General features: G+C 44.6%; 2 protein-coding genes across 3 annotated transcripts; one reads left to right on the forward strand and one right to left on the reverse strand.

Annotated features, from left to right (window-relative positions):
- Nucleotides 1-9802: 9802 nt before the first annotated feature.
- On the reverse strand, nt 9803-72879 carry TMPRSS5 (transmembrane serine protease 5). Of its 2 annotated transcripts, none has more exons than XM_083162010.1 (13): nt 72724-72879; nt 68541-68637; nt 53436-53534; nt 35629-35745; nt 33606-33741; nt 31937-32050; nt 29276-29319; nt 27308-27470; nt 24884-25053; nt 23779-23877; nt 11899-12041; nt 10129-10281; nt 9803-10042 (listed from the first exon to the last, which is right to left on the reverse strand). In XM_083162010.1, the coding sequence occupies exons 1-13, from the start codon at nt 72760-72762 to the stop codon at nt 10034-10036; spliced, it is 1383 nt and encodes a 460-aa protein (XP_083018136.1). In that variant the 5' UTR covers nt 72763-72879; the 3' UTR covers nt 9803-10033. The 2 variants fall into 2 exon arrangements, with proteins under 2 accessions (XP_083018136.1, XP_083018135.1); XM_083162009.1 differs by having other exon boundaries at nt 24884-25059.
- LOC146042098 (general transcription factor II-I repeat domain-containing protein 2A-like) lies at nt 59165-62295 on the forward strand. Its single transcript, XM_083162008.1, has 2 exons — nt 59165-60041; nt 60124-62295. Exon 2 carries the CDS (start codon nt 60139-60141, stop codon nt 61996-61998), a length of 1860 nt encoding a protein of 619 aa, XP_083018134.1. The 5' UTR covers nt 59165-60041; nt 60124-60138; the 3' UTR covers nt 61999-62295.
- Nucleotides 72880-144179: the final 71300 nt, after the last annotated feature.

The following is a 144179-nucleotide window of genomic DNA, read 5'->3' on the forward strand; positions in this document are numbered from 1 at the left end:
TTCCACTGCCTTCTCTTAGTGTGTGAGTGTACTCGCTACAAGCCCTATGTTGTGTGCGACTGTACTCGCTACAAGACCTATGTTGTGTGCGACTGTACTCGCTACAAGACCTATGTTGTGTGCGACTGTACTCGCTACAAGACCTATGTTGTGTGCGACTGTACTCGCTACAAGACCTATGTTGTGTGCGACTGTACTCGCTACAAGACCTATGTTGTTTGCGACTGTACTCGCTACAAGACCTATGTTGTGTGCGACTGTACTCGCTACAAGACCTATGTTGTGTGCGACTGTATTACTCGCCACAAGACCTATGTTGTGTGCGACTTTACTCGCTACAAGACCTATGTTGTGTGCGACTGAACTCGCTACAAGACCTATGTTGTGTGCGACTGTACTCGCTACAAGACCTATGTCATGGGTCCTCAAACTGCGGCCCTCCAGATGTTATGAAACTACAATTCCCAGCATGCCTTGCCACAGTTTTAACCATCCCTTATAGGAAAACTGTGGCAAGGCATGCTGGGATTTGTAGTTTCACCACATCTGGAGGGCCGCAGTTTGAGGACCCATGACCTATGTTGTGTGCGACTGTACTCGCTACAAGACCTATGTTGTGTGCGACTGTACTCGCTACAAGACCTATGTTGTGTACGACTGTACTTGCTACAAGACCTATGTTGTGTGCGACTGTACTCGCTACAAGACCTATGTTGTGTGCGACTGTACTCGCTACAAGACCTATGTTGTGTGCGACTGTACTCGCTACAAGACCTATGTTGTGTGCGACTGTACTCGCTACAAGACCTATGTTGTGTGCGACTGTACTCACTACAAGACCTATGTTGTGTGCGACTGTATTACTCGCCACAAGACCTATGTTGTGTGCGACTGTATTACTCGCCACAAGACCTATGTTGTGTGCGACTGTACTCGCTACAAGACCTATGTTGTGTGCGACTGAACTCGCTACAAGACCTATGTTGTGTGCGACTGTACTCGCTACAAGACCTATGTTGTGTGCGACTGTACTCGCTACAAGACCTATGTTGTGTGCGACTGTACTCGCTACAAGACCTATGTTGTGTGCGACTGTACTCGCTACAAGACCTATGTTGTGTGCGACTGTATTACTCGCCACAAGACCTATGTTGTGTGCGACTGTATTACTCGCCACAAGACCTATGTTGTGTGCGACTGTACTCGCTACAAGACCTATGTTGTGTGCGACTGAACTCGCTACAAGACCTATGTTGTGTGCGACTGTACTCGCTACAAGACCTATGTTGTGTGCGACTGTACTCGCTACAAGACCTATGTTGTGTGCGACTGTACTCGCTACAAGACCTATGTTGTGTGCGACTGAACTCGCTACAAGACCTATGTTGTGTGCGACTGTACTCGCTACAAGACCTATGTTGTGTGCGACTGTAGTCGCTACAAGACTTATGTTGTGTGCGACTGTACTCGCTACAAGACCTATGTTGTGTGCGACTGTACTCGCTACAAGACCTATGTTGTGTGCGACTGTACTCGCTACAAGACCTATGTTGTGTGCGACTGTACTCGCTACAAAACCTAATGTTGTGTGAGACTGTACTCGCTACAAGACCTATTTTGTGTGCGACTGTACTCGCTACAAGACCTATGTTGTGTGCGACTGTACTCGCTACAAGACCTATGTTGTGTGCGACTGTACTCGCTACAAGACCTATGTTGTGTGCGACTGTACTCGCTACAAGACCTATGTTGTGTGAGACTGTACTCGCTACAAGACCTATGTTGTGTGCGACTGTACTCGCTACAAGACCTATGTTGTGTGCGACTGTACTCGCTACAAGACCTATTTTGTGTGCGACTGTACTCGCTACAAGACCTATGTTGTGTGCGACTGTACTCGCTACAAGACCTATGTTGTGTGCGACTGTACTCGCTACAAGACCTATTTTGTGTGCGACTGTACTCGCTACAAGACCTATGTTGTGTGCGACTGTACTCGCTACAAGACCTATGTTGTGTGCGACTGTACTCGCTACAAGACCTATGTTCTGTGCGACTGTACTCGCTACAAGACCTATGTTGTGTGCGACTGTACTTGCTACAAGACCTATGTTGTGTGCGACTGTACTCGCTACAAGACCTATGTTGTGTGCGACTGTACTCGCTACAAGACCTATGTTTTGTGAGACTGTACTCTCTTCTAGCCCTATGTTGTGTGCGACTGTACTCGCTACAAGACCTATGTTGTGTGTGACTATACTCGCTACAAGACCTATGTTGTGTGCGACTGTACTCGCTACAAGACCTATTCTACATCTCTTCCCCCCCCCTTCCTTTTGTTCCTTTGTGTGTCAGACGATAAATCCCAGTGGACTTATTGTTTGTGTGTTTAAATAAATTTAAAAAAAATTTTTTTTTTTTATATTATACACTTTAGCAAACATGTTTTGTTAACATATGTCCCTTTATTGTTAATGTACAACACTGCAATTTTTTTCTAAATCTAATAATACGAAAACCAATAAATGGTGACTAAGACTGCAAGGTTCAGGCCATTTACGATCTATGACCAAGGATATGCCTGTATCAACATCTACTTGTTTAAACTTCAGAGAATAAATACAGCCCTGATTTATTTGATATTGGTCTTAAAGAAAGGGTTTTTTTTTTTTTTTAAGTTACCTATCTCAGAACATCATAAAAGAAAACCAGGGACACACTGGCTCCATGTAGTTTCCTGTATTACAGTTCTGTATTTCCTAGAGAAATAAATAAATCTACTAGATAGATACGTATTATGCATAGAATGTTTTCACAACAGCCCCGTTGTTTACGAGTTTCTCATCACTCTAGCAATGGTTGCCCTCCAACCATTTCCACTGCCTTCTCTTAGTGTGTGAGTGTACTCGCTACAAGCCCTATGTTGTGTGCGACTGTACTCGCTACAAGACCTATGTTGTGTGCGACTGTACTCGCTACAAGACCTATGTTGTGTGCGACTGTACTCGCTACAAGACCTATGTTGTGTGCGACTGTACTCGCTACAAGACCTATGTTGTGTGCGACTGTACTCGCTACAAGACCTATGTTGTTTGCGACTGTACTCGCTACAAGACCTATGTTGTGTGCGACTGTACTCGCTACAAGACCTATGTTGTGTGCGACTGTATTACTCGCCACAAGACCTATGTTGTGTGCGACTTTACTCGCTACAAGACCTATGTTGTGTGCGACTGAACTCGCTACAAGACCTATGTTGTGTGCGACTGTACTCGCTACAAGACCTATGTCATGGGTCCTCAAACTGCGGCCCTCCAGATGTTATGAAACTACAATTCCCAGCATGCCTTGCCACAGTTTTAACCATCCCTTATAGGAAAACTGTGGCAAGGCATGCTGGGATTTGTAGTTTCACCACATCTGGAGGGCCGCAGTTTGAGGACCCATGACCTATGTTGTGTGCGACTGTACTCGCTACAAGACCTATGTTGTGTGCGACTGTACTCGCTACAAGACCTATGTTGTGTACGACTGTACTTGCTACAAGACCTATGTTGTGTGCGACTGTACTCGCTACAAGACCTATGTTGTGTGCGACTGTACTCGCTACAAGACCTATGTTGTGTGCGACTGTACTCGCTACAAGACCTATGTTGTGTGCGACTGTACTCGCTACAAGACCTATGTTGTGTGCGACTGTACTCACTACAAGACCTATGTTGTGTGCGACTGTATTACTCGCCACAAGACCTATGTTGTGTGCGACTGTATTACTCGCCACAAGACCTATGTTGTGTGCGACTGTACTCGCTACAAGACCTATGTTGTGTGCGACTGAACTCGCTACAAGACCTATGTTGTGTGCGACTGTACTCGCTACAAGACCTATGTTGTGTGCGACTGTACTCGCTACAAGACCTATGTTGTGTGCGACTGTACTCGCTACAAGACCTATGTTGTGTGCGACTGTACTCGCTACAAGACCTATGTTGTGTGCGACTGTATTACTCGCCACAAGACCTATGTTGTGTGCGACTGTATTACTCGCCACAAGACCTATGTTGTGTGCGACTGTACTCGCTACAAGACCTATGTTGTGTGCGACTGAACTCGCTACAAGACCTATGTTGTGTGCGACTGTACTCGCTACAAGACCTATGTTGTGTGCGACTGTACTCGCTACAAGACCTATGTTGTGTGCGACTGTACTCGCTACAAGACCTATGTTGTGTGCGACTGAACTCGCTACAAGACCTATGTTGTGTGCGACTGTACTCGCTACAAGACCTATGTTGTGTGCGACTGTAGTCGCTACAAGACTTATGTTGTGTGCGACTGTACTCGCTACAAGACCTATGTTGTGTGCGACTGTACTCGCTACAAGACCTATGTTGTGTGCGACTGTACTCGCTACAAGACCTATGTTGTGTGCGACTGTACTCGCTACAAAACCTAATGTTGTGTGAGACTGTACTCGCTACAAGACCTATTTTGTGTGCGACTGTACTCGCTACAAGACCTATGTTGTGTGCGACTGTACTCGCTACAAGACCTATGTTGTGTGCGACTGTACTCGCTACAAGACCTATGTTGTGTGCGACTGTACTCGCTACAAGACCTATGTTGTGTGAGACTGTACTCGCTACAAGACCTATGTTGTGTGCGACTGTACTCGCTACAAGACCTATGTTGTGTGCGACTGTACTCGCTACAAGACCTATTTTGTGTGCGACTGTACTCGCTACAAGACCTATGTTGTGTGCGACTGTACTCGCTACAAGACCTATGTTGTGTGCGACTGTACTCGCTACAAGACCTATTTTGTGTGCGACTGTACTCGCTACAAGACCTATGTTGTGTGCGACTGTACTCGCTACAAGACCTATGTTGTGTGCGACTGTACTCGCTACAAGACCTATGTTCTGTGCGACTGTACTCGCTACAAGACCTATGTTGTGTGCGACTGTACTTGCTACAAGACCTATGTTGTGTGCGACTGTACTCGCTACAAGACCTATGTTGTGTGCGACTGTACTCGCTACAAGACCTATGTTTTGTGAGACTGTACTCTCTTCTAGCCCTATGTTGTGTGCGACTGTACTCGCTACAAGACCTATGTTGTGTGTGACTATACTCGCTACAAGACCTATGTTGTGTGCGACTGTACTCGCTACAAGACCTATTCTACATCTCTTCCCCCCCCCCTTCCTTTTGTTCCTTTGTGTGTCAGACGATAAATCCCAGTGGACTTATTGTTTGTGTGTTTAAATAAATTTAAAAAAAAAATTTTTTTTTTATATTATACACTTTAGCAAACATGTTTTGTTAACATATGTCCCTTTATTGTTAATGTACAACACTGCAATTTTTTTCTAAATCTAATAATACGAAAACCAATAAATGGTGACTAAGACTGCAAGGTTCAGGCCATTTACGATCTATGACCAAGGATATGCCTGTATCAACATCTACTTGTTTAAACTTCAGAGAATAAATACAGCCCTGATTTATTTGATATTGGTCTTAAAGAAAGGGTTTTTTTTTTTTTTTTAAGTTACCTATCTCAGAACATCATAAAAGAAAACCAGGGACACACTGGCTCCATGTAGTTTCCTGTATTACAGTTCTGTATTTCCTAGAGAAATAAATAAATCTACTAGATAGATACGTATTATGCATAGAATGTTTTCACAACAGCCCCGTTGTTTACGAGTTTCTCATCACTCTAGCAATGGTTGCCCTCCAACCATTTCCACTGCCTTCTCTTAGTGTGTGAGTGTACTCGCTACAAGCCCTATGTTGTGTGCGACTGTACTCGCTACAAGACCTATGTTGTGTGCGACTGTACTCGCTACAAGACCTATGTTGTGTGCGACTGTACTCGCTACAAGACCTATGTTGTGTGCGACTGTACTCGCTACAAGACCTATGTTGTGTGCGACTGTACTCGCTACAAGACCTATGTTGTTTGCGACTGTACTCGCTACAAGACCTATGTTGTGTGCGACTGTACTCGCTACAAGACCTATGTTGTGTGCGACTGTATTCCTCGCCACAAGACCTATGTTGTGTGCGACTTTACTCGCTACAAGACCTATGTTGTGTGCGACTGAACTCGCTACAAGACCTATGTTGTGTGCGACTGTACTCGCTACAAGACCTATGTCATGGGTCCTCAAACTGCGGCCCTCCAGATGTTATGAAACTACAATTCCCAGCATGCCTTGCCACAGTTTTAACCATCCCTTATAGGAAAACTGTGGCAAGGCATGCTGGGATTTGTAGTTTCACCACATCTGGAGGGCCGCAGTTTGAGGACCCATGACCTATGTTGTGTGCGACTGTACTCGCTACAAGACCTATGTTGTGTGCGACTGTACTCGCTACAAGACCTATGTTGTGTACGACTGTACTTGCTACAAGACCTATGTTGTGTGCGACTGTACTCGCTACAAGACCTATGTTGTGTGCGACTGTACTCGCTACAAGACCTATGTTGTGTGCGACTGTACTCGCTACAAGACCTATGTTGTGTGCGACTGTACTCGCTACAAGACCTATGTTGTGTGCGACTGTACTCACTACAAGACCTATGTTGTGTGCGACTGTATTACTCGCCACAAGACCTATGTTGTGTGCGACTGTATTACTCGCCACAAGACCTATGTTGTGTGCGACTGTACTCGCTACAAGACCTATGTTGTGTGCGACTGAACTCGCTACAAGACCTATGTTGTGTGCGACTGTACTCGCTACAAGACCTATGTTGTGTGCGACTGTACTCGCTACAAGACCTATGTTGTGTGCGACTGTACTCGCTACAAGACCTATGTTGTGTGCGACTGTACTCGCTACAAGACCTATGTTGTGTGCGAATGTATTACTCGCCACAAGACCTATGTTGTGTGCGACTGTATTACTCGCCACAAGACCTATGTTGTGTGCGACTGTACTCGCTACAAGACCTATGTTGTGTGCGACTGAACTCGCTACAAGACCTATGTTGTGTGCGACTGTACTCGCTACAAGACCTATGTTGTGTGCGACTGTACTCGCTACAAGACCTATGTTGTGTGCGACTGTACTCGCTACAAGACCTATGTTGTGTGCGACTGAACTCGCTACAAGACCTATGTTGTGTGCGACTGAACTCGCTACAAGACCTATGTTGTGTGCGACTGTACTCGCTACAAGACCTATGTTGTGTGCGACTGTACTCGCTACAAGACCTATGTTGTGTGCGACTGTACTCGCTATAAGACCTATGTTGTGTGCGACTGTATTTGCTACAAGACCTATGTTGTGTGCGACTGTACTCGCTACAAGACCTATGTTGTGTGCGACTGTACTCGCTACAAGACCTATGTTGTGTGCGACTGTACTCGCTACAAGACCTATGTTGTGTGCGACTGTACTCGCTACAAGACCTATGTTGTGTGCGACTGTACTCGCTACAAGACCTATGTTGTGTGCGACTGTACTCGCTACAAAACCTAATGTTGTGTGAGACTGTACTCGCTACAAGACCTATTTTGTGTGCGACTGTACTCGCTACAAGACCTATGTTGTGTGCGACTGTACTCGCTACAAGACCTATGTTGTGTGCGACTGTACTCGCTACAAGACCTATGTTGTGTGAGACTGTACTCGCTACAAGACCTATGTTGTGTGCGACTGTACTCGCTACAAGACCTATGTTGTGTGCGACTGTACTCGCTACAAGACCTATTTTGTGTGCGACTGTACTCGCTACAAGACCTATGTTGTGTGCGACTGTACTAGCTACAAGACCTATGTTGTGTGCGACTGTACTCGCTACAAGACCTATTTTGTGTGCGACTGTACTCGCTACAAGACCTATGTTGTGTGCGACTGTACTCGCTACAAGACCTATGTTGTGTGCGACTGTACTCGCTACAAGACCTATGTTCTGTGCGACTGTACTCTCTTCTAGCCCTATGTTGTGTGTGACTATACTCGCTACAAGACCTATGTTGTGTGCGACTGTACTCGCTACAAGACCTATTCTACATCTCTTCCCCCCCCCCTTCCTTTTGTTCCTTTGTGTGTCAGACGATAAATCCCAGTGGACTTATTGTTTGTGTGTTTAAATAAATTTAAAAAAAAATATCTTTTTTTTATATTATACACTTTAGCAAACATGTTTTGTTAACATATGTCCCTTTATTGTTAATGTACAACACTGCAATTTTTTTCTAAATCTAATAATACGAAAACCAATAAATGGTGACTAAGACTGCAAGGTTCAGGCCATTTACGATCTATGACCAAGGATATGCCTGTATCAACGTCTACTTGTTTAAACTTCAGAGAATAAATACAGCCCTGATTTATTTGATATTGGTCTTAAAGAAAGGTTTTTTTTTTTTTTTTAAGTTACCTATCTCAGAACATCATAAAAGAAAACCAGGGACACACTGGCTCCATGTAGTTTCCTGTATTACAGTTCTGTATTTCCTAGAGAAATAAATAAATCTACTAGATAGATACGTATTATGCATAGAATGTTTTCACAACAGCCCCGTTGTTTACGAGTTTCTCATCACTCTAGCAATGGTTGTCCTCCAACCATTTCCACTGCCTTCTCTTAGTGTGTGAGTGTACTCGCTACAAGCCCTATGTTGTGTGCGACTGTACTCGCTACAAGACCTATGTTGTGTGCGACTGTACTCGCTACAAGACCTATGTTGTGTGCGACTGTACTCGCTACAAGACCTATGTTGTGTGCGACTGTACTCGCTACAAGACCTATGTTGTGTGCGACTGTACTTGCTACAAGACCTATGTTGTATGCGACTGTACTCTCTACAAGACCTATGTTGTGTGTGACTGTACTCGCTACCAGACCTATGTTGTGTGCGACTGTACTTGCTACAAGACCTATGTTGTGTGCGACTGTACTCTCTACAAGACCTATGTTGTGTGTGACTGTACTCGCTACCAGACCTATGTTGTGTGCGACTGTACTTGCTACAAGACCTATGTTGTGTGCGACTGTACTCTCTACAAGACCTATGTTGTGTACGACTGTACTCGCTACAAGACCTATGTTGTGTGCGACTGTACTTGCTACAAGACCTATGTTGTGTGCGACTGTACTCGCTACAAGACCTATGTTGTGTGCGACTGTACTCGCTACAAGACCTATGTTGTGTGCGACTGTACTCGCTACCAGACCTATGTTGTGTGCGACTGTACTTGCTACAAGACCTATGTTGTGTGCGACTGTACTCTCTACAAGACCTATGTTGTGTGTGACTGTACTCGCTACCAGACCTATGTTGTGTGCGACTGTACTTGCTACAAGACCTATGTTGTGTGCGACTGTACTCTCTACAAGACCTATTTTGTGTGCGACTGTACTCGCTACAAGACCTATGTTGTGTGCTACTGTACTTGCTACAAGACCTATGTTGTGTACGACTGTACTCGCTACAAGACCTATGTCCCTTTATTGTTAATGTACAACACTGCAATTTTTTTCTGAATCTAATAATACGAAAACCAATAAAAGGTGACTAAGACTGCAAGGTTCAGGCCATTTATGATATATAACCAAGGATATGCCTGTATCAACGTCTACTTGTTTTAATTTCAGAGAATAAATACAGTCCGGGTGTATTTGATATTGGTCTTAAAGAAAGGTTTTTTTTTAATCTATTAGTTACCCACCACAGAACATCATAAAAGAAAACCAGTGAACACTGGCTTAAATGCAGTACAATGTAGATATACTGTAGGCTATTTATGCCTCTTACATTGTACCTTACAGTATTTCAGCTCCATGTAGTTTCCTGTATTGCAGTTCTGTATTGCCTAGAGAAATAAATAAATCTGCTAGATAGATACGTATTATGCATAGAATGGTTTCACAGCCCCGTTGTTCACGACTTTCTCATTACTCTAGCAGGGAATACTCTGCAGAATGATTGGAGAGTTAGTCCACATGGTGTATGAGTTGCTAAGTTTGGTCGGACAAGAATCCATTAGTCCAGCTGATGCTTCTGCATATCTAGTCATCCTGCAATAGAGGAAAGTCTTATACCATGGAGGTCATGAAGAGAAGTAGAATTTCTAGAGGTACTTCTCGCAGGAATTAGCCATTACCTCAATGATGCCGTGGATCCAGTCTAAGAAAGATACAATCTTTGTGTATACGCCTGGGCGATTGGGCTCGGCACATCCCATTCCCCAACTCACCACTCCAACTAAGCGCCAGGTGTAGTCAGTCTGACATACCAAGGGCCCACCACTGTCACCCTGCAAGGACAAGGACAGAGAAGGTCATACTATAAGTCTAAGACAGACGGTCTCTTCAAAATGCAATACATGGCTATAGTTATTATATTGTAAATGGCTGGATGATTTGGCGTTGAGGCCAAATACTGAAAATCACCTATCGCTCTGTTTAAATAATGATTTCCACATTTGCTATATGTGGAAGTACTAGTTATATACCTCACCAATTTACTTTTATATTGTAGAAACTCCTGTATGTATTATCTGTAAAAGCAGTTTGATCTGATGATATAAATTATTAGTGAGTAATAGTGTCATCCCTTATGTGCCAAAAAAAGAAAAACTTATTATAAGGAGTATGCGGTGTGATCGTAGATCATGTTGGAGTTCTGCCTGCCCCCTGCTGGTAGAGATCAGCGTATGCCTTCAGATCAGTGCAGTTTTTAGCATTGGTAGACATGAATTTTGGACCATGTTGATCGATTTAAGGTTGCCCTTAATTGATGTTGGACTTCCAGGGCTAAAAAACACATTTACTGACAGTTTAATTTTTATATTCATTTTAAAATGGAAGTAAATGTGTGTTCTAGCCCTTATCGACACCCAAAATTGACCAACATCGACCAAAATCAACCTATAAATCTAAGTTGCTTAAAGTTTCAATCAGAGACTCCACGGCCTAGTTGTTGGCCAGCAAGTAGATCTATATGACCTTGACAAAGTACAAACATATGCAAAAGCCTAATCCTTGTCAACTACACCATCATGCCGAATTTGGTGGAGCTATAAACAAAACTATGGTTGTGCATAAAGGACAGGAAAAGATGTATACAAACACACACACACGCACACCACACCCACACACACTCTCTCTCTCTCGCTTATTACATAGATGAAGGATTATTAGCATAAAAACAATGTTAAGCATTTCAGTGGCGTAAGTTTGTCCCAGTTGCCCCCCAAATACCTCAATCAGTAAGGTGTCTGTCTCCAGTAAAACAAGTCATGGGTTCTAATGTTCTAATACAGGGTGTGATGTTAGGAGGAGGAGTAAACCACAAAAGCAATATAGACGGCTTTCAATTAACTGATTCAAACTCTCAGGGAAGGCGTAGTGCCCCTTGGGAGCTGTTAGCCCGGCAGCAGATGAATCCGTTGCCTCCCATAGTTACACTTCTGAAGCATTTTAATATGTGGGAAGATGTGGGTAAAAGCCAATCTTAAACAGTAATGGGCCACCATGAGTCAGTTCTTTCGCTCTGCCCAAAGTTACTCTCTGCAGCTGGCATGGGGGAGACGGTGAACAACGGGCTCCTCCAACAAGCTGGGCTCGTAAAAAGATGGTCCCCCTTCTCCTGCCGCCCTCTTTCTACACTACTTTGTACAGTCTCCTAAACAAATGTCTAACAATATGTGTGCTTTATTGAACATTTTACAAGAAAACAGTTCTTATAAATAAATAACCTGTCTGTCAGCCTGTGTTTGTGTGTCGACAAATATCCATTGAAATGCTGTTATGGAATTTTTTTATTGTGCAAATTGATTTTATTTCTCCCAATAGTTACATTTATTCTTGTGTTGGGCATAACATTTCCAATATCCTAATAAAAAGGTGTAATTGGAATATTCTTGCCATACCTGGCAAGCATCAACCTTTCCATCAAGGTATCCAGCGCAGAGCATTCTGGGAGTGATGTCACCAGCATATATACAGGAACTGTTGCATTTCTTAGTGCTTATTAGCGGAACCATGGCTTCCTTCAGACTGCGGGGCATGTTTGCTAAGCAATGGAAGAAATACATATATCAAAATAGTTATTACAATTTTATTTTCTACGGTATCTTATATGAGGCCGATTCACCGTTAGAAGAGAAAGAAAATTAATAACTGTGGTAAAACCATGTTGCATTATAGGTGGGGCAGATGTAACATGTGCAGGGAGATTTGGGGCCTGATCAGAAGTGGATGCCAGAACAAAGAGGCTGAAACTTATGTCACAACCACTACTGCAAATGTATGCTAATGCCACATGGGCTGTCTACTGAGATGCCCACCACGGTGCACAGAAACATTGGTCACGCAATCAAACTTCTGAGCAACCCTTTGGTTGATGTTCGATTGAATTTGGGCATTGGTGTCCCTGGAATTATGTCTTTATGCCAGGTTCCCAAAGTCACTGCCTAGGAATGTCTATCAGAATTGCATGGATCTACTGTACATGCAAATCCAATCTGCATCTACCAACGTTAATCTTCAGGGCGCTTCTGCCCAATATTCTACATATGTCCTGGTATGAGCCAGGCACTTATATTTGAGCATTCACACTGCCCGATCCGTTGGCACTGACATCACAAGTGGGCAGGCACATTTGCATGCGCCCGCCCACTGACCTGTCAATCACCGGCGGTTCCCGGCTCAGCTGTACAGTGGTGATGATGTGCTGATGCGAGATATATCGGGCAGTGGATGTGTTGCAGATCTGACGTGATCTATCTGGACGAAGGCATTTAAACATATATCGCTCGCACACACTGGCCAGTGTGTACGTACCTAGGGGTAAATTTACTAAGGAGTTCTATTGAAGATAGGATGTTTCCCATACCAACCAATCAGATTCTACTTCTGATTTATTTATTTAGCACCTTCTAGAATATAATAGGGCAATATCCCATCTTCAATAGAATCCCCATCTTAGTAAATGTACCCTTAATTGCAGTGTAAATATACATATGTCCAGCCTTTGCGGGCTACAATGCCAGAGCAGCCGGTATTTACCATATATATAATAAATAAATGAATGTCCCTCCCCCTCCCCCTTTGCATTGCTGCGTAGTTTGTCCAAATGCACAGTCACATGGTTTTGCAATTCTCCGAGCTCTGAGGCTGCCAATTATCTGCAAACGTGTAACACACACATATTCTAAGGGTTCAAAGAGCAGAGGAAAAAGAACATAAATTTTGCTTGATTTGACACCTATTTTACATAGTCGTAGTAACAGAAAAGCTACAGCGACCCCCCCTGCTGTGTCTAACAATTGACTTCGGCATATTATATTTGATTGACAGAGCACACGATATTCAAGAAAACTTTTGCAGATAATGTTTGTATTTGGAATCCTCTAAATAACTATCCCTTGCTGCAAAGGTGATATTTCAGCAGTAAATAAGTGTGTCTAAATAGTCAATCATTATGTAGTTGTAATGTGGGAACATTTCAAACTACATAATCTTTAATACAGTTCTGTTCTCCTTCCCCTGCATTTAGCAATGTACGGGACGCCCCATCTGAATGATCCTTGTCTCTGTTCCCTACACATACTTGCCTACTTTTGAAAACTAGTTTCAGGGAGATTATAGTTGGTAATATAATTTTGTGCAGCGCCCCATTGAGGGCCACGTGTCATGCTCCACCCAAAGGGCGTGTCTAGTTCCATATATGGAGCGATTGTGAAAAGAGATTGTGAACGTGGCACCTAGAAGCGTGGGTGTGTACTGCTACATCTGAAAGGAATCTTTTGAAATGACTTATATCCAAATGTAGATGAGCCCCAAAGCAGTTAGTAAGAGATACTATACTTGGAAAAGTGCTTAGAAATGGTGCTGATGATTTAATGTAAATGTATCTGTCTCTCGTTCCTTTTTCCCAAAAATGTAACAGTGTAATGTGGGCTAGGTGACATGAGGGAGATTGCTAGACTAATGAGGGAGAGAGGGAGATTGCTGCTATTTCAAGGAACTATGTCCCTACATGCATGGGGATGTCAGAGAACATTCTTGAAATCTTTCAGCTCCTGTCCCACAGTGAGCAATTCAATTATCGCTGATCTGTGAACAGGCAGACAGGGCACGTTGATCAAATTTATAGGAGTGTACTAATTAGTGGTTTTAACCTACGTTTTCTTGACATTTAATCCTGAACGCTGTTCTTTGAAGGTAAAATACATTTTTAAACATTCACAAACAGAGAGGCCCCAGGAGAAATTGCACGGAGCTGGTGCTGGGGTGTAGATGAGGAAGGAACACAGTCAGTGTATACCAGCTGAATGTTTATGCGGCTTTACAAATGTAATTGGCTTAAAACATGAAAGGAATGGCGTATTAAATAAGAGACACGATAGCTGTCACCTACCACAGCCTGATTATACTGCCTCACGTTTCTGCTTATACGTTATTTGTCTTAGAAAACTGACACTGTTCATCTATATCGGATGTCAGTATTTAAGCAGTATTACTGCGTAACACCTAAGGGACTGATTATCAACCCTATATATGCACCAGTAATCGTGCAGACACATCAGCGATTATCATTACACGCCCTAAAGAGGCTATTTATCAAGCCTCTAATGCAGGAAATGTTCTGGCTATCTCCGGTGTATTAGAGCATGCAGCAGTCCCCAGATGATGTATGGAGTCATTATGGAGTTAATGTTTAGCAAAGTATTCAGAGGTTGAATGGGACAACTGATAACATATTTTGGTACTCTTTAGCTAGAAGGGCGCCCATCGCGGGCATTGAATGCACTAAAAAATCGGGTGCGATGCGACCGATGCGATGCCCGCGATTTCCCATAGGGAACAATGTTAAATGTCTCAATTGACCCGATTTTCCTGTTCAATGCCTCAATTGACCCGATTTTTCCATAGGAAACAATGTTAAATGGGCCACAGAGGCCAAATAGGCACCCTGAAGTGTGAAATGGCCCCCACAATTGTTAACGCCACCCCACGATCAACGTCAACCTGAAGCGTGGCGAGCGGCGGCGGTACGCGTCCTACGACCTTTTCATACCCCCACTATCGCCATGCTTCGGGTTCACGTTGATCATGGGGTGGCGTTAACAATTGTGGGGGCCATTTCACACTTCAGGGTGCCTATTTGGCCTCTGTGGGCCATTTAACATTGTTTCCTATGGAAAAATCGGGTCAATTGAGGCATTGAACAGGAAAATCTGGTCAATTGAGACATTTAACATTGTTCCCTATGGGAAATCGCGGGCATCGCGTCGGTCGCGTCGCACCCGATTTTTTAGTGCATTCAATGCCCGCGATGCCAGCGATTTTTTACTAACGATGCCCACGATCAAAATCGTGGGCGCCGTTCTAAGTAAAGAGTACCCATATTTTAGATGACTTCTAGATAGCCTGCTCCTTACTGGATGGGGTACAGCAGGTAGACCCCAAAAGGTCAACATGCACAAGCGCAAGTAGAGGCGGATCTACCATTGGTGCAGCAGGTGCAGTGCACCGGGGCCCCTGAAGACTAAGGGGCCCACTGCTGCCCCTGTCACCTTCTTCCCATCACCCATTGTTTTTCCCTGCCGCACTCTGTCTCTCCTTGTCACCCTCTCTCACCCACCTGAGCCAACCACCCACAAGTTCCGTCACTGAAACCAAGGCTGGAAAAAGGTTGACACATGCAAAAAGGTAGAGTTTTTTACTGTTTTTGTGTCGACACCTGTGCTCGTGGTCCCCAATTAGTGTTCCACTTCACTATGAGGAATGAATTGCTAAATAGCATTTTTTAATATACAATTTATTAATAAAACTACGTTCACAAAATAAACATGCTAAAAATTGACATACAATAACATCTCTATACAAATAGATTTCTAAAAAAGGAGAAAGTTATGCAATAAATAAATTGTGATCAATGCACTTTGATAGGAAATAGCACCCCTCTTAACTTCCTTAGTATGGATCCTGTTCCTATTGGGCTCAATGGAAATGAGAAGCTTGGTATGGACAGTTATTATTTCACACTCACGTATGGTGGGGTAATTGTTGCTGTATGGCTTGCAGCAGATGGATGAGTCCCCTTTAGGAGTGACGATGGAATGCTGTCCTTTATGGTGGCTTCAATCCGACCCTAGCATGGGCAGTGTCCAATAGAGTCCTGGTTCAGGTTCCAATGGATGAATTTGTAATCCACAATGTAAAAATAGGAAGATGATGTAAGAGGGGGTGCAGTGCGGCTGACGCATTTCACTGAGGGACTCCCAGCCTTTTCACCTTTTTGACCTTTGAAAAAGCTGAGAGTCCCTCCGCCTAGATCATCTTCATATTTTTACATTGTGGATTACAAATTCATCCATTGGAACCTAAACCAGGACACACCTATCATCTTACCATCTGTTTATTGTTAAGCAAAATTACACCCTCTGCATGTAGACTATACGCTACTTTAGAATGTAAGCTCTCAGAAGCAGGGCCCTCTTCCCTCATGTGTTTTTCCTTCTCTTAATAAAACCATCATTGATGGCACCAGATCCTGTGGTTTCTGCCACACTGCTACCCATACTTGCCTACCTTGCCCTCTCCATGAGGGAGAAAATGCTCTGTTCCTGGACATCCCTGGTAATGTATGATTGCCATCATCTGTGGGAAGTTAGGTAATTGATAAGAAAGGTGTCACCACAGGTGATGGCAATCCTACATTACCAGGGAAGTCCAGGAACAGAGCATTTTCTCCCTGAAGGAGAGGGTCAGGTAGGCTAGTGTGCCGCTACCTATTCCAGTGCCCTCTGCTGATTCACGGTTTTGCTTATTCGTTTATGTACTCTGCAAGTGAGTGCTGCGGTTCCCTTGTGGCACCATATAACTAAGGGATAATAATAATAATAATAATAATAATAATAATAATAAACCCTTTAACCCCTTCCCGACATTTGACGTACATTTACGTCATGGTCGGGATGTACTTCCCGACACATGGCATAAATGTACGTCATGACTTTAAACTGTCACTGCGTCTAGAGACGCAGTGACAGAGGGACGATGTCTGCTGTCCCTGACAGCAGACATGTCCCTGCATGCCCAGGGGGGGCTGCGATGCCGCCCCCCCCGTCGGCGATCGCTGTGATTGGCTGTTCAGTGTGAACAGCCATTCACAGCGTTTTCCGGTGTTACCAGCGAATCAGACGCTCGGTAACACAGGTGTCAATCACCGCCGGGCGTCAGGGGACATGAGGGGGTCATCGGTGACGACGACACCTCACCCCACCTGCCCCCAAGGCTGTGATTGGTCCGTGGGACCCACGGACCAATCACAGCCAAGGCGCGACATTTAAACTAACGGTGACTGCGCTGCAGACGCCATTCCGGTCTGGAATTGCGTGCAGAGCGGTCACCGTGCCTATCTGCCGTGATACTGACCTGATCCTTGCAAATACTTACCTGATCCTTGCAAATACCTTACCTGATCACCTGATCACTGCTTGTAGCGTGCTGGATGCTTCCTGGATCTGACTTCTTGTGACTTCCTGCTGCTGCTGCAGTGTGATAGAGAGATAGAGAGAGATAGAGAGAGAGATAGAGAGAGATAGAGAGAGATAGAGAGATAGTGACAGAGAGTGCTATATTTTGTGTCTGCTACCCCCCCTTTTTGGGGGTGCAGGGTGTTTTTTTTTATATATATATAACTGTCAGTGCTGCTGCTGCAGTGTCATAGAGTGATAGATAGTGATAGATAGTGAGAGATAGAGAGATAGAGAGATAGTGATAGAGAGTGCTATATTTTGTGTCTGCTACCCCCCTTTTTGGGGCTGCAGGGTTTTTTTTTTATATATATAACTGTCAGTGCTGCTGCTGCAGTGTCATAGAGTGATAGATAGTGATAGATAGTGAGAGATAGAGAGATAGTGATAGAGAGTGCTATATTTTGTGTCTGCTACCCCCCCTTTTTGGGGCTACAGGGTTTTTTTTTTATATATATAACTGTCAGTGCTGCTGCTGCAGTGTCATAGAGTGATAGATAGTGATAGATAGTGAGAGATAGAGAGATAGAGAGATAGTGATAGAGAGTGCTATATTTTGTGTCTGCTACCCCCCCTTTTTGGGGCTGCAGGGTTTTTTTATATATATATAACTGTCAGTGCTGCTGCTGCAGTGTCATAGAGTGTTAGATAGTGAGAGATAGTGAGAGATAGAGAGATAGATAGATAGATAGAGAGAGATAGATAGAGAGAGATAGTGACAGAGAGTGATAGAGAGTGCTATATTTTGTGTCTGCTACCCCCCCCTTTTGTGCTGATCAGTATATCTGTGCTGATCAGCAACTTTTTGGGGGTGCAGGGTTTTTTTTTAATATATACCTGCCAGTTGCACTGTCAGTTGCACCAAAGGTTGTGCACCTGCTGCCCCTCACTGGTAATCAGTGTCGCATCACTGATCACCTTTTTTTTTTTTTGAGGGTGCTGTGGGGTCTTTTTTTAATTTTTTTTGATCAAATTTTTTTGATCAAATTCCTGTTGCCTTTGAGCGCTGTTCAGTGACGGACGTTACTGACCAACATCTGTGCTCAATTTTTGGCGCAGGACCTTTTTTTTTTTTTTGTTTTCTGCACTACATACACACTACACACTACATACTACATTGAAATAAAGTTTGTACCCCCCCTACACTATACACGTGTTGAAACATTTCACTACCAGAAACACAAAAATAAAAATGGCATCCCAAATGTCATCCCAAATGTCATCCCAAATGTCATCCCAGTCATCCAGAAGAATGTATTCAGCGGAGGAGGCATATGCCATGCTTGCCTCTGATTCTGACACAGCCAGTGAGGCAAGCGGGGAATTTGAAGGATTCATCTTAAGCTCCTCTTCCTCCTCTAGTGATGAGGGACCCCCTCAAAGACGCCCCCGTAGAGCAGCTGAGACCCCCCCCCAATAATTGATCTCGTATGGACCACACCACCAGACAATTTTGAGCCCCAGGTTCCTGAGTTTTTGGCCATCCCAGGAATCCAATTTGATTCAACAGGTCTCAGAGAAATTGACTTTTTCAAATTATTTTTCTCTGATGATTTTATAAATTTAATGGTGGACCAAACTAATTTATATGCCCAGCAGTTTATTGCTCAAAACCCCACGTCATCATTTGCTAGGTGGACCCCTGTAGATGCAGTAGAGATGATGATGTTTTGGGGTCTGGTGTTTCATATGGGCATAGTAAAAAAGCCAGAAATTAGGCAATATTGGAGTACAGATGTTCTGTACAGCACCCCACTTTACCGTATGGCCATGACCCGGAATCGTTTTGAGTTAATCCTTAAATTTTTGCATTACAACGATAATGCACAGTGCCCACCCAGAGATGATCCCACCTTTGACCGGCTATTCAAAGTCAGGCCGGTCATTGATCACTTCAGTGCCAAATTTGAAGAGATGTACATCCCAGATAAATTCATTTGCATAGACGAGTCCCTTATACATTTTAAAGGAAGGGTTAAATTCCGCCAGTACCTTCCCAGTAAGAGGGCAAGGTATGGCATAAAAATGTATAAGCTGTGTGAAAGCACCTCAGGGTACACCCACAGGTTTAGGGTATATGAAGGGAAGGATTCAAGAATTGAACCGCCAGAATGCCCCCCCTCCCTCGTAGGTGTTAGTGGAAAAATTGTCTGGGATTTAGTACACCCCTTCCTGGATAAAGGTTATCACCTCTATGTGGATAACTTTTACACCAGCATCCCCCTGTTTAAGGCCCTTGGTTCAAGAGGTACAGAAGCTTGCGGTACTGTGCGCAAGAACCAAAGAGGCCTCCCAAAAACGCACATTGCCCAAGTAATGAGAAGGGGTGAAAGCAGGGGAATATGCACCGAAAATATGTTGTTGGTCAAATATAAGGACAAGAGGGATGTCCTTATACTGACAACAATTCACGGAGACAGTACCACCTCCGTCCCTGTACGAGGTACCAGTACCCACACCTCAAAACCTAATTGTATCCTGGATTACAATAGGTACATGGGCGGAGTGGATCTTTCAGATCAGGTACTGAAGCTGTACAGTGCCCTGCGGAAAACAAAAATCTGGTACAAGAAGCTGGCCGTGTATATCATCCAGATGGCACTGTATAACGCTTACGTGCTATTCCGTTCTACCGGCCAGAGGGGGACATTTATGCACTTTCAAGAGGAAGTCATAAAGGGCCTAATATTTGGGAACCAGCAGGCAGAGGGCCCCAGTACTTCTAGTACTGGCCCCCGTATTGTACCAGGGCAGCATTTTCCTGATGAAATCCCCTCCACTGGAAAAAAGGGCAGGACACAAAAAAGGTGCAAAGTTTGCTATAAAAAGGGAATAAGAAAGCAAACTATTTTCCAGTGTGACACTTGCCCCGACAAACCCGGCCTATGTATAAAGGAGTGTTTTAAAATATACCACACATCTATGGATTATTAGGTTCATCATTTCACCGTGCTTCGGGGGTCCTGCTAATGCCACATAGCACCCACCATTCATTCCACCAGAATCTGAGCCGCAAAATCCAAAAATCACTCCTTCCCTTCTGAGTCCTGCCATGCACCCAACTGGTATTTTTTGGTCACATGTGAGGCATTGCCGTACTCGGGAGAAATTGGGGCACAGATTTTGGGGTGCTTTGTCTCCTTCATTCCTTGTGAAAATGAAAAATTTTGAGCCAGAACTGCATTTTTGTGTAAAAAAATGTAATTTTTCATTTTCACTGCCCAGTTGTATCAAAATTGGTGAAACCCCTGGGGGTTTGAAATGTACACTATACCCCTAGATGAATTCCCTGAGGGGTGTAGTTTGCAAAATGGGGTCACTTGTGGGGGGGTTCCACTGTATTGGTGCTTCGGGGGTCTTGCTAATGCGACATAGCACCCACCAAAATTCCACCAGAATCTGAGCTGCAAAATCCAAATATCACTCCTTCCCTTCTGAGTCCTGCCATTTTTTAGTCACACATGAAGCATTGCCGTACTCGGGAGAAATTGGGACACAGATTTTGGGGTGCTTTTTCTCCTTCATACCTTATGAAAATGAAAAATTTGGAGCCAGAACTGCATTTTTGTGTAAAAAAAATTTAATTTTTCATTTTCACTGCCCAGTTGTATCAAAATTGGTGAAACCCCTGGGGGTTTGAAATGTACACTATACCCCTAGATGAATTACCTGAGGGGTGTAGTTTGCAAAATGGGGTCACTTGTGGGGGGGTTCCACTGTATTGGTGCTTTGGGGGTCTTGCTAATGCGACATAGCACCCACCAACATTCCACCACCAAAAATCACTCCTTCCCTTCTGAGTCCTGCCATGCACCCAACTGGTATTTTTTGGTCACATGTGAGGCATTGCCATACTCGGGAGAAATTGGGGCACAGATTTTAGGGTGCTTTGTCTCCTTCATTCCTTGTGAAAATGAAAAATTTTGAGCCAGAACTGCATTTTTGTGTAAAAAATGTAATTTTTCAGTTGCACAGCCCAGTTGTATCAAAATTGGTGAAACCCCTGGGGGTGTGAAATGTACACTATACCCCGAGATGAATTCCCTGAGGGGTGTAGTTTGCAAAATGGGGTCACTTGTGGGGGGGTTCCACTGTATTGGTGCTTCGGGGGTCTTGCTAATGCGACATAGCACCCACCAACATTCCACCAGAATCTGAGCTGCAAAATCCAAAAATCACTCCTTCCCTTCTGAGTCCTGCCATGCACCCAACTGGTATTTTTTGGTCACATGTGAGGCATTGCCGTACTCGGGAGAAATTGGGGCACAGATTTTGGGGTGCTTTTTCTCCTTCATTCCTTGTTAAAATGACAAATTTTGAGCCAGAACTGCATTTTTGTGTAAAAAAATGTAATTTTTCATTTTCACTGCCCAGTTGTATCAAAATTGGTGATACCCCTGGGAGTTTGAAATGTACACTATACCCCTAGATGAGTTCCCTGAGGGGTGTAGTTTGCAAAATGGGGTCACTTGTGGGGGGGTTCCACTGTATTGGTGCTTTGGGGGTCTTGCTAATGCGACATAGCACCCACCAACATTCCACCACCAAAAATCACTCCTTCCCTTCTGAGTCCTGCCATGCACCCAACTGGTATTTTTTGGTTACATATGAGGCATTGCCGTACTCGGGAGAAATTGGGGCACGGATTTTGGGGTGCTTTTTCTCCTTCATACCTTATGAAAATGAAAAATTTGGAGCCAGAACTGCATTTTTGTGTAAAAAAATGTAATTTTTCATTTTCACTGCCCAGTTGTATAAAAATTGGTGAAACCCCTGGGGGTTTGAAATGTACACTATACCCCTAGATGAATTCCCTGAGGGGTGTAGTTTGCAAAATGGGGTCACTTGTGGGGGGGTTCCACTGTATTGGTGCTTTGGGGGTCTTGCTAATGCGACATAGCACCCACCAACATTCCACCAGAATCTGTGCTGCAAAATCCAAATATCACTCCTTCCCTTCTGAGTCCTGCCATGCACCCAACTGGTATTTTTTGGTCACATGTGAGGCATTGCCATACTCGGGAGAAATTGGGGCACAGATTTTGGGGTGTGTTGTCTCCTTCATTCCTTGTGAAAATGACAAATTTGGAGCCAGAACTGCATTTTTGTGTAAAAAAAAATAATTTTTCATTTTCACTGCCCAGTTGTACCACAATTGGTGAAACCCCTGGGGGTTTGAAATGTACACTATACCCCTAGATGAATTCCCTGAGGGGTGTAGTTTGCAAAATGGGGTCACTTGTGGGGGGTTCCTAACTTTTAGCATCTTATGGTGCCTAGAAACCTACATGGTGCCTAAAAAATAATCTCATAAAAAGGAGGCTCCAAAATCAAGTAGGTGCTCCTTCTATTATGAAGCCTGTGGTTTGGTCAACGTGCACACTAGGGCCACATATAGGATATTTATGAAAACAAAAGAATTGGGGGAATCAATTTTTAGTCACATTTCTCTAGTAAAATCTACTGTGTTCCTTAGAAAAATGTATTAAAATTGCAAATCTGCAAAAAAAATGAAATTTTGAAATTTCACCTACACTTTGTTTTAATTCCTGTGAAACACCTAAAGGGTTAACAAACTTCCAAAATGCTGTTTTGAATACTGTGAGGGGTGCAGTTTTTGAAATGGCATCATTTATGGGGGTGTCTCACATACAAGTCCCTCAAAGTCACATCAGAACTGAACTGGTCCCTAAAAAAAATCAGTGTTTGAAATTTTCTTGAAAATTTGAAAATTTGCTATTCATATTGTAAGCCTCCTAGTGTCCAAAAAAATTAAAAGGAAGTTGAAATAATGATGGAAACATAAAGTAGACATATGGTCTATGTTAGTTATTAACTATTTTGAGTGGTATGATTATTTGTCTCACAAGCAGAAAATTTAACATTTTGCAAATTGCTAAATTTTCCATTTTTTTCCGACATTTTGGTATTTTTCACAAAAAAACACAGACTGTATCGACGAAAATTTACCACTAACTTGAAGTACAATGTGTCACGAAAAAACAATCTCAAAATCACTGGGATAAGTAAAAGCAAAAAAAAGTTATCCCCACTTAAGTGATACATGTCAGATTTGAAAAAAAGGGCTCTGTCAGGAAGGCAAAAACATGCTGTGTCAGGAAGGGGTTAAAGACTGACTATACAGATCCAGGCACTGACCACACACTCTAATATAATATGCACTAATTCTATCTAGATTATTTAACAGATAATAAATATGATAATCTAAAATGTTCACTTTTGCTATGTATTGCTAATACTTACTGTTGTCTGGCTGAGTATGGCCCCAACCTGAGATCCAGCATTCAGAGCCTGCCGGGAGGTCCTGCTCATATTGTGGTAGACACACCGGTCGTATGCTATCTGTGTGAGATCATATTAGTTCCATTACTATCAGTAGCCATAAAAGCAGTCAATAGAATGAGAGATTATATACACTGTAACAAGGCAGCACAGGGCTACTGAGATACACAAATCCAGTCCAGTTCTACTGTAGATCCAGCTGAGGTCCTAGTGAGCTGCTGGATATTCCCGAATGCTGTAATAACATGCACCCGTTTTGGTGTTATGTGCAGTATGGTTCTCAAGGAGTCAATAAGAACACGTTATACATCTGCTGCACAATAGAAGTCAACCACCAGCATCCAGGCAACTAAACTTAGGGTAAGTTTGTGAAAGCTTAGGTGTCCCCCCCTTGCTCCCTAAATTGTGAAGCCACACCACAATTTTGCCACTATGGGGCATGCCCAGCTCTGTGTGAGCTGCTGGCCATGACCTCGGTACCTCTGCCTCTCTGTATAGATGCTGTATGAATGCATTCACTGGGAACTATAAACTGCCCCTCCACCCCACTAAAGGACACTGCTGACTGCAAGTGGGATGCGGGACAATCCTGAAAAACTTGACTATTCCATAAAAATTGGGATAGTTGGGAGATATGGTTTGGGTACAGTGAGACTTCTTGCAAGCCCCCATTAGCCACAGAACGTCAATAATTTTGTTGTGCTGACTGGGTCTGTTCTTCAAAGGGGCTAAGGGGTGTCACCACTGTTGTGTGGGGGCGTGTCGACCCCAGGGTCTGCATCATTGGATGCAGACCTCCTGGACAGGACTGACTGATGCTGGCAGCTTAAGTAGACTGGCTCAGAGCTGCAGCATTTACTGTATGATGATAGAGATGATGACCCAATGCTGAGTCTTGGGACACAGGCCTCAAATATCAGATACATGCTGGAGGCATCTAATTCCTGCAGATGCCCCTTTATATTTATATTATTTGTACGGTATTGCACAGATGCTTCCCTGCAACCGTGCATTACAATGCCATTCAGAATCACCCCATATACATTACATCCAATATGTAGCTGACCCGAATAATTTAAGGGCTTCTCCAGTTTCATCAGTGCAATGTCATAGTCGTGACTTCTGTCATCATAGTTCTGGTGATAAATGATTTTCTCCACTGCTGATGCTTTCATCCTCATTGGGGAGTGACTGACAATGCCAGAAAGGACGGACCAGCTGGACAGCTGAGGAGACCTGTAACTTAAAAGCAATTGTTCATCAAATATACAGCAATGATATAGTCAGATGCTTTTTATTATAGAGCCAATATAATGGGATACACATGGCTATTATAAACCTTTTATGAGCAAAGCGGCAACATATTCTGCTGCAAGAGAACGTTATTCACCCACATTTGTCCCTGCACTACAGGAGCTTACAATCTAATTGCTCTACAGTACAGGAACACACATAGGGGTGTAGAGAGCTGTGGTGGGCCCTGAATAATTTTTCGAAAATGGTGGCACTTGGGCCTTATTCTGGTTGACTTGCTCGGATGCGAATTCGCATCCTTGCAAGTCACTCTAACTCCCGCCTTGCGAATGGTTAGCCGGCGCCACCCATTCACATGTGGGAAGCGTTTCCAAGGCTTGCAAGCGGATGTTTTACATGAACATCCATTCGCATGCCAGTGGGAACCTCCCCCATCTTTCGATGGTCGCTGACCATCGAATGATGGTGAAGGCGCACGTATATGTAAGGGTGGTCCAGACCACTCGTATATATGTGTGTAGAATTCAATTTGGTGGGCAGCTGACATCTGGATGACCTCTGGTTATGTCAGCTGTCCGCCCCCCGCACGTGCATCATGAACGCATTAGCATGTGTATGCCCAGTGTTTTCATGGGAACGCGCATGAAATGCTGGGCGTTCACATACGCGAATGGGCCAGGCCAGCACCACACGCCCCTCTCCACCCAAATTTTCAGCTGAGCGAGTCAACCAGAATAAAATCCTTAGTGCGGTGGACCTAATGTGCAGGAAAAAAGGGTATGTGGCTTTGCTGACAAGGAAGCGTGGCCTTGTGCCTGTATCCCCGTTTCATCATGTTTTACTATGTAACTATTAACGATATTGGGATAGGGTTACTCAGCAATGTATCCATCTTTGCGGACGATACAAAACTTAGCAAAGTCATCAAATCACCAGAAGATGTCACCATGCTTCAAAATGATCTTGCAATTCTAGATGAGTGGGCAAAAAAATGGAAGATGAGGTTCAATGTAGATAAATGTAAGGTTATGCACCTTGGGAGACACAACCAGTGTGCAAGTTACAACCTTAGCGGAGAGGAACTGGGTAATTCCATACTTGAAAAGGATCTAGGAGTCCAAATAGACAGCAAACTAGGATGTAGTGCCCATTGTAATGTAGCTGCAAAAAAGGCCAACAAAATTCTGGCATGTATTAAGAGGGGAATGGAAACTAGGGACTTGAGGGTAATTATGCCACTATATAAAGCATTGGTGAGACCTCACCTAGAGTACAGAGTGCAGTTCTGGGCCCCACACTATAAAAAGGACATCATAGAATTAGAAAAAGTCCAAAGGCGAGCAACAAAGCTTATTAGGGGAATGGAGAATTTAAGCTACGGGGAGAGATTAAGCAATTTGGGACTATTTACATTAGAAAAGAGACGTTTAAGGGGGGACATGCTCAACATGTACAAGTATATCAAGGGCCAATATAAGGAACTGTCACGTACCCTCTTTTCTACTAGAAAGGAATCTAGGACGCGAGGGCATGAGTATAGATTAGAAGAAAAAAGATTTCATTCAGCTAGTAGAAAGAATTTCTTTACGGTCAGAACAGTCAAACTCTGGAACTCTCTTCCCAGAGAGGTGGTAACGGCTGGCTCATTAAATGCGTTCAAGGCAAAGTTGGACAAACATTTACTGGAGAAAAACATCCATGGGTACAAATAAGAAATATAAATTGTCTGTAAAATACCAGAACCTACCAAATCAGCAATGGAGATATCTATACCAGGTTGAACTAGATGGACGCAAGTCTTTTTTCAGCCTTACCTACTATGTAACTATCACTCCGGGGGTCCGGGAGACTTTCTGGTCTGCAGTGCAGGCTCCTTACACAGCTACAGGAGCTGCTTGTAATGTTACAGTGCAGCATATGGCTGCTGTCACGGAAGAGGAGTCTGCACCTTGGTGTCATCCCTTCTGCAGGTTGAGGCCCGCACCCCCGTTGTAATGCCGCTGTCTACATGCACACAAATAGACAAGCAAGTGGCACATGGACAGTATTGCTGCACTTGTTTCTTCTTTAAGTCAAAAAAGCAATGTGCTCTATAATGCTGCATATGGGCGTAAATTATTTGTCATGTATCAAGTCTTTTAGACATATTGCAAGATTCAGTAACACAGTGTTTTTAGATTTTCTATGAAGAAAGTTATTATTTACATTTAGCATTAAAGAGTTTCTGAAGACCTACTTGTGTACACAGTGTGCAGCGGTTATGATCCATTGATGTGCCACGATGGAGCCACCGCAGACATGCTTATTGTTAATGTATAGGCTGACTTGCCATGGCCAACGACCCAAGGTCACATCACTTCCCCCAATAATTCTGGAAGATTTGGAGCGAGATCCACATTCTGAAGACATGATATCAGGTATGTTATTAGGTTTATGAAGGTTCATGAAAAGGTTGCACTATTCCAGAGAGAAATGCTAACATATACGATAAACAGGATTGCCCAGCTCTTGGGAGAGGACACATACGTAGCATGCTCACTACATACGAGGCTGCACATACTGTCAACAGTCACAACATAATGTTACACATGTAACTAATAAATGCTTAGAATTTCTGTTTAGCAAGGTTTCTCTAAAGCTGAATACACATTCTAAGATTAACTGTCAAATATGGCTGTTTGGAACAAAAATCTTGTAATGCCTGGGAGCAAAGAAGTAACCACTTGCTCCACAAACTCAAAAACAGACAAAATTGGCTGCTCGGATAAATTGGTTAGTCAATCAGATTTAAATAGTTTGTCCGAAAGACCATTTTGTTTGTTTTCCAGTATTTGCGAGCAAATTGTCAATTGTCATTTGTTCCCATACATTTACCAATATCAGATTTTATTGGAATTCTTACCTGCCAGCCACCTGCTGTAAAGGCAGGTGTTTGATCCCTCTGGGACTGCCATTCCGGGCTGTGAAAAGCAGAGAGCTGGCTTCCTGTACAAACAAAGAACTTAATTTGGCTGACGCGTTTCCTTGTACTGGGACAACTTTATCAAAGGTATCATACCTTTGATAAAGTTGTCCCAGTACAAGGAAACGCGTCAGGCCAAACCAATTTCTTTGTTGGACTCTGGACACCACCATTCCATCCCCTTGAATCAGCTGCTCCTCTTGTCTCCCCACGGACCAACCCCACACCTTTCCGGCACACCATCATTGGATGTACAAATTGGGAAAACCACCACCTGCTGATTTCTGGAGCCTTTTTCTGAGAAGTGAGGTATTTCCATCTTTTGCCCACCAGTGGAACCAAAGATCAAGGTCTCCAGTAGGACAATTGGACACCCACAAGTACAAATTGTATCCGGATTCACCTTCAACTCACCCCCCCCCCCCAGCCTCCCCCCCATCCCACGTGGGGACTACAAATATTCAACAAGAGGAGAGCACTATCCAGGAACAAGCACGACTCACTTAAGTATCCCTTGTCCTTTAAACATTTTCATTTCCTTAACAAGTGGTTTACTGTATGCTATTCACTATATTCCATAAGTGCAATATATCCACTTTTTATGTGTATTTTCTGTGCATCTATATTAACTGTATTTTTTAATATTCTTTTTATTATATCCTCTATATATGCGACAATTAAATGAATTTATATTTTGTGATACCCAATTGATCATTTCTTTTTTTCTGTAAATCTATCTTCCCAAATCAATTATTATATTCTTTGAGCGCTCCACAAACCCCTCTTTTTTTCTAGCCATGCAGACAGCTGACAGAGGTGGTTCCAGCAAACACTTCCAGTATCTGCAAAGTGGGGGGCCATGGAATGGGTGGAAGCAGTGTAGACTAGATCAGTCTGCTGACTGCCGCTGACACATAAGCAGGCAGCCATGCAGAGACATACTGTATCACACTTGGAGCCCGCTGCAAGCAAATCAGATCTCTCAAACCAGCAGCCAGTGGCAATGCAACATGAGCCATGTAGGAAAGGGAGTCCATTGTACCCTGTAGTGCCATCTTGCTTTACAGGTAATGGAGAAAGGCGGCGATGTCTGGAAGATCTGAATTTTTTACAGTGGGATGTTTTGAGTGCACTTGTTACTGGTTTTTCAAATTTGATTTAATTTGAATATGAAAAAGTTGAGTAAAAGACAATATAGGATGTTTCAAGAGGAGATGAGCATAGACACATTTTAGGACTCACCTGAGCACTTCAGTGCAACAATACGCCCAGAAAGACAACCTCTCCTGTACAATGTTAAAATAAAGAAACAATATTACTTAGACAAATATAATATAATAAAGGAATTTCATGAGGAATTACAGGGGGCAGGGAATTGAAAACAAATCTATAGTAGAATCATAGACACATTTAGTTACTGTATATAAAGTAAAAGTTTTGTCTTATCAATGCGCTTCACCTATGGGTTGCAGCTATTTCGAAACACCAGTAACTTTCACCAAGTACCAATATACATTCACAAACAATTTACAAATGTGTTCTAAAATTAAGCGCCACCCAAAATGTCCATCAAACAATGTGAAAATTTTGTTTTAAATATCACTTTCCTCTCAGGAATTTCTAGCCTTTTTTAATTTCTTCGTCTTTGATCTGAAAAAAATGTGCCTTCAGTTCAATAAGCATATCATTCCACATACAAGGTAGGTGGAACTCAGATATCTTTTAATCCTTGGAATCCTTCACGATAACACTGTAAAGAACTCCAAATACAGACAAATAGTGCAGTACTATTTCATATACACACACAAAATGTATTCATAAAATACACTCACAGTTTAAAGAATAAAAAAATCGCATTTCACCATAGTAACATGGTATCCCAAAGGAGACAGAGTTCCGTGGTAGAGTTCCAGAAGATGTAAAGAGGGGGACACCTGTTCAGTCCCGGATACCGTCCATGTATTCCACCATCTGGTCTCACCAAAAAGTTCTCGGGACACCCAGTCCTGTATCAGTCTCTTGGCACAAGGGTGTGTATATGAAATAGTACTGCACTATTTGTCTGTATTTGGAGTTCTTTACAGTGTTATCGTGAAGGATTCCAAGGATTAAAAGATATCTGAGTTCCACCTACCTTGTATGTGGAATGATATGCTTATTGAACTGAAGGCACATTTTTTTCAGATCAAAGACGAAGAAATTAAAAAGGCTAGAAATTCCTGAGAGGAAAGTGATATTTAAAACAAATTTTTCACATTGTTTGATGGACATTTTGGGTGGAGCTTAATTTTAGAACACATTTGTAAAAAAACATATAGTTACTGGAAAAATGTTAACTTAATTAGAAAACTTAGATCTAATTTTAGTTATATATTTTTCTATGATGCACATACAAAACCTATATTGGTAATGTTTGAAACCAATAATACACGGTATCTTTAACCCTGCCCACGTCATTATATTGAGTGTAGATACCAGAAGTATTTTAGATTTTTCCATATTGATACCTTCCAACTGCCCCGATTTTTGCAGGACAATCTCATTTTTTGGCAGTCTTTCCCACTGCCCCACCCACAGGTGCAGAGTCCTGTGGTGGGGGTCAGTTGGGAGTCACTTACTGCTCTGCATAGCACACAGCATCTACTATCAGGAGACTAGTGACATGCCAGGAGCTCACAGAGCACTGAGTATGCTGCCACAGTGACAGCAAATGGGAGGCATGGCCCGTGGGAACATCATCCAGCAATACTGTATATATGACACACCCTGTGTCAACATTCATTATGTTAACATGGTCTGAATGCTGACATTCATTGAGTAGACTTGATCAGAATGGTGACATTTGACACGTTAACACTCATAGAATTGACCCTAACATGATATTGACCTACTCATTATGAGGGAGATATATCATATGTTGAAGAGAAATAAAGTGACAGACAATCAGCTCCTAACTGCCATGAACAATGACAGTTCGATGCTGATTGGTTGGTAGTTGTCTCAATCCACTCTCTCAGAAGGTTTAGACACCTCCCCCTATGCCAATATTTTGAATGTCAACAGAATTTTTTTTAAAAATATCCTATTTTGGCCGAAACCTAATTGCGGTCTAACTCTATTCGATGCCGATGTGATCGGATCACATCTGGATCGAATCAAGTGGCAAGCCAACACACATGCCTGCAATTTTGACTATATAGTACAGATCTGTAATATATAGACAATGCAGCCCTGTCTATCTGGCATTGATTTGTGCTATGCGGGAGTGCGCATGAGGTTGGCATTAGGATTGCAAGGTAAAAAAAACTGTGATCTGCATGCCATCCCGATGTGGTTTTGACTATATATTTAAAATCTCATGGCAAATCTCACCATGTGTACACACCATAAGCTTCATTTCATAATATTGTCATTCTGACATTCTCAACACGATGACATTTTGAATGATCATGTAGTCCAGGACAGGCCAACCTGTGGCTCTCCAGATCTTGTGAAACTTTCTGATTTTAGTTAAACTGATGCAGGAAGATTGTGGTGGCACATACATTTATACATAAAAACTTTCAAAAAAATTCATACATTGAACCTATATAATAGTTTTTGGAAAATGGTTTTAGCCAGTCTAGTAAATGTTCATGAATTTGCCTTTAGTAATTTATTTACTAAAAATGTAAGTCTGTTCCACTCCTATTATACTACAATTCTACTCCATTCTTCACATGTTGCTGTTACTATAGCTATTGCAGTGCAGTGTTACTAGCATTACTTCATGACCAACACAATTTATATATTTTATCTGCCAGTGTAAATCTGTATTATTATATATTTATTTATATTATTACAGTAAGTTACACTTACTTTACCTTTGCAAGTGGAGCTGGACACGCTTTACTCACTACATACCTAGTTTTCCAAATATGTTCATGTGCCGTTGTTTGTCCAAGCGGGATTTGAACAAACTCTTGACTGTGGTTTAATTTGATATTTGTCAAATTCACAGCCTTGTGGTGCATCAACCTTTAGGAAATAATCAAAATGAAATAGAAAGATGAGTCAGATTAGTTAGAATGCTAGAACATTTTGTACCATTATTTCATACAATGTTGTCATATATTTAAATTTATAAATAAAACATTTTTAGATGTGTATTTAAATACATTTAACACTATATTGCCCATTAAAGATTTAGGGTACTTGTGTAGTTTCACGGCGCCAACATGGCGCCGTGTGTCTGAGTCCCCTTGCGGGGCTCGCGGGGCTCGCTTCGCTCGCCCACGCTGCGGGCTCGGTGGCTCGCTACGCTCGCCACGCTATCTAAAATCAACTCCATGCCAACATGGATAGTGGGGGTATGAACTATCTATGTTGGCATGGAGTTAAGTTAGTTTGCAGAGCGTACAAACCGGAAGTAGCACGGCGCCATGCTGGCGCCGTGAAACTACACAAGTACCAGATTTAGCTCTACCTTATGTGTTACAGATTAAAATATTAGGATTTAGGAATAATAGGGTTGGAAATACAATAACTATTTTGCAATATTAACCCCTTCAGTGGCACTCCCGAGAATTTTTACGGGTTTTGCTCCAGTGCGCAGACTGGCGAACCCAGAAAATTCTCGGGAGTGCCACTCCCTTCCTCTGGGCAGCGCAGCTGAGCTGAGAACTGAGATTAGCGCCGCACTCAGCTTCAGTGGCTGCCCGGCACCTGCTGCCTGGCCCTGCTCTGTTCGGCTTGACCTTGTAACATCAGGCCGCACTCAGCCTGGGGCAAGGCTGGGCAGCGGCTGATAGACACTTCAGCGGCGCTGCCCGGACCCGGGGTCACAGTGGTGGTTTTTTTAGGGCTTGCTCCCCAGAAAAAACCCGCCCAGTGGGGAGCGCTCCCTAAAAAAAAAAAAAAAAACACCACTGAAGGGGTTAATATCCTTTCTTATTGCACAGTATTATTAATATTCTCATAATTACTACTACTAGGATGATGATGATTATTATATCAATAATAATAAATATAATAATCTTTAAACTTTTGTTTTAAAAGTTATTTCCTACATATTAGCAACTTTTGTACCCTTAACCAAGAAGCAGAATCGTATTCTCTTTTACTGTTCTCTTGGCACTATAATTGTTTTTTGATACACGTCAGGAGAGTACAGTATAAGTTGATCTCTGAGTCTTAGTCAGTCACCCGTCAAGCTCCTCTCTGCATACATACTGTACTAACTGTTTTAAACATTTCAAATAGAACAAGATTGACATTCCCCCTATTTGCACTTATGGAAATTACCATTATTATGTATTTTGTATCTTTCTTATATTTGTACTGGTTTAGCACTGGACTAAATATATTCAAATATATTCCATCATTTTCCCAATTGGAGAGTTTTTGTATTAAAGAGCTTTTTATATGTTCAAGATAATGATAAATAATGATGGATTTTAACTGGTGAAAATGAATAAGTGTCTGTATTTGGTTGGATATCAATACCGAAGCATCCTTTGCTGTGCTTTAGAATTACTGTAAATTTGTAAATGATAGATTACATAAGTAAGGTCTTTCACAGAATGTTTTTTACCTGATGTAACCCAAATGTTTGCATACAAGAGTCCCCCAATCGGAATTCCATCTCTCATGACAAGTTAAGAGCCATTCTTTTCTGTAATCCACCTGCACTTCCAACAAGAAGTTTTCTGTGTTTATTCTGAAAGATACTGAAACCATTTTATGAAAGAATGATTTCTTACGATAAGAGTTTTTCACCATAAAACTGGCCCTCAGTGCTGTCTATAATTAGACACAGTCAAACCCAGTTGCGGCTCTTACCATTATAAAGGAGGGGGGCTGCCGCAATGCGGGCCACCCCCTCCACTGCCATCACCAGCCCCAGCAACTGCCGCCGTCCCCGGAAGCACCCCTGTCCCCTGCACGGGGTCAGCGCATGTGCAGTACCTTCATACATACTGCGCATGCGCTGGCGCAAGCCTCCGGGGGCTGCCTTTCGGGTTCCCGGTTTGCAGCGCATGCACAAGACCCGTTTTGGGGGCTGCCGCGCATTTGCGCAGAGAGAGGCATCCCGGAGGGAGGGAACACCTCCCGATGGGATGCCTTGAGTGACTGGCAGGTCAGACTTCCAATAGGAAGATCAAAATTGTAGGAAGCCACCAAATTACGAATCATGGCTGAGATCTGGACCAGCAGTTGCAAATTATGTAAAATGATGTCAGGTTCTAATATGAAAATAAATGAAATGCCCTCCTCCGTACGTGATATCGGTGACAGTTCTGATTTTCTAGAGCCATATTTTGATATTTAAAATTAAGAAATACTATGGAATTAATTAAAAAAGTTGAACTAAAAGTTTAGGAAAAATCTGGTGAATTCCATTGCAGACACACATAATAAATAAAATAATGTGTAATACAATAAATACATAGGGGGAGATTCTCTAAGCTAAAAATGCGGTAAAAACCCCGTTATCTGGGTTTTTACCGCATTTTGGAATGCTGTAAGCATCCCCGCCGGGTTACCGCGGTGGAGGGCATCGCCAGAAAAATCTGGCGATGCCCCATAGAAGCCTATGGGCTTCTACCGCAACCCTCCGCCGCCCCGCACGGACCCCCGCCACCCCGCATCGCCCCCCCCCCACCTGTGTCCGGGCAGCACAGAGCTGTGCTGCCCGGACCTGTGGCCTCCTCCTCCCTGCACTGATCCACTTCTGGGTGCAGGGACCCGCTGACTCTATCGCAAAGGACTGTCCTTTGCCATAATTATCGCATATGTTAGTGCATATGCGATAATTATGAATGCGAAGTGCGGCAATAGGGGGAGGAGCTGGGGTGCGGATGTTAGAGCATCACCCCCATATAGAGTTCTGACAGTTGGGATTATGAATTTGGGCTAGAAATGTAATTGAGTGAATCATTTTTTATGGACATGTTATGAGAATGTTGCCGGCATGACGGTCACAGTAGTTGCATACACAGACGCCCAACCATTCACATGGGATGCCATACACAGATGGATAAACTGCACCTGCAATAGGGCTGGTGCATGTTTGGATGGTGCGGCCAAGTGTATGTACACTGAAAGTGGGTGTCTCAGTTCGTACATAGGCATACACATGGATGCATAGAAGGAAAGGACTATGGGGGTTATTATGGTTCACTAGCAAAGGCACAATCACTCTCTAATGGACAAAACCATATGCACTGCAGGTGGGGCTGATGTAACATGTGCAGAGAGAGTTAGATTTGGGTGGGGTTTGTACTTCAAACTGATATCTATATTGCAGTGTAAAAATAAAGCAGCCAGTATTTACCCTGCACAGAAACAATAAAACACCCAAATCTAACTCTCCGTGCACATGTTACATCAGCCCCACCTGCAGTGCATATGGTTTTGTCCATTAGAGAGTGATTGTGCCTTTGCGAGTGAACCAAAATAACCCCCTATGTAACTACATTTACATAAAGCTGCAGATTGACAACTGCCAATAGACACAGATGCAGGAGCTTCTGGGTCCACTTCAGAGTCAATTATAAAAATTACATGATGTTATACAACTTAAAGAAGTCCTTAGTAATGACATAATAGCAAACCTTTTCGCCGCGTTACAGTTGTCACTTCATTGTCTGTGTCATTGCATCGAGATGTAACCTCGGCATCTTGCAAAGGAACAGAGCCTTGGTAAACGAGGGGCCTCATGAAATAGTGCACTGAATGCATTGAAAAGAATGAGATGAAAGTTATTTCCTGTAAAGCAATTATTTATGTTTTACACTAAATGATTATTTTCTGTAATGATTTCTCCAAGAACAAATGTTTACTCCACTTTTTGCAACCACTGGCTATGGTCCCACACTTGTGACACTACTAATTTCCAACAACAAATAATATTTATAAAATGGGGGGAAGATTTTCTATTCTAACTGTAGATGTTATACACAAACATATATTGATCATCAAAAAGGCTTGAAAGCTGTAAAAGAAGCATTCATTGACAACTGTGGGCTCTTAGGGCAGTATTCAATGAGAAAGTTCTCCGTGCATGGAGAGCGTTTTATTTCGCTCTCCATGCACTCTCCGTGTTTTAGCGGAGATTCTCCCTGTTCCGGAGCCTCCTTCTCCCACTATTCAATGTATTTAAGACTCGCCGCCACTCGTGGCGAGTCTTAACCCCTGCAGCGGACGAGCGTCCGCGGCAGGGAGCTTACAGGGAGCCGGGGGACGGAAGCAGCCAGAGAGATTAAAGTCTTCCTGGCTGCTCCAGAGGAATGTGGAGGGGAGGTGGGCTCCCCTGGACCCAGGCAGCACAGGCTGCCCCCCCCCCTATAGCCAGCGGGGGACCCAGTATTCACTGCACCCGATCGTGTATATTAACAATCGGGTGCAGTGAATATATGAATATCTAATGAGCGGCTCGAGCGCTCCGGCCCCCTGCTGGCTGCACTGTGTAAAAAAAAATTAAAAAAAAATTAACATTTTTTTTTTAAATTAAATATATATTCATGTGCTATAAGCATATGAATAAAAATAACATGCCCCTTCACAGAAAAAAAGACGCTTGCGTGCCCCGTTCTGACAGAGATTCCCACGCCAGTCCCCGTCGCTTGCCTCCACAACCCCACACCCCCCTAACCCTGCCTGTCTCCTTGAAGCAGAGATGGGCAGGGTTTCCGATCCCTGCCACTGAGTGACTGGGACGCTCGTGCGTGTGAGCCGCTCCTGCAGCCCAATCAGATGGAGTCCATCTCAGCCAGCACTCACCAGCGGCGAAATTCTGGTGAGCCCTGGAGCTGAATGAGAGGGGCTCCATCTGTATGCCGGAGCTGTTTACTCCGGAAGATATCCGGGCTACGTCACCTTTTGATCCCCTGGGTACCACCAGCGTTGATCGCGGCACCCTAGAATCAACATAAAGCGTTTCACACTTAGCCCGCCCCTAGAATCCTATTGGCTGGGGGTGGGCTTAACTGCTCTGCTTTCAGGGATCCTCAGCTATGATGCTGGGGATACCTGGCGGCAATTGGTGCTGGTGATCACCGGGCAATCCCCCTCTGTGATCCCCCCCTGCACCCTCCGAGGGGTGGGATTTTTTTTTTCAAATACGCCACTGAAGGGGTTAAGTAGTATTAATATTTATGGCTGTTATTTTTTATCACTAGTAACTATGTATGTTTCCTACAAAGGATTACTGTACCTTATTCTCTCCTATTTTCTGTATTATTGTAGTTATCTTAAGGGTTAAAATAATGTTGAAATACAAAGTAAATCTCATCTATAAAGGATGATTTAATATAGTGGTATCATCCTCTGTACTGTTTGATAAATGAGTCTGGGTTCAAGGCTCACATGGAGAAGAAGCCACTGTTTTTGATATGCTTTGAGGGTAATGCATGTGAATATTGGTTTCCCTTTCAGGGATAATAACTATTATTGCACAGCATTACTTTAATATATGTTGAATAACTTTACTGTCTGAACAACTAAACAGCCTTATTCAGGGATATATAGACATCATGATCCTATTCGGTAAACCTTAAAGGCCTGAATAATCATAAAATATAACATTATGCTGTAAATGAGTTCAATCTGCAAGTGGTGCAGAACAGAAGCCAACATTAATATGATTATTTGGCTTTATACTGTATAATTTATATTTCAAGGATGGAAGATAGAAAAAAAGAAAAATATGATAGAATAGAAATATGATATGATATATAGAGATGTGCGCCGGCCACTTTTTGCGGTTTTGGTTTTGGATCTGTATCTGTCTCCGGTTTTTGATCTGTATTCGGTTTTGCCAAAAACGCCCTTTTTGGTTTTGGTTTTGGTTTTGGATCTGTATTTTTTTTTTAAAAAACTCATAAAAACAGCTAAAATCACAGAATTTTGGCCTGTTTTTGTTTCTATGGTGTTATTAACCTCAATTACCTTCATTTCCACTCATTTCCTGTCTATTTTGAACACTTTAAAAAATAATAGTGTGACACTTTAATAAACTATATGAAGAAATGCTACCAACAGTGCATAAAGAAAAAAGGAGCAAGATGGAACTGTCCTTGGGCCCTCCCACCCTCCCTTACGTTGTATAAATAGGACATGCACACTTTAACAAACCAATCATTTCAGCCACAGGGTCTGCCACACGACTGTGGCTGTGTTTGGGTCCCCACAAAAAAAAGAAGCAATGCTCCAAACAGCACAAAATGGTCACCACAGTCTGACAGTATTGTAATAACACAGCTAGGGTATGGACAGCAGTCACAGTACCTCATAAACAGATGGGGCACAGACAGCAGTCACAGTACCATATTACAAGTTGGGGTACGGACAGCAGTCATAGTACCATATTATCAGATGGGACATGGACAGCAGTCACAGCTCACAATAATAAGATCCAGAGAGACAGGGTGACTCTTTAATAAACTATGAAACAATGCGCCAAACAGCACATAAAGAAAAGAGGTGCACAATGGTATTGTCCTTGGGCCCTTCCACCCACCCTTATGTTGAATAAACAGGACATACACAGCCACAGGGACTGCCACACAACTGTGGCTGAAATGACTGGTTCGTTTGGACCCCCACAAAACAAGCTGGCAATGCTCCAAAGAGCATACAATTCAAACAAAAGATCAGGGCCGTTTCTAGAGGCGGACAAGCCGTGCAGCAGCCCGGGGCGCTGCACGGCTTGTCCGCCTCTGAAACAGCCAGGGCGCCCGGCAGTCTAACCCCCCCGCCCGCAGCCGCTGCCGCTGCCGCTGTCTCCCCGGCCGCCCGACTCCACGCTGGAGAGGGGAGGGGAACGCATCGTGCGTTTCTCCGTCCCCTCGCCCACGTCACTGGGCTGCCGCTGTCAGCCAATAGGAGCTCGGGCGCGGGATAGGAGAGAAGCACGATGCGCTCCCCTCCCCTCTCCAAGTAAGTTTGTTACTGGGGGCATATGTTTGTGACACTGGGGGGCATATATCTGTGGCACTGGGGGGCATATATCTGTGGCACTGGGGGGCATATATCTGTGGCACTGGGGGCATATATCTGTGGCACTGGGGGCATATATCTGTGGCACTGGGGGCATATGTTTGTGACACTGGGGGGCATATATCTGTGGCACTGGGGGGCATATATCTGTGGCACTGGGGGCATATATCTGTGGCACTGGGGGCATATATCTGTGGCACGGGGGGCATATGATTGTGACACTGGGGGGCATATATCTGTGGCACTGGGGGGCATATATCTGTGGCACTGGGGGCATATATCTGTGGCACTGGGGGCATATATCTGTGGCACTGGGGGCATATATCTGTGGCACTGGGGGCATATGTTTGTGACACTGGGGGGCATATATCTGTGGCACTGGGGGGCATATATCTGTGGCACTGGGGGCATATATCTGTGGCACTGGGGGCATATATCTGTGGCACTGGGGGCATATATCTGTGGCACTGTGGGGCATATGTGTGGCACTGTGGGGCATATGTGTGGCACTGTGGGGCATAATTGTGGCACTGTGGGGGCATATATTTGTGGCACTGGGGGCATATGTGTGGCACTGTGGGGGCATATATTTGTGGGACTGTGGGGGCATATATTTGTGTCACTGTGGGGGCATATATTTGTGTCACTGTGGGGGCATATGTGTGGCACTGTGGGGGCATATATGTGGCACTGTGGGGTATATATTTGTGGCGCTGTGGGGGCATATCTGGCACTGTGGGGGCATATTAGTAAACAGCATCGGTTGTGCGGCAGCGGCACATGGGGCATAATGTGTAATGGGCATTACGATGTGGGGAGTATTGTGTAATTGCCATCACAGTGTGTGGTCTAATGGGCATCTTGGTGTGCGGTGTAATGTGTAATTGTCATCACGGTGTGCGGCGTAATATGTAATCGTCATCACAGTGTACGGCGTAATGTGTAATTGGCATCACAGATAAATAGTGTATAATGATTTAAGTAGCCTGTCATTGTGAGGCGTACTAGGTCATTGTGTGGCCTTCAGCCAGCCAACTTAAGTGCGGGAGGACAATAACAATTCCTGCAGCAACCAATGTCTGGTCTTGCAGGTTGCAAAAGTGTGATATAAGGTAATTGTTTTCCTGCTAGACCACGCCTTACATTAAGCCACACCCCTTTTAATATCAAGCCACACCCCCTATTTCGGCGCGCGCCTTCGGCGCGCGAAATTACTATAATACCATGCTATGTATTGGGGGGGGGGGGGGCGCATTTTTATTTCTTCGCCCTGGGAGCTAAATTGTCTAGAAACGGCCCTGCAAAAGATGATGCTCTAACGAGGATGTCATGGAAAGAAAAGAGGACCCCCACAAGACAAGCTGGCAGTGCTCCAAAGAGCATACAATTCAAATAAAAGAGGTGCTAGATGGAATAGTCATTGGGCCCTCCCACACACCCTTACATTGTATAAACAGGACATTGGTTCCCCCGGCACACTGAATAGTTTTAGCAACCAATCTTTGAACACTACATGATAATAGAATTCAGAGATATTGGTTACATATACCTGCGCAGGTGTATGACATGCCCCCAGTGTGGCATGCCCTTACATTCTATTAACACTTTTCCCTCACTAACACTATCTCTCTCTTATTTTAATTACATTTCATTTATCTCTCTCTTTATGTATAGCTTTGGCTTCCTATCACTAATTATTAACACTTAGTATCTTACTGGCATGCCGCGCTGGGCCTCCTAGCTTATGATAGTTTTTGGGGTGCCACACCCTGCACCTAGATATAGCACTAGGCAGGCCCGGATTTCCCACTAGGCCCGTGAGGCACGGGCCTAGGGGCGGCACATTTTATGGGCGGCAGTGGGCAACATTAAGTGGCCGAGCTGGCAGTGCAGCAGCATAGCCGAGCGGAGTGGGCATCGGCGAGTGACGTCATGATCGGCGGCGCCGCCGTTTGTCACTCACCACTGCCCGCTTGGAGACGGCATGCTGCAGCTGCACTCGTGTGATTGTTGTGCTGTACAGCCGCGGCAATGGTCCCTATCTGGTCCGGTACATGAGATTCAGCTCAGCGTGCTGATGCTGAGCTGAGCCACTGACCCCCTGCCGCTATTGGCTGCTGTGTCAATGGGCATGCAGGGTGGGCGTCATAGTGTGTGTGTGCCTCAGCTCCAGGCTCCCGCTCTCCCTCTCTCCCTCCCGAGTCCAGTCCACTGCACTACAGTTAAAAAAAAAAGGTTAGTACACAGCTGTGGCTGAAGTTTGATTATATATATATATATATATATATATATATATATATAAAATCAAACTTCAGCCTGAGCAATGAATATGTCAAAATGGGGGGGGGGCAGCGTTGTGCCTAGGGGCGGACTGAACCCTAAATTCGCCCCTGGCACTAGGGACCCCCAACATACAGAGAAGCCTTGACGCGGCTTGGGGGCATGTCATACACCTGCGCAGGTATATGTAACCAATATCTCTGAATTCTATTATCATGTAGTGTTCAAGATTGGTTGCTAAAACTATTCAGTGTGCCTGGGGAACCAATGTGTTGTTACTTACTAAGTATTAACCCCTCCCTCATGCACCTGAAAAGTTTTACTGAACTAATTTGAGCATCTACCACTATCTGTATGTATGTTGTGAGAGGCAGAGAGGAGCTTGTATTAGACCAGGTTCCCGGCTGTGCTGAAAATTCTTTCAGAGTACACACTGGAGGGTGGACAACTTAAGTAAAGTAAAGCCAGTTTGTGTACAAGATTTACTCCTGGTCCCCTTCCGAGATGCAGATCCACTCAGGTAGGAGGTTTCCAGATGGCGAAGGTCCCTACCTCTACTTACTACAGCTTTACAAATGGTACATATAGCTTGACAGTTGTTGTCCGGATTTGGGTAGAAATAATTCCGCACACACGAGGTGGATTTTTTGGTCTTTTGCCCAGGCATGACAATGGGCTTTTTAATCCTATGGGCAACAACTGTTTCCACTGGTGTCTGAGTGATACAAACAATATCCTCACCAACACCCTCATCACCAACACCCTCATCACCAACATACAAGATATTTTTGCATCAGCACAGGGGGGTGTACCAAGCACCAGCCGGGGGGGGGGGTTAATGCCGCTTACCACCAGGCCGGCAGAGGAGATTACATGTGCTGCCAGCAAGAGGTCTGGAACAACGGAAGCATACAGTGCTCACGCGGCCAGCCAGCATTAATTATGTCTTAGCTGGCCGCAGCCATCTTTAGTTTGGGCAGGAGTCAGATGGATGCCGCAGCCGCTAACTGCTTCCCTAGCACGGCCCGCAGACAAGCAAGGGGGAACAGCGGCGGCCCAGCCGGGGGGGGAAGCGGCCAGTTCTGGACCGGTCCACCAGGAAATGGCCCGGTTTCCCAGTGACCCAATCCACCCCTGGATGAACTAAAGCTGCCCAAAATGCTCAGAGCTGCCCAATGTAGTTTTTAATTAAGTAAACTTGTTTGCAGAGCTCGCCAGCGGAGCGAGCTGTTCCCCCTCTTGGATCCCATATAATGGCGATGAGCCACGGGCTTGGCGCCTTATATGGAATCCAGGTCTCGCGAGAATACGATGGCGGGAAGGCGCCGTTCGGCCTCACTTTGGGATCCGAGTCTGGCGGAAATTGCCGAGCCGCAGCTCGGCAATACTCGGATCACAGCGTTCGGTGCGGTTCGGATTCCGAAGAATCCGGACCGCACATCTCTAATGATACATAGAATCGCCATGTGCCACCGTTCTCCAGCCACCAGAATGGGGTACAAGAGCTGCTCGCGTGCCCCTTTCTGAAGGGCTGGCTGAGAGGCGCTCCATCTGTACTCCTTTTTATTGAAGGTTTTTAAAAAAAGATCAGAGTGGTTATTGTTATGTAAATCCTTGCAATCATAACATTGTGCATTATTTTAGAATTATTCATATTTATAGTGAAAATAAATGTCTTTATTAACACTAAGGGGGGTATTCAATCCCGGATGATATTTTCAATCCTCAGAAATATCATCCGTTTTCATGTAGAATAGATTGAATTTGCATATGATCTATTCAATGTACTTTGTTTCCCAGCTCTCGGAAGCAATTTGAAAAGTAGAAAAGTAGAAAAATACGTGGATTTGCGAATCTATACCTTTTTACGCAGACATGGCAGCTAATTTGCAAATTTAGTGTCCGTTTCTGCGAATGCAGATTAGGTTTTTGAACGGGCCGATATTTCCGCCCAGCTGAAATATAGGTGAAAATTGAATAACTGCCTTGTATTAAGAATTCAACCATTTGAGTGCCAAGTGAATTTGTCAAAATAGCTGTGAAAATTGACAAATGAACATTTTTATTCATCATAATGACCTGCAATGTTTACCTTATATAGGAAATATAATCTTTTTTTTTTACACAGTTTTTATTTGAATTTATATAACAAATGTGAGCAATACTGGTATTCTTGCAGATATTTTTCACATCGCTCATAGAGAATTTGGCACTCAAATTGTTAATCATCGTTATGCTACAAATTACAGTAAAGGAACACAGAAAACAGTTGTTGTTTTTACGGAGATATGTTAATGAACAGCTTGTCTACTAATATAATATCTATTCGAAAGAAGCCAGTCCATCATTAATCCAAATAATTCATATTCTATCTCGTTGTTAGAATTATATGATTATTTTATATAATCCTTATAAACTCTCTCTCAGAAACATGAATCAGGGGTGAAATGTAATAGGATGAGAGATTCAGAAAGTGAGAGATTTGGTAAGAAATCTCCAGTTTTTTTTAAAGCGGCAATCATTTACACTGCAAAATCAAACTGACACACACACGTTCATCCTTTCTCTTCTCATTTTAAATTGAATGTACACAGTTTTTCTATTCTTTATCACAATCTATCTTTTAAATATTTCACTCTTAAACAAGGTCATATAGTCTCATTCTAATAGGAGACTTTTTATATTGAAACAATTAAAGGTTACATTTTATGAAAACAATTGATTCTCAGTGCACCCTGTAAGATACTTCTTTTTCTTCATGGGTGTTTTGGTTTTGCAGTGTAAATGATTGCCGCTTTAAAAAACATGGAGATTTCTTACCAAATCTCTCACTTTCTGAATCTCTCGTCCTATTACATTTCACCCCAGAAGTCCATAAAAAATCCAAATATTTATTTGATAAAAAGTCTCTATTTTCAGGTATTCGTTGTGATATTACGGTCAATGTTGTCATTCCTTTTGGTACTTGTGCATGTAGAAGTAGCGAACAGAATAACCCAATGCGTTTCGTCTCTTGTGAGACTTCATCGGGGTTTGTTTTTTTAGGATGTTTTCACAAGGTAAGTACAAGCAAAAACTTTGATCACAGGATCTTCAAATAATAATTTGTCAAAAGAACCTGAAATATATGATATCATGTGTCCTGCTACTCGGATGGTTTATAGGTTTTTAAAAGACCTCTATTCCAATACAGGGCAGGGATATTCCCCTCTTCTGCGCCTTATACAGTATGGTGAAGACAAAATGATGTATGTTGTGGGGGATCTTGGATAATATATTCACTCTGACATCAAGCAAAGCCATTCCTCTAGTGGCTTGAATACAGATGGAGCCCCTCTCTTTCATCTCCTGCGCCCGCCAGAATGTCCCCGCTGGCTGAGAGGGACTCCATCAGACTGGGACGCGCAAACGTCTCACACGCACGCGCGTCCCAGTCACTCGGCAGCGAAAACCCTGCCCTCCTTCCTGAAACAGAGAGTTAGGGGGTGGGGGGTTCGGAGGCGGTGGGGACCGGTGAAAAAGAGGCGGCGGACGGCAGTGGGGAGCTCTGTCGGAACAGGGTGTGCGAGCATCTCTCGTGCGCGCTCCCTTCCGCCGGATGGCGGGGCCTGGCGGCTGGTAAAGGCTGGCGATTCTATTTCCAGCCCTTGCTATAATGACGGCGGCGCCATCTGTATGTCTAAACCGCGTGGCAGTGCGTACGACTTTGTTTGAGACCTTCTCTTTAAACTGCTCAGGCCAAGTGAACAGCCTCTTAGGAGTATAAAATGTAGATCAATTCTATACAGATGCAATAAGCTCAGGGAGATCTGTATATAGTACGTCTCTAAAAGTGCCCAAAACATTACATCTGTGGTGTTTAATAATATATAGGACGGGATGTAATGCAGTGCAAGTCCAGCAGACGTGCGGGATGCCGGACGAACTGGAAGTTTTTTAAGAGGGCGGTCATTTACAAGGCAATTTACAAAGTGCAGTGAGTGATTTTGTTTGTGTGATTAGTCAAAATCGACTTTCCTGCTCTGCCTATATCACAGGGGTTAGTGACACTGTGGGGTCACACATCACTATTGCCCACAGTGTACACAGTGCGATTTTGGCTAACCTTCTAGGCCAGTGGTTCTCAGACTCGGTCCTCAGAACCCCACACAGTTCACCTTTTCTAGGTCACCCTAGAGGTACACTCATTACTAGAGACAGGATTATATGCATTTGCATATTTGCATATGCATTTGCATATTTTGCCCAGTCTCACTGGTTATTGCATATTTTACCTAAAATCTAGTGATGGTGCATATTTTAGGCCCCACCTTCTTTCCACCCGCGAATCACAGCACTGCTTTGCCCTGCTGCTGGCCAGGTAGTGGTAGAGTGTGCAGGCTGGGGCAATATGTGCGCAGTGTGGGGAACCTTGGATGTACGCTATGTCTGACACTGCTCTAGGCTGCCAATCCATGTTGATAAAAGTCAGTCAGGGCGGATGCCATTATGAAGCTCCTGAACCTTTGCCTGCCCCTAGCCTGGGACTTTACACCAAGAGACAAACTTCTGCAGCAGAGGAGGTGGGCAGAAGGGTTGTGACATCATGCGGCATGGAGAAAATGCTGTGTCACAGTGAGTATGCGGCGCAGGGAGGAAGCCTTCCACTGCGCCGCCCTCACACGCAGGGCTGGCAACAGAAATTGTGGGGCCCGGTACACTGATATATCCTGGGGCCCAATACCCCGCCCCCTTGTGCAGAATATTTTAGTACACTGCATACTGAACGTGTTTTTTTTTTGTTACAAAAGAAACAATTCATATTCACTGGGGGTTCCAGGAAAGTACCCTTATGGATTCCAGGCGGGTGTCTTTATAAGCCATTGATAGTTACTGCACTGCCACAGCCATGCTTACAGCCCCTGAGCCCCTCAGAACCTTGGGGCCCCTCACAAGCTTGGGGCCCAGTACAGGTGTCCCCTTTGACCCCCCCTGTTGTCTGCCCTGCTCACACGCTATGCTGACATTTTATACATCGGTGCTGGAGATGAGTGTCCGTGCAGTTTATGCAAGAAGAGCTTTGGACGCTGCAGTATGCTGTAGCAGCTAGCATACTGACATCTGCAGATGCTGTGGGCCTATTTATGAGGTTTATTTGCAACTAATTGTAGGCTAATTTTAAATAAATAAGTTAAAAATAACTTTTTTTATTATTTAATGTAGCATATTTTAACACTTTTCATGCATATTTTAAGTATTTTTCCTGCATATTTGCATGCATATTTCAAGCTTTTTTTGTTGCATATAATCCTGTCTCTAATCATTAATCTACTATTCATCCTTTACAAATGGTGTACATTTTACCTGCAAAGGATTATATTGATACTGTATTGAGTTCAATTGAATATTGGACTATTATGAATTTATACTGTACTTTTAGAACACTCACGCATTGTTCCATTTTTTATTCAAATTTAAATAATACAATTTCAGTGAATAACCGGAAAAGAAGATAAGCAATAATCTGCTATAGTTAACAATTAAAACTCCTATTCAATGAATAATGAAAAATAAAAAAATAAAAATGCCTGGCAACGAAACACCTTATGGACTAATAAGACTGTCCACTGCCCACCAGTGTGTTTTTTTTTTTGGGGGGGGGGGGGGGGGGGGGGGGGGGGGCGGTCTGTCTGGGCTGTCCTGGGCCCCACAATATGTAGTGGCAGCCCTGGCCAGATGTACTGAACTTCAACAGTGATAAACAGCCAACCAATCAGCTTATAACTTCTCAGGCCCTTATTCTGGTTGGTGCGGCCAGAGCCGCACACGGTGCTCCGGCCGCACAAACCAATCCCCGCCCACGAGACGGATCGCCACGGCCGTCCGTACACGGACGGCTGGCGATCCGCATAAAAATGGTGGGGCGTACGCCTCCACCATGGTGGGAGCTGCCCCCTGCATTCGATGGTCGTCGACCATCGAAGGCAGGGCCGCACGCCACAGCAGCTCCCGCAAGCTGAGACCACACGGACAATCGTCCGTGTGATAGCTTGTATGGGGGCTGAGAGCTGACATCCGGCGACGTCAGCTTTCCGCCCCCATCAGTGGCGTCATACCCTCATTAGCATGCATACGCCCCGCGTTTGCATGGGAACGCCCATGAAACGCGGGGCGTATACATAGGGAAATGAGGGTATGAAGCCCCTCACGCCCCTATACGCCCCCTTTGCGGCGGACGAAATACGTCTGCGGCGAATGGGGCTGCACATGCGCAGATTGACCTCTGCGCATGTGCAGACTAAAAACATCGGCGGTACGGCCGCACGCGGGCCGTACCGCACGATGCAGAATAAGGGCCTATGTCACAGACTGTGTGTTGAAAAATGTCAAGCAGGAGCTGATTGGTTGGTTGTTTATCACTCTCCATTTTATCACTTTTGAAGCTTAGTGCATCTGGCCCACAGTGTTTGGGGTTTAATTACTAAACAGTGGCCTATACCAAACCATATAACACCACAAGTTTTGCTACTAAACATGTGTCAGGCTTAGTAAATATGTCAACACAGACTTTAACATATGGCAAAGGAAGTGGGACAGTCTAGTGACTAGTCTCTTTTGCTTGAACCTGAGTTGGTGACTTACACAGTGCCTAGCTCCCTGAACAATGGAGTCACAGCATGCCAGAAAACAGCATTCACTCATCGTAATGCTGGGGATTGGAAGGGACATGGTCCCGAGAAGTGTCAGCTCCAAAGATGGGGCTGCAGCACAGTCCAAAATTCAAATAGGGGAGCCACACCAACTGCCAGTGAGAGTTTGGAGTGGTAGTTGGTGGCAGTTGCTGTGCCTCCCCTATTTGAATTTTGAACTGTGCTCCAGCCCCTCCTCTGGAGCCTCCCCTTGTCCTGAGGAATACGGTTGGGTCAAGGCCTCAGATATTCAAACACCTTAGCTACACCAAAAGTTTAACCAGAAGTGGAATGTGTACAAGTGGCACTTTGTGGTGTAATGTGAATAATGGACACTACTGTGTGGTGTAATGTGAATTGGTACTAATATGTGCTCACACCTCTTCCCCAAAAAGAGACACCCCTAAAGTTTGGGTGCACAACTACAGAGCATTTTGTCCCTTTTTTCAAGTATGGGGGGTGGGGCACCAATTTCCTTTCTGGAACAGGACATTAAAATGTCTAGTTAAAGCACAGCTACAGGTATTTCAACCATAATTTGAGGTAGTTTAAAGATATCTGATAGATCTGTTGGAAGTCAGTTTAGTAGAGTCACGCGCCACAGTTTTTTTGTGCCTTGTTTAACATCCAGTGAACAATGAACCAGGGAGCTGTTAGGAGTCTGTTTCAGATAAAGTGTATTGGCAATGGCAGAAATCCATTTCTGTCTAATTAGCTATCATGAGACCTAATGCTGATAGGTGCATTGTGGTGGATGACCCGGCTCACATCTAGGGTGGCCAATCCCTGGACCAGTATTGGCGGGATCATGGGATTTGGCTCCAAAATAGCAGGGATTTCAGGATTAGACTGCAGGATTTTGGAATAATACTGCTGCATGAGCAGTCTAATGGCAAGCAGCGTCTTAGTACACGCTCAGATGGTGCCCGGCAGTTCCAGAACCTCGGCATGGGGCTCTACATAGTATGGCGGGTTAGAGGTCACGCTGCACAGGCTACACCACTGCCACCCAGCCCCCTTCTGGTGTAATCCCTGCACTTGGGAGCCGCCCACTTTCCGCTTCAACCCCGGGCATGCACCGCTGCACGCCCCTGCCTTTTGCTTTAGGCAGCAATCCCAGGCCTGCACCGCTGAACACCCCTGCCTCCTGCTCCCAATGATCGGCCGCCGCTGCACCATGTGAGTATGTGCGATTTGGGGGGCAGTTTTTTTAATTAAGGAGGCCAATTCCCGGGATCCCGGGAATGCCAAGATTAGGCATTTTCAAACCCGAAACCCAGGATTGAAAAAAATGCCCCGGTATTGGCATCCCTACTCACAACGCCATCTAAAGTGCAATATGTATTGTCCATTGTTAAAATGTTGTAAAACTATACTTCTGTTGTGAATGGTGCATGGCAATTTAGATAAGGGACTATGGGCAAGATGTAAAATGCCTTGAAAAGTCACAGTCAAGTGGAGAGTGACAAAGTACCAGCCTTTGTACTAGAAATGTACTAGAAATGTGAAGTTCGATTACCATGGAAACCAAAACCAACTGAATTTCCACTTTTCTAACCTAAACTCAATATTTCCCATCAGAATTGGATCTGAAAAGGAGGCAAAACTACATCCTCTTGGTGACAGATCTCTCACTTGGTTTGAATTTTATAAAAATCCCAACCTCATAGTTAAAGTGCCATTTTACACAGATTAAGGGGGGTATTCAATGTCAGGGTCACGGCAGTCGAGCTTGCTCGACCGCCGTGACCCAGTCCCGTTCTCAGTCAGCTCGACCGAGAACACGCAGGCTGGATTTAATGTCCCGCCTGCCGGGGAGCGAAAAGGGGGCGTGGCCGCGAGTTGCAGCTGGGAAGAGGCGAGCTGCAGCCGGCAGCTCGTCACTTCCCGGCTGTTCTCGGCAGAACGAGCCCGACAGCTTGTGATGTCGGGCTCGTTCTGCCGAGATACCCTGCTCAATGTTATCGGGGAAGACAGCATTGAAAAGGGCCCGATGGGAGGTGCTCGCCGGAGATTGAATATCCCCCTAAGTGTCATCAGGACTGTGGGTTACTGTGACTGGGATTAATGGCTAAGTGATATTTCCTGCTTTACCTTTATATTGAATGTGTCAGGTTATTCATTCCTTCATAAGTACAGATGTGCCACAGCATGCACCGTGCGATGCTTGGTGTGAAGCCATCAATTCCCTTGCAATTCTAATTTTGGATCGTTTTTTTCACTATGCAAATAGGAAAACCACTGTAACATAGCATTTTTCTATGCAGATATAATCAGAAGAGTCTTGTGTGTCTTGTTTGCATAGTAATGCAAATAACATGCATTTTTGGGGAAGATTACTCAAAAAGACAACCGGTGTTAATAAATGTGCTCACAACTAGACTAGAAGGGCTGTTTATTTGATGAGAGAAAAATGATATTTTCACCAAGGTTAAGGAATGATGAATGGGCCCCTAATGATAATGGGTTGGAGATCAACTGTTCAGTTCATTAGTCTGCACTAAACTGCTAAAGCTGATATTTTATTGGATAAAATGAATAATTTGTTTTTAATAGATAGTTACCACATAGTTACCGACTTCTGGCTGCTCTCTCTCTCTCGAGAAAGCAGCCAGATCGGTTCAGCAGAGGGTAGAGCGGTGGTATGACACATCAGAAGGGGCAGGCTCATGGTATGGCACTATTGATGACAATACTGGGGGCATGGTGGCCATGTTTGTGTCATCATGGCCATGGCCCTGTCACAAACTGGAGTACTGGTTAACAACTCTAAAATTGGCGTCACCTGAAGCAAGGGTGCGGAGTCTAACCTTTCCGGGGGTTTTCTTCCAGTGACCCCAACAATCGGGATGTGGGCTTCGGGGGGTGCCCGGCACGTTGGTTGCGGCCCCCTGGTCAGGTTTCTCTTGTAAGTTGGTATAAGTACTAATGAGAGTGAATATGGAAGCGTGGTCGGCTAGCCGGGTCAAGATCAGAACGGACAAAGCAGGTACCCAAGGATAAGGCAAAGGGAGTCCAAGGTTAGGCCGTGTCATACACAGGAAAGCACAGTATACTAGGATGAAGCCGAAGAATGGTCACTATGCGAGCTGAGATCATACACTGGATAACACAGGTCAGGTACCGAAGGATTAAGCAGGAGTGTGGTCAGGAAACAAGCCCAGGTCAAATATGATAGTCAGGAATCTCATGGTAATGGACAAGGCACAGGAACGCTGGAGCTGGTGTGAACCAATAGGGCTATTTTACACACTCCGGCTCCTGCCGGGCGGCGAAATCCTGCACTGCCAAAAGCAGTGCCATGCACAGTAGTTGTTAATGGACACTATTGTGTCCATTCACACAGGATGGCCACGGCCCGGCTGCCCGGTTGCAGCCGAATCCCACCACTGAAAGGGATGGCTACCGGGCTGTGGCCATCTCCACCATTCTAAACTACTGAGTGCGGCACGGCTTCCTGGCCGTGCGGGTTTTGATGCCCAGCAGGAGCCAGAGTGTGTGAAATAGCCCATACTCTGACAGGGATTGACTGCCAGAGATAGCTTTATATAGGCAGCTAATTGCTGGAGTCTCGCAGGTGCCTCAATCAGTGAGAGCTGAGCATGTCTCACTCCGGTGCTGTAATCAATCAGCAAAACTCAGGCCACACAGAACTTCCTGACAGAGCTGAACACCAAGGGCGGGATGCTATATAGCAGAAATGCGGTAAAAACCCCGTTTTCGGGGTTTCTACCGCATCTCTATATGCTATATGGCGCCTCCGCAGTGTCAGCGCTGCGGAGGGAATCGCCAGCTAAAGCTGGCGAATCCCTGCAGAAGCCTATGGGCTTCTTACCGCAGCGCTGTTTGAGGGATCCGTCACGGATCCCTCCCAGCGTGCCCTGCGGCCGGCGCCGGGGTCTGCGCATGCGCAGATGGACTCCCGGGTCACAGACCCGGAAGTCCAGCGCCGGCACCGCATCGCAAGGGACAGCTCTTACCGCAAGAGCTGTCCCTTGCATGAATAACGGCATATGTTATAGCATATGCCGTTACTAATAATGCGGTAGCCGGCGATAATGGGCGCGGATGTTACAACATCCCGCCCACAGAGCTGAACTGACAGAAGAAATCACAAACAGGTAAGAACGAAACAAACTTGATGTTATGATGACACGCCCCCTATACAAATAGTTTTTACCAGCATTATACACCAGGAGTTGTGTCATCAGAATCGCATTAACTTACACCAAGTCCACTCACTTCACTAGCAAAGTGCTAGGTGCAGTCCGAGGTGCTGCAGAAAATAACGGTATACTTCCCTACTCTTCCAGGAGATAATTAATGACTGTGTTTGATATGATTTTGACTGGATTAGTGCAAATTACATACACACAACTCTATACATACAGCAGAGGGTTTAACGGTAACACCCTGTTGAATGTATACACTTGCTTCACATCCAGGAAGTGCTTGTGTTTTCTTTTGATAAATTCACTAGCAGTAAATAGCTCCAGACAGCAGCGGGATGAAGGCAGGGACGTTATATTTTACAATTTAAACCAGGTTCTCACACAGCCCTAATACAGCAGCTCCAGTAAAATGTTCTTATGTTTAACAATTACGGGAGGAGGTTTCATGGGTTTGACAGAACTACAGATGTGTCCAGCCTCAAACGCACATCGCAGCATGCATCTGCGCACCTATGTATATGCGCCATGCATCACTATGGTTCACAGGTGCAACAGCAATGCCCCATCCCATAAGCAGGCACACTTATCCCATCAGCATTGACGTGAATAGTCACAATCATAATGATGTAGCCGGACAATCTGTACTGTAGATGGAGACGCATTAGTGGGGTTTCCATAAAGCTTTTATGATCATCTTTGGTGAGAATGGATCTTATTAAGTTAAAACTCAGCGATACAGTATGTACTTAAGGGTTGGGATCATTTGGTCTACAGCATGATGGTCGACAGTCATTAGGTCAACATGGTTCTAGGTCGAAAGGGCATAAGTTCGACAGGTCCTTAGTTCGACAATGTCTAGGTCGACATGGGGTTTTTCACATTTTTTTTATCTGAATGTCAACACAGTAAACATGGACACAGTTTAAAGTGCACAGCATCCCCTCGTATCGCTCACTATGCGTCGGGCACGGTGCCTCGCTACGCTCGGCACACTATTTTATTTTCCCACCATGCCCTAGTGGATGGTAGGGCAAGAAATACCGCCTGTCGGCACATGTTGGCTCGAGAAACTGTGAAAAATCCCATGTTGACCTTTTGACTGTCGACCTAGACACTGTCGAACTAACGACCTGTCGAGCTAATGACCTTTTGACCTAGACCCATGTCAACCTTTTCCCATGTCAACCTAATGGTGTCGACCTAATGACTGTCTACCATCATGCTGTAGACCAAATTACCACATCCCACACTGAACCATCAGGGAACAACTTAATATAACATTATATTAATATACAATGATACCTATTATGTAAACTCCAACAGCAGTTCCTGTGAGAACTCCAACAGCAAAGAGAAGAGTGAGGATCTTCTGGCCACTGCATTGGTGGTCTTTGATTTTCTCTAGAGATGAAATAAAGTACAGTTACTATATATAGTAAGTAGGAATCAGGAATGCCAAAACACATATATTAGCACTTGGTTGAATACTGAATCTATGGTAAAATATTCTTCTGAACCCTGCTTTTCATACAGAAAGCAAGCAGATGGATCTTAAATGATCAAATATTTTCTTGGTACTTGTGGAGTATCACGGCTCCCACGATGGGCATCGCACATGAAAAAAATCGCATCGTCAGCGTGGAGTTGAGAATAGAAAGTGCCCAAAGCGTGGCGTGCGCAGCGAGCCCAGCGAGGGGACGCGGATACCTTCACAGGTATCCGCGTCCCCTCGCGGGCTTCACAGGTGTCCGCGTCCGCTCGCCACGCTTAGGGCTCGCCACACTTTCTATTCTCAACTCCACGCCGACGTGGATAGTAGGGGTATGAAAAGGTCGTAGGACGCATACTGCCGCCCCTCGCCACACTTTGGGTTTGCGTTGATAGTGGGGGTGGTACAGCCTCAAAAATGCCATTTGGGGGCCATTGAACATGTTTCATACTAATTTCAATGCATTTGGATGCTTTTTTGTAAAAAAAACTTTAAAAACGGCAAAAATCGCATGCCATCGCATGCCACTATATATGGCATGCAATGGCATGCGATGGCATGCGATGGGAGCCGTGATAATCCACAAGTACCATTTTCTTAACTGCAGATAGAAATGAATTGTTTTTCCTATTAGTATTTTGATCCATCCTACTGAATCCTTACTAGTTTTACTTAAAATTCTCCAGATTCTTTGGAATCACAAAAAGATTGCTACAGTATATCTGGTAAAATAAATTATCTATACAATTTAAACAGGAACAGACTTCCAATATTGTCATATTTGTATATGTTTCCCAAACAATGAATAGCTGTCTATCGGAGGTAGTCAATTTGTGCCGCTAATACCCCCTTAAATCTGTAATTGGACAGTCATTAGTACATCAAGCACTATTCAATTTAGAATCATTATAACAATATGTAGAACAGTACATGATAATTAAACAGATCGTCTTCCCCTCTATTAAACACCCATCTATTGCAACTGTATAGGTAACTATTAAATCATCTGAACCAATACTCGCTAAAAGGGCGGGTTGGTATGGAAAACCAGCCCAGGAATTTATGGAAGCAACAGTACTGTGCAGGGACGTGCGGTGGGGTAAATGGCTGAGGAGTCCCTGGCAAGTACCATAGCCAGATTTGTACCCAATTTATGAGCCATGGGGTACATGCCGGCATTATACACATGTGCAGCAGTATATACTGCTGGAGATTCACTGAGATTTAATAAGAGATGTGCAGAAAAGGTATCCAGGTGAGGCACTGCCTCACCTGCCATAGACTTTTTACTCCACAGTTTTGACTACAAAAATGATTAGAATAATAAAAATAAGATTTTTTATATATATTCTTTGTATTTTTCACATACAGTACTTTATAAACTCAAAACTCCAGCATATATGTTAGTATGACTGTGGTGCGGTTTGCTGAGTGGGTGGGATCCCTTCTAATAGGGCCTAATTCTTAGCTGGACACAGTTGCGGCCTTTGAATTTTTTGCTCTAGGTGTGATTTTTTTTTTGTTAATGCCACTAAAATGCCCATCCCTGGTGTACAGCCGCCCACTTTCAGAAACTACAGATGGCACAAACATGCTTTGTGCATTTAAAAATGCCACAATCAGTCTCAACATTGAAACTTTTACCAGAACTATGGTACAGGTCATCTGTCCGAGGATGGCCGCCGACGTGAGCAATTCAGCATCACTGTACACAACTATTTTTGGCAGCTGCATTACATCTGAGTCTGATTAGCTAAACCACATCTCTAATATACTTCTTGGTGCATTCATCTGACTCTGTACTGCAACTCTGTACAAAAAAAACAAGAAAAAACACATTGGACCCCAGCAGGAAAAAAAATAACACACTAGTCTCAATAGGAAAAAAGAAGGTACTTGTGTAATATCTGGACGCCCGATTTTCTTCATCGCATTTCACTATTTAAGTGAATGCGATGCGATTTGATGCGATGTAACCGGTTTTTCCCTTGAAATGTTCTTTTACTGCTAATTAAGGTAAAATCGCATCGCACCCTGTACAATTGTAACATGATGCGATGTGATTTTAACCCATCCATTTTCCATTTTCTGAATGTGTCTACAAGGCCCACAACCAGGCCACTATCAACGTGAACCCGAAGCGTGGCGAGTGCAGCGAGCCCGCGAGGGGCGGCGGTACGCGTCCTCCTACCTTTTCATACCCCCACTATCCACGTCGGCATGGAGATAATTTTATATAGTGTGGTGAGGGGACGCGTATTACTTCACATGTAATTCGCATCCGCTCGCCACGCTTCGGGCTCGTTGCGCTCGCCACACTATATAAAATCAACTCCACACCGATGTGGATAGTGGGGGTATGAAAAGGTCAGAGGACGCGTACCGCCGCCCCTCGCGGGGTCACTGCGCTCGCCACGCTTCGGGTTGGCGTTGATAGTGGGGTGCCGTTAACAATGGGGGGCAGTTAGCCATCAGGATGGGTATACAATTAAAAATGGGGTCTGGGGGGCCATTTCACATATGAAACAGGCATCTGGGTGCCTGTACATATATGAAAGAAGAAAAGAGGGGAGTGTCCTTAATTTTTGGTGCACCTCAGAAAATAATAAAACATAACCTTTATTCAATATTTCTCTAAAAGGCTGAGCAAATATTTAAAAAACATAGATCGGACATACAAAGGTGGGGTTTTACACTTTAAAACAAGGGTGGCAGGCAATTGTTGCTTTATGTTATATATAAGAAGTGTAATGATTGATTGCACAGTGTGTGGCTGCCTCGAACTGCTCAGTGGATTGTGATCTAGAATTGATCTAACCAATCTCTACTAGCAGAACTTATGGTGAGGTGCCAAAAAAAGAGAGGCTGGGTTGATATAACCTCTAGTGTCTCTTAACGTCCTATAGAGCTCACTCAATGGAATAACAGAGAGCCTCAGAGGTAGGATACAATAATAGGTAACTTGTTCTGTTAACGGATGTAAAATAGCAGGGATAGCAGAGTGTCTCTCTGCATAAATATCGGAGAGACCTCAGCCCCACAGAGACACTTTAAAAAATAATAAAGTGTCTCAGTGCCAGATATAAAATCTAGGGGCCAAATGTAATAGGTTGAGAGTTTCAGAAAGTGAGAGATTTTAGGAGAGTTTTCTCATGTTTTTTAAAGCAGCAATCAATTACATGGCAAAATCAACCTGGTTTTGCCATGTAATTGATTGCTGCTTTAAAAAAAATGGGAAAACTCTCCCAAAATCTCTCACTTTCTGAAACTCTCACCCTATTACATTTGGCCCTAGGTGTCAGATAGAAACTCTGAGATTCATTGGTGAGTTCGAGCCCTTAAAAGGGCTTCAAGGACATCGCACTGTGAGAACACATAATCAAAATGCAGTGTAAGAAAAATAACAAAATAGATACAGACTGCCTGCGCACCGCTAGCCGGCACGCGCTTCGCAGTACAGCTTCCTCGCCTGTTACCAGAACAAGTTAACTATTATTGTATCCTCCCTCTGAGGCTCTCTGTTATTCCATTGAGTGAGCTCTATAGGACTTTAAGAGACACTAGCCTCTCTTTTTTTGGCACCTCACCATAAGTTCTGCTAGTAGAGATTGGTTAGATCAGTAGTGGCCAGAAGGTCGATCGCGATCTACCAGTCGATCGCGGGCCTTCCGCCGGTAGATCGCGATCGGTATTGTGCCCAGTCCCCTTTGCTGCTGCCCGTGTGCTGGCTGAAGCCTCTCAGGGCTTCAGCGTTCCCAGTGGTGCACTGCGCGGCGGCGCGGGTGCACGGATGACGTCACCGCGCTCCGGCGCATCGGCTCAGTGTAGGACTGGGAACGCTGAAGAAGGAGGGAGCTGCAGAGTTAGCAGACTGCAGAGCGGGCTGTGCGGGCAGAGCGGGCTGTGCGGGCAGAGCGTCTCCAGCATCCAGCAAGGTACTGTATCATCAGCGTGTGCAAGCGGCTCCTGACCTGTGCTGGAGGGGAGGGGGGTGAGGGGAGAGGGGTGAGGGGGGGTGCGTGCGTTATGGAGAGGTGAACATCGTGTGTCACCACTTGCAGGGGCTGCTGTATATGTGCTTTGAAAACAGTTCTCAGTTATTTATTCACATTGTCTAACACCCTTATGTTTGTGCCACAAACATAAGGGTCTTAGAAAATGTGAATAAACAACTGAGAACTGTTTTCAAAGCACATATATAACCCAGCAAATTGGATGTTGTTTCATGTTAATGAGGTGGGGGGGGGGGGGGGGGTGCTAAAGGGCCCTACATACACAGAGATGTACATACCCAGCGCTGAGCCCAGCACATACCCAGCGCTGAGCCCAGCACATACCCAGCCAGCGATGCACCCCAGCACATACATAGCGCTGCACCATCACTGCCCTTGCTCCCTTCCTGGCAGTGTTCACTCGGCCGCTGGTGCGCCGAGGTGGAGTGCTGCCAGTGCCGGGCGGTACTGGTGGTGCTCTCCACGCTGCTCCCACTCCCCCTCCGTGCACTCACCTGCAGGTAGGAGCCGGCTCTGTTTGCCACACAGCTGATGCCCCGTATCAGAGATGCCCCGCAGCAGCGCTTCCTCCCGCTCCATGTCCTGTGCACGGCCCGGGGAGCGCTCTTCCTGCTCTCTCCTCTTTGCCGCTGGGGTGCCTGCCGTGCTGCCAATGCCGGGGGGGGGGGGACTCGGGCAGGGGTGCTCACCACGGCACCATCACTGTAGTTAAATGCTGCTCCCACTCAATGCGCTCCGGCGTCTGAGCTCATGGCGGGTGAATGACAGCTGCCGGGCAGGACTCGGGCGGCTGATCGCTCAGAGGCCACCACACAAGCAGAAATGTGTGGGCCTTCTGAGCGATAATAATAGTCAGGACTATTATGCATCGGGGTCGCACGGGGCCGCGCATCTGAGCTGAGTGTGGGACACACACACAGCGATAGTAAGCCACTTTCTGAGCGATTATGTAAAATCGCTCAGAAAGTGGCTGAATATCTCTCCGTGAGTAGGGCCCATAAAATCTGGCAAGCATTAACAAGGCAAGCATTTTCTGTAAGGTGCCTTTTTCATTTATGGTGGTTGTTACATGGAGGGAGGTGGCCCCCATGTGTCCCCTATCAGCCAGGGTTGCCCAATGTGTGCTGTATAATTCCTTTGGTACCCCCTTGTGTCACATATCAGCCAGGGGTGCCCAATGTGTGCGGTATAATTCCATTTGTACCCCCTTGTGTCACATATCAGCCAGGGGTGCCCAATGTGTGCTGTATAATTCCTTTGGTACCCCCTTGTGTCACATATCAGCCAGGGGTGCCCAATGTGTGCGGTATAATTCCATTTGTGTCCCCTATCAGCCAGGGTTGCCCAATGTGTGCTGTATAATTCCTTTGGTACCCCCTTGTGTCACATATCAGCCAGGGGTGCCCAAATGTGTGCGGTATAATTCCATTGGTACTCTCATGTCTCCCATATCAGCCAGGGGTGCCCAAATGTGTGCTGTACCATTTCAAGGGTGCCGAAATGTGTGTGGTATAATTCCAAGGGTGCCCAAATGTGTGCTGTACCAAGGGTGCCCAAATGTGTGCTGTACCAAGGGTGCCCAAATGTGTGCGGTATAATTCCATTGGTACTCTCATGTCTCCCATATCAGCCAGGGGTGCCCAAATGTGTGCTGTACCATTCCAAGGGTGCCGAAATGTGTGTGGTATAATTCCAAGGGTGCCCAAATGTGTGCTGTACCAAGGGTGCCCAAATGTGTGCTGTACCAAGGGTGCCCAAATGTGTGCGGTATAATTCCATTGGTACTCTCATGTCTCCCATATCAGCCAGGGGTGCCCAAATGTGTGCTGTACCATTCCAAGGGTGCCGAAATGTGTGTGGTATAATTCCAAGGGTGCCCAAATGTGTGCTGTACCAAGGGTGCCCAAATGTGTGCTGTACCAAGGGTGCCCAAATGTGTGCGGTATAATTCCATTGGTACTCTCATGTCTCCCATATCAGCCAGGGGTGCCCAAATGTGTGCTGTACCATTCCAAGGGTGCCGAAATGTGTGTGGTATAATTCCAAGGGTGCCCAAATGTGTGCTGTACCAAGGGTGCCCAAATGTGTGCTGTACCAAGGGTGCCCAAATGTGTGCGGTATAATTCCATTGGTACCCCCATGTGTCCCCTATCAGTCCAGGGTTGCCCAAATGTGTGTGGTATAATTCCAAGGGTGCCCAAATGTATGCGGTATAATTCCATTGGTACCCCAAATGTGTGCAGTATAATTTCAGGGGTGCCCAAATGTGTTGTCACTTAGGTCACAGAGTCTTTGAGGTGCAGGGTTGAGCAAGGCAAGCCATTGTCTACAAGTCTGAGCGGTCACAGTGCAGGAGCATTTTATCACCTCCACGAGAGTCTTCAAGGAAGAACAGGCAAACTATTGGTAAGTATATCCACTGAGTGTGCTGCTATGGTGGCTAATATGACGTGGGGACTGATATTTATCATGATGTTTTGTTTCCTAGGAGCCTGCTATCACCATGAGTACTGCACAAAATGCCAAGAAGCCAAAAACGTACTATTTCCACTCTGAATGGGAGAATGACTTTTTTTTCACAATGTCAAACTCAAAATGTGTATGTCTGATCTGCCATTCTAAAGTTGCAATTGCAAAAAGAGGGAATCTGGAACGGCATTTTAAAACCATGCACAATAAGTTTGACACCGATTATCCTCCTAAAAGTGAATTGCGGAAGAAGAAAGTTCACCAGCTAAAACTGCACCTTGGCACTCAGCAGTCAGTTTTTACAAGACCTAGTGCTAAATCAAAGGCAGCTACTATTGCATCATTGCGTGTCAGCCACATACTTGCAAAGAAAAAAAAAAATTTTCAAGATGGAGAAATAGTGAAAGAGGCTTTTTTAGAGGCAGCAGATGTATTATTCCAAGATTTTAAAAACAAATCGGAGATTATGTCTTCTATTCAGGATATCCAGCTTTCCAGAAATTCTGTGATGCGACGCTGTGAAGTTATGGCTGACAATTTAGTGGAGCAGTTGCAAAAAGACCAAAAAGAGTGTGTCTTCTTTTCTCTGCAATTTGACGAGTCAACAGACCTGACAGACACATCACAACTTTGCATATTCTCTAGAATGGTTTTTGAAGATATGTCTGCTAAAGAGGAGATGCTAAAAATCCTGCCACTAAAGGGAAAAACTAGAGGGGAAGACATTTTTCAGGCCTTCAAGGAATACATAAAGGACACACAACTACCAATATACAAACTTGTTTCCATAACCACTGATGGAGCACCGTCTATGACCGGAAGGACCAATGGGTTCATTGCCCTGTGCAAACATGATGAAACATTTCCTGACTTCCTGAATTATCATTGCATAATTCATCAGCAAGCTTTGTGTGGTAAAATGCTAAATATGGCTGATGTCATGGATATAGCACTCAAAATTGTAAATTCAATTAGAGCACGAAGTCTTCAGAGGCGTCTCTTCCGATCACAACTTGAAGATAATGAAGCACCACATAATGATCTTTTATTGCACACTGATGTCCGATGGCTAAGTAGAGGTGCATTTCTGCAAAGATTTAGAGAACTACTACCCGAAATCAAAGATTTTTTAGAGTCCAGAGATGTGGAATACAGGCAGTTGGATGACGAACAGTGGCTGCTAGATTTAGCTTTTTTAACAGACATCACAGCCCTGTTAAATGAACTGAATATACAGCTTCAAGGTAAAGACAAAAATGTTGTTGAAATGATTGGGTCTATTAACTTCTTTAAGCAGAAACTGAAAATGCTGTGTGTGCGTCTCCAGCAGTACAACCTGCGTGACTTTAAAAATCTTCTCTCTGAGCTAGATGCTCAAAAAAAAGAACATTCGCAACTTGCCATTTCCAGATATATGGAACAGATTGAAAACCTCCAATCAGACTTTGAAAGACGTTTCAAGGACTTCAGATTTCTTGAACCGCTAGCAACATTTTTGTCTTTTCCCTTTGGTACAGACAAGGATATTGATGATATTGCATCCCAAATGTCCTCTCTTTTTCATATGGACACCTCTTCAGTTGCAGATGAAATAATGACTTTGCAAAATGATATTTTTATCAAAGCCCGGTCTTCTGAAGGAAATTTTTGGAAGCTTCTTGCTGAAGAAAAATATCCTAACCTAAGAAAAAGTGCCATGTACATAACAGCACTTTTTGGCTCCACATATCTTTGTGAGTCTGCATTCTCGCATATGAAAATAATCAAATCCAAATACAGATCAAGTCTAACTGATGACCACCTTGACGCCTGCTTACGATTAGGAACGAGTACCTACTGCCCTGAGTATTCAAAGCTTGCTGATGCCATGCAGTGCAAGTCATCTCATACCTAAATTTGATTTCACCTCTGATGAAAACTACAGCTGTCTGTTTATGCAATTATGTTTGTACAATAAACTCTTATTTTCTTCATCTACCATTCGAGTGTCCGTTCCTATCCTTCTGCAAACAAGGGGGGTAAGGGCTTTCTTTATTCTACTTTGTATGTTCCTGGCACCGGATACACCATCTTAATACAGAGTGCCATCCTGTGAACCAAACGATAATACCTAAATTTGCAAGATTTCCCAACATATTGACGCCGGTAGATCTCCGGTAAGTAAGAGTTCAAAAAGTAGATCCCAGGAAACAAAAGTCCGGCCACCCCTGGGTTAGATCAATTCTAGATCACAATCCACTGAGCAGTTCGAGGCTGCCACACACTATGCAATCAATCATTACACTTCTTATATGTAACATAAAGCAACAGTTGCCTGCCACCCTTGTTTTAAAGTGTTAAACCCGACCTGTATGTCCGATCTATGTTTTTTAAATATTTTCGCAGCCTTTTAGAGAAATATTGAATAAAGGTTATGTTTTATTATTTTCTGAGGTGCACCAAAAATTAAGGACACTCCCCTCTTTTCTTCTTTCATGTTTTTGCTCATTCATGTTATGTCCAAAAGGTAGCACACACCTGATCCTCCTGATGTGATACATATCCTTAAGGACATATATAGGGGTCCACCCTGCCAATTCCAGTCTTGTGCGATTGACAACCCCCCGCCCCCCATGCCTGTACATATAAAAATCGCGTCAAATCGCATGCAATATGATTGAATGCGATGCGATACAACGCGATTTTAAGGTGCGATGAAGAAAATCGGGCGCCCAGATAATACACAAGTACCAAAAAGAAAATACATTGGCCACAATACAAGAAATTAAAACACAATGGCCTCAAAAGGAAAAGAAAAAAAAATGAACCCTGATAAGACAGATTGGTTCACACAGTAAACAAATAAAAATCATTGGCCCCACAGGGGGTGGGGTGGGGGGGGGGGGGGATGGCAGATATTTAATTTTGGTACCACTAAATCAATTAATGTTTTTCAGTTCTTTCCAAGTCACCCTCTGAATACTGTATACAGGCACCAGCTAGAATCTGACATGCTGTTATCCTAGCACACTCACATTACACTGACTTGTCCATTCTGTTTTCATTTATTTCTATTTTTCTTCTTTTATTATTTTTCAAACATGAATAATATAATTTCCACATAAAAAAAACACACCTGTAAAGGCAAATAGAAATAATACTCCATGCCTAACTAATAAACTTCTCATTGCTTGCCCTGTACTAACCTATTCTTTGTTACCATCAGGGCCGTTTCTAGAGGCGGACAAGCCGTGCAGCAGCCCGGGGCGCCGCACGGCTTGTCCGCCTCTGAAACAGCCAGGGCGCCCGGCAGTCTAACCCCCCCGCCCGCAGCCGCTGCCGCTGTCTCCCCGGCCGCCCGACTCCACGCTGGAGAGGGGAGGGGAACGCATCGTGCGTTTCTCCGTCCCCTCGCCCACGTCACTGGGCTGCCGCTGTCAGCCAATAGGAGCTCGGGCGCGGGATAGGAGAGAAGCACGATGCGCTCCCCTCCCCTCTCCAAGTAAGTTTGTTACTGGGGGCATATGTTTGTGACACTGGGGGGCATATATCTGTGGCACTGGGGGGCATATATCTGTGGCACTGGGGGGCATATATCTGTGGCACTGGGGGCATATATCTGTGGCACTGGGGGCATATATCTGTGGCACTGGGGGCATATGTTTGTGACACTGGGGGGCATATATCTGTGGCACTGGGGGGCATATATCTGTGGCACTGGGGGCATATATCTGTGGCACTGGGGGCATATATCTGTGGCACTGGGGGCATATGTTTGTGACACTGGGGGGCATATATCTGTGGCACTGGGGGGCATATATCTGTGGCACTGGGGGCATATATCTGTGGCACTGGGGGCATATATCTGTGGCACTGGGGGCATATATCTGTGGCACTGGGGGCATATGTTTGTGACACTGGGGGGCATATATCTGTGGCACTGGGGGGCATATATCTGTGGCACTGGGGGCATATATCTGTGGCACTGGGGGCATATATCTGTGGCACTGGGGGCATATATCTGTGGCACTGTGGGGCATATGTGTGGCACTGTGGGGCATATGTGTGGCACTGTGGGGCATAATTGTGGCACTGTGGGGGCATATATTTGTGGCACTGGGGGCATATGTGTGGCACTGTGGGGGCATATATTTGTGGGACTGTGGGGGCATATATTTGTGTCACTGTGGGGGCATATATTTGTGTCACTGTGGGGGCATATGTGTGGCACTGTGGGGGCATATATGTGGCACTGTGGGGTATATATTTGTGGCGCTGTGGGGGCATATCTGGCACTGTGGGGGCATATTAGTAAACAGCATCGGTTGTGCGGCAGCGGCACATGGGGCATAATGTGTAATGGGCATTACGATGTGGGGAGTATTGTGTAATTGCCATCACAGTGTGTGGTCTAATGGGCATCTTGGTGTGCGGTGTAATGTGTAATTGTCATCACGGTGTGCGGCGTAATATGTAATCGTCATCACAGTGTACGGCGTAATGTGTAATTGGCATCACAGATAAATAGTGTATAATGATTTAAGTAGCCTGTCATTGTGAGGCGTACTAGGTCATTGTGTGGCCTTCAGCCAGCCAACTTAAGTGCGGGAGGACAATAACAATTCCTGCAGCAACCAATGTCTGGTCTTGCAGGTTGCAAAAGTGTGATATAAGGTAATTGTTTTCCTGCTAGACCACGCCTTACATTAAGCCACACCCCTTTTAATATCAAGCCACACCCCCTATTTCGGCGCGCGCCTTCGGCGCGCGAAATTACTATAATACCATGCTATGTATTGGGGGGGGGGGGGGGGCGCATTTTTATTTCTTCGCCCTGGGAGCTAAATTGTCTAGAAACGGCCCTGGTTACCATCCACAGTAAATAGTGCTCATTTTTCTATGATTTTTTTTTTAATATCCTTTCATACAGGAATTCTTTTGTAAATGGAAGTTATTCATTTTCTGTTTCATCAAGCGTTACTAGACTTAATGAGTATTGCAGGTTTGAGATTTTATCACACTGAAAATCAGCCATAAACCTCAATACAATGATATTCCTGCAAGTGAGTGTAGTGAAAAGCTAATGTAAGATGTTCAGCATTATCTGCTACATGCCACCGAGCACTGTAACCTGATAGGACAAGACTGGCTATCATGTGCTGTGTATGATTCTCATTATGTTATCATGCAATGAAGGAAAGTTACAGTTCCTTGAAAGTGGAAATTTACTAATAGAATAGATCTGCATGAGATCAATGGTGGACCATGTGGGTTGTGGGCAAAAATATAAATTAGGCCCCCCTCCTATATCCAAACACAAGTTCACAATATGCAACCAGGCAGAGGGTGACAGAGGGAGGCAGAGTGTGACAGGGAAAAACAGTGACAGGAAGAGAGTGACCGGGGCGGCAATGGGCCCCTTATATCCCTTTTACACCACCGCAAAAACACGTTTTTCCCTCGTGGATCCTGGTCAGCGGAAGTGTAATAGGGGTCAACCCATGTCCATTTACACAGGACTTCTACCCATGTCCTCACCAGGCCAGGACCTGGGTAGAGGGCAGTGTAAACGGGTATATGGGGTCATCCGACCCAGCTCCCATTTACAGCAATGGGGAAGCCCATCCTCCGGACCGCAGCATCCTGTGTTCAGTATAGAGGTTGGGTGGAGGGCACACACAGCCTCCGCTGCTGTCCACTGTACTTGGCAGACAGCAGCCAGTAGCGCACGCAGGTAGGGTTTCTGAGTACCCAGAAACCCCCCCAGGAGTCTAAGGACCCTATGCTGAAAGCTGAGGGTCCCCTCTTTCCATGGGTATAAGAATTTTAAAAATCGGCCCTTGGGAACCGGAGATATCTGACTCCAAAGCAGTGGTCCCCATCCAAGCCTATTAATTGCTCTTCCCAGTCAGATATTTCAGGTTCTGTCTGACTTAGAGTTTTTTTGAGGGTATATTCCAAAAGCTTGGACTCTCCCCCTTTGATGGACACTAGTAGCTTGTCTCTACTGTTCCCAAAATCAGAGATATCAGCCTTCCAGCAGCTGGTTACTGCTCCAGCTCCACACACCTGGTATGGGTTGGGATCATTTGGTCTATTGCATTATGGTAGAAAGTCATTAGGTCGAATCCATTAGGTCGACATGCTAAAAGGTCGACATGATTCTAGGTCGACATGGGAAAAGGTCGACATGATTCTAGGTCGAAAGGTCACTAGTTCGACAGGTCATTAGTTCGACAAGGTCATTAGTTCGACATTGTCTATGTCGACATTCACAAGGTCGACATGGGGTTTTTCACTGTTTTTTTACCTGAATGTCAACACAGTCAACATGGACACAGTTTAAAGTGCACTGCATCCCCTCGCATCGCTCGCTGCGCTCGCGATGCGTCGGGCACAGTGCCTCGCTACGCTCGGCACACTATTTTATTCTCCCACCACGCCCTAGTGGATGGTAGGGCATGAAATACCGCCTGTCGGCACATGTTGGCTCAAAAAACAGTGAAAAACTCCATGTCGACCTTGTGAATGTCGACATAGACAATGTCGAACTAATGACCTTGTCGAACTAATGACCTGTCGAACTAATGACCTTTCGAACTAGAATCATGTCGACCTTTTCCCATGTCGACCTAGAGTCATGTCGACCTTTTAGCATGTCGACCTAATGGATTCGACCTAATGACTTTCTACCATAATGCAGTAGACCAAATGACCGCATCCCCCTGGGATGTAGTTTTATATTCTCGTTGGCAGATTGCTCTGCCTCCTGAACTCTCATCCCCTAGTCCCCAATACAATTTTGTAGGTGGGATTCTCTAGTTTTTAATTCCAATAAAATCTAAGAAATCTATTTCTGGGAACTGGAGATATCTGCAGTCAAGCAAGCTGTCTTCCCACCAGAAAATTATGAATAATAAGCCCACTCCACTATACACCCCTCCTCTGCATATTAAACATCCTCTACCACCCTGGAAGTTATGTATCAGGGCCCTTTCATTCAGCCCAATGCCCCCTTCTCCCACCCCATCTCCCACCATCTGTGCAGTAAAGGGGTAATTAGTGGAAATTACTGATCCAGGCCCTACATGCTGAGCAGTTGATATAATACCTCCTACCACCTGGGGCAAAGCTTCCCCCACCCCTAGAGGATCCGTAAGTGCCCCAATACATTGTTATGCCCAGGGGTCTACACTGCTGTTGATACCCCTGTATGTGTATATATATATATATATATATATATATATATTTTTTTTTTTTTATTATTATTATTATTTATATACATTTGGTCTATCTATAATACTTTAACTGACCCGACATATACTGGGTCACCTAAGTGTCCATCTCCGTGCTTTGCTCCGCCCCTCTGGAAACCCCCTTCTGAAAATCCTGCGTTTGCCACTGGCAGCGGAGGCAGGATGGAGGTGAATGCGGCATCCATTCACCTTGCGGACGGGGGCAAGGGGGGGTGTATGGAGGCTGGGGGCAGCCCAGCAGCTTACCTTGGTGCTGGGCTTGCCCCTACTGCAGCGGTCCGGGGCCCTGGTGAGGCGATTGGTGGCCCCGGCGCTTGGAGATGATGTCAACTCCAAGCGCCGTCCCTGTTTACACTGCGGGTCAGCACCAGCACCGTCAGAGTATTATAGTACAATATGGAGAGAATAGAGAGAACATTGTAGGGCTCTACAAACTGTATATGGGTTATAAGACTACTGAATATGCCACCCGCTCATTTGTTTTTTTCATGTTTATGTTTTTAATGTATTATTTTAACCCCTTCAGTGGCAATCCCGAGAATTTTCCAGGCTTTGCCTCAGTGCACAGTCTGGCAAGCACGGAAAATTCTCGGGATTGCCACTGTTTACAGTCGGCTCCCTCCCCTCTGCGGCGACACCTCCTCCCTCCTCCTCTCCCCTCCTCCCCCTCCCCTTCGGGTTTTGTATTGAAGTCCCCAGCGCCGGCTTATGACAAGCCGGCTGCCGGGGACAGGGACGTGGCGCAGGGGACGCAGGACCGGGCAGCCGCTGATTGACAGTGCAGCGGTGCTGCCCAGACCCAGGGAGGTAGTAGTGTTTTTTTTTAAGGGAGCGCTCCCCATAAAAACTCGCCCAGTGGGGAGCGCTCCCCCCCAGAAAAAAACCACCACTGAAGGGGTTAATGCTAAAAAAAAATACTGGTAAATAGAATTTCCCCTCTTGCAGGTAAATTCTCTTCCTTACCCACCTCTGTGTCCTCTCTCACTGCCTTACGGCTGTGTACTTTTTATTGTATTGATATCTGCAGCATAGTTCCAATCATCAACTCTTGTAAGGAAATGGACATGGCATTGTGGGAAATGGGAGTGGCATAAGTGGAGTATGGTTTAGGTGAATGGCTTTTCATGTATCTGCTTTATCAAAGTCAACGGCACTTTTCTCAACAAACAATATAATGTTAATGACTGACTTTATATCCTACCTGTTTTAAAGGAAGCCATTGCTTCATAGCGATTCTCTGTGATATTGATTGAAGTCTTGTGAATATCAGCACTGCAGTGTGCCAAGGATTCATGACCCTGTGTAGAGAGACCTAGAATGACTGATTTACACAATATATGTAAAGCGGAATGTCAAGATCTAGACCAGTGATTTTAAACCTTTTTACCTTGCGGCACACTAAATACGATTTTAAAATTGCCAAGGCACACCAGGAGATCCCCACAGGGCAAAACACATTGCCCCCCCACAGGAAAAAAACAAACCTATTGGCCCCCATATAAAAAACAGACACAATGGTAACAAAATAAAATACATTGGCACTTTACATGAAAAGTAGAGACCAGTAAATAACAGTTGAACTGGTGATTGCTGTAAGCAGCGGCGTAGCTTTGTTTGGGGCGCCCCCCGCCATTAATGGGGGGGCACCCCCCTCCCCACCCAACTGTTCGGCCGGCCCCCCCGTGCCTGCCCCCCGTGCCTGCCCCCCGTGCCCCCTCCCCCCATTGCCGCATGCTTACCTGTCCGCGCGTCCCGGCTCCCCTCCTGGCTTCAATAAATTCTATGCAAATGGACCACGATAAAATGGCCGCCCCCATACCGCAGACAGTTTCAGAGAACAGTCTGCTTTATGGGGTGGCCATTTTATCGTGGTCCGTCTCCATAGCATTGATTAAAGCCAGGAGGGGAGCCGGGACGCGCGGACAGGTAAGCATGCAGGGGATGGGGGGGCGGGGGGATTACTATAGCACCGCAGCCCCCCCGGCGCCCCCATATGCACAGCGCCCCCCGCGACCGCAGGGGCTGCGGTGCTATAGTTACGACACTGGCTGTAAGCTAGATCTGGGGGCACACTTGAGAACAGCTCAAGGCACACTAGTGCGCCATGGCACAGTGGTTGAAAAACACTGATCTAGACAATACAGTGGTATACGGAGCTATATCAGGCGCCAAGTGCGGTATAGGCCTACAAAGCTGAATTGTTTATCTACTATAATGTATTGGGCTATGCCTGGTGCCCAAGACACAATGTTGCTTTAAATCTGCTGACAATTGCAGAAAGCTGAGATAAGTATTTACAGTTATTTATATAGTGTACACATATTATGCAGCACTTCACAGACAATTCACCATACTTGCCTGCTTTCTGGCTGCCCTGTGAGGCAAAGTGAGGCATCGAGAGAGAAATGGGACAGGGGCGGAGCGTTATTTGTCCCACGCCCCCCCCCCCCTGCCAAGAGAGGCGGCTCTCCAGGAGGGTAGCCTAAGAAAAAAACTGACTGTGCAGGCAGCTCAGTTTGTACAATTTATAGTAGAGTATAGTCATAGCCAAAATGATGCATACTGTAGGGCCTGATTCAAGTTTAATTGCATGGCTGAGTTTTCACGGTCAATTATCGAATTAGCGAAGCATATGTTAAGGAATATAACTCTTGATTTCAGGTTTGTGAGCCAGTAACCACTATGCCAGCCATGTGGGCCCAAAATTAGGTGAAATGTAAAACACAATGCAGCAGCTAGCTCCAAATGTAATTTGCTAATTACAGGCATATCTAGTGCATATTTAGTGCATTCCGCTATCATCAGCTAAAAGTAATACCCCTTTCACACCGTAGCTATAACCCGGCATTTTGACGATTTTAAATCGTTTCAAAACGGTTATAGCTGCAGTGTTAAAGCAACAGTGTGAAATGACCGGTTCCAGAAAACCGGTATTTAAAAATGGTAAAAAAGAAGGATCCTACACGGTTCGGACCCGTTTTTTGTGTAGTTGGAACAGGTCTGAACCGGTATTTAGTACCCAGGCAGCAGTGAGCACAGAGCTGGTCCTGCTCCATGCATATCTAATGAGTGGGGACCCAAGCGCAGTGCATTTTTTAAATATATTCTTTATTTTGGTTTTAAACGCAGAGGAAATGTTACAGTCAGTTGTGAGTACAGTACGTTAGACAGGTTAATCTTAACAATATGAAAAATATGGACCATTGCAAGTCAATGAGTCTTGAAAATGTCTAATTAGCACGAAGAAACAGAAAGTAAAATAAACATTTCTATCACTGCCATTTGGTCTAGTCTATTTATTTTCTCCACTATCTTAGTCTACTATAGAACAAATCTGGGGAGAGACAAAACAAGGGTATGCGGAAGGGAGGGGAGATGTAAGGTAAGGGGGGGGGGGAGGGGGGGGGACATGGGTTCAAAGTCATTCCACTTGGGTTAGGCGTGGCTCTTGGTTCTATTGGTTCCAATGGTCTTGATCCATCTATCAGGGTATAAGCAAAAGCAAGGTTGCAGATTAAAGAGCGGAGGCCGGGACCTGGTCCTTGTACATTACCGTCGACTTAAACTCAAGCCAAGGTAGCCACATAGTCGGATTGTTTGTCTAGAGCTGAGTAGTAGATGTCCTCCATGGCACAGTAAAAATCTATACTTTGAAACCATTCCCATATCGTGGGAGGGTCCGCGGACCTCCAGTGAACTGGAATCACTGCCCTTGCTGCGTTATTTAAATGTTTTATTAGTGAGCGTTTGTACTTAGCCAAGGGTATTTTGGTGTGAGAGAGCAACCAGAAATCAGGTGTATCGGGGGTTTGAAATCCCAGGATAGCGGAGGATAGCTGGATTATTGTTTCCCAAAAGGGTGTGATTTTAGGGCAGTCCCACCATATATGAATCAAAGTTCCTCTTTGGGAGTTACAGCGCCAGCACAGGGGGGAGCAGTGAATATTTAATGAGCAGGTCCCGGCCCCATGCATATGTAATGAGCGTTAACCCCTGGCAACAAGCATTTACCCCAGGCAACAAGCATTAATCCCTGGCAATAAGTATTGTCTCCTGGCAATGAGCAGGTACTTTAAAATTAATTAAGAGCCTTATGGGACACAGTGATTTTCACAGACGAGTCCCGTTCTTTGGGGCTGTCCTGCATCCCACCCAGGGCTGGCAGTTTCTGCAGTGGAGCAGCGGTGAATAGACGTTGTGCACATGCGCACAGCGTCTATTCAGAGAGGCTGGGGGCATGGCCAGCAGCTTTCAGAGCGCTGGCCATGCCCCCATAGCAGAAAAATGGGGGAGTACCACGCTAGTAGGCCATTCCCCCTAATTTCAAGCAGATGTCCCTTCTCCTCTGCCTCCAGTGTTGGTAGTATGTTTTTGGCATATTGGACAGTGTGTGGCATATTGGGGGTTATTCTAGTTCACTCTTTCTGACAAAATCCTTCTTAGATGGACAAAACCATGTGCACTGCAGGTGGGGCAGATGTAACTTGTGCAGAGAGAATTAGATTTGGGTGGGGTTTTACTTCAAAGTGAGATCTATATTGCAGTGTAAAAATAAAGCAGACAGTGTTTACCCTGCACAGAAACAAAATAACTCACCCAAATCTAATTCTCTCTGCACATTTTACAGCTGCCCCCCTGCAGTGCACATGGTTTTGTTCATCTAAGAAGGAATTTGTCAGAAAGAGTGAACTAGAATAACCCCCATTGTGTCAGGTGCATTACAGTGTGTGGCATAATGTGTAAAGGGCATTTTTCGGTTATTAGGCAGATTTCATTCTAAAACATTTTTTAGTAGCTCTTCAGGCGATTTATTTTGTCTCGAGGAGCTCGCACCCCAAAAAAGGTTGGAGACCAGTGTACTAGAGTACATACTAAAACATAGCAAACATAGAAAGCCCTTCCTGAGACATGTCTTTTACTATATTCTTTAGTTCTATTCTTTACACTACTCTGCCAGAAAAATAAGTTATATTCTTTACACTACTCTGCCAGATAAAAATACTATTATTTATTATTAATAAATATTAATAATAAATCATCATCATCATCCAAACAAACAAACAAACAAACATAACCATAAACCTTTTTCCTCTGCTGACTACAGTCTGCTGCATAAAGTGAGACACTCAATGCTCTGTATTAATTAATCTAATTCTGATGATCACTGAGATCTGACTATACAGTAGGTTTCTATTACACATAAATCTATGTGACAATCGCACTAAACTACTGTAATGATGTAATTATTACTATGTGCAGTACATTTGAAATATCTCAGTTTCTGATAATATATCCTACATTATAATAATAATAATAATAATAATAATAATAATAATAAGTTGTCACCGTTTTAATATTAATATCCCAGAAACAATCCTACTTACCCTATTCGCCATTTCTGTCTCTGTGTATGTTGGGCACATGTTGAGTCCTTGTCCAAAACAGGAAATATAAAAATAAATAATTGTGTTTAATTCCAGTCCACACTCATTAATCTGACATTGATGCTGTAGCCATCACACCGAGGACAATCGTGGCACCAGAATGCATATTGCTGCACACAGTTGCTGAGTGGCAGAGAGCTCTCAGTGGCGACCTCTTGTTAAACAGTCAGCTAGAACAGATTGTTATGTGGTTAAAGAAGAGAGCCAGATCAGCAGAGCTCGTCTGAATAGGTTTGTTATTTGAACTCAGGTCAGGGGCTGAACTTGTTGCAGATAATATGATGCATAACTCTTGCTGTCAATGAGTATAAACAGGAACCATTTAAAGGGCCAAAAAATGTCCAAATTCTAAACACTATAAATATTGCAGAAAGCCCAGGATGCTTTGCTGACATGACATTGAAAGTTCCTTCCTACTGTAATCTATTGATGGGGGCATGGCCATCAGCTTTCAGAGCGCTGGCCATGCCCGCATTGTAATATGCTTTCAGAGCGCTGGCCATGCCCGCATTGTAAATAGCGCTGGCCATGCCCCCATTGTAATATAATACAACATGGCCTTGTTGTATTATATTACAAACATTTATCCTTTTTTAGCGCCATTACCATGCTTAGGCATGAACAACACCGTACAGAGCAGGCTTGCCTACCATCCCGGAATGGCCGGGAGCCTCCCGAAAATCGGGTCCTTCTCCCAGCCCTCTGGGAAGGTGGGCAAGTATCCCGCTTTCTGGTGATAGCCCCCGCTCCCCCCTTGCCCGCTGCTTTAATTACCGTAAATCGCGGGTCCGCGGTGAGGGGCGGGACTTAAATGACACGATCGCAGCATTTTGCATAATTTAAGCCCCATCCCCTCTCCGCGGCCCGCAAATCACAGCGTTTTCCGGCATGGGGGGGCGGGGCGGGGCCAAGTGTCAGCCTTGTCCCCGCCCCCCTGATGTGTTGCCTATCCGGGCTTCACCCGGAGAGGTGAAATCTAAAGTAGGCAACTATGGTACAGAGGGGTAGATTTATTAATCTGCCCATAAGGATCTTTATCTGCCCCCTTTCGCTTCACCACTTTATCGTGGTGAAGCGGCAATGCTCTTCTCCTGAATGTATTAACTATTTGGTATACATTAAGGGAGTGCATTATCCCCAGCCGACGGGGATACGCATCCTCCCATAACGTATGACCGCTTCCTTTCCCTTACTTGCGATGTGCCACCGGCGCATGCGCCGCTTGCTGGTCTCTGGCGTATTGAACTTAAAACTGCGCATGCGCCGGGTAATGTTTGCAGGGGATGCTGGGATGCTGTGTACCCGGCGCATGCACAGTTTTAATCTGAAGGCTCCGGAGACCAACAAGCGGCGCCTAGCTTCATACACAGGAGACCAATTCTACTCATACTTATGACCCAATTCAGAACTGATCGCTAGGCTGCGAGTTTTCGGAGCCCAGCGTTCAGGTAAACATTGGCCCTTGTACACGGCTGGGAATTCATTCGCAGCTGTGCACATTAGGGGAAAACTATTCACAATCGCTCACCATTGAATGCTTTTCTTCTCTGTTCGCAGTGGCGAGTAAGCCAGGACTTACTCTGCGCTGCAATGGCAGTGGGGAGGAGGCCGCTGCTGACGTCAGTGGCACTACCTCCCATCGGCTGTGTTTTGTGAGGCACTCACAGAAAAAGCAGGCTTACCACTCCCAAACAGCCGCGTGGTGTCAATCTCCCTAAGAGGAGCCAGCGTACCGTGCGCATGTACGGTCGTCCGATAATTCACAGCATCCAGATCTGAATCAGGCCCTTTGTCTCTTTCATCCATAGTTTGTGTTACTTTATCATGAACAAATACTAATATATATATTATAAATGTCTTGTTTTCACGGCATGTTCATTTTGATCCAGCTGAAGCAGAACAGAGAGTCATATTCTGATACTTGTATTCACAAAAATAGATCTGCAACCATTTGGAATCCACTATGGGGGTCTGACATAAACCATTAAGTGAAAATGTTTCTCTGCATGCCAAGCATATGGAAATATTCTAAACCGCTTCACAAGAAGGCAATGGCTTGGATGAAAGGATATTTATAAAATCAGAAATAATATTTGAAAAAAGGATTTCGAACTCTTCTGAAGTAATTGGCTAATTAGTGTGTCAATCAGTCGTAACTCTGGGAGGCAGTCGAGTCACCTGCTGCCGGGCTCCTGCTCAGAGGGGACACCTCTCCTCCCCTGTATGTTTAAATCAGCTAATTATTTAAAAGCCATCCATATAATTTCTGTGGCTGAACTCTCTCTCTCTCTCTCTCTCTCTCGTTTCAGAGGGCGCTGTATGTAAAATGTAAAATTTTGAAAACATAAAAATACACAGATGCACTCCCTCACCCTGCGCCATGCGTTCTATAACACTGACGCACTCTGTCACCCTGCAGCATGCATTTTATCACACTCACGCACTCCCTCAGCCTGTGGCATGCATTCTATAACACAGTGATGCACTCCCTCACCCTGCGGCATGCATTTTATCACACTGATGCACTCCCTCACCCTGCGTTCTATCACACTGACACACTCCCTCACCATGCGGCATGCGTTCTATCACACTGACGCACTCCCTCACCCTACGTTTTATCACACTGACGCACTACGTCACCCTGCGGCTTGGGTTCTATCACACTGACGCACTCCCTCACCATGCATTCTATCACACTGATGCACTCCGTCACCCTGCGGCCTGGGTTCTATCACACTGACACACTGCCTCACCCTGCAGCATGCATTCTATCACACTGACGCACTCCCTTACCCTGTGGCATACGTTCTATCACACTGACGCACTCCATCACCCTGCGTTCTATCACACTGACACACTCCCTCACCCTCCATCTGAGCGATGTCTGAGCGGGGGGGGGGGGATGGCGGGCCTTGGGGCCCCTCAGGTCGTCGGGGCCCGGGACGGCTGTCCCCCTTGACCCACCTGTCACCAGGCCTGGACACAGGTGATGGGGGGTGTCGATGCGGGATGGTGGGGGGCGATGCGGGGTGGCGGGGGGGGGGTCGCGTTAGAAGCCCATAGGCTTCTATGGGGCATCGCCAGATTTTTTGGTAACCTGGCAGGGGATGCATAGAGCATCCCAAAATGTGGTAAAAACCCCGATAACACGGTTTTTACCGCATTTTTAGTTTTGAGAATCTCCCTCCAAGTCTTTTAAACCCAATTTAGATATATCAAAAGAAGAGTGTGTTTTCTGAGAGGCAGCATATTTTACTGTAATTACTGGATTTTATGGCTCTGTCAGCTGCATGCCAAAATTATAATAGCAGAAAGAAGACTTTCTCTGGTTAAAAAACAAACAAATCTCAGGTCTTTTGGAATTCAATGTAGAATTTCAGAAGAGAGGCAGCATATGTTATACATGACGGGTTACTGGTTGTTTTGCCCAATCAGATGCATCTCAAAATGATAATATCTGAAAGAAGACTTTTTTTGGTACTTGTTTCCTAGAACGGCCACAATCTTGTCCATCGTGTACCTTAAAGTTAAGGTACACGATGGACGCGATGGACACGATGGACTCGATTTCCTTTGAAATCAGGTCCATTTTGCCGGCAAAGGCAAAATCGGGAGCATCTCGTCGGTCGCGTGCATTAACATGGCCCGCGACGTGACCGACGCGATGGACACGATTTTGCCATAGGCTTCAATGTTAAAATATTTTTAACATTGAAATCGGGAGCATCGCGTCGGTCTTGTGCCATTATAATGGCACAAGATGAGATGGACTTCATTAAGTCCATTTTACATAGCAAACAATGTGAAATGGGCCAATATGACCCATTTCACATTGTATATGGCCCCGTCATGGTTAAAAAGTTAAGCAACCCCATTGTGAGCGTCACCCCACAATTGACGCTAACCCGAAGCGTGGCAAGCGCAGCGAGCCGGCGAGGGGCGGCGGTGCGCGTCCTCCGACCTTTTCATACCCCTACTATCCACGTCGGCGTGGAGTTGAGAATATAAAGTGTGGCAAACGCAGCGAGCCACTGAGCCCGAAGCGTGGCGAGGGGGCGCGTATACCTGTGAAGTTATACGCATCCCCTCGCCACGCTTCGGGCTCAATGGCTCGCTGCGCTCGCCACACTTTATATTCTCAACTCTACGCCGACGTGGATAGTAGGGGTATGAAAAGGTCGGAGGATGCGTACCGCTGCGCTCGCCACGCTTTGGGTTGGCGTCAATCGTGGGGTACCATTGAGGGGGTAAGATTTGGGGTCTGGGGACTACTTTACATTGAATCCAATGTAAAATAGGGTCCCAGGGGCCCTATTCACATTTGATTCAATGTAAAAATCGGGTCGATCGCATCGGTCGCATCGCATGCGACCGACGCGATTTTTCCGACACGATCCCCCCGATACAAATCGGTGTGGCCGTGCTAGGGAACAAGTACCCTTTTTTTTGATGATAAAAAAAAAAGAAATCACAATTCTTTTAATTCAATGAAGATATAGCGAAGGAAGATTTTGTGTGTATTTGAGACGCAGCATATGTTACTGTAATTATTGGGCGTTGTGCCTCCATCTGCAGCAAATAAACATAATACAAGCTTTTCTGGTTTAACCCTTTGAGTGCCAACATTTTTGTTAGATATGTGCAAAATATCCGCTAAAAATGGCAGCAGGGCTCACATTTGTTATATAAATTCTAATAAAAAAAATGTTGTGTAAAAAAAGATTATATTTCCGGTGCTAGGGTGTCTGGCGCCCTCCAGCAAACTATGTATTTGCGCCCTCCCATATTCAATAAAGAGATAGCGCAAACAAATTGAGGGTGTGGTATTATAAGGAAGGGGCATAACCACACAATAGTAACGCCAATATAATTACACTATACAATAACAAAATCTTATTAACATTACTCTGCACATTTGGGGTTATTCTGGTTTATTCGCAAAGCTGTGAATTCGCAGCCTTGCAAATCCACCAAACCTCACCCTGTGATTGTCCAGCAGCCCACCCCCCCTCGCAGCGCGGGTTTGCCCGCACAGGCTGCAAATGGATGTTTAGAATAAACATCCATTTGATTGCCGTGGGTAATCACCCACACCTTTCGATGGTCGACGACCATCGGAACATCTGGAAGGTACACGCATATAAAAGTGACTTTCAAGTCACTTCCATATGCATGCACGCTGTGACTGATATGGGCGGGCAGCTGACATCCGGTGATGTCAGCTGCCAGCCCCCCGCACCCTTGTCACCGCCTCATTACATCCATGTACCATATGGGAATGCTGAGGGTTCCAATATGGTAATAGGGCTGCTCGGCGCAGTGAAGTGGCTGTGAAGCCCGCGAGGCGACGCGGATACCTGTGAAGATATCCGCGTCCCCTTGCGGGGCTCGCTGAGACAGACTGTGTGCACGGTGGCGCCGTGAAACTACACAAGTACCACCCATTTATAATTAAATTAAAAACTAAATATAACCTACTTCCATTTATCTAATTTTCGAATAATTAACTGACTCCCAGCGCAGTGCTCTTTTGCTAATGTGCTGCAACAGTTGTTTTTCGCTATGACATGAAAAATTGTTACTGTAGACTTTATCGGCTTTTCTTTTTCAGTTGAACTTTTTGTAAGATCAGTAGATGGCAGACTACTGTAGGATAAAAATGATGTCTGCTCTAGATAGGAGACATGAATGACAGTAAATGAATCATATTCACCACAACATCGTGAAAGAAAACTACTTGTAAAACAAGTAGATCAAAAATCCCAGGAGATGCTTTTTGGAGCCACTTTTTTATGACTTGGTGACATTTTCTATCTAGAAGGAAAATCTCATTTTGAAACCAAGACATATATTACTAATATATTGCGATCAGAGATTTTTTTTTTTATAAAATACGTTTTATCTTTTTTTTTTAAATAAGCCTGTCATCATTACAATTTAATATTAAACAATTGCAAGAGCAGCTAAGTTGAGTGATACTGGCTGACAGCTGTTGAGTGATACTCCCTGGCAGCAGTGAGAGCAGTCTGATAATTTTACTGGAATAGGGACTTTTCGCAGATATTTATTTATTATTTATTATCAGTTTCTTATATAGCGCATACATATTCGGCAGCGCTTTACAGAATATCAGTCCCTGCTACATGCACACCAGTATATTTTTGAATCGTGGGAGGAACCCGGAGTACCCGGAGAAAACCCTCTGAAAGAGAATATAACAAACTCCGCACTGTTAGGGTCAAGGTGGGAATCAAACCCGTGACCTGAGCACTGTGAGGCAGTAATGCTAACCATTACTGCCTCATAGTCAGGGGCGGATTGGGGACTAAAAGTGGCCCTGGAAATTTTCTGGAAGTGGCCTCATGTAGACCGCAACAGTAGGCGGTATTACTACATCACTATACTAAGAGACATTGGTGACAGGCAAGACTAAAGCATCAATAGTGTCTGGAATTATACAGGACACATGGCAGCACCCCTTGACTGATATGGAACACTTAACAGCAACCTGGCAGTAAGAAAAAATAGAAAAACTTTTTTTTTATTTTAATTTAAAAAAGCCAGCTCCCCTGAAATTATATGACACACATAGTGGCACCCCTGAAATTATACAGCACACATGGCAGCACCCCTGAAATTATACAGAACACATGGCCGCACCCCTTGACTGATATGGTATACTTAACAGCAACCTGACAGTAAGAAAAAAAATGAAATAGATTATTTTAATTATAAAAACAAAAACAAAACACAGCTGCCCTCTACTGATACGGCACACATGGAGGCACCCCTGGACTGATACGGCACACATGGCATCACCTCTGGAATTATACACTACACATGGCGGTACCCCTGGAATTATGAGGCACACATGGCCGCACCCCTTGACTGATATGGTACACTTAACAGCAACCTGGAAGTAAGAAAAAAATTAAATAAATTATTTTAATTATAAAAAACAAAACAAAACACAGCTGCCCTCTACTGATACGGCACACATGGTGGCACCCCTTGACTGATACGATACACATGGCATCACCTCTGGAATTATACAACACACATGGCGGTACCCCTGGAATTATGCAGCACACATGGCAGCACTCCCGGACTGATACGGCACACATGGAGCACTCATGGAATCATATGGCACACATGGCATAGATGCAGAGAGTGACAGGAAGAGACCATCATGATGGGGAGAGGCAGAGGTGATGTCTGTAAGAGGCACTAGTTGGCAAAAATAAGCAAACTGTGACTGGAGAGGGTGACAGGGAGTGTAAATGGGTGATGTCAGGGAGAGGATGACATAAAGTTGGTGAGAGGGTGACAGGCATTGTGTGACAAGAAGAGGGGAAAGGGAAGAGGCAGTGGCTGACAACAGGGAGAGGCAGTAGATGACCAGTGAGAGGGTGACCAGCAGTAGGGGACAGAGGGAGGATGATAGGAGAGGCAATGGGTAAAGGGAAAGGCAGCGGTTGATGCAAGGCAGAGGGTTACAGGCAGTGGAGGAGAGGGTGAGAAACAGTGGGTGATACCAGGGAGGTGACAGGGAGAGGAAATGTTAAAAAAAGTCTGTGGTTACGGGGACCAAACAGCAATTTGGGTGCCCTAACCAGCAGTGGCGTAAGTTCATCCCAGTTGCCCGGAGGCAAGATACTGTACATGCCAAAATCGGCCCCGTTTTCGATGGTGGGGGGGACCTGTGCATGCGTGTATATGCTCATGTGCAGACCCCCATTGCAAACGCTTTTGGGGATTATTACATATGCTGAGACATTCGCTTAGTATTACAGGGTTATTACATGTGCAGAAAGGCTGAACCTGGATACACAGTGTGGTCTGTAACGTAATGTAGCAATGTATCATTAGAATCAGTTTGAACTAAGTAACATACAGAAGTGTTCAAATAAATCTCCTAACCATCTGTTATATTGTAGACTCTTTGGAGTACTCCAATATGTATACTGTTCTATAATCAGGGAATCCTGAACCCTAAGCAAAATAAATCATTTATCAAATGGAATGCCCGTGTTAACTAGTTAAATGATAGTCTCCCTCATATGTCCCAAATGTGAGTTATATAAAATGTTAAAGTATAAGAGCACAGAAATCCTAACTGATTTTTAGCCATAATGCATGTCTTTAACAGAAGATACCTTTGTAAACGGAGGGTACGATCACTGGCCTGTGAGTGTCGGGGCTTCCCAGTGATGTAGTGACTGCGACAGGGTGCAAATTTCCCCCACCGTTTGGGCTTGTTCACTTGACAGCCTGAGAAGGTAGAAGTTCACAGGATCAGGACAGAGAGAACAGGAGAAAGGGGAGAAAGGGACATGACAGTGGGGACAGGGACAAAATTGTGGGGACAGGACAAAAGGCAAGGCAGGAAAGAGATGTCAGGGACAGTACAGAAGTGACAGGGTTGGGATAGAAGTCAGCATGCTGGTGGCCAGGATGCCAGCATTCAATATACCAACGCCAGCATCCCGACATCAGAATACCAACACCAGAACCTCAAAAAGGATCAGGATGCTGACGTTCATTATAACGATAGCAAGCAACCCAATCGGTGGGTACGTGGGGCTAGTGTGCAGCCAGGGAAGAGGGGGGAGGTGTAGGAAGTAGTCGGGGGGCTAGGGTTAGGCTATGGAGAGGGGAGGTTAGATTTATGCACTTAAAAGAGGGTGTTAAGATGCAGGCCGGGGTGGGGTTAGGTTTAGGTGGTGGGCTACCACGGTTAGATTTAGGGACTAGAGGGGAGGGTCAGGCTTCGGGGGTGGGGGGGGGGGGGTGTTAGGCTGCAAGTGATGGTTATTGTAAGGGGGTAGGGGATACGGGGTGTGGGATTCTCCGTACTGGGATGCTGTGGTAGGTATTTTGACAGACACCATCCCCACTGCCAGGATAGTGCATGTATCCTGTAACAAGGGACAGGGCTGGTACAGAGGTGTCAAGACCAAGAAAGATGGAGCACAAAAAGGACAGAGGGGACAGAAGAGAGGAGTGACCAGAACAGTACAGTAATTACAGGAGGGGGGCAGAAAGGATAGAGACCAGAGAGAGGACATACATATTTAAGACAGAGGGGACAGGGACACAATAGTTTGGACAGGGACAGGACAGAGTTCCAGGACAGAGGGGATGTCACATGACAGAACAAAGAGAACAGAGAAAGGACAGAAGTGGCAGGACCAGGCCAAGGGGACATGAAAGAATAGTGGGGTCAGGATGGATTCAGGAGTGACAGGGACAGTGCAGAGGGGGCAGAGACAAGATCATGGGGAGAGAGGTGGCATGCTGGTTGTAACAAGAAGACTTTTTCTTTAATGTACTTACTAGCAGTTCTCTGGGCGATCCCTCTGTCAGCAGCGCTGGCGCTTTTCTATAGCTGGGACTGGGATCAGCAGGTCTGTTACAGGGCAGTGCCGGGGCGCATGCACCCTTCCCCTGAGCACCAGTCAGTGTGGCCGCTGCTGTATCATAGCAGCCACCGGGTGAGCTGGAGAGAGGCACATGGGGAGCGGGTGGGCAGCCAGTGAGCGAGGTCAAGTGGGAGACGGAGACAGCGGCAGTAGCGATGCTGCGCAGCAGTAACAGTAACAGGGGAGTACCCTGTTACTGCTGCGCAGCATCGCTACTGCCGCTGTCTCTGTCTCCCACGTGGCTGGGTAGGCGATCCCGCTGTATGTCACAGCCAGCAGCAGTAGCTGCCGGCTGCTACCTTTGAGGGGAGAGGACGAGGTGGGCCACACTCGGGACTATCTACATACAGCGGGAGGAGGAAAGTCAGGCAAGGTCTATGCAGCGGGTACGAGGAGGCGGGGCCACATGGGAGGGGGGGGGAGGCCGAACTGGGCTGGGACATGGGCTGCAACCTGCTGCTGAGGCTGCGCTATATAATATGTAATGAGGCACCCGGCCGAATTGTGTGGGCAGCGCAAGCACACTTCACACCCGCCCAGCATCATTCGGCCTCACTGTGGTCGGCCTCCCGGGAAACTTCCCGGTCAATTTAATGGCCAATCCGCCCCTGCTCATAGTAGCAGCTGAGGAATCACACAAGTCCAGTTTTTATGATGCAACTGGCCACAACCAGTTTTATTAGGCAGAAAATAAAATAAACATCAAGAGAAAATACCTTGCCTGTCCGGCACTTACTAAACACAAGACGTTCCTAACTGTCTCTAAACAAAACATAAAGGTTTCCAGTCAATACAGGATAGCTCACTTGAATATGGCAGATTGTTTCTCCCACAGATATTCTGCAGTCTCCCCAGGCAGTCTGCCCACAAAGGTCAGTCTAGCAGCGCTATAAGGGCCTTGCACAGCTGCAAGCACTGATTAGCCCTCTGTGAGGCCAAACACCTGAGCTGGGCCTTTACTCAGCTTTAACAAAAGTTTTCCTGTTTCTAAAATGTGTAAGACAAGAACCTGGGACAAACATACCTGCCCCCAAACACTATTCCAGTGTTCTTGTCACATATCCCCAGTGCTATTTTTCAGCAGGAACCAGCAGGAACTCAGTTCCTGAACCTCTAATTAAATATGACATCATCAGGAACTGAAAATGTACTTTTCATAAGATAAGTTTTATTTTAAAGTCACCTGTGAGTGCTTTTGTTTCTAAATACAATATATACATCTATCTCTCCCTCCCTCTCTGTATTATATATGTTTTCTTTTATTTAATTAATCCACCCCCAGACCTGGAGTTCCTGGACCTATTTTTCCAGAACAATAGTACTGCATATCCCCCTCCCTTGTTTTGACCTAGGGGCCGGAACACTTGTAGCCCCCAAACAGAAGATGCATCTACACGAGCATTCTGACCTCTATTTACATACATCCATTTTAAAGGGGCGTGATCTGTCACTAGCCTGAACTGTCTACCCAAGAGGTAATCCTCAAGGTATCTAATGCCCACTTAATGGCCAAAGCCTCCTTTTCCACAATGGCATACCTTTTTCATGCTCATTGAGTTTCCGACTCAAATAAATCTCTGGTTTGGGACAACACCCCCCCCCCCCCCCTACCTCTGAGGCATCAGTCTGTACAACAATTTTTAAAAAAAAATCTGGTGTTATCACTACAGTCTGTGAACGCAAAGCCACTTTTTTTTACACTTGGAATTTTTTTTCTGCATCAGGGTTCCATTTCACAATATTTGACTGCTTCCCTTTGGTAAGGTCTGACAACGGCACTGCTGTGGTCGCAAAATTAGGAATAAATCATCTATAGTACCCAGTTATTCACAAAAAAGCCCTTGTTTTTTATTCACTGGACGAGGCCAGTTTTGAATAGCATCAATTTTATTCAATTGGGGCCTAATCAGACCTCTACCAATGGTGAAGCCCAAGTACATAACCTCCTCCATTGCGAGGCAGCACTTCTTTGGGTTAGCAGTAAACCCTGCTTCTCTGATTGAGTCCAGTACTGCTTGTACTTTAACCAAGTGGGACCCCCAGTCCGTACTGTGAATTACCACATCATCCAAATACGCAGCTGCATATTTTCAATGGGGCTTCAAAATTGTATCCATCGCCCGCTGAAAGGTTGCTTAGGCCCCATGCAAGCCAAAGGGTAACATCTTATACTGATATAGCCCATCCGGAACCGAAGAGGCTGTTTTTTCTTTTGCGCTATCCGTTAAAGGTATCTGCCAGTAACCTTTAGTCAGGTCCAATGTTGTGAGAAACCTGGCTGTTCCCAGCCTTCCAATAAGCTCATCCACACGGGGCATGGGGTGTGTGTCAAATTTGGACACCTCATTTAATTTGCGGAAATCATTACAGAAGCGTATGCTAGTGTCTGGCTTTGGGATGAGAACTATAGGACTGGACCACTCCCTGTTAGATTCCTCTATGACTCCAAGTTCTAACATGTTTTTAACTTCAGGAATCCTATATGGCTTTAAATGAACCCTGACCTCTGGTTCTGTGACAATGTCATGTTTTATTATGTTGCATTATGGCAGTAGCGGTAGTCTCACATCAGTATGCGCATGCGCAGACTGAAAACAGCACTCCCCCGTGCGAACGCACGGGGGAGCGATTCATTCAGAATGACCCCTTATGTTTCAAGGTTTATGAAAAGAACATGACCTGTTTCATTTGGTAGTGCACCGCAATGTGTTACGGCTGTTTCCCAATTGCAGTAGGTTAGGCTACATGAACTTGGTAAAGGTTTTGCCACGTGTATTGCCTGTAGTTTTTTACTGGGAAATAAGCAACAGTAGTTGGATGAACATTATTATTAGAACAGATCGCTTTTCCAGCTAAAAATATCCCGTAATCAATAAAACTGACTCTGTTGTTAGTACGATGAACTATAGAGATAACAACTTAGATAAAGCAGCTTAGCACAGACAGTTCAGTGGCTTTTACTGCTTCAATATTACATGGACGCACCCGTTGACTGTAGTGCTAGAGCATAAAATGTGCACACGCAGTCATACAGCCACACACAGTCATACAGCCACATACACACTCACACTTACACACAGAAGCATACAGCCTTTGTCATCAGCAAGAAACATACAATACAGTAGACAGGGCCGGTGCAAGGCACCGGAGCGCCCCAGGCGAGTCGGGCTGGGGGCGCCCCGGTGCCGGGGGGGGGGGGGGGGGTACCTTTCGTTCGGCGCTCTCTCTAATCAAACCTGGCGGCGGAGGCAGCGGGGGTCCCTGCAGTCTATTAAAAAGCACGAGCGCTATCCGCCGGGCTATGCGGAAGCGCTTCTAGTGTGAAAACACTGGCAGCACGCTGATTGGCTGCCAGAGTTTTCACAATAGAAGCGCTTCCGCATAGCCCGGCGGATAGCGCTCGTGCTTTTTAATAGACTGCAGGGACCCCCGCTGCCTCCGCCGCCAGGTTTAAATAGACAGGTACAGGTACCCGGGCGGCATTTTCCGCCCTCCAGTGGCCGGCGCCCTAGGCAAATGCCTAGGTTTGCCTAGTGGTGGCGCCGGCCCTGACAGTAGACACACATATGTGCACAGACACATGCAGGGCTGTAACTAGGGGGCCGATTCTGACTAGTTCGTTCAGGTCCAAAATTCGGCCCGACTCCAATAGTGGGGGTGTGCGCATGTGCATACTGTAGGTGCTTATGCACATGAGCAAATGACGGCAGTGGGGGTTTGCACCCGCCGGGGTGTTCACATTTTGAATGGCAGGTGTGTGTGTGTGTGTGTGTGGGAGGGGGGGGGTGTTCGGAGTGGGCACCCAGCATTTCATGGGCTCGCCCACAAAAACGGCGTGCTACCAATAGAAGCGCTGGGTGAACCACAGCGAATACAGACGTGCCCCTGCCTGCTCGGGGCAGGCGGATGACGTCACATAATGGCGAACAGTGGAAAAATCATTCAATGGTGAGAAACACTTGGCAGCATCCCATGAATTATATGGCACACTTGGCAGCAACCCATGGTTTTGGCTGCAGGGTAGGTAGGTTTGGGTTAGGCACTAGCAAGGTCAGTTAGGCTGGGGGGGGATTGTTAGGCTGCGGGGGGGGGGGGGGGGATAGGGGGCAGGGGGGATTTAAGTATACTTAATGATCCCTCTTGGAAATCCCTCCTTTGGGGCTGGCGTCAGTATTCTGACCACTATCATCCCCACCGCTGGTCATCTGTATGTATTCCTGGTACTAGTGTATTTTGGCGGCGCCCATCGCATCGTATACCATTACGCATACGATGGTATGCTATGCGACGCGATTTCGTTGGTTAGTGTACGATGGCATACAATTTTCAAATTGTATGCCATTGTACATGGCATACAATGCCATACGATGCGATGCGATTAAAAATTGTATAAGCACCCTAATGGGTGCTTATACAATGTAAAGCACCCAAATGGGTGCTTACAATGTTAAATGCACCCCCACGGCTCCCCCCCCACTATAAACGTGAACCCGAAGCGTGGCGAGCCGCGGGGGGCGGCGGTACGCGTCCTACGACCTTTTCATACCCCCACTATTCACGTCGGTGTGGAATTGAGAATAGATTAGTTTGGCGAGCGCAGCGAGCCACCGAGCCCGAAGCGTGGCGAGCGGACGCGGATACCTGTGAAGCCCGCGAAGAGACGCGTTTACCTGTGAAGGTATCCGCGTCCCCTTGCCACGCTTCGGGCTCGGTGGCTCGCTGCGCTCGCCACACTAATCTATTTTCAACTCCACGCCGACGTGGATAGTGGGGGTATGAAAAGGTCGTAGGACGCGTACCGCCGCCCCTCGCGGGCTCGCTGCGCTCGCCACGCTTTGGGTTCACGTTTATAGTGGGGGGGGGGGGGGGTGGCGTGGGGGTGCATTTAACATTGTAAGCACCCATTAGGGTGCTCAAAAGCACCCTTTAGGGTGCTTATACGATTTTTCATCGTATAGAGGGTAAAAATCGCGTCGCATCGCATCGCATCGCATCGCATGCCATCGGGTACATGGCATACGATGCGATGCGATACGTTCATCGAACGATGCTCAAATCAGGCGCCGCCAAAATACACAAGTAACGTATTCCTTATTATTATCTGTAAACTAAATATATTGTATACCAGAGTTTTGCAACTCGGCCTCTGCAGTGTAGGTTTTAAGGATATCCATGCTTAAGCACATGTGACTTCATTAGTAGCACAGTTTGTTTAATCTATCTGAACTCACTCAGGGTTATCCTAAAAACCAGGACTGTAATGGCAGAGTTTAGGAATCTGCTGTATACTATTGATAAATTGTAATGTAAGGAAAATAATAACAGCAATGCAGTGTGAATGAAGCTGGGAAAGTGTAGAAGGAAAGTGGATAGACCGACCATTTACTTAGGAACATCTCTAGGAAATACTAATGCCGTGTTCTCACTGCCAGTGAGAAATACACGACTACAGGGACGGACCCCCATTCTCACTGCAAGGCAAATTCCCGGGTGAAGAAGTTCTACCCGGGAATTTGCCTTTTAACATGGGTTTTTCTGCAGTGTGAACGGGTCTGCATACCCTGATCTCAAACACGGGTAAAAAGAAGGGTTTTACCCCTGTATGAGATCCAGGTATGCAATCTGTTCAAAAGAATCCTGTAGAAAGATTTGAACGCTAGGGACAGGTGTGCTGTGCCGCGTACAGATGGCTGCCTTCTTGTAGAGGGATGCCGCCCTCACTTAGGGGATACACAGAGAAAAAGAACCAGTGGGCGCCTTCTAAAACAATTTATTACACAAATAACACAAAAACACAATATAAACACATGAAATTATAGTAAAAAAAAACAGTAATTTGCATGCATGCAATACCTCGATAAAAGATTATTAAAAAGCCATTTCACTGCCTATGCCTAAGGTGTAACAAATAGTTACCAGTTCCTGATTGGGTGGATAAATTGCCAGGTGTGGACAGATGTTTCAGTCTCGCACAAAGTTGCTGTGGGCAAAATTTTATAAATCCTTCCAGGTGGAATCGGGGTTTCCAGGACGGATAGACAACCATAGGTGTAGCAAGAAACTCCTTAGTGGGACTTAGTGCTGTCTCCTTCAATCATGAAGACATAGGTGAATTGGCCTGATGGATGTGCCGAGCCAAATACCTGGTGTTGTTTAAGCCCTTCACCAGGTGCTGCGCCAGCCGGCGGCCCGACTTTGGTCTAGGATAGACGGTGCTCCACTGAGTCAGGAACAGCCCAGCACTTGCGTGTGCTGACGTGTGCAGCGCAGACCTCTGGTGCAGACAGCGGCTGCTGGACTCGATTCCCAGCCGGCTGTCTGTGTGCACAGTGGGGACCGGGTTGCCGCGAATAAATGTCAGTCAGGCGGCGGGCTAATAGTTTTGATAAAGTGCCCTGCAGGTCCTCAACTGTTAGTCCTCCTCTATGGACTCCTCAAGATGCATTTCGCTGCGCTCAGGAGGCTTTGTCAATTTTAGGAAATTCACCTATGTCTTCATGATTGAAGGAGACAGCACTAAGTCCCACTAAGGAGTTTCTTGCTACACCTACGGTTGTCTATCCGTCCTGGAAACCCTGATTCCACCTGGAAGGATTTATAAAATTTTGCCCACAGCAACTTAGTGCAAAACTGAAACATCTGTCCACACCTGGCAATTTATCCACCCAATCAGGAACTGGTAACTATTTGTTACACCTTTTGCATAGGCAGTGAAATGGCTTTTTAATAATCTTTTATTAAGGTATTGCATGCATGCAAATTACTGTTTGTTTACTATAATTTCATGTGTTTATATTGTGTTTTTGTGTTATTTGTGTAATAAATTGTTTTAGCGTACAGAAGGCGCCCACTGATGCATTCTGTTCACACTGCAGAAAAACCTGTGTTAAAAGGCAAATTCCCGGGTCGACATGATAGACCTGGGAATTTGCCTGCAGTGAGAACGGGGTATGAGTTAAAAAAAATGTTTTCATGGATTTGTACTCCTAATTAAATAAATATAAGAGAAAATCATGTAGGTAGATATAACACTATATAGGTAACAGTAACGATACCCAGCCCCGATTCCCTTTTCCCTATTTTTCTTTTTTTTTGCTGTTTCTCTTTTTCTTCTTTTTTCTATGTATATATATATATATATATATATATATATATATATATATATATATATATATGCATATACATAGGTTTGTCGATCCGGCACTCGCTGCACAGGTGTAAAGCCGATACATATATATACTTCTTAAAATAAGAATATGTATGAAGTTCCATGTATAATATGAAACAAAAAATTCAATAAAAATGTTTATTCAACAAACATCAATGCAGTATTAATACATTGACAAAGACGACAAGGATTCTGTCAAATTCTGGCATTCTTTACGTTGAGATAGATCCGGCTGTTGATTTTATATGATGTGATGCAGCCAGGTTTATCGAAGCTCAATTATGACATGGGCTCATTTAGGCATCTGCCTCTAAGAACAGTAAATGTTCTCCACAGGTCTAAAATCATCTTTGCGATATAGGAATAAAGTGGCACGGCACAGAATCATCATCCTACACATTGTAGAGAGAGATGGATTCAACCACTTTGTGACAGTTTATCGGTGAAGTGGATCAATTCTACTGTACCTATTGTTATGCTAGAGAGAAACGTCTGCGTGATCGGGCTTGTGAAACCTTTTTTTCCAGTTGTGATTGCAAAAGTCATGGCTCGGTGCCATTGTGCTTAGTTTAGAACAAATCAATATATATATATATATATATATATATATATATATCGGTTTAGCAGACAGATTTTTATTATGTATTTTTGCAGTAAAAGATAAGGAAAATATAACAAACTAAAACAAGGTCAACATCAGAGCACTGTCGCCGTAGGTTGTGGCTTTACAAGTATATATACTGTATAGGGGAACTCCTATATACTTATATTTTCTGCTGATTTTTTTTAAACAATTTTGTGGTTTTATCAGATTTTAAAGAAATAATTACTGTGTTACCTTAGGAAAATGACAATGGAAATCTGTTTCCATCAATAGGTTTGTGGATACCCATGTGTAGGCCACAACATACACTACGCAAATCCACCCTATTTCACATGCCAGTAACGCCATTGTATATGTTGGTGCATGTACATTAGACTGTACAGCAGGTGTGGCCAAACCAGTCCTCGAGATCTACCACCGGTCCACATTTCCCAAGTCAAATGGCTGGTGCACAGCTGTAGTCATTACTAACTGTCACAATTTCAAACAGACTGCATTCATTCCTACTATAGATCCACAGGTTGCCTGAAAAACGGCTCAGCCGATCAGCCATCACAAAAATAGACGAAAGATTGAATAATACATTAAAAAAAGCTCAATGGAGCCAAACTCTACCTTTGCCTACAACGTTGCTGAGAAAACAGACTCAGAAGGGTTCCACAAACAATCACTTAGTTGTGGAAGCCCACACTACAAGCGCCCCACCCTCTAGAACATGTAACCCCCTGTAAATTCAGGACAGTGTTTTAAATTCCAGTTATGTTGTTTGGCAAGGAGTGAAAGCCCCTTTAGCGAAGTGGTAGGCCTCCATTCTTCTTTCATCTTCTCTTCCAAACCTCTGTGACATTATATAAAATAGACTAGGGGAGGATGGGGGGTTATTTACATTGATACATACAGTATGCCAAGTCAGCATTTCATATGGTTCCATGCAATGCCTATTTAAAGGTTCCAGGTGACCTGGGCTAATACACATCTACTGCAGCTTCCCTTGTAATGCTGCTAAACACACAGGTATGGGTGCTCAGGGACTCACTATTCATACTGCCCATGTGGCATGTGAAGGAGAACATTGGGACGGGTGACCGATAACAAGGATGGAATAAATTATGCCTTCATTTTATTCCTTGGCTGTAACTTGCAAGGCCCCTTACACATATGCCGCACACAGTAATGCCCATGCTACATGGGAAGCTAACCAACATTTAGTGTGGCATGCGTAGTGATTCGATTGTTGCCCAGCCTGCAAATTCACAGTTGTACGATCTGTCTGAATAACTCCCAATATCAGTAATGATGCGTGCTGCCGCCAGTCATTAACAATGTCTTCCTTCGTCCGCACATGGAGTTCAGTTTGACTACAGGTGGAGCCCTTCTCGTTCATTCTCGAGCGCTGGCTGAGAGGCACTCCATCAGACTAGGACGTGAGAGCACTCAGCAGATGGGCGGTGAAAACCTTGCCCGTCTCCGCTTCAGGGACATGGGAGGGTTAGGAAGGGGTGCAGAGAGGCGGTGTGGACCGGCAATGGCGAGCAGGGAGGGGGGGGCGGCAGTCAGGAGCTCCATCAGAAAGGGGCACGTGAGCATCTTCTGCACACGCTCCCCCTTTCAACGGATGGAGGGCCTGGCAGCTGGTGAGGGCTGGGGATTCTATCACCAGCCCTCACAATCATTAGTGATATTATTTAATGTGATTGCACTATATTGTTTGCCCGGGAGTTCAATGGGAATCGTTCATGAAGCGAATCGTCTAGTGTGTATGGGACTTTAGTTTCAATGCATAATAGCCAGTGGCATACCTCCCAACATGATCCTCTCCAGGAGGAACAGAATGCTCTGTTTCTGGACTTCCCTCTTAATGTATGATTGCCATCACCTGTGTGGAAACACCTGTCTTACCCATTTACCTGCTTAAAACAGGTGACGGCAATCATACATTAAGAGGGAAGTCCAGAAACATGCAAAGGGAGGTGTGCAGTGGAGTAGAGAGAGGGGGGAGCGGGTACCTTGTACCCAGGCCTGGACCTGGGGCCCACTCTACTGTTGCATGGCAGTGGGGAGAGAGGGGACAGGCTGCCGCCTTAGCACAGCCTCTCTCCCCAGCTCTCCCTCTGTGGCGTGTGTTATGAGCTGGGGAGAGAGATAGCTGCAGCAGCAACTTGTCGGTTCTCTCCCTATCATTTTTTTTTCTTCGCAGGGCGTGGACATGCCCCCATCCAGTGACACTGCCTGACTTGTCGGCACCCCTAGCAGCCACTAGTTAACCATGCAACAACAATAACTTTAAAATAAGGGAATTCAGCACATTCAGGTTACAGTGAGGTTTGGGATACATTGCTTGGGTTAAAACAGGAAGTCCTCAGTCAAACAGGTTAAACAGGTAGAAACTGATAAACATTAGCAAGTTTTATTGTTGAAATACCCTCACAGCAAAGCTTTTAAATAAATAAATTATTGTTTGCTAAAATGCAGTAATCAGTCTTTGACTAATTTGCCAGCAGGTTAAAAGCATAAACAGGAAGTAACAGGTAACATTAAGACCTCAGTAAGACCTTTAGAGGATACATTTATGCTAAAAATGCAAAAATCAGTCTTTGAATAATTTGCCAGCAGGTTAAAAGCATAAACAAGTAGTAATAGGTACATTTACCAGTTTTCTGACTATAAATAAGCTATAACCGCCCTTTTAAGCAGAAAATATGCATTAAAGCATTACTAAACATTCTTCTGGGAACCGTCTCACCGGAAACTCAAATTCTCATTTTAGCACATTAAAGCAGATTACTGTAATTTAGAATAAACATGAACTTGGAGGCATCGCAGTGGAATTTCAGCATCGTTGGTTAGCACATAAAAGCAGACAAACACTATACAAACACAAAACCAGTGTTTTGAAACAGCAAAACTATTTAAGGGTAAAACTTCTAAGAATATAAAAAAAAATTGATGTTGCCCATATCAATTTATCAGATTCTGTCTATTATTTTCTAGGATACAATAGAGAAATGATAGACATAATCAGATTGGTTGCAATGGGCAACATCGCCTTCTTTCAAGCAGCATTTACTTCAGAGGCAGCATGAGCAACAGTTAAAAGGAGGATGACCGGTGGAGTCAGCATCGTAGCCATCAGGAGGAACTATTGGGAAGAAAGTGAAAGCCAAGGGCAGTGACAGGCTCAAGAAGAGCCCCTCTATGCTGTATGCATATACAGTATGTCCCGTTCAGGGCAGTTTCTAACCAATTGCAGGGTCAGATTCACCCAGGTTGGGGAAGGGGGGGCAGGGAGACCAATTCTGTCATGCCCCCACCCTGAGGGGGATATTCAATCCCCGGCGAGCATCTGACAAGCTGCCAGCCGCAGCTTGCCTCTTCCTGGCCGCAACTCGCAGCCACGCTCCTTTCTCACTCCCCGGCAAGCGGTACATTGAATCCTGCCTGTATGTTCTCGGTCGAGCTGACCGAGAACGGAACTGGGTCACAGCGGTCGAGCAAGCTCGACTGCCGCGACCCTCACATTGAATACCCCCCTTAATCTGGGTCTGCAAACCTTGAAGTGTATACTAGGGCATTAGCAAAACTATTCTAAACTGAAGGGACTTGACTGATCTGCCTCTATGGGGAAAATTTATTAAGAACCAATGTGTACAAATGCACCCATTTGTACCAATTCCATCCTACCCAGTGGCCGGCAAATTTACAAATGGATGAATTTGGCAGAGTCACCATTTTTATGTACAAATGAGTAGACCATCGATAGAATTCGTCCGAAAATGGCCATAGAGTTCTATCAGATCGTCTACTTTACTATAATTGGTATGGCTGAATTTGCCTCTGAATTCAGCTCAAAATACGAATGGTAAATAGACCCGTATTTTGCTGAAGCCGGCACGGATCAGTCAGATCCACGCATACGTCTCTGTGTAAAAAATAGAAGAAAATATAATTGAAAAAAATATATGTTCCCCCCACCCACAAGCATAACCAGCCCCAGGCTCTTTGAGCTGGTTCTGGTTTCTGAAATATGATGGACAAAATGAATAAGGTCTCCCCATATTTCATAAACCAGCAGCAGGCTCTTGGACCGGGCCTAGTTACAACCAAGGGGTCCCCCACTATCCTTGGCACCCCTGGGTGGTGGTGAATAGTCCATGAAATGTATAAAAAAGAAATAATAAGAAATATTTTTTTTTTTTTATTTCCATTTAGTTTTTATTTTATTATTCACACCGTATTTGAAGGAATTCAGCAAGGATGTTGTCATGCTGCAGTATACATTTGGAGCTTATTAGGCACCTCACTGCTGGTAATGTTTGATGGATAGTTATCTGCATGTATTTCTCAGCATTGAGGACACCCTTAATTCTGACCAAATACCTAACTTAATTTGCTGAAATACAGCCCCAAACTTGCAAGCAACCTCCACCATGTTTCACTGTTGCCTGCAGACACTGATTATTGTACTGTTCTCCACCTCTTTAGAAAAATAAATTTTCATTCATTAGTCTATGGCAGAGGTTCGCAAACTGTGGGTCCTGACCCCAAAGTGGGTCCCGACCTGCTCAGCATGGGGTCGTGACTCCATGTTGCTGACCATCAGGCTGGTGACTTTTCTAATCTCAGTCAGTGACTCAAGGAGTCTGAAAAAATATGTTGAATTGTCTGTTATTTTAGCCTCCTCCCATCATTTTGTGCCTCCACAATGCAGCCATGTATGTGCTGTCTGCTGACTACACGTGTGATGTGATGGGTTATGGTATATCAGACTCCTCCCATCACTCTGTGCCTCCACAATGCTGCCATGTATGTGCTGTCTGCTGACTACACGTGTGATGTGATGGGTTATGGTATATCAGACTCCTCCCATCACTCTGTGCCCCCACAATGCTGCCATGTATGTGCTGTCTGCTGACTACACGTGTGATGTGATGGGTTATGGTATATTAGACTCCTCCCATCACTCTGTGCCTCCACAATGCTGCCATGTATGTGCTGTCTGCTGCCTACACATGTGATGTGATGGGTTATGGTATATCAGACTCCTCCCATCACTCTGTGCCTCCACAATGCTGCCATGTATGTGCTGTCTGCTGACTACACATGTGATGTGATGGGTTATGGTATATCAGACTCCTCCCATCATTTTGTGCCTCCACAATGCTGCCATGTAGGTGCTGTCTGCTGACTACACGTGTGATGTGATGGGTTATGGTATATTAGACTCCTCCCATCACTCTGTGCCTCCACAATGCTGCCATGTATGTGCTGTCTGCTGACTACACATGTGATGTGATGGGTTATGGTATATCAGACTCCTCCCATCACTCTGTGCCTCCACAATGCTGCCATGTATGTGCTGTCTGCTGACTACACATGTGATGTGATGGGTTATGGTATATCAGACTCCTCCCATCATTTTGTGCCTCCACAATGCTGCCATGTAGGTGCTGTCTGCTGACTACACGTGTGATGTGATGGGTTATGGTATATTAGACTCCTCCCATCACTCTGTGCCTCCACAATGCTGCCATGTATGTGCTGTCTGCTGACTACACATGTGATGTGATGGGTTATGGTATATTAGACTCCTCCCATCACTCTGTGCCTCCACAATGCTGCCATGTATGTGCTGTCTGCTGACTACACATGTGATGTGATGGGTTATGGTATATCAGACTCCTCCCATCATTTTGTGCCTCCACAATGCTGCCATGTAGGTGCTGTCTGCTGACTACACGTGTGATGTGATGGGTTATGGTATATTAGACTCCTCCCATCACTCTGTGCCTCCACAATGCTGCCATGTATGTGCTGTCTGCTGACTACACATGTGATGTGATAGGTTATGGTATATTAGACTCCTCCCATCACTCTGTGCCTCCACAATGCTGCCATGTATGTGCTGTCTGCTGACTACACATGTGATGTGATGGGTTATGGTATATCAGACTCCTCCCATCATTTTGTGCCTCCACAATGCTGCCATGTATGTGCTGTCTTTTATTGTCTGATGGGGTCCCAGAGCAAAATAGTTTGAGGACCCCTGGTCTAGGGCATACTGTATGCTGCCATTTTTCTGCACACCTTTTTCTTGCATAGTGGAGTCCCATTGCCTTGTTTCCTCATCAATAGTACAGATGTAGCCAGGCTCTTCATGGACACATTGCAGCCACTGTTTGGTGCACCTAGTGGTACCCACCTTTTGCATTCCTAATGGGTCGTGGGTGCATTATTAGATGAGCACACGCATGTTGTTGTGAACACATGGTGTGCCAAATATGTTGCATCCATGGCACAATGGAGGAATAGTTACATCTGTATGGCTTATTCGATGCAATTCTTCCATGATGACCACTTCTGGATAGACTTCTCCCTATAGTAAATGGGTGTACCTAAGTCCCAATGGTTTCTGCCAGTTCCAAACTGATGGCACTGCTGGACACCATCTGGATTAAAAGGGAGGTAAGCATAATTGCACTTATTCAGATCTGATTGCAGCACAAATTTGTTCTCAAAATGGGCAAAACCATGTGCACTGCAAGGGGGGGGGGGGGGGCAGATGTAACATGTAGAGAGAGTTAGATTTGGGTTATTTTGTTTCTGTGAAGGGTAAAAACTGGTTGCATTATTTTTACACTACATTTTAGATTTCAGTTTCAACACACCACACCCAAATGTAACTCTCTCTGCACATGTTACATCTGCCTCACCTGCAGTGCACATGGTTTTGCCCATTTTGATAACAAATTTGGGTACTGTTTACCTAGAACGGCGCCCACGATCTATATAGCGGGTATCTTGCCGCAAATCGCAGGCATCGCATGCATCTTATGTGTTTGTAATGTTAAATTACCTTCCAATCAACCAGATCAACCCAATGGACCCGAATTTACATACAGTAGGGAACAATGTTAAATTCCCTTCCAATCAACCAGATCAACCCAATGGACCCGATTTTACATAGGGAACAATGTTAAATAGCCCCCAGACCACAAACTGAATTGAATAACCACCCTGAAGAGTGAAATGCCCCCCCCCCATTGTTAACGTCACCCCGCGGTCAACGTCATCCCAAAGCGTGGCGAGCGCAGCGAGCCTGCGAGGGGCGGCGGTACGCGTCCTCCGACCTTTTCATACCCCCACTATCCACGTCGGCGTGGAGTTGAGAATAGAAAGTGTGGCAAGCGCAGCGAGCCACTGAGCCCGAAGCGTGGTGAGCGGACGCGGATACCTGTGAAGCCCGCGAGGGGACGCGGATACCTGTGAAGGTATCCGCGTCCGCTCGCCACGCTTCGGGCTTGGTGGCTCGCTGCGCTCGCCACACTTTCTATTCTTAACTCCACGCCGACGTGGATAGTGGGGGTATGAAAAGGTCAGAGGACGCGTACCGCCGCCCCTCGCAGGCTCGCTGAGCTCGCCACGCTTCGGGATGACGTTGACCGTGGTGTGACGTTAACAATGGGGGGGGGGGGGGGCATTTCACACTTCAGGGTGTTTATTCTATTCAATTTGTGGTCTGGGGCTATTTAACATTGTTCCCTATGTAAAATCGGGGCCATTGGTTTGATCCGGTTGATTGGAAGGGAATTTAACATTGTTCCCTATGTAAAATCGGATCCATTGGGTTGATCTGGTTGATTGGAAGGGAATTTAACATTGTTCCCTATGTAAAATCGGGTCCATTGGGTTGATCTGGTTGATTGGAAGGTAATTTAACATTGTTCCCTATGTAAAATCGCTACAATCGCACCCATCGCATCGCAGGCATCGCATGCCACTATAATGGCATGCGATGTACATGCGATCAACGCGATGGGCGCCGTGCTAGGTAAACAGTACCCAAATTTGTACTGCAATTAGATCTGAATAAGGGCCAATGTGTCTTTTATCTTGCATTTATGCTGTATAAACACATCAACCACATGAAATATACACAAATATATTTTATTTGTTCAAAAACAAGGCTTGAAAACATGAAACAAAGTTTGTGTACTATCTCAGGCACTGAATTGGAATGCCAAGCAATCATTGTCTTGCACATATTTAGTGCCAGTTACATATCATGTCCCCAGTAGTGCCAGTTACATATATCCCCAGCAGTGCACGTTACATATCATGTCCTCAGTAGCGCTGTTACAAATGTCCCCAGTAAGTTTTTAGCAAAAAAATATATATTTTTTTCACTTTCTGGAGTGTATGGTTTTCAGAATAATCAACCTGTATTAATTTGATTTACATCTTTGTTCATTCACTTTTAATTGATAAAACAGAATTATTTACACATCTATTTTAAGGCATTCTTACTTTGATGCCTTTTTTCCATGCCTGCTTTTAATGTTTGCATTACTCCTGTGGCTCATGTGATCCGTGTTCAGTTCAGTGCAGACAAATAAAAAAGAACAGAGTTGTATATACTGTAACCAAAACAGGACAACACTGTTTCTTTTGTGGATAATTATTATTGCTGTCAAGGGCTGCACCTACGGAGACAATATGAAGAGGTAGTAATAAGACAAAACCGTGGGTTTTCTGTTTGTTACTATTGGAATGTTTTTGTGCAGTAGTTTTTTCCCTTCCCTTACTATTACTAACATTTTTATGTAATTTAGGTTGAAGACAGGGAAGTGAACAGAATCCTTCACAAAACATCATAAAGGGCGTCATAGATGTTAGCAAGTGTCCGTGATCTTGTTCGGAGTACTGCAGCCACAGTGTCCAGATCTTAAGAAAGTTACAAAGAAGACTCTGCACAATGCATGTGCTGCTCGGATGGTGTATCGATATGACCAATGGTGTGTAGATGGTGTTGAGAGCTTGGATTTTTCAGCACTTCTTACGTAAGAAAAGTGGTTGTTGCAGGAGTTTCTCATTCTTGCACGAACATATTCACATGAAGAATGCTTCCATTGGCATTTTTGCACTTGAGAATACATGAGTAATAGCAACTGCAATTTATTGGTGCATTTTTAAGATGACAGCACTCCTATGGAAAATAACAATCATCTTCGGAGTGAATTTATGAGAAATGATGACTTGATAATTTAACTAACAGATTATCTTGGCATTGTCATTTTTTTGGACCAAGCATGTGACAGCTGATATTGACTGGGCTCTTATGGTGTATAATCAGCTTTAGATTTATTACAGGATAGCATTTGTTTTTTGCACAGGACTACTTTGAAATGATCTTAGGATTATCCAACAAATAGTTTGGATCTTTGCTGTGGGTGCTTCTTGTTTCTGGCATGATCGATGGGTCAGGTTTATTATAATATGATATTTTGGGGTAAATGCATAAAGTGATGATATGGGAGGAGGAGAAGTGATAAAGTGCCTGGGACTTTATCACCGGCCAATCTACTGTTAAATTACAAGATGGGTTTAAAAAGGTACTAGAAAGAGAAAAACAGTACTCTCTTTTTGGGGAAGCACAACTTTATCAATTTTTTTTTAAACTTAACTTTTAATTCTACAGTATAAAGCATACAAACAAACAAACACACATTAAACAGACAGACATATAGTGGGTGACGCTTTGAAAAAATGTCACTATTTCTACACACGTTCCATTTGTGTGTAAATTAAACCTGATGGTGTCTCAGGACAATTAAATATCTTTGCCTTCCCGCATGGAGACCTACAACATAATAGAACATATGCATACGTGTATAATAACGAAAATCAGAATACCTAAACCAGATACAAAAATCGAGAGAAATAACCAGCATGAACAAATTCCACGTAATACACTCAACACATAAACTATTTTCGGTATGCCAACATACCATCATGATTACCTCGCAATAAAATCAGCAGTAATCATAAGACTGAACATACAATATATGTGATCAACATTGTACCCTTCACCTTCCAATAGTAACGATTAAACGTTAAACGTGAAATGGCACAAACCCGAAGTAGGGACATCCATCTGACAGACTGCGAGGCGCATATATGCCCATTCATAAAATATCACGACTGATATATGAATACACTAAATAAACAATATCACCCTGACGAAGTGTATACTTATCCAATAGAATCAATTGCTATCTTAATACCAAAAGGGTTAAGATTAAAAATATAAACACATTACCACGATAAGCACCCAATTAGAAGCGTATCTGAGAGCCCTCGTCATACCTATGACGCGATGGACAAGAAAATTCAGGATTGGACAATTCAAATGTATCGCTGCCTATTTAAACCCTCTCAGGACAACAACGCCGGTTGCCCTGAGGAAGATCTGCGAAGCGTACGCCGGCCAACACAGCCGTGCGGTCGCTCCACATGCATACCTCCTTCCGTGCCTGTAATACAGTCCTTTTCAGGACTCTCATCTATACTACTCCGTGCCTGATAATACTAGTCCTTATTAGGACTCTAATGTTATAATGCTGTTTTTTTTTGTGGTGCCATGATATGCCTATAACTCACTGGTGAACTATATCACCCATGGGACTCCGTTGAGCACCCATAATAATTACCGGATCTGGTGCGCCATCGTATATGGCAGAATCCATATGAATAGCCCATGTTTAGAAATTAAAACTGAGTGGCAGTTTATACACCCAACATTTCTTGCGCTATTTTGGAGCCCACTATTAAGTATCACACTAATTGATCGCCGGTTCGATGAGCCCAGAACCGTTTAGAATATTAATTAATCAGCACCAATTTATTGTGCAGTGTGTACTTGACAACTACTATGTGTACTAATAGTCACGGCAATAAACAGCAGTCAACAATTGGATAATTGTATAAATTATGTATATATCTAACTAACAAGTGTGTATGAAGGAGTATACCAATTAATGGAATAATTAACAGTGGGATAATACCGGTGAAATAGTGCTTTAACATACACGCACGTACTAAACATATAAGAGGGGACCCGCTGGGGACATTTTTCCCCCTGAATAATAAAAACAGACTGTACAGGATATGTTTATAAATAGAACAGTACAATCCCTATATCTGTGACCACGTATAAGAGGGGACCCTGCTGGGATACTATACCCCCCGAATATTGGACCAGATTCACAGACCAATAATCGGTCAATGTGTAGGAAGATGATTAGATCTACGGTCTTAATAAATTCACCGGTATATGTGAATGAATAAACACACCGCCAGTATCCTATATAAGAGGGGACCCGCTAGGGATATATTTTCCCCCGGATAAGAACTCAGACCGCACGAACATCTATGTGCGAATGAGATAGTGCAAAAATCAATAAATCTGGGAGTATATGCAAAGAGGGACCCTACAGGGACATTATCTCCCCCACACAAACTCCAGATTGCACCCACTCTCTGCCCTATACTCCACACGCAATAAATTCATACACACCAGGAGATTTGGAAATTGAACCAATTCCAACTCCAACAAACAACAATACTACTTTTTTCCTGTCTATCATCCATGTACTGCTGTTAACATTGGCATATATCCAGAGACACCACTACACTCAGCAATCTTTCAGACACGGATAGGCACACATAAAGGATCACCCAATACCATAACCTCGATAACCCCACCCGCGGTTTTCTGTAATACAGGCCAATTTGAGCCATCAGAGACGTTTAAGGGTTGGCAAATAAGAGGTGTTAATAGGAGACGTGATCAATCAAATAGGAGGTTTTGCATGCCAATACCGCACGTGCATTTTTTAAACCACTGTATTCACTGTTTAATGTTTCATGTTAGTTTGTATATTTCGCAGTTTTAAATGAACCTAATAAAAGGTATGTTTTACGAGTCAAAAATTAATTTCTCCCTTGGTGCACCACACCTGTGACAATCCCGACCCTCTCCTAAACTATATTCCAATTAAATATCTTCACCACTCTGATGGTGTGGTGACATCAATGTTGAAAACATTGGTGTATCAATTATACCCCATTCACACCAGCATAATTTCCCGGGTTGGGAAAAATTTCCGGGATTTCAACCCTGCTATTGAGCAGGGTTGTTCCCGGATTTAAACCGGGGACCTGGCCGGTGTGAATGGGGTAGGGGATACTTACCCGGGTTGCCGGTCCTTGTGTGCTGTCCGGCTGGGGATCCACACAGGCAGTGGGCTCAAATGATGGGACAGGCAGCAGATGAAGATGACGCAGCCCCTTGGCAGCAGTGAGGGCACCGTAGAGCTGCTTCATCTTCATCCGCTGGCTGTCCCGTCATTTGCACCTGCCACCCGTGTGGATCCCTGGCCTGCACGGAGGACCAGCAACCAGGGTGAGTATTCTACACACCTCCTGCCCGCCTCCACCTCCATCCCGCCGACTGCCTGCCCCCTCCTCACCTCCTGCTGGCCTCCGACCGCCCCCTTCACACACCAGAAAATGCAGGGACTTTTCTGGTGTGAAAGGGGCCAACCCAGGAATGGCCCGGCATGATTCCTGGGTGATATTCCCGGGTGGGTCCCTGCATTTTCTGGTGTGAAAGGGGTATTAGTAATTGTGATTGCAAAAATATTCTCTCCAAGGATATAGTTGCAATAAGGGAATTCCAACAGTATTAGATACACAGATAATTACCAATATATTACTACGATATAAAAGTAGACCACAAATATTGAAAAGTCAGTAAATTCTGCATCAGGGAGGTAGATTATGCCAGATAAATATATCCATAATGCAATGTACATCTGTAATGCACAGATAAGGTACAAGAAGGCAGGGTATCTCTTACAAGATGTATTTAGGTCAATTAGCTTTTGCCTTACTGCAGTATACAGAGTGATGGGTTAGAAATCATTTCCAATATTTAATCTTAATAGTTAGAATTTGACACTCTTATTGCTGTGGTCTCTTCGCAGAGAGAAAAAATTCTCCCTTAGTACTCTGAATACAGAAAATATTATTTAAATATAGCAGTTAAATATTCAGAGAAATTTGCAAGATAACAGGTATATTTAGTCCTAATAAAGGTAATTAACGGTCTGCAGTAGATCTTAACATATATGTGAATACAAGGTATATTCCATATTATTACCCTGATTTATATCCTGGGTTATGTTAAGACAATCTGTTTTACGTTGGCTTATGTATGTAATAGATGGTAATCATTATAAATATCAACCTGCTGTGCCTCCAGAATATTTAAAAAATAAAAAGCAAGAAAGATTTAAAAAAAATTGAGGGTGAGTAGTAGTGAGAAATAACCCTCACCGGACCTGGGACTGCTACTTCTCGTATTCAGAGGCGTAGGGACGGCGGAGCCGGTGAAGCACAAGCTCCAGGCGCAGAAAGGTCATATGGCGCTGGAGCCGTGCACCGCAATGGCATCCCTGCCCTCCCTGTGTGCCGTACGCCTTAACTATCCGCTCTGAGCCTGAAGTTAGTGGACCTGCTGCCGCTGGGGGGGGGCTATAAATCACCTCCGACGTTCAGCGCAGTTACTGGCAGCGCCGCAGCCACAGCAGCATGCAGAGGAGCTGTGCCGCTGGGAGGCGAGCCCGTCCTTCTCTCTGGCTCCCATCCGACCCCTGGTAGTGCGCTTGGGATCCATGAGCTTTGGGGGTCCGTGAGCCCAGCCTACAACCCCCTGCACAATAACAGGAAACAGGATGGTGCCGACTGCCGACCCTCCCCTTCTTCACCAACCAGCCAGCGGCAGTAACGGGACGCCCGGGAGCTGGGGTGGGACAGCACATGGGCGCAATTATAGAAGATGAGGAGCAGCTGTGCCTGGGGAGACAGCAGTGTGATGCCATGACAGCTCATAGGTGAGAACTTGCTTCCGCAGGGCTCCTGTGCTGCATGTGGGTAGAATGGGGTGTGTGTGGTGGGGATTGAGGGTTATTGGGGGGATTGTTGGGGGACGAGAGCTGAAGTGCAGGATGTGTTTGGGGTAGTGGTATATGGAGTGTTTGTAGGAGATTAGGGTGAGTAGGGTATGTTGAGGGTAGAGGGTATGGGGTGTATTTGGGAACACATGGGAAATAGGTTATGTAAGGATATGGGGCGTATGTGAGTGGACAGGGGGAGTAGTGTGTGTGGTGGGTATAGGGGTATGGAGACAGCTGTTAGGATATGTATGTGGGCCTTGCAGTGGTGACAACTGGGTGGAGAAGTGCAGGGGTAATGGGGCATAGAGGTTCAGGGGGATGTAGAGGTTCAATGCTGACAAGAGAGGTGATGGTAACGGAGAGTCCTTGCCCCTAGTCCTTGTACAATGTATATATGTATGACTATGTATATATGTGTTTGTGTATATCAGTGTGCCTGTACAACATGTGTGTATAAGTGTGCCCCCTGGTCCACTGTCCCTGTACAACATTTGTATGTGTTAGTGTGCCCCCCAGTATATGTGTGTGTCAGTGTGCCGTAGTGTGGGAGGATGTAGCGGACCCCTCACACTAGGAGGGGTGGCGGCCATCTGAGAGCCTGCTGGGGGGGGTGCAAAACATGCCCTTGCTTCGGGCACCATGGCGCCTAGCTACACCGCTGCTCGTATTAGCGTAACCTTGGATGAAGCAAGTGAGCGGGACCCCCATGTCCTGTAGATCAGGGCTGAGAGAAACTATTACTGCTTCCCCACACCAGAGGGGTGAAGCCCTGGTGGTATTTCACCAGTGCAAGGCATTCTCCCCAGGTGTCGGGGGAAGTGAATACTGGTGCAGGTGACCAGAAGGGATAGCCGGGTGCCCCTTGTAATCGGCAGTGCGCTACTGTTCCCCACTTTTTATAGTAATAAAGTTGTGCCCCCCCAAAAAAGAGAGTACTCTTTTTCTCTTTGTCTAAATTTACTCTCTAGGGAGCACCTCCACAAGCCATTTACAATAATTGAGCATCCCATTTAAAAATTGTGGAATTCATATATTTACTCATACAAATTTCTACTCAGTGCATTTCTTAGTGCAATAGACTAGTGCACCGGTATCCTCCCACTTCCCTATTCCTCCACTTTTATGGGTTTAAAAAGGGACAGTTAGTAGCTTATTGGCTGGTGAAAAAGTACCAGGCAATTTATAATTCTCCTCCCTTATCACCGCTTCATACATCTATCCCTTAGTTCTGTAGGAGATGATCTGCCTCTGCCTTCATGTATATGACGGATTCTATTATGTGTATGAAGACTTCTGACAAATGAGGAATTCAAGCCCTAGTGGGTTGTAGAGCCGACATTAATTAGGTTGACAGTCAATAGGTTGACCACTATTCATTGACATGTTCAAAAGGTCCACATAAGCAATAGATAGGCATGGCAAAGGTCAACATGAAAAAGGTCAACATTATTGTTTTATGTTTTTTTGGTGTCTATCTTGACATATGTCAACATGGACACCGTGTAAGTGTACAGTCTTTGCTTGCCATGCTTCGGGCAAGGTGCCTCGCTAAGCTTGGCACGCTATTATATTTTCCTTCTAAGTCAACGTGGATAGTTAAGTATGAAAAACCACCTTTATAAGAAACATGAAAAACTCATGTTTGACCAGCCTTTTGACCATGTCGACCTTTTTTCATGTGTCCACCTTTTGAGTGTCGGCCAATAGTGATCTACCTATTGACTGCTGATCTAATTACCGTTGACCTATCGATCGCAACTTCTTAAAATTATGAATAAAGTCCCTTTGGCAAAAACCTCTTATTTTATCCATGCTATTATAAATGACTATTTTACGTTAAATACAATAATTGGATCTTCCATTGGCGCCTCAACAAAATTAACAAAGATGTAAAAAAAAAAAGGTAAAATTGTTAGGTTCTTTTCTTACGTAATCTAGGCAGATAGATTCCATTCTCACAGATATGAAAGTGTTGTGTTATGTGGGGCAAGCGGTTTTTACAGTAACTAATTGGGACCGTAGCATAGCTGCAAATTTCCCAGGAGTCTTCCACCCTTCAGCTTTTTTCCCTATGACATATGATTTGTTCTTAAGGAAAGGACAGAAGGACAATAGAAGCATTTATATTTTAGGAATGCAGGAAAAACTGTTAACAATGAAACATTTTTAAGTTACCAGTTTGTTATGGAAAGTACAATATTTTAAAATATGGTCCGTAGCTGTTTTAAGGGTGCTCACACATGGTGCTATTTTACCTTGCGATGCGATGCGCACTCCTGCGCACTCCTCATATCGCAATAAGTATGTGCAGCACGTTCTTTTTTGGACTAGATTGCATCGAATCTAGTTCAAAACACACTCCGCTTTAGCATTTTGCATCCGATTTTAAGTACATGCAATACAATCTAGTTGAAAATGCATATAGTTACATAGTTACATAGGGGCAGCTTTATTAAGCTCGGTGAAGTGATAAAACATAGAAACATAGAATTTGATGGCAGATAAGAACCACTTGGCCCATCTAGTCTGCCCCTTTTTTAAACATGTTACCTCAAACCATATTTGATCCTTATTTTCTTGTAAGGATATCAATATGCCTATCCCAAGCATGTTTAAATTGTACTACTGTATTTGCGTATACCAACTCTGATGGGAGGCTATTCCACTTATCTACTATTCTTTCTGTGAAGTAATTCTTCCTCAAATTTCCCCTGAATCTTCCTCCCTCTAGTTTCAGTGCATGTCCTCGTGTTCTGCTGCTCCTCTTCCTGTGAAGAATGTCTACCACCTGTACCTTGTTAATGTCTACCACCTGTACCACCCTTGATATATTTGAAAGTTTATATCATGTCCCACCTTTCCCTTCTCTGCTCTAAACTATACATATTAAGATCTTTTAGTCTTTCCTGGTACGTTTTGTGATGTAGGCCATGCACCATTTTAGTTGCCCTTCTTTATACAGTCTCTAATGTATTTATATCCTTCTGGAGATATGGCCTCAAGAACTGAACACAATACTCTAGCTGAGTATAAAATGTCTGGTTTTTATCACCGGCCATTCAGCTCCTAACTGTAAAGTTAAAGGCTTGGTTTGAAAAATGACAGGTAGGAGCTTACTGTCCGGTGATAAAAAAACAGACAATTTATCACTTCACCAAGCTTAATAAATCTACCCCATAGTTACATAGTAGTTAAGGCCTAATAAAGACTTGCGTCCATAGAGTTCAACCTTGGTTTATTAGCTTATCCCTTGTTATATGTAGTGTATTCAAATATTTTAAAAGACAGATTATGATTCTTGTGCCTCTGGATATTTTTAACCAATAAATGTTTGTCCAACCTTATTTTACATGTATTTATTGTGTCTGCCTACACCACCTCTCCAGTAAGAGAGTTCCATAGTTTGGTTGCCCTGACCGTAAAAAAATGTTTTCTTCTTAGGGAACAAAATCTTTTTTCCTATAAACTCGTGCCCACTTGTCCTAGAGTCCTTCCTTGCAGTAAAAAGGTAGTCAGCTTTTACCAGTAAATTATGCAACAAAATTAGGTTGTTCGTTTTCATTGACACTGTAAAATGTTTAGCACATTTTTTATCTAAATGTATAGTTGATATCCAACTTCAAGAGAAAAATATTTTTTTCAATATGACACTATTAAAGGACCCAGAGAAAATTCAAGCATTATAATAACTGCTTTTTTTACACTTAGCATCCAAAAATGGCTGACCTTCGTTTCTACTTGTCACTCTAGAATTGAGCCCATACATGGGGTTAATTTAGGCCTGATCGAATTTGCATGGCGGACAATTATCAATAGACTGCGTTCAGCCTGTAGTACACATGCACGATGAAAGCTTGCTTTTATTGGTGGCAGTAGGTAAGACAGGAAGTAGGCTATGTTGCTATGTTACTATGAACATCCAGGCATTTCCCAAGCATTTTAGGGGAGGGTGTGTGACAACAACAGGCCGTAAATGTCTGTTTTCATCATACCCACCCACAAGTAAGTCTCTGGGTACTCTGAGCCTGTGATGTCTTGTATATAGTTTAGAAATTGTTCGATGGTGAGCAGTTTAAGAATAGTTTTGAAAATATTTAGAAAATATGGTACTTGTGTATTATCACGGCGCCCGGTTGATGATTGTGTGTCTGGGTTGTGCTTTATACTTACCCTCCTCAGGGTCAGCCACCGTGTCCATCGTCCATCACGATCCCCGCTGACTCCGATGCAGGTCACTTCCCGGCGGCAGCGTTCAGTTCCTCTCCTCCGGCAGTCACTCCTCGGAGCCAGCAATGTACGTAATTCAGTGTAGTGCCACTGGGGGACCATCACATCACATCACATCCCCCTGCTCCCCCAGCAGCACTACACTAATTGCGTACATTGTCCGCTGCGAGTGCCGGAGAAGGGGGACTGAACACTGGCGCCGGGGAGTGACTGCCGGAGGAGAGGAACTGAATGCTGCCTCCGGGAAGTGACTGCCGGATGAGGGGGACTGAATGCTGCCGCCGGGGGGGCTTGACCGTGCATCGATAGATTGCGGGGAGTCAGCAGGGATCATGTTGGATGCGGTGGCCGGGCTGGAGGAGGGTAAGTATGAAGTACAACACACACACACGCAACACACATTTTCCCCACATCATACCCCCAGTATCCACATGGGCATGGAGTTAATTTTATAAAGTGTGGCGAGCGCAGCGAGCCACCGAGCCCGAAGCGTGGCGAGCGCAGCGAGACCCGTGAGGGGACATGTATCTGCATCCCCTCGCCACGCTTCGGGCTCGGTTGCGAGCTGCGCTTGCCACACTTTATAAAATTAACTCCACGCCCACGTGGATACTGGGGTTATGACGTGGATAGTAGAAATATGAAGCATTGTGTATTATCACAGCTCCAGAACAAGTTACGTAGTTTACGTAGCCAGCATAGTGGTGTATTGGTATTCTCAATACACCACTACGCAAACTATGGCATGGGCCCGTGTACCGAAAATATTTGCACAGCTGCAAAAAGATTTGGGGTTATGATACTGGGGTTATGACGTGGATAGTGGAGATATGAAGCATTGTGTATTATCACAGCTCCAGAACAAGTTACGTAGTTTACGTAGCCAGCATAGTGGTGTATTGGTATTCTCAATACACCACTACGCAAACTATGGCATGGGCTCCGTGTACCAAAAATATTTGCACAGCTGCAAATAGATTTGTAACTGTATTAATCTATTTGCACAGGAAACACATTAATTTGCAAGGCAGGAGTTCACTCTGGCAGGGCTGCATCTACCTGAACGCTGGCTGCTGCAAAGTCTCAACCCTGCAATCATGTCTGAATTATCCCCACGCTCTCAACCATTTAACTTTTGTTTATTATCACATTTTACATTCCCATCCCTGCAGAACTACAAAGTTTTTTCCCACAATACCCCCTTGTGCCAAAATTCATAATGAAAGTTTTTTCAGTAAATGTCTTGGGTATGCTCTGAATTATCCAATGTAAAAAGGATTTTCATTTGTTTGACCTCTTTCTAAATCTGGATTAAAATGTCCATTGAAATGGAGTGTCTCCTTAGAATAAAATGAAATATTTATTGACCACACAAGTCTGTATAACCCTCACAAAAAAGGAACAAAAATTCCATCAATCTCAGTAAAATAGTGAATCTATAGAAACACAACCAGAAAATGGTACTAAAGCAGGCAGGTAAATGTGTGTGTGGGGTTGTTCTATCAAATGGAATGAATTGCATAGAAGAAGCTTTTAGGGAATTGGGAGATGTGAAATCTTATACGAAGCTAGAGAAGGCAATGCTTTAAATAAATTAATTCATAATAAAGACAAATGGGTACTTGTGAATTATCACGGCGCACGCAAATTCGGCTGCAATTCGCATGCAAAAATCGGATGCGATTTAGCGGCCAATTTTTGGCCAATTTTTCGTGATTTTCTGACGATTTGCATGCTATTCCACCCTTGCACACCCCCACTATCCAAGTCAGCCTAAAGCGTGGCGAGCGGACGCGGTACGCGTACTCATAAAACGATCCCGAAGCGTGGCGAACGCAGAGAGCCCCACGAGGGGACACAGATTACGTGTATTCTGAGTCCACTCTCCACGCTTCGGGATCATTTTTCATGCCCGCTCGCCACGCTTCGGGCTCTGTGGCTCGCTACGCTTACCACGCTTTATGAAATCAAATCCACACCGACGTGGATAGTGGGGGTATGAACAGGTTGGGAGGACGCATACCGCAAATTGGCCGCTAAATCGTATACAATATCGTATGCGATATTGTATGCGATTTAGATTAAATCGGGCGCCGTGATAATACACAAATACCGACAAATGTACTTATTTAGACAAAAATCATGAGCTCTCTACTTTTTTATTTGACTACCTAGGATTTACAAGTCCCTGAAATAATAGGTACTGTAAGTCAATATCATTCTCTTTTTGAAAAAAATATGTGGAGGACTAAACTTTTTGTTTGAAAAAATTTCACCAATCTCCTAAAACTATTAAATTTGATTGGAAAGAGAAATAAATATGAATCACAATAGACATGCATATCCAATCCATATACATAAAGTATTTTACCAGTAAAAAAAAACCTTAAAACATAATTCATTTATTATTACTTTAATATACTCTAACAGGATAATTAGCTATAATCTAAAAAGGTGGCACAGTCATGGGTACAATCTTTGCAATTAGTTTTGCAATTTTTACATGGCAACTGGGATAGGAATATTTATGATAATATTCCATTTGAATAATGCATTATATTTATAGAAGATATATAGCTCACAATACACAATCATAAGAAGGCACTTTGGAGTCTTTTATTCATTTTTTTGTAAATCTTAATTTGAAGTTCATCTCTGAAAGCAGCAATGCTTTCATTTAATATATTATTTTTATTCTAGAAAAATACGGTAATTGAGTAAAGACAAAAACTTTTATAAAACTGTTCGCTGTAATACGTATTTACATTACGACATCTGTCATCTGTCAAAATGGGAACAGAATATTAATATCTCACAGTTTTACAAAGTAAAAAGAAACTGCACAGATGCTCAATATTGTATGGCACAATTCAACTAGCAAAATCAGAAGTCATTTTTAAAAAGGCTGAATGTGTCAAAGGACTCTCAAGTTCAAAGATATAAATTATATGTTTCTCCAGAAAAGAAAAAAAAAAAGATTTTTTAAATGTACCCAATTTAATATTTTCAAAAGTTATATACATTTTAGGAAGTCTGTGGAATTATTTACATATAAATGAAGTAGAAAGCACATCAGAAATATGAAAAATAAATTTGAAACTTTTCCTGTGTCCAAAAAGTACAGTGAATCGTAATTGTGATCCTTCTATTTGTAAATTCAAATTATATAAACCATGTCCCATTGGGAAAAAGAGATTTAGACATCCATAAAAATGGCTAAGAGAGTAATATTTTAGATATGTAGAATAGGGACTCTGGCACCTGGTACATTACTTTGGATGATTTTCTCAAATAGTCCATATTTATCTTTATCTAATGCTTGATATTATTGATTACCTTTATATTTTTAGATATTTGTTTACATTATTTATCAGAAGCTAAATAATATCTATGTATTTAAAGGTGAATAGATCAACTAAATTATGATAATAAGAATATAATCTTCCGCTTCCCAGATACCATAGTGACCACTATCCCTGCTCACCACAGATAATCACCTCTCATTCTCACATAAATTAGACTCTTCCCTAAACTGTATTGCCTCAATTTGCTTCCCAGGTACAAGAGTGACCACTATCCCTGCTCAACCCAGATGGGCACCTCCCATTAGACTTTTCTTCCTCAAACTGCATTGCCTCTATTTACTGAAGAAAATCAAACCACTCCCGTATCCATAACCGTCTTTTAAGATTATATTATGGCAGGCAGTCTTGTGGTTCTATAATTTTATATGTTTTCTAAAATGGGTGCCGGACGGCTCCCCGACAGTAGGGATTCTGACAGTCATTAATCGGATGTCGGAATCGCTACTGCTCCCTCGTGGGGGTCCATGACCCCCATAGAGGGAGAGTAAAATAGGTGCCCCACCGTGCCCGCAGATTGGCGAGCGCAGGGGCTTCATTGCGCTCCACCCGCTGTGCAGTCGGGATTCCGACGTCTGAGTAATGACTGTCGGAATACCGACTGTCGGAATACTGACTGTCGGTGTATTATACCACACCCTTCTAAAATATAAAACTTAAAATTTAAAGAGCACTACTGCCTGACCTTTGCAGTTAAGTAGACAAAGTACATCTGTTTTAGAACCACAGTTTAGAAAATATTTATTACAGGCTTATGAGCAAGCTAAAGACATTTTGTAAAATTTTTGTAGACATTTTAATCAACATCTCTGCTCTGAAATTATACAGTAAGAACCTTTTAAAGGTTACTAAATGATGCCATTCTAATACTTATTACCTGTGCCATAAACTACTCATAGTTCTTTGAATGTCAATAAAAAAATGTTTTACTATCTTTCTAAAAAAAAGTGGCTTGGGTTTGTTCAAAATTGAACATATCTGAACTTTGAGGATCCCAGGAAAATGGCCTGGATCAACTTTGGGGATCGAAGTGGACCAGGGGCGTAACTAGAACTTTGTGGGCCCCATAGCAAAATTTATAATGGGGCCCCCCCTAACTGAAGTCTCTACCAGTGCGCATCGCACCGTGTGTGGCCACCATTAGTGTGAACAGTAAAAAATGTGTCCCTCTAATAGATATTTCAAAATAAAGAATGCACACATAAAGAATACACACATAAAGAATGCACAAATCCCCTCACGCATTATGCGACACACTGCAAATCCCATTACACGATACACCGCAAAGCCCATTATACCTTATGCGACACATTGCAATGCCCGTTACACATTATGTGATACACCGCAAAGCCCATTACACATTATGTGATACACCGCAAAGCCCATTACACATTATGGGACACACCGCAAAGCCCATTACACATTATGCGACACACCGCAATGCCCATTACACATTATGGGACACACCGCAAAGCCCATTACACATTATGGGACACACCGCAAAGCCCATTACACATTATGCGACACACCGCAATGCCCATTACACATTATGGGACACACCGCAATGCCCATTACACATTATGGGACACACCGCAAAGCCCATTACACATTATGGGACACACCGCAAAGCCCATTACACATTATGCGACACACCGCAATGCCCATTACACATTATGGGACACACCGCAAAGCCCATTACACATTATGGGACACACCGCAAAGCCCATTACACATTATGCGACACACCGCAATGCCCATTACACATTATGGGACACACCGCAAAGCCCATTACACATTATGGGACACACCGCAAAGCCCATTACACATTATGGGACACACCGCAAAGCCCATTACACATTATGCGACACACCGCAAAGCCCATTACACATTATGTGACACAACACAATGCCCATTACACATTATGCGACACACCGCAACGCCCATTACACATTATGCGACACACCGCAAAGCCCATTACACATTATGCGACACACCGCAATGCCCATTACACATTATGGGACACACCGCAAAGCCCATTACACATTATGCGACACACCGCAACGCCCATTACACATTATGCGACACACCCCAAAGCCCATTACACATTATGCAACACACCGCAATGCCATTACACATTATGCGACACACCCCAAAGCCCATTACACATTATGCGACACACCGCAATGCCCATTACACATTATGGGACACACCGCAAAGCCCATTACACATTATGCGACACACCGCAACGCCCATTACACATTATGCGACACACCCCAAAGCCCATTACACATTATGCAACACACCGCAATGCCATTACACATTATGCGACACACCCCAAAGCCCATTACACATTATGCAACACACCGCAATGCCATTACACATTATGGGACACACCGCAAAGCCCATTACACATTATGGGACACACCGCAAAGCCCATTACACATTATGCGACACACCGCAAAGCCCATTACACATTATGTGACACAACACAATGCCCATTACACATTATGCGACACACCGCAACGCCCATTACACATTATGCGACACACCGCAAAGCCCATTACACATTATGCGACACACCGCAACGCCCATTACACATTATGCGACACACCGCAAAGCCCATTACACATTATGCGACACACCGCAAAGCCCATTAAACATTATGCGACACACCGCAAAGCCCATTACACATTATGCGACACACCGCAATGCCCATTATACATTATGCGACACACCCCAAAGCCCATTACACATTATGCAACACACCGCAATGCCATTACACATTATGCGACAATTACAAACTTACCAATGTTCTTTCTTCTTCTGTCCGATGCTGCTCCTCAGGCATCACGGCTCCTCTCTGCTTCACAAGTGTGGGAGTACGAGAGGCCTGTGCACCAGCATGTGGGAGCATAGGGTTCCATTTAATAATGCAACAGCAACAATAGCAGGAGTGTGGGGGGGGGGGGGGCAGGTGTGCGTGCTGCTACAGGATCACCATCAGGAGTTGGATAAATGGGACTGTGTCTCAGTCCCCAAAGGGGCACAGCAGGAGATTGGTGGCCCAGATACAAAGCTCCTGAGCTTCAGGAGACAGGTGCTACTTCTGCCCCTAGGACTGTCTGTCTCTGCTCTGACTCTGAGTCAAGCAGATCGGGGGGACTGAGTCTGACAGGCAAACTTGTAGAGACAGCGCAGCAGCCAGCATTTTAAATTTGCCGCTTTCCTGCACATGACAGCTCACAGACGGCAGCCAATCAGGAGTGACTGCCGATCTGCGTGTCTCTACAATGTCTCTACAAGTTTGCCTGTCAGACTCAGTCCCCGATCTGCAGAGCAGACAGACAGTACTAGGGGGGGGGCGGAACTTGGAAGTAGCAACGGTCTCCTCTCCTGAAGCTCAGGAGCTTTGTATCTACGCTGCCCGGGGACTGGAACAACGAGGAGTCTGGAGGGGAGTGGGGGCTGTCGTATGCGGCGGGGAGAGTAAGGTATCGGCGGCAGCCGGGGGGGGGGGGGCGTTAGCGGCCGTGGTGAGTGGCTGTGCCTCTTTATGGACACAGCCACCATCGCACATCACTGGGATTCATGCCCTGGGTGCCCTTCATTCTCCCTCAGTCCCACTGCCATGCTGAGCTAGGCAGGCAGTCCCTCTTCCCTCAGTCTCCCTTCTGGACTAGTGCCCCCGCCCGGCTCCTTACTCTGCTTTGCTCTCCCCTCCGGCGAGCAGCTGAACGAACACACGGCTGCAGCTCCCTAAAAAAAACCTAAGCACTGTGCAGGGGAGTGCTTGCTGTCTATCGGGCCCCCTCAGCCACCGGGCCCCATAGCAGCTGCACCCCCTGCACCCACGGTAGTTCCGCCACTGAAGTGGACCAAATTGCAAGGCCGGTGCTACCCGCTCAGCAGAGCCTGCAAAGCTCTGAAGGCTGAAGAGGTGCTGTCCCTGCTCTGGGACTCGTCTCTGCTTCTATACATAACTGTTGCCAGCAGCTGTGTAGACAATATGGTGTGTTCAAAAAACAAGGCATCGCTGCAGTATAGTGCAAATGGCCTGGCTTAATTCAGCTGAGCTCAGCGAACACAGGGGCAGATCTATTATAGTGTTGCTTATTGAGCCGCTATAATACTTCCTGCTTTGCCTCATTAGTGAGGCGAAGCAGGAAGGAACATCGACAGGATGTATTAACATCTTGTCTGCCGAAGCGGGGGAGCGCTAACTCCCCCCTCCGGCGATGTCCCCTCGAGGAGATAGCGCATCAGTTTACACTGATTCGCTGTCTCCTGTCCCTCGGCCGGCTCGACTGGGCATGCACGGGATCTTGCTGCTCACGTGAGATCCCCAGCGCAGTCCAGAGCTAACAGCAGGAACAGCGCTGTCCCTGCAGTTTAGATAGGGCTTTGACAGCCTGCTGCATAGCGCCCCTGTCCTTTACCACTTGCTGGCTCCATCATACATGGGGGAGAAGCAGTATCAGTGCACATAATGTTCGCTGATACCCCTTCTCCCCCATAACGACTTGTCATACATCTGCCCCACTGACCGCCCCCTGCGTGAGATTACCGCAAGCTCTGCATGCCCAGCAGAGCCACTCTGCTGCCACTGCGGTCGGCCATGCTGTGATTTTCTCCGGCTGGCATAAAAGCCCCCACAGCTGCAGTCATCGGCACACAAGGAAATGTCTCCTAGCTCCCAGCTATACAAGGCAGCATCGTGGGCGTGGCTGCGTGGGCGCCGGTGCCAGAAGCAAGTTCCCAGAGGGGGAGGTAAGTGCTCTGAGTGCTACGACACAATTCAGGTCACTGGTCCGCAGGAGGGGGTAACTGCCCCCCGTTTGTCCTGTCACCGTCACTTACCCCCCTGTTCTGTCACTGTCACCCCCGCTGTGTTCTGTAACTGTTAGACCCCCCTGTGTTCTGTCACTGTCAGCCCCCCGTGTTCTGTCACTCTGTCATCCACCCTGTGTTCTGTCACTGTCACCCCCCCTGTGTTCTGTCACTCTGTCAACCACTCTGTGTTCTGTCACTGTCACCCCCCTCTGTGTTCTGCCTTCTGTCACTGTCTCTGTGTTGCCACCTTGACACCTCCGTGTTGTGTCACTGTAAGACACCCCATTTGTAAGACACCCCATTGTGTGACACCCCCTCTGTGTTCTGTCTTAGTCATAGTGCCACCCCTGTGTTTTGTTACTGTGCCACATTCCTCTGTGTGATGTGTCCAAGCCACTGTGTCACCCCTACTCTATTTTCTGTTCAAAATATTGTCCCCTCCCCATGTGTTCTGTGTGACACCGGCCTCCCCCCCCCTATATGTTGTGTTATGGTCATTCAATGCTGGCCACTGATAAGTGCTGTTACAAGTCCCTCATTGGATTTAGTGCCAGGCAGTGAGCATATCAGAGCTTTCGCATCAGCAGCCAGTCATGAGTGGTCAGTCACAAACGGTGCCAGATGTGGCATAATGTGTTAAGACAATTACTGAGTGAGACATATACCGTTTTTCCAACAAATTTCTGGGTCACACAGAGGAGTTTTGACCCAGGATTTTGGTGGGTCTCCCTTACCATGTCCCTATTTCCACTGCCCTGCTTTCCCAGGTTTTTCCTAGATTGACACCATTTACACTGAAACGGGAATCCTGGGAAAGCAGGGTGGGCGGCCGGGCAGCAGGTAAAAAAATTTGGTGGATTGCACTTTGGTGAAATAGCGGAGGTCGCTGTTGGTGTAGGTGGTCAGCGGTGTTCAGGAGTGTATGGATGCCCTATCTGTCCCTAACCTTACCTCTCCTCCAGTTGTTCTTAGGTGGTTGCACCTTCTACGTCGTCCAGCTCCATTTGCACGCTGCTTGTTCCGAAACCGGAAGTCTCAGTCCGTGCTTCCAGTGGCGGCGGTGTGCTGTTCTCACGTCTCCCCTCTCTTCAATGCGTTTCGAGGCACTAGGCCTCTTTGTCAAGGATAGTGGCAGTTTGATTGAGCCACTATCCTTGACAAAGATGCCTAGTGCCTCGAAACACGTTAGAGAGAGGGGAGACGTGAGAACAGCACACCAACGCAACTGGAAGCACGGACTGCGACTTCCGGTTTCGGAACAAGCAGCGTGCAAACGGAGCTGGAAGACAGAGAAGGCGCCACCACCTAAGAACAACTGGAGGAGAGGTAAGGTTAGGGACAGATAGGGCATACATACACTCCTGAACACCGCTGACCACCTATACCAACGGCGATCTCCGCTATTTCACCAAAGTGCAATCCACCCAATACCCCTCTTGAAAATAACTCCACTTACTCCAAAAGTAGTTGTAAACATCCAAAGTCAAAAATTTTTGCTCATATTTTTATATCTGTTACAGTATTTATTTATTTTTTAAATTTTTTTGGCATGCACATAAATATAATATACAAGCGCTTAATTGTCTCATAACATTGTATAATCCCTTCCCTTTTAAGCAGCTATCATTGAGCGCAGGGGTATCCTTTTTTTCTTTACAATTGCTAGAAACCTTGCTTGAATCCTGGGTAAAAATCGCAGGTCACTAGACTTGGGATATTTTACCTTGTCACCAGGTCCACTGACAAAAACCCAGGTTGGTGCACGTTCATGTGCAAAAAATGGGATTTTTATGTCGCTGGAAAAGGGGTGATAAAGTGTAAAGGGAATTAATGTGTGCTATAATGTGTTAAAATGGGGCATTACTGTGTGGCATAAGAGATACTACTGTGTGGCATAATGGAATAAAGGGCTCTACCGGGTGGCATAACATGAATAAGAGTTGCTACTGAGTGGTGTAATGCGACTAAGGGTCACTTCTGTGTAGCATAATTTGAATAGGGGTACTATTGTGTGGCCACACTCCTTCCTTGTGAGACTACATTCCATTGGAACATGCTGTTCCTTTATGAAATATAGGAGGTAGGGCGCAAATTTATATTTTGGGGGGGGGGCACTGAACACCCTAGCACCGGCCCTGCCAAATCGCAATTCAGGTCTTTTTTTCGACTTTGGAAGTTCCTCCTTTGTGATTTATTTTCTATTTCAATCAGGAGAATATCTGATGAGGTGTTCAAAATTGACTGGAAACAACTGAAAATGTATGTTTTGACAAAAAGGTCCAATTTGCATGATTTTATAGATTTTTATTTATTAGAAAAAAACACCTAGATCGGAAACAAAACACAAAACCGGAACACAAAGGTGATTTAGAACCAAAACACTTGGGTTTGTGCACATCTGTATTCAAAAGACATAAGGGGGAATTTACTTAGATGGGAGTTCTCTTTCACCTTTCAATGTTGCTATTGGTAACTAATCAAATACTGTACTTTCTGTATTATCTATTCCAACTACTGGCATTCTGGATGCCAGTATGTCAAATGCATCCCATATAGGAGACTTACTGGTTACCTTATTGGGCACATGGGTTCAGTTCTAACCAGAACACTATTATTGTGTGGTCTCCCCATGCTTGGTTCACTTTCCTTCCTCTGTCTAATAATACAGGTGTATGGTTTAATGGATGGCATGACTAGTGCACCCATGTACAGTTGCACTCACGCACACATCATTCACTCTTATGGGAAGCCACCAGGCTGCCACTAGTTGCAGCCCAGCGAATACTGCAGCATGCAGATGCACACACGCCTCACTCAGGTGTGCACACAGATGCACACATTTTTCACTCAGATGCAAACGCATATGCATCTTTCAATCAGTACCAAACATGTTTATTTTACTAGTTATGCACACATACTCCTCTTTCACTCAAAGGGATACACACGTGCCTCTTTCACTCAAACACACATGCACATACATGCCTCTTTAACTCAGGCATAAACACACAAGCATTCACTCTGACATATACACGCACCCTTCTTTGACTCAGAGGCACACAGATACATGCCTCTTTCACTCACATGCAAACACATACAAGCCTTTTGTCACTTAGACACACACATGTCCCTCACTCAGATTCAAACACGCTTCCTTTACTTAGCCTTGCACACACATCACTCAGGCGCACACAAAGACACAAATTCACTCAGATGCACAAGTTATGCAACAGGCGTGATTAAGATGAATTCCTATATGGAACAATTTGTTAAGGACCCCAGGATCCATGACGTTAAGCATCAATCCTTAACACATTCCCTCCTGAGGTCTGACTCTTAAGAGGAGGAGGGGACGTTCTCTGAAGACAGTCCCTGGGTGCAGAAGGAGGATTTTGATTCCACAGCACTGGCACTGCAGGATTTGATTATGGCAGTGCCTCATACATTGAATATAGCTGATGACGAGGGACTTCCGCTATGTGCACACAAGCATCTGAAGTTCGTCATGGAAACGCCAATTGTATTATGCCCTTGCCCCCCAACAACAATCAGACTATAAGTGAACTTAAGTTTGAAGACCCTTAATCTGGGCATATACTAGGACGAGCTTCCCTCTGAGAAGTCACCCGCAATCTTCCTCCTTGATCCAAAGAAACCTCCCTGGATGGCAGGATTGCATGCGATATAGATCCCAGCCAAGCCTGCCAGGTTCAGAAGCAGTCTAAGTGATCCAGTGCTCCTGCTGGCGGTGTGACTCACAGGCTCCGATATGATGCGCACAGGACCATATATTGCATCGGACCTGCTGTCAATCACTTGCAATTTCGGTTCTTTTCATGCTATTGATCTCCGATTGAGGAACGCTACATATAATGTAAGTAAACTGTTTGGGATAACGCTCACCCTTCTATAAATTATGTAGATCTTAGCAGTGGCTGGGGAGATGTGACCGGATCACAGACCTCTGGGTGACTTCTTATACCCACAATAATGTACAGTAGGGAATATATATCACACCTTATGTTACATAATACTTCATTACACTTTGTGAGCAATAGAATTTGTGTTCAGCAATAGCAGCGTCTTATGGCGTCTATATATATGATATACTGTATATATATCACTATGGGGCTAATTCGGAGCTGAAACTGTTGCGTCACATTTTGAAGCCGTAAAATACTTTATCTAAATCAACACAATTGCTGGTGTATGCAAATTAGCAATACTTACCGGATGTGTGTAGGTGTGCAACTAGCAGCGTGTAAGCTAGGGTTGTGTCACATATACACACACACACACACACACACACCATGTTGTGTTATTATACAGGGTTTTATTGTACATTGGTTTTACATATATAGATTGATAGTGATGCTGATAGATAGATATGTACAATATTTACAAATATACATATACAGATGGAGCCGGCCTTAACTTTGCAGGGCTGGCGTTTCTATCGCCAGCCCCGCCAGCGGCCGGCTCCCACCAGGGGCGCGCGTGTGCACGAGATGCTTGCGCGCCCCGTGGCAATGGACCTTGTCCCGAGTCCCCGACGCCTCCCCCGGTGCCCCTCACCGCCCCGCCGTCCCCCTAACCCTGCCCGTCTCCCCTTGCATGTGCCCGCAGCAGGATGGCGACCATCCAATGATTTCACCTGCCCTTACAAATATTAGTCAGTGGAGAGTGACTTATATCAGTGGGCCGAAAATAGGGCGGACGGCTGACATCCTATGACATCAGCTGCCCACCCTGGACACTTTGTCCTGCCCATGAATGGATGCCCTTAAAACGCTGGGCGTTCCCATGCCCCATTGCCGCCACCGCCCACGTTCGCCCACCCCCCTGTGCAAGCACCACACCAACTGTGCAGGTCAGCAAAGGCCACCAAACAGTAGCCCCGCACATGCGCATCAGCTTGTGAGCACGTGGGGGGACCGATGGAACCAGTATCAGGCCCCTTTTGTATAGCACAAATACTAGGCTTTCAATCAGGCAAAAATTACCCCATTGTCAGGAAGACAAAAAAAAATTGCACCTCGCATTAGATTTGAGAGAGTTGTTTCCAAAATAACATCTATATTCCAAAACAAAGCTGGACAGTATTTGCGGACTACATGAAAACTCAGCTAAAGATAGAGCAGCTCCTGGTGATTCTATCCAATATGTGTTTAATGCAGAGTTTGACAATGAAAGAGATGTAGAAAATATCTCATCAAAGAATCCAACTGCATGGTGCTTCATACATTTTTAAATATTCCGTCAGAGTGCTTCAGCAAACCTTACTATGGAAGAGACAGCTTATTTGGTATTGGCTGGACAGAAGAGATGATCCCTCCAGGCTTGTAGTAATAAACCATCAGACAAAGGATCACAGAGCTTTAATACTGTTTTGATCTTTAGCATCCACTCTGGCGGCTATGTAGTTTTTAAAACCACTAATCAGAAAAATACTTTTTTCTTGTATGCCATTATGTTGTGTTTGCATTATTATGAATATTGATGTATTGCACAAGTTTGCAGATAACTTACTACTTTACAAAATGCTATGATAATGTGTACAGTTATAGTCCTTCCTGTTATTTAAAATGTTCTACTATAAGTTAGGTGTATTACTATTAATAACTATACAGATGGAGCGCCTCTCTTCTTTGGCTGGGGATTGCCAGCATGTCTCCGCTTGCAATCACCGGCGCAGAGGCGCTCCATCTGACTGGGATGTGCGTGCGCCTCACACGCACGCGTGTCCCAGTTTAAGGATGGTGCCGCTGCGGGTCCCTGCCTGTCTCCACTTCAGGAAGACTGGCAGGGATAGGGGGGACAGCGGGTTGGCGAGGGGCACCGCGGGAGGTGGCAAGAGGCAGAGCCAGCTCCGTAGCCATGGGGCACACGCGAGCGTCTCGTGCTTGCGCGCCCCTGGCGAGAGCCGGCCGCTGGTGGGGGGGCTAGGCCCCATCTGTGTCTTCCATTTGGTAAAACTATGTTGATGCAATTGATTTGTTAGGTACCACCATTCCCCGAAAACAACTGGCACAGTGGAAAACTGGTAGACAAGCTAAATAATGTATACAAAGAGTAAGTGCAGCTGAAATAAGGGTTATGACTGTGACACATAATTGTCATTGGGATATTAGTAAAGGTGCATTAGTTAGTAGATCTGGGAGTAGGATAACCTCTAATAAAGAGCGTTCAGAGAGCAATTACTATATTGAAATACACAGGAGGGTGCAGCCCATTTTCTTAAGGGTGCACCATTGGAGGGTCGTGTCCATTACCGCCTACTGGGTGGTAATGTCCACCTGCTGGGCATTTCTATCACCACCTACTGGGCATCATTGCAAATGAAATACATGACTTATTTATGTATATGGGCTTCAGAATGAATAATTTCCAACACACACACTACAATGAAACGCCCCTTAAACATAATGCCACACACCATAATGCCCATTACACATAATGCCACCAACTGTAATACTCATTGCAAATTATACCACACAACATAATGCCTATAACACATTATACTACACACCGTAGTGCCTATTACATATTATGCCACATAAGTGAAGCTTACCTACCTTATTATTATAATTTATTTATATGGTGCCACAAGGGCTCCGAAGTGCCTGACAATACATAGTTGAGCAAAAAAAAACAACAACAAGAATATAATGATTTACAGTTACTTACTCATTGCCAGAGGGGGGGTTACATGCTCGTTGCTGGAAGAGAGTTATACTGTATGTTCTTTGCCAGGGAGGAGTTAAATACTTGTCAGGGGAGGGGTTGCATGCTCATTGCCAAGGGGACTAGCATGCTCATTGCCAATGGTATTTGCATGCCCATTACCAAGGGGACTTACATGCCCATTGCCAAGGGGACTTACAAGTTTGTTGCTAGGGTGGGGAGGGGATTCATGCTCTTTGCCCAGGGAGTTCATAAATTATGCCATGTTCATCTGGCCATCGCGTCCAGCATACGACCCACAGTGGGCCACACGCACATTCTGTCGGTGGTGGTCGCTACCTTGAAAGAGCCAGACACTAGAGGTCCTGCCAAAAGAGATTTCCTAGTATCTTAAATAAGGAAAGGATATATTGTGAAAGTGATTCAGTGGAATTGACAGGACTGGCAGAGCAATTATATGTGAGGCATAATACAGATACTAAAGTGAGGTATGACACTAAGCAAAGGATAATAACATTATTATTATTGTACTAATTGCAGTAAGTGAGATTTTGAGGGTGGAGACTAAAGTGGGAGAAAAGATGATAAACCCTACGTTTTATTTAGATCCAGTTATATTTGCTTCCTGATGTGCCAAGAACTGATGTTTGTTACTTTGAGCATGAAGAGGATCCATTCTGCGCATTATTATTTATTATTTACAGTATTACCAGTTATTTATATAGTGCACACATATTCCACATCGCTTTAAAGAGAATATTTGCACATTCACATCAGTCTCTGCTCCAGTGGAATTTACAATCTATATTCCCTACCACATGTACACGCACACATTCTTGGGTTGATTCTAGTGTTAATAACATACCAGTATCTTTTTGGAATGTGGGAGGAAACCGGAGTACCCGGAGGAAACCCACGCAAGCATGGGGAGAATATACAAGCTTCACACAGTTAGGGCCATGGGAATCAAACCCATGACCTCAGTTATGTAGGGCAGTAATGCTAACCATACCACCATCTGTACTGCACCATCCATATGTGTGAATGGGTACTACGATGAAGAAGCATGCCAACATCAGACAGTCAGTGGCTTATAGTGTAATGTTCTTTTGCGGGTGAAAAGGGAGTAGTGGAAAGTAAGGATGTCACCACCATTTAGCACAAGGCAAAAGGCACAGGATCTCCATCATTGGAAGGAGATTTACTAGTCTCTGCTACAGGTGGCCTGCATGTACCCATGGTTCTCCATGATACCTAATGGTGAATCAGTGATCCGATGCTGGCACCGACATCTTTTCTTACCTCTTAAGTGTTTCTCCAGACTGTCACTGTCTCCAGGTCTGGAAATCGTCAGTGCTGTTTGCATTTGGTCCACAGCACAGCATCCCCACAGTCCCTCCAGAGGTCATCTGGTGCTACTGATGCTGCAGCAATATGTGCCTGTCATGTCTGCCTGTTCCAGTCTCCTGCGGCTTCCACAACCATGTGCTGTGTAGACAGTATTACCTGCCTTCCTTTGACATGGAAGCAGCCATGTCCATTCCCGCCACCTGTTTGTTCACATCCAATCCTCAGTGTCCTTCTGGTCTGCTAATTGCATAGCCAATCACTGCACACTGGCTGCATCAAGGATGCTGGGTAAGATTGACAAATGGCCAGCTCACTGGTGTCCACAGCCTAGCTGTTACCTGTGCATCTGCTCCTGAGGAAATCCTTCCTTTCACATACTTTGGCTAATTGCATCCATCTGCACAGTCTGGCTCCTTCCAGTGTTGCTATAATTAACTCCCTCAGCTCCAGATGATTCCTATCTCTCTTCTTAACCTCCAGCAACAAACTCTTACTGTGCTAACCATGTTGCTCCTGCTTTCCAGTCCATGGTTTCATCCAGTCACCATCGGTGCAACATAGGAACATCATTGTTGTACAGTGACTCATCGGTTCCAGACAATCTCCTGAACCCACTACTAACTTCTCATCTAGTCTCCAGCGAGGATCAGTCACCTTCAGTCCAACATTGGATCATCATTCTATTTCAACTCTCCATTGGTTCCAGCTGACCTCCTGAGCTTCCCACTAGCTTCCCAGCTAGCCTGAAGTGATAATCAGTCACCATCGGTGTTCCACCATGAACCCATTGACATTCTACAGTGTCAACATCAGTGTTGTTATCCCAGCGGAGATAACGGGTGAGATTTAATAGGTTGAGATATTCAGAAAGTGAGAGATTTGGTAAGAAATCTCCAGGTTTTTTAAAGTGGCAATCATTTACACTGCAAAACCAGTTTGAATTTGCAGTGTAAATGATTGCCGCTTTAAAAAAACTGGAGATTTCTTCCCAAATCTCTCACTTTCTGAATCTCTCATCCTATTAAATCTCACCCCCTGTCTCCAGCTCCTGCTTTTCCTGGCTTCCTGGCTCCATTCTAGGTAAGCTGTCTTAGTGCTGGGCTCTCCCCACTGCATCTGTTCCTGAAAGGACTCCCGACACGCTGTGTCCCGGTCTGTACATCCGGCGTTGGTTTGTGTGGATCTGCTGTGCCCTGGATGGTGGTTGGAGGTTTGCCTGGCTTGTTTATAATACACCCTGTGGTAAACAGCCCTCACTTGTTTTATTCATGGTACAAGTACTGATTGACTGTACCGGAGCATTTTTATTGTGCCTTATTAACATTAACAGTTTACACTATGGAGCGCTCCTCTTTTCTTTTATTCTAACAGATTTCTACCTGTTCCTGTGAGTCCTGGGAAACATCTGGAGTGCGCTGCAGTCCAGAACTGGGACTTAGTGTCATTACACACAGGGCAAATATCCCTGTTTCTAGCAGGGATTATTTGACTGCAAATTAGCGCAGATTTGATCGATCTATACCTTTCTTCCAACTAATATATATATATATATATATATATATATATATATATATATATATATGACTTTACATGTTTTCAGTTAATATCCATCGTTGCCACCTCACTGCCCGCAGGCATACATCAAATTATAGGATATAGAGTCCCAGGTTGTAATGCAGAGCAGCTTGCTGCCTAATTTGTGCAGGATCACCTTACAAGGGGCGAGGTATAGCTGTTTAATGTGACAACCCACTTTCATGCCTCATAGGTCTCTATGTATTTAATTGTAATTCATTCAATGGCATTCACAATAAAACAGCAGTGCTGCTAAAATAACTGTGTCAATTAATAATTGGTCTTGCGTGTAACTACAGAGTAATATCAAATTTCTTGTACAAAGGCTATTCCTATGCAAGTGTGGGTCATATAGCAATCTAAGGATTTGGTGGAGGTTGTAGAAATGAAAAATACAATCTTCACCTTTTCTATATAGGAATGAAGGATATGAGATCTGAAAAGGTTTGAGAGAAATACTTGGCTTTGTGTTCACATCATTGTATTAATCAACTGTAACTTATTTATTTAAATACTTTAGTTTATTGTAGCAAAGGTCATCAAAACTTCAGCACTGTAATTGTAGACAGCTCATTTTTAACTCCATCAAAGCCAACCAAGGATACATCCCATAGAAGTTTGTAATAAGAAAGGACCAGTACACAATGTATACATCAGGACTAAACAAAGCGCTTACATCTGCTTTATTATTTTCCAAGGTAAGAAAACAGACATTGGGCCTAATCGCTGCTTACGAGAGCTGAAACCAGTGGCGTAACTATGCCTCCGCAGCCCCCGCCGTGGCGGGGAGGCGCAGAGTAACTATGGACGCCGGGGGGGCTGCGGTGCTATAGTTACCCGCTGCGCTTGTTCCCGGCCGCATCTGCGGTCACTGTCCCGTCACTCGCTCCCGGCGCCGGCTCCTGCTGATAATGAAAACTGACACTTAGAAAATGGCTGCCTCCGTATTGCAGACAGTTTTGGCAGCCATTTTCTAAGAGTCACTTTTCATTATCAGCAAGAGCCGGCGCCGGGAGACTGGACAGGACAGTGACCGCAGATGCGGCTCTGTCAGGTATGGGCATGGGGAGGGGCGCCGAGGGGAGGGAGAGAGAGAGGGGGGCGCCGAAAAAGTGTGGCGGGGGGGGGGGGCGCAAAATATATAGTTACACCACTGGCTGAAACGCCACCCCATCTAACGCCTGCCTCACCGCCAAAATCCCTCGGTACCACGCGAGGGGATGTGTTTGCTAACATTAGAGGGTTGGCAACCGTCAAATGATTTCTCCTGCCTTTGGAAATAAGTCTGAACTGTCTTTTATTTCCTTTGGTGTCCGCCGAATAGGGGGTTGGGCGCTGATGTTCTCTGATGACAGCCACCCGTCCCCAGCAGGAATCAGCCCACCTGTGGTCCCAGGGGGAACACCTAGTGTTTTCACGGGGAAGCCCATAAAACACTGGGTTTTCCCCTGCTCCAGTGACGTTTTCACCCCTGTCTGCACCCAGCATTCCCTCTCCGCAAGGAACGGCCTGACAAGTGTGTTGCGCACTGAAGATGTTCAGTGCCAGGGTTTGCACATGTGCAAAAATGTGCACGCGCATGCTATAGCCTGGCCATCGGGGCTGGGGCCGAATTCTGATGACACCAAGTGATCCTGAATCGGCCATATTGTGTATTGTTTCGGGGACCAGATTGGCTCCCTCTCTGTTAGATGCTGAATGTTTGTTCCTGAAGCATCAAGCTATTTAGTTTTCTGATGAAGAACAATAGGAATGTTTGGCTGTGAACTTTGTGTTCTATACTTTTGTTGCAGTTCTTTACTAGACTTACCTGTATTATATCCATTACACAGCTACTGTATGGCTGATCAAGACTTGCAAACGAGAATGTGGATGGAAGGGAATGGATCACTGTTATTATTTGTTTATGTGTAAAAGTAGAAGGTAATGTCTGAATTTTATTTACAAGTTACATTATTAAACATGATCTTAATGAGGTCAATGTTACTTGAGTGTACCCAGTACTTGTGTGTTAATTTTTCAGGATCAGTTTTGAAAGAGATGTAAGACCATGGGCCAGATGTGTTGTGGTGCAAGTCCGGCGGCTGTTCAGGATGCCGGTTGAACTCACATAGTTTTGCCTTGTAAATGACTGCCCCCTTTAAAAAAAAACATATTTATAATGGGTAAATGCAGGGGTGGGGAACCTTTTTTTCTTCCAAGGGCCATTTGGAAATAGATAAAATACTTCAGGGGCCATATCCAAATTAGTAACTTAAAAAGTACCCTGCTTCCCACGTCCAACACTCCGGCTGCTGCTGAATAACTGCAGCCAGATGTCATCTTGCGAGAACTCGCTCCCGGCCGCATCACTACGTCATGCAAGAACTCCCCTTCCTAGTCTCCCGGACGGGCGGGTGGGCAGGCCAGTCAAACTGGCTATGGGGACTGTTTACGGCCCATGGGCAGGAGGTTCCCCACCCCTGGGTTAATGGGTGCATTGTGTGTGGTGCACATAGGCCCCTGAGTGCAAGGGGGCCCACACCACACATGATATACCTATTTTATATTTACTACTTCAGAGTACTGTGAAACACCTCCTTAGAATCAATCAATATTTTATGAGACTTTATGGCTTTGACGCTGATACACAATAAGTGCTGGCCAATACTTAATATAGATAATAATCTAATTTTGAAAATTTTCATGTATGTTTTTGTATGTTTGTTTTAACTTTCATTTTAATTTTAACTGTTATTTAGGAGTTCCCCAGAAAAAAGTTTTCTTTTCTCTTGTTCTTTTCTACACTTGGTATTACTCTTTGGTGCACCATAGGCCACTTTGATAGTTCTTTTTACTACAAAAATAACTTTTGCATTACCCTTATGCTATTGCATTGCAACATGCCAGTCCTTGTAAATTATTGCCACTGTAGGTGAAAACCATTGCACTCTTATTTTGTTCTGAATCAATAAAGACAAAAATGTTACTATCTACAATATATATTAATCTTCAAAGGTCTGTTCAACCTCCTACATCACTGGTTCTCGATTCTCAGGACTCCAAACTGCTCAGGTATTCCAGGTCACCTAGCGGGTGTACAGGTGTATTTATTACCCACAGACACAATTTAAAAGATACACAAGTATCTTTTAAAATCCTGGCATTATTGGAGTGCCAGGATCGGTATTCCATCAGCTGGTCACCCATGTGTATTCTGATTAAAGCAATACAGTGAGAACTTCCCCACTTCCTCACAATACAGTGAGAATTGAACCAAAACTTGTACACTTCTAATGACACATTTTTAGGGCAAACACAGGTTCTGTGTGTAGTGTGAAAGGGGTAAAAAAAAGCGGTTACATGGGACAGATTTGAGCTTTGTGTGTCCAGAGGTACATGGGTGCAACTGTGCTCTACGTGTATGAAACAAACTTCATACTTGTAACTTAAATCCATTAAAATGTTGCTTGCCCTTTGAGTGCTAACATCAATGTGCAAAATATCCACTAAAATGCCAGCTTCGCTCACATTTGTTATATAAATTCAAATAAAAGATGTGTGAAAAAAAATATATATTTCCTATTGTACACCTCTTTTGACAAATTCACTTGGCACTCAAAGGGTTAAGCATACAGGAACTTGGTTCAGTCTCATGCAGTAGCTACAACACAGTTGGGACTTGTAATATTTTTACAGTAGCCTAAAGACTCATAAATATGGAAACTTTCATGCCGATATCGGCCACAGCCAAAATATTCCCTTTTTTTAATGGAAATGTAAAATGCTTTATATGAATTAAATATATCATCCCTCAACAGGTGCTTACCGGGCTACACAGCTAATTGCTGCAATATAAAATTGCTGCAGTGTAACAAGTAGAACGTTGTAAAGTCTCTAGTCATTTTCCAGACGACTTGTTGAACTAGAGCCGTGGTCCACAAAACAACTTTCATTTCCGAAACTCTGTACTGTTGTTTCTTCAATCGAATTGAAAATTCTAATTTCTTTAAAACGTCAATGGATAGGAAATAGACAATAGCAATAGAAAAAACTTTAAATAACTATATTTTATATACACACACACACACACACACACACACACACACACACACACACACACACACACACATATTATATCATGGGTCTTCAAACTGTGGCCCTCCAGATGTTGTGAAACTACAAATCCCATCATGCCTTGCCACAGGTTTAACACTCCCTTATAGCAAAACTGTGGCAAGGCATGCTGGGATTTGTAGTTTCACAACATCTGGAGGGCCACAGTTGGAAGACCCATGTATTATATAGTAAAGTGGTCAGAGGTTGTGTGTTCTTCCAGTAGTTGTCACACAGGGACCTAAATCAGAACTGCAAATTTTGCAGATGGACATATTGTGTACGGCAGACACAGGTTCAGTGGAGGTCATTCAGGTTGATTCGCAAAGCAGTGACATTTTCAGCTTTGCGAGTCAACCAAACATTGCCCACCACCCACATGACCGCCACCCCCTCCCCCCAGTACGCTGAGTTTCCCCGCACACATGCGAATGGATGTTTTACATAAACATTTATTTGCAGCTTGCGTGCGGGGAGGAAATAATTTGATGATCACTGACCATCAAATTATTTCTACAGTGCTTGTAGATGTAAGACACCTCTCTCTTATATCTGTGGGCGCCCTGTGCGAAAAGCAGACAGGCAGCTGACATCCACCGATGTCAGCTGCCTGCCCCCGCACCCACGTCATCGGCAAACTACCATGGGAATGCCCATGGAACGCTGGGTGTTCTCATGTGCATGACGATGGCCTGCCGCCCCATGCCCCCCCACCCGCAGTGCTTCCGTGGTAATGTATGATTGCCATCACCTGTGGGGAGCTAGGTAATTGATAAGAAAGGCATTTTACCACAGGTGATGGCAATCCTACATTACCAGGGAAGTCCAGGAGCAGAGCATGTTCTCCCTCATGGAGAGGGTCAGGTAGGCATGTATGGAGTAAAACAAAAAAGAGAAAGAAACATCTTGACAAACCGCCTTAGTAGTAGTAGTACGTTTATTTATAAGGTGCCACAAAGTGTCCGCAGCGCCGTACATAGTAAACAAAAAAACAAATGACAAGGTAACGTAAAGGGTGTGTTGATAAAATGCAGTATAAATAGGGGTATAGTTGGTAGAACAAAAATCAGCATCAGTTCAGAAGTAGGTGTCGAAATTGTCGAGGATACTGAAGATGAAGTAGAGGAAGGGAAAAACAGGACAGGAGCACAGGTGAGGTAAAGAGGTAGGGTGAGTACGTGAGGAAGGAGGACCCTACTCATAAGAGTTAACAGACTAAAAGGAGGTGGGTGGACGAACAAAAAACAATAGGATAAGTAGGAACGGATGGAGGGGTAGGGTAGGCAGGATAGGAGGAGCAAAAGAGGTTAGGAGGATTGCACTTTAAATGGAGAAGGGCAAATGTGTCCTAATATCAAAATCTGCATTGTAAAAAAAAAGCTGCCCAGCAGTGTAGAGCTGCATAAAAAAGCAGCCAGGATAGATCTGTCCTCAAGATTGTTGTCATGATGCATGCAGTTAGATAGAAGGGGCGCACATATGCATGCATCGCATTAACTATGTGTGCGCTATATAAATAACTGGTAATAATAATAATCTGTATTTGCACGCAAAAGTAAATAACTACAGCACCTCTTGCTTTGGAATATGATGTTTTTCAGTAATGTCACAAGTTGGGTGAGGAGATGTGGCCCCCACCCAAAGTGTCAGCTCTTTTGCAGTGACGTCACAAACGAAGAGCCACCTTCAGGGATGCTGGACACTTCCCCGGAGTGATGAATAGGAGATCCTCTGTAAATTAGCACATTCTCCCTTTTCAGATGGCCGTATCTGAGGCCTGGAGGAGGGGGGGGGGGGGGGAGGTGATCAACTCTAAATAACCCCTATATCTCTAGCAATGTGTGCTGCCGTGAGTCGCTAGTGAAATCCTCTATCATCTGTTTGTGCAGCTCAATCTGAAAAGATCATCAACAACTATACTCCTGGAGATGGCCACTGCTGGGTCCCTGTATGCTCAGAAAAATACAATTTTGCAGGCACATCACTAACGGACATGCTACCATATGTACTTCATTAATGGTGACATGTCACCATCGGTACGCCACTAATGATGGCATGCCACTATCCATACTCCTCTAATGATGACATACCGCTATTGGTATGCCACTAATGGCATGCCACCATCCATACTTTACGAATGACATGACATGTTGTTACTTCACTAATGTTGACATAACACCATTGGTGCACCACTAATGATGACATTACACCACTGTTGCACCACTAATGATGACATAACACTATCGGTACACCACTAATGATGATATTACACCACCGGTACACCACTAATGATGACATAATACCACCGGTGCACCACTAATGATGACATAACACCACCGGTACACCACTAATGATGACATTACACCACCGGTACACCACTAATGGTTACATTACACCACCCGTGCACCACTAATGATGACATAACACCACCGGTGCACCACCAATGATGAAATTACACCACTGGTGCACCACTAATGATGACATTACACCACCGGTACACCACTAATGATGACATTACACCACCCGTGCACCACTAATGATGACATAACACCACCGGTACACCACTAATGATGACATTACACCACCGGTGCACCACTAATGATGACATTACACCACCGGTACACCACTAATGATGCCGTGCTGCTATTGGTATGCCATTAATGATGACATAACACCACTGGTACACCACTAATGATGCCGTGCTGCCATTGGTATGCCCCTAATGATGACATAACACCACTGGTACACCACTAGTGATGACATAACACCACCGGTACACCACTTATGATGCCGTGCTTCCATTAGTATGCCATTAATGATAACATGCCACCCTCAGTGCACCATTGGTCCCACCATCAACACATGCACCAGCTCTGTGTCAGCTTCAGTTTCTCTGCTGCTTGTGTGCTCTGCGGCTGTGCTTTTGGGAATACATTCACTTCAAAGAAACTCCCGCATCCTTCCCAAACTACACCCACGACTCTGACTTTTTTTTTAGCACTTATGTGTTGCCACGCAAGAATGCCTCTCTGCCCATATCTGATACCATCTGTTCCATTGACAACAAAATCTATGCATGTGCCGTAGGGGCTTTCTGAATCTGCTACTGTAGAAAACAAAACAGAGCAGTTGACTGCTGTTTCCTCATCTTAGTTTTCATATCTCTTTACCAGTTTTGCCATTTTTGTCTGTCCTTGTTTGATTTATGTTTTGTTTCCCACTGCCCAGAGCTATGGAGCACATTGGCTCCTTGCAGTTTAAGGCCAATTGCAGTAATCACAATAGGAAATGTAGTTTCATCAACTAATATTGTTTGAGGATTGCTTAAACAAAGACTTTCAATGTGATGTGAATAGAGCAATTACTCAATAACTATAGAAAATGAAACATCAGGTTTTCCATCAGGGAATGTCTGCAACAATACATTATTACTAAATAACATACGCCCTGCCACTGGTTCACAAATGATGAAATACATTGAGTAAATAATCACAACGCCAACTACTAAATGATACAGCGCGGGATGATTTTCTTATTTGCGAAAAGTAAAATCTGTTGGATCAAGATGTTACGTTGAACATATATTCTAGCTCTGTAACATTTCATAGGGTGACTATTGTTTTTGGGATCCAGCTGGTAGGACGACAGCGTCCAGTTCAACACAACCAAAAGGTCAACATGGCAACAGGTTTCATTTCTTTTAACTTTTTTCATACCATCCACATCGACTATATTTGGGAACGAAAAGTGTGCCATGTGCAGCAAGACACCATGGCTCTAATTCCGGTTGACTCAGTCCTGTTGACTCGGTCCCCCGCATATTCAAATGGAGGACCGATGTTTGTGCCCTACACGTGTGCATACATGTGTGGACGTGGGGGAAAGGGTGGCGAGGGGGGGTAGCAGCGCTCCGACATATGATCGCCCAGCATTTCATGAGTGTCCCCATGGGTGTTCCCATGTAAATGGCGTGGTGATGTGGTGATGTGGTGTGCCAGGGTGTCACATGACTTAAGCTGCCCACCCTGTCTTTGGTCTGGAGCCCGCAAATATAAATCAGTCTCGCCGGCCATCTAATGATTTCCATGCCTGAGGAGGTGTTTTCAGAACACAACCCCTTGCATGGTTGCAAGGAGATACGGCAGAGGTGAGGAGGGGGGCGGAGGGGCGTTTTATTGGCACAGTGGACACTCTAAGACTCAGTAAGCTGCGAGCTTCTGGTTGCCCGGAAACCCCCCTCCTCTTGGCAAGTGTCTTAAATTATGACAACAATAGCACCGGTATATAATATGATCAATAGATATGCCACCACATCATGCAGTGTAAGGGACAGAGCAAAGCTGCTGCACATGCCCAGTGTACCACCTTCTTCTGCCACATTTATTGTATGTGTGGATCTGAGCCCTCAAACATTGCAATGGACAAGAGAGCAGCTGCCAGGAGAAAGAGACAGGAGCCTTACCATGAAGTGGGAGATTGTGAGCATAGAAAGTGCAGTACTGATTCTATTATGATTTTGTATTTATTATGATATGTTTAACCTTTTCCAGACCACTTATTTCATTTAAATGTTTGAAACAGCCTACACTTTAGAACATCTGTACTGTTAAATATTAATACTGTATTCCATACAGTATCCAGTGTATTAAAAGACCAATTTTCAGGGCTGTTACCAGTGGCGTAACTAGAAATGTTGTGCCCCCCTGCCAAAAAAGTTTCTGGCACCCCCCTGCAATATATTCGGGGGAAGAATTAGGCTGTGGAGACAAGATTCCTTCCTTTGGGATGCTGGTGTCGGTATTCTGACCGCCGGCATCCCAACTGCCAGCCATCTGTATGTATCCTGAATTCCGCCCATAGTCTACACATATTCTAAGCAAAATGACACCCCACACAAGCAAAGCTGTCATATGTCACACTGACACATACTGTATATTGTGTGATAGATAGATAGATAGATAGATAGATAGATAGATAGTTAGATGCTGTAGATAGATGTATAGATAAGCTCTACCCCCCCCAAGACACTTACCTGATTAATGAAAAGGTGGAGAGGGCATGCATCAGGGTCTTCTGCTCTCTGGAGTATCTTCACCCCTGACCTCTATGTCTCTCATCCCAGCCTCAGGCTCCTGATGTTCATCAAAACTTCCTCCTTCAGCTCCTCTGGCACTGGCACGCACAGAGCACTCCTCCGTTAGGCCCCGCCCCCTTTTCCTTTCTCTACCCGGCTCTAGTGTTTCTATGAAATGAAACTGGCTGCTGATTGGAGGACGGCAGCCATCTTTTTGTAGCCCTATGGGGGCAGACATTTTTGTTAGCCCCGGCTACAGCAGCTACAGGAGGCAGGACCAGCAGGACCAGGCAGCAGCCATGATCGTGAGTGGGGAGGAAGGTTTTTTTTTTTTGACTGACTGACATACACACTGTTACACTCAGTGTGCCGGCACCCAGCGCCCACGCAGCCCCTGCTCCTCCAAGCAGCAGCGGGGGCTGCCTTACAGTATCTACGCCACTGGCTGTTACCACTCCCCCAGACTCCGTCCTTACACCAGTGAGCTGCAGAGTGGGAGATTTTGGATTACATTTCAAACCCCCCTCTAAAAATCCTATGTTTGCAACTGCAAGAGGCTGCTGCATCATTTCTGCAGCTATTGGTATGTTTGAATTATACAGTGTACAATAGAACAAGCATATGGAACTATTACAATTTAATATAAGCCATGTAGTGTTGTTTTTTTTATGTATCTTTTACTATACTGTACATCTGTATTTCAGTCTCTGAGTTATCGCTTGATCTAATCTGTTATTCACAGTGTAAACTACTCAGAATCCCTAAAGGCTGAGAAATAATTTCTAAACTATGCAATCGACGGCAATTCACACCGGGCATAACTGTGCCTCAGAGCAGAGATTTGTATATGATAATGATCAAGGTTCTATATGCATGCAATTATTCTGTCCTCATTATGCTCATGTATACTGTAGTTCTCTGATTTAAACCTGTGGTTTGAATATTTGTGTATGTACGACAGATGAGCACGTTTGGATCTCCGAGATACAAACACACCACTGAAGTTTTCAATCCGAGCGGGGCTCCGTGATTTTCTGCCAAACTCTGATCCTGGAATGAGGCAAACACATCATCATCCCACTGTGGGATTCTCACAAGATCTGGGCTTTAAATATTTTGTGCCTCCTGCCCAGCCATCTTCACTTCAGTCCTAGAGAGGGTAGTGAGCAGCGGCGTAACTATAGCACCGCAGCCCCCGCCACCGTGAGGGGGCGCTGTGCATGTGGGGGCGCCGGGGGCTGTGGTGCTATAGTTAAACCCCCCCCAATCCCCCGCAGACTTACCTATCTCGCTGGTCCCGGCGGCTCCGTTCTTCTGCTGAGGACCACCACAAAATGGCCGCCCCCATATAGCACACAGTTCTCTAAAACTGTCTGCTGTATGGGGGCGGCCATTTTCTGGTGGTCCTCAGCAGAAGAACGGAGCCACCGGGACCAGCATGATAGGTAAGGCTGTGGGGGATTAAGGGGGGGTTTGCATGGGCGGCGGGGCGGGGGGGGGTAGGGGTGCTTGCCGGGGCGACGGCGGAGGGGGGAGGGGGGGGCGCCCAAAACGTAGCTACGCCACTGGTAGTGAGAGGACATGTCTCTCTTGTGTCTGTGGGAAATTGGCATGGGGTGGCGTGGCAAACTTCTCTGATGTATCAATATGGGGGTGACCTGCACTGCTGTATTTCTCCAGTGGTGCTGTCCTGAGTGTAGAGTGGGGTGGTGACCTGCTCTGCTATATCATTCTGGTGGTGACCTGCTCTGCTGTATCAATCCAGTCAAGTGGTGCTGTGCTGCTGTATCAGTCTATGGGTGTTGCCCTGTGCTGTATATTCAGTCCAAATAATTTTTACAGCGGCTTCCCTGTGTTGTTTAGGGGTGCACTCTCCTGTGCTGCATATAGTATAATAGCTCCACATAAAAAGGGGTTATTAATCCAAATAATTTTTACAGGGTTTGCCCTGTTCGGTTTTGGGGTACGCTTTCCCGTGCTGCACATAATAACTTTACAGGGTTAGCTCTGCGTGGTTTAGAGGTATGCTCTCCTGTGCTACATATTGTTCTATACTTCCAGAAAAAAAATTTGACAAAACAAAAACTTTGAGGATAAAATAGGGAAAGATCAAGAACCACTTCCTGCTCGTGCTAAAGCTGCTGCCACTAGTCATGACATACTGTAGACGATGAAATGCCACCAATGTCGTTTGCCAAGGCCGATGAGCAATGTCATACTAGAGGGCATGTAGGTTCCAAAAAGCTAAATTCCAGTAAAATAATCAAATAAAAATTTAAATTGTCGGAGTAGAAACGTAAACATGGCAATATGTCATTTAAGACACGGAGTGGCAAGGAATGGCTAAGTTCATGACTAGTGGTCTACATGATGATGGAAGTCCTCCTCCTGCTCTCAAAATAAAAAAAAAATGGTGCGTTCTACTGAGAACTTGAAGATCTCACAAATCTCCAAGGAGAGTCCAAGTGTGTCGGCTGTTGCGATGCTTGCCCTCCCCAACACAGGATGGGAAGAGGTGTCCTTTCCACCATTTGCATGCCCTCCGCAGGTGCTGGAAGGAGTATGTACTACGGTCCAGTTGCTGATATTGACATTGAGGATGTCACTGATTAAGTACACCAGGATGAGGATATTGATTTAGCTGGCACTGAGGAGGAATTGACTTGGAAAATTCTGATGGTGATGTTGTTTGTCAGGCACTGGGCAAGACAGTTGTTGTCAGTGGGGTGGAAAAGGCCATAATCATGCCTGGGCAGAAGAACAAAAGATCCACGTCATTATTTCTACCCCAATCCTTACAACAACTGTCACATATGTATGTCAAGCTAAAATTAATAGGGGTAAGGATGTTAACCTATCTCCTATTTGACGCATTACTTGCCACTATATACATCTTTTAGGCCACAGAGCTGCCAAAATCAAGCAGTTTACCTGCAAATAGAGCAGCATATCTCAGTGAGCCTAGGAATAAGTGAGCTTAAGGAATATATATTGAACGAGACACCTATTGTCATTGATACCTTTTGAGTCAAACAGATGCCATAGCAGTTTACCTGCAAATAGAGCAGCACATCTTTATTTCACTTAAGAAAAACTGCACAGTCGCTGTAATTTAACAGCTCATAGACAAAGCAGCATTACCCATTGGAGCCTAAACCTCTTCCAAAGTAATACCAAAATTTATACAAAAAAACAAAATATTCCGCCCATGGCGCTGTAAGCTTATGAGGCTACAGATATTCAGAGAGAGAGCAGAGACAAATTTGTCATGAACAATCCAAGGAAATGGAATCACGTTTCCTTGAAAAGGGGTATTCAAAAACTATCCTTGATAGGGCCAAAGAAAGGGTTGACCAAACCACAAGAGAATCCCTCATCTTCCAAAACAAAAAAGAAAAAGAGAAGGATGAAGGCACACAATGGTGCTTCATTAGCCAATACCACTGTCAATACAGGGAAGTTGAAAAAATCTTTAAGAAAAATTGGAAAATTTTATTAAAGGATCCCGTCATTGGCTCCAAACTACCACCTGCTCCCTGCTCCACGGTTTATTTACAGACGTTCGAAAACTATTAAAGATACCATAGTGAGAAGTGCTCTGGATATCCCCAAAAGGAGCAGCATCCGTAGCCAGGGTTTTCATCGGTGTGGCACTTGCCACATATGCCGTTGTACCAAGGGCCCAAGTAAAATTAAAGATTTCACAGTGAAAAATGTAACCTATCCCATAAAAGATTTTATGACGTGTAACACACGGAATGTGGTATATGCTGTTGAGTGTGAGTGCGGCCTGGTCTATGTTGGTAAAACAACTAGAAGCCTCAAGACCAGGCTGTACGAACACGTAAACAACATAAAAAAAGGTTTAGAAAGTCAAACCCTTTCAGCACACTTCAAGAGAAGTCACCATTCAGACCCCAGTTGTATTAAGGCATTTTGGGGTATAGAACAAATTAGTCCAAGTTGGAGATGTAATGATGTAGAAGTGCGTCTTGCCAAAACTGAGATGCATTGGATCTATAAACTTAAGAGTTTGGTTCCTGGTGGTCTGAATGGTGACTTTGAGCTGAAGTGGTTCCTTTAAACATTATAGCACCTGTCACTTTATATTCTCAAATAGTGTATAAATTAATTTTTTTCTAATGTAATATTTTTAATGTAATTTTAAACCAATTTGCTGCTATGTATAACGTATGGCTTTTAAAATGTATGATTCCACTTTTTTATATATTTATATATGTGACATTGAACCTTTTTCTCCCTGCATGTCTTGCAAAATATATGGAAATTACATCAAATATGGCCGTGCGTTCCAGCTAAGAAGGAAACATCAATCGCGCTGGAACGCAAACATCAAACCATACAATGGGAGATAAATCCGAGCCGGACATTGATGACGACTTCCGCTCAGAGGACATTGCAAGTTAGCGTACCTCGCGATTCGTCACTTCCGGTCCAGATAACAGGAAGAATCACCTGTTTTGGATGTATTTTTAATTTGAACGGGGGGATATAAGGTCCGCCCCGTTCGATGATGACACAACGCTTCTGAAGAAGGGCTTTGGAAGCCCGAAAGCGCGCTTAAGCATTCTGTCATCACCGACCGGTCCGGACGTGGGACACCTGTGTTTGGATACCTGTACCTGCCTTGTGACGTACCTGCCGGACCCTGCTATCCCGGAATGGGTGATATGCTATTTTAAACCTTTTAAAATTGTGAGTGCACCAATAAAAATTGTTAAATTTATTTCGACAATATTGCACTATTTTGAGCTTTCTTGCCAGACATAGGAACAAGTGAACCCAGGAGGGTATCTCCCTCATAAAAAGACCCTGTTACTTGCGCATTTATGGTGGATCAATGTGAGTGGACTGATTAAAACAAACCAATTCCCATCACTTTACGATATTGCACCATGGTCTTTTTCTCTCTGTTTCTGTTTTGAGCCATTTTAGATCAAACCATTCACAGCCTGATTAAATTCAATCAATTATACTGTGTAAGTTAATCGCCATCGCCAGTGGGTGTACCTATATTTTTCTGTCTATTGTATCAACAAGCTTTTGGTGAAAGCTTCATTGGTGTCACCCTGGGCTGAAGGTTTTTTGTGCGCTGTGGTTAAATCATAAATTCTGTCTACTAAGAGAGCAGAGTCTCACAGCATCAGTGCACCATTACACCAACAGTAGACTTACCAACATAAGTGTCTGTAGCAGCGACAGCATTGACACTTCGTCATCAGCACTGGGGCACCTTGCAACATTTAGATAAATCCCTAAATAATCGACCAATATTAAGAATTATCCACACAATGCGTGCATCTCATTTTATTGTTCAATGTTTGTCTAATGTGTTTATGTGTTTCATATTTTCACCCAATGGGTTTAATTAATATAATATAAAAAATGTATATTTTACTCGTTTATTTATATTTTTTCTTCTTCTAGTGCGCCAGCAAAAAAGACAATCCTTTTATTTTCTTCTTTCTTCTGTATTGACCCATTGTCTTTGGCAGCACCCCCATTTTTGGTCACACCGTAATTTAACCCAGCAACAGAAATTTGGGGATCTTTATAACTGACCTTTTTATTTATCTATACAGAAGCATTCCCAATTCCCCTTTCAACATAAACTCACTTAGACTCTCCAGGGGATTTGTGGTATCTGACAACTCCACCAATATTGTGCAGGCATTACATCTGGGCAAGTTCCAGCATGTCCCATGTTTTGCTCACACAATGAATTTGGTGGTGCAGCATTTTTTTAAGCTGATAGGCGCTTGCAGGTGCTGCTTTCATTGGCCAGAAAAAATTGCAGGCCGCTTTCGCCACTCAGCGACTGCCTGCCAAAGACTGGAATGCCAGCAAAACCCTCTTGTACCTAACCTGCAATGAACTGAAGCAAGAGGTAGTGACATGGTGGAACTCAATCCTTTATATGCTTTAGAGGATGGAAGAGCAGCAAAAGGCCATTCAAGCCTTCGCATCCAGGAGAATGTTTTCCGTGTTGTGCAAGGTTCTCCAACCCTTTGAGCTTGCCACATGTAAAGTTAGTTCAGACACTGCCAGCTTGAGTCAGGTCATTCCCCTCATCATGCTTTTTCAAAAGCAGCTGAAGAAAGTGAAGGAGGAGCTAAAAATGAGCGATTCCGCTAAGTATATGGGACTTGTGGATGAAACCCTAAATTTGCTTTGCCAGGATTCGAGGAATCATAATTTTCTGCTGAGTGTCATCATCACCATCATTGTCATTAATGCAGATTTTTAACTAGGAGTTTGGTACCTACAAGAAAATTCCTGTACCTTCTGACAGGCTTGCCAGCATCAGGGTCTAACTCAGTTGCATTTGCGTGACCATGTTCTTAATGTACTTGGCCAATTCTTGCCACCACTTTCCTCTGTACATACTAAACATAATAATTGTGTCGACCTTCCATCCATGTTGACCTTAGACATGTTTACCTATTTCAGGTGTTGACCCAAGCCATGTTGACCTTCAGTAGTCAACCCAATGCATGTCGAATTTTGGTTGGTTGACCCAATGACCCATACCCATCCATGGGTCTATTCCCCATCCTTTTAAAATGCAGATTGTCAGACAACGATGGTCAGCGATCTGTCTGGGTATCAGCAGAAAAATCCCGGACTCACTAATCATCCTATTGATGTATGGGCACCATAAGATTATACTCAATTTACATACGGACAGAGGCGTTCCATTTTTGTGTGCATTACAGAAATGTGCATTGTATGCCAGATATTGCAGTATTTATTATCCCTGTACAATAATTCTGTTTTTTTTTTTTTTTTTTAAAGAAAGAAATAACCCCAATGGCAGGGGACCTTTAGTATTGCAGTCAGACTTTGAAGAAATGTTTTACAAGCTTAAAAGCGAAGCAGCTTCTTGTTTTGCTGAATTGGTTGACAAAGTCTGTGCCAAGAGCTATATACTTCCAGGTCTCTTTTTATCTTGCAAATAGAAAATGAAATAAGGAACTACAGTATTCAAACGTGCTATTATTTCATATATTGGACACACATTGACCATAAAATGATGTGTTTGCGATGTAATTCATATTTTATTGATGTTTATTTTGTATATACTCATCATTGAACAGTGTGATAATACTAAGGGGCTTCATTAGCGTTTGTTGTAGTCTTGTGGGAAAACTGCAAAAGTTTATTTTCCAAAAGGATGTGAAGCAGAAATCATTAAGAGTTTTAACAATGAAAGTTATTGTCATTAAGAACTTCAAATGTAGAAACTAAGACCCATTATTGAGAGCAAGAAAATGTAGGATTGAATTTTAATGGCGAGAATTAAAAGACTGTAGAACAGATTAACGATTAAAATGTTACTAGAATCAAACAAAGAAGGAGAACTCTATTAAACTCTCAAAGCGCCTGTATAGCCTATCACCACCCACAGTGATGTCTGTTCCAGCAATATCGGGTCATTAAATTAATTATATTGTCCACTTTTATGTAGAAAATGGGATATATAGGGTAAAGTACTCATAGCTGCAAATTACGTGGCTATCTCTTTGGATATCTATGACCATTTAAGTATATGAGCCTGTAAGCCTTTATACAGGCCACAACAATCTCAGGTGAATTCCATGCAAAACAGATTTGCATTATTTCTACTACTATTCAAGTTTTTCTAAGAATCACAGAAGTGGTGAAATCACAACTCGCTAATTCTAAATAATGACACTAGAGCCCAATTTTTTACATACAGTATAGCACCTAAATTACATGCAATTTGGTCTACATACAGATCTGATGGGTTCTAGCAGCACCTAAAAATGTACAGTAAACCTGGCCATACACTACTGCAATGTTTCGCAGCAGTGTAAGGCCATCCGGACCCCCGCGAGCCGCCCGGGCGACAGGATCCTGGGCAACAGGATAACGTGTAATGTATGGCATGTGACCACTGTTCCCCGCAGTCGGGAGAGGGGTCAGAGTTGGAGGTCAGACCAATCACGCAGACGGGCCATGGTAGTAGCGATGCTGGTGCCATGTTTCTCCATGTACATGATTGCAGTTGAAGGCAGATACACCGGAAAAATGGCCAAGACATGCTACCTCCCTCAAATGTTCTTCACTCTGCATTAAAAATCTCCCTATGAGCAGAATCGCAAAGGTACCTTGGCATGTTCATGGTGTGATTCTGGCACATGCACACTCTGCTGAACATTAGCATTGCATATAGTCATGATTTAAATCTAAAGTCTCTGTCTGGTCTTAGACATCGGCCCTTATTCAGGTTTGATCACAGTACAAATTTGTTCTCAAAATGTGCAAAACCCTGTGCACTGCAGGTGGGGCAGATGTAACATGTGCAGAGAGAGTTACATTTTGGTGGGGTTTGTTGAAACTGAAATCTAAATTGTAGTGTAAAAATAAAGCAGCCAGTATTTACCCTGCACAGAAAAAAATAAAATAATTCACACAAATCTAACTCTCTCTATACATGTTACATCTGCCCCACCTGCAGTGCACATGGTTTTGCCCATTTTGAAAACAAATTTGTACTGCGATCAGATCTGAATAAGGGCTATTGACCCATCTTTTACTTTGACCTACAACATATGTGGTGGAAATGTTTTCCTTATGATGAAGACTGGTGAATGTCCTCTTTAACTGGAAGTGTATCCAGCATACTGTAGTGCTACAGAGCAGTTGTTTGAAAATACAGATGGAGTCACACTTGTTTATCTCAGGGGCGCCATAACTTTCAGTCTTGGCGCACTGTTTGCCAAGAATAGGACGTGCTTGTGTGTGAGATGTCTGCGCACCCCATTTGCTCTCTGTGAATGGCACACCAAGGTGGAAAGATATGGCGCACCCATGGGATTATCAAGCGTGATTTCATCTGTATGTTCTGAGATTGACACTGATAAAGAAATGGATGTATCAAGCAGTGAAATGGGATGGACCAAATGAAGAGCTCCATCCCGGGATAGATAACATCCCCCAGCCGGCCGAACACTACAAATTTATACTGCATAGGAGTGCGGACATCGATTTTACAGTATTGATTTGGATAGATTCCCTTATATGGTCATAGTGGCCAGAACATAATTAGATTTTGGAGCATTCCCAATGGTGGTAGTCCTTTATAAAATACTGCATGCAATAGGTGCCAAATAGATATCCTGCCGATGCATATCACCTTGAAAAAGCTGAAGATATATCAGCGAAAC

The sequence above is a fragment of the Crinia signifera genome, chromosome 19 (genome assembly GCF_055691185.1).
Source record: "Crinia signifera chromosome 19, ASM5569118v1, whole genome shotgun sequence".
NCBI classification, from domain to species: domain Eukaryota; kingdom Metazoa; phylum Chordata; class Amphibia; order Anura; family Myobatrachidae; genus Crinia; species Crinia signifera.

Bases quoted from the DNA above. Each gene is read 5' to 3' on its own strand.
- LOC146042098 (XM_083162008.1), top strand. From the start codon at position 60,139: ATGAGTACTGCACAAAATGCCAAGAAGCCAAAAACGTACTATTTCCAC.
- TMPRSS5 (XM_083162009.1), bottom strand. From the start codon at position 72,762: ATGTGCCCAACATACACAGAGACAGAAATGGCGAATAGG. The intron at 29,320-31,936 runs GTATGTAGTGAG...AACATTGTACAG, and splicing joins GAACATATTTGGAAAACTAG to GAGAGGTTGTCTTTCTGGGC. The intron at 12,042-23,778 runs GTAAGTATTAGC...TCCATTGCTTAG, and splicing joins CCATACTCAGCCAGACAACA to CAAACATGCCCCGCAGTCTG.